Raw genomic sequence first — 119,745 nt, 5'->3', positions numbered from 1 at the left:
CAGGATGTCGTAGGCGGTCAGTTTATGAATCATTAGGCAGTCACTGTTATATATATAGACAGATATACTCCTTTTAAGGTTGCAGGTGTGACACATACCTAATTCTCCCGAAGTGCCATGTTAATGTTGAGGATTATACAGTAGCTTGATAACGTTAAGCATGTTAAGTGAATACGTGGTATATAAAAAGTAAAGGATCAACTTCAATAGAGATGTATTAAGTGAGACTGATTGGTGGAAGAATTCAAACTGAAAGGAAACATACACATTTCTAAAGCCAAGTGGTCTCACTATGCAATTTATAAGCAGAGGAAACAAAGGCCCGTTATAGTTTGTAACACTTCCTGAATTTACACTCAAAAACAGAAAGCTATGACTTTAACTAGAGCTGCTTAAGTGCTTTAATGAGCACAGATTGCAGGCTGATATTTGCCTCAAAAACAGTTTAAATTCATTTAAAACTATTTCCAAAGCTATTTGCTTTGAAAGGTTGTTGGGGTCCATGTAGAATGGACTCACTTTGCACAAATAGCAGCCTGAACACATCTGGGAAAATACCAGTTTGCTCACATTCTCCTACATCGCTTCCTTTTAACAAGTCAGTTTTCTCTTTAATCGGTTGGTACAAGGCCAAGAAAATTAGAGTGTGGCTTAATCCGTTTCATGGTTATTTCTTGTCAGCAACTATAAGAGCTTGAAGGCAAATGGAATAGCAAAATTGCAGCCTTGTGTCATCATGCCATGAACTGTTGTTTTCTATTGTTGTGTTTGATGAGTTTAGGTATCTATCGAGACTGGTTACAGGAAGGGAAATTTTGGGTTAATGTTAAGCTGACTAAACAAATTGAATGTAAACAGTAACGGGCCATATTACTCAACCATGTTCATCTTATTTCCCATCTGCTCACTTTGGTTAAGGTGACCCAGAGACAATTTGAATCCAAAGCCAGTTTTTCTATTTCTGTTTGGAGTTTGCATGTCCAGCATGTGTATGTGTGTGGGATTGTATGCATGCTTTTTCCAAAACACACAGAAGTTTCATTCAATTCAGACTCTGAATCTGTTTTAAGCCTTTAGCTTTAGCAGTGTGTGATATGTTTTGGCATGTTAGAATAAGTTTATGTCTACCATTTAGCTGCACGGGAGCCCTTCAGAAAAAAATAAATACTATTTTGTGATCAGCAGCACTCTCTAGTGGCCACTGTTTGAATAAGTCACTGTGTGTAAAGTCTTGCATGATTTCAGTAAAAGGCAGTAATGTATTTTTGAGGTGCCTTTTAAACTAAGTTATTTTGGACTTTAATCTTCCAAATTCTTAGAAAAGTTCATCTTAGTATGTATCATAATAAACTGTGTGCACAGAGGCGCAGGGTAGTTTGCTTAAGTACACGAATGTCTCCCTGATATCGGGCTATATTACAGCACAGCTCCATCTCTCAGCATGTGTCCTTATGTTTGGGTGTTTTGATCACAGCTGAAGAAATCTCATCATTTTGACCTAAAGGTCACTCAACGTCACATGAAAGCAGCAGCAGCAGCTTTACCATCATCGTTGTCGTCACGTCCACCTTCACAACAAACAGCTGCTTTGTTCATGCCATAATATTCCAGGGATGAATTTATTTGCATTGCTATCAGTGTTTAGAATCAGTTTTGCCGTGCCTCTTCCAATGCAAAGACTATTCAGTTAAGCAAAGCAGAGCAGGTCATCCATCTGGTCTTTGTGTCAGATGCAATCCAGGTAAGAGCATTACGTATTATATGTATAACTTTATATATTATATATTTAATGCTTTGTCTAAAAGTTTTAAAGCATTTCTTTGCTTTGAAACTTGTTTTTCCTATTTTTCTATATGCTCTTTTTTTTAGATATCAATGATATTAATTTCTCAGACTGTTCTTAACGGTTGTGAATCCAATCTGTTCTAGTAGAGAATGGTTATCATTTATCTCATGCTTGGTTATCTCCTCACAGGTAAGCACTCCCCTACATTTATGTATATATGTCTATATTTTCTTGTTCTCTGTTTGTATAGTTTTGCCAGTTTAGCTCTAAATAATTTGCTCAATATTCTGATATCGTAGCCGGTACTGACTGCCTGTGTTACTGTCGAGTTTTTGAAATGTACCATCACAGGGTAAACTATGGCAGATGGGGGAAAAGGAAAATTGTAGATCTGGAAATGTCATGTCGCAGCTAATGTGCCTGAACATTGCCTGCCAATAAAATGCAAAATGACATGCACTGGAAAAATGTTCCTGATGTTATTTTTTTTTTTTCATCTGTTTTTCCCATAGATACTTCTGTACTATGCGAAAACGGCACTTTGTGCAATGGTTAGTCCTCACTTTGTTTTTTGCCCGACATTTTATTTATTAATTTTATAAATCCTGTGAACCTGAATAGACTGCAACTGGTAGTGAGGTGTGATAATAGCCTAACAGTCTGACACTAAAATGAAATATAAATTAAATATTTGTAACTTTTGTGTCCCTTTGATCCTTGTGTATCTCTAAAATTAAATCTTTAACAGTAAGGAAAGTGAATCAGATTACATTTAAATTACTTTTTTTAATAATGCTGAATGTGACAGTATTCATTCTTCTGCATGTTTTTTTCTCTTTAGGAACAACCATTCAACAATGCACTGAGGGTAACATTTGAGAATACCTTTTTCAGAAGCAATGGATTATAACACAGAGCACACTCTAATTACCTAACGTTATCTGTTGTTGCTTCCCTCGCTTTTCATGTTTACTCTGCCCATCAAATGAAGTGTTCATCAGCAGCGAGCCATCCAGCCCAAGTGAGGGTGACGACATCACTCTAACATGCAATGAAAAATGTGAAAATTCAACTGTGACATATCAGTGGAAGAAAATTGGGGGTGTAGAACAAGAAAAAAACAATAAGACCTTTCTTATCGAAAATGCGCCTTCAACTACTGACATATACGTCTGCTCAGTAAACTGCTCCCGTTACTGTTGTGATTCTGAACCATACACACTGTCTGTAAAAAGTAAGTCCATCCATCTGTATACTTCTGTTATATGTTATGATTTTAGAAATGTGTATAATGGCATGCCATCAATAGCCCTTGATACCATGTGTCTTCACTTCCTGTGTATTTGTCTATGTGTGTCATTGTCCAGACAACACTGTGATCATCTTGGTGATCTGTGGTGTTGCAGCTTTGGCCCTGGTTTTGATTATGGGACTGATTATGAAGTGTAAGCTGAAAATAGACAATGGTAAGAGCTCATTTTAAGATGTCTGTGGTATTAAACGACAATATGAAAGAAAGAAAGAAAGAAAGAAAGAAAGAAAGAAAGAAAGAAAGAAAGAAAGAAAGAAAAAGAAAGAAAGAAAGAAAGTTTTTTCTAGTTTTAACTAACTTAACTATCATAACATAATCATAATATAGCTATCAATAAAATACAACAGGTTTTGATGCTTATTATGAATGTCTGGGTGAAAACAGGCTGTTTTACCGTATTACAAGTAATTGTGCGAGGCTAAGCTAACAGGCTGGTGCCTTCAGCTACAAGTTTGAACAATATTGTTGATGATCTTGAATCTATCTACACATCAGAACTCAGAATGACACATTTGACTGATTTGAGTGCTCTCTCTCTGCAGATAAACACAGGGAGAGGGTGAGACAGAGACAGGCTGGACAGGCTGCTGGTGGGCCATATCCTATCACACCCAGAGGGTCCTAAAAAGAAAACATTTATCATATTTTAATATAATAAATTCTGATCTTATGCAACATAATATATATTTATCTTTTTGATATTTCAGACTTTTGCATGCTCACAAATTGAATAAATACTCTTTAATCTCTGCTTTTGAGTGCATGTGTGCGTGTATAATCAGTTAAACTCACACTTTTACACAATGTAGTATTGCATTTCTGTTAGTTTGCTCAGTTTAAAAAAAAGAACCTAGAAATGTTTTAATCCACACACAGGATTGGCATGCTCGCACTAATCCTGCTGAATGCTCTACTCACAGGGGCGCACACTGCTCAGCTTTACAGTGGCTTGCATGTAATGGATATATGGGACAGTAATGCTGTCTACTCCTATTCATGAGAGGGATGTATGTGGGATTTGAAGATTGACTTATGAACATAGTAATAGCGTTGGGTGCCTCGATTCAATGGCATGATGCAACGATTTAAAGTTTATGTGTTAAGCTCAGTCTTCATGCTGCCAGAGTGTCTGGCATTAGCAGTGTTTTGGGGGGGGGTTCCCCTCTCGGCCATATGGCAAAAACTTATTTATCCGCGTGTATGAGTGGGTCAGGAAGGACTGTTTATTCAGTTTCCTTCTATAACAGGTGGCTAAGGGATAATCCAGGTAAAGCCACTGCAAAGTGGAGACGGAGGGATGGACAGAGGAAGGGGGAGGAGGGGGATGGGGTTGCCTTTGCATGGACGACTAGGGCTAATTCTGGCCTCTTAATCCCAGTCCCATACGCCCTGCCTCTCTTCCTTCTTGTAACTCTACAGTTACATTGAGGAGCAGTTCACATCCAGGTAGACATTACTATCACATAAACACATCACGTAACCCACCCAGGTTTACTGAGAAGGAAGGGAAATAGACAGAGGCTGCTTGTCCCTTTCCTGGATAGCTGGGTGACTGGATAGCTAACACACCTGTGTGTGAGCTTCACTGGAGAATGGAGCTGTAGCCCTCCAGCCACGCCACAGGAAACACACCAACATGGGAGAAGCTCAAAAGGTAGGTGACCTGATCTGGAGCAGCAAGACTTGCAAACTCAAATGTTAACCTTAAGAGTCTGCATCAAAAATAGAGGTTTTACAACTAGCTATGACCTGAACAGTGGGCTATGAGACAAAGTATTTTGCGGTTGTGTTGTGTGTCTTTGCAGCTCACAGACGCGATGGATTATCTGAACTCCTGGTGTTAATACAGAACAGTAACTAAGATTTTACTCCTGAATGGGATCTCTTTATTGTACCGTTAACCAGAAATGCAAATCAAATGTTGAAAGCTATGGTGCCTGTAGTCAACAATATGGCAGCCTTGGAGCACTGTCTGCAGTTGTGCAACCCTGCAGACTAATCACATTAAGCAATGTACAGCTATATGAATGGAGCTCTTTTCTACACCAGTGCTTCTCTAAATAAAGCAACACAGTGATACTCACAGGATGTCTGTGGTTGCAGTACAGTCTTTTCAAAAACTGAGCTACAAAAAAAAAGTGGGCCTCTGTGAGGGGAGCTTTGACCTCAAATCAGAAAGAGGTCAGTGGGATTTGGTTTTGAGAGGCTAAAGCTATTTTTGTCGATTCATGTAACTTTGTTTTTGGATAGTAATAGTGTGATAAGTGTTGTTTTTTATGAGAGAAACAATGCACCCAAGACAAAAAATAAATATGTATTTTCCTCCAAAGTTTACCTCCAAAGGTTAGGGCTGGGACTAAATAATGTGACAGTTGCCATTTGGTTCCTGTTTGTCAGCAGGGTTATGTAAAGACTACAGAGCCAAATTTTAACAAACTTGGTAAAACAGAAAAAGGAAAAAAAGGAATAAGCCATTAGACTTTGGTCTGGATTTCTTTCTTTTAAATTACAAAGCAGTTCATTGGCCCAGGCTAAAGATGCACTCTCACATTATGTTTAGTTATCAATTACCTGCTTGAGCCCGTGATTTTATTAATTACTCACATTTACATACAAAGTTGGCTGGCTTTATTCTTTAATTTAATTATTATTCAGTTCTGAAAGAGTCGAGGCTTGACAGTTTCTTTGCCTTATTGCTCTGCCTGCCCTTCCTGTCCCCATGCCTCTCTACAGGGCTTACTCTCTGTCATAGAGAAACTGAAGGGATCCACAGAGCAGGAGGTCAGGATAGTGCTTCTAGGGTTGGACAACGCTGGCAAGACCACCCTGCTGAAAAGCCTCGCCTCTGAGGATGTGAACACTATCACGCCGACGCAGGTGAGAGGAAGTTATGTGTTTAAAAAGCAGTGTGCATCCGCTCTATAACATTAGAACACATGGTGATCAATGTGTTTTCATTTCCTTGTTTAAATCAATTAAATTTTAACATAAACAGTCGATGCTCATTATATCAATATCAAGTGAAAAAGGTGCATCTGTGAGCAGTTTTCCATCAATACTTTGTTAATAAGCAGTTTACCATTAAAGCTCTTATGAATACTAAATGTAATGTAATAAATGTAATTAAATGTAATTAAAATCTAATTAAAAATACAAACCATTGGAAGATGGTTTGTATTTTCATGATACTGTAGCCAAGCATCATAACAGGTGAGATGATCGTGTCTAACCTTGTAAAATCTGCTAAATCAGAGCACATTCGAAGTAATTAGACTCAGATGACCCTTGTTTTCCGGACCCACACAGTAAAATGAACTCATTGGCCTCACACCACACATGCTTTAACCAGATTTGTCAGATCACGCTGTCACACTGTTAAATAACCCTTCATCGCGAGATAAACTGTAGCCCGACATGACCTTGTTGATTTGCATGCTCTCCACACATTTTCTGAGAACATCCTGGTTGGCGTTATGACGGCTTCTCTCTCTCCTTTTCTCTTTTTTTTTCTCTCATCTCCCTCTGATGTAATTATCTAAGCTCTAATGTCGTTATCTAATGACCTTGTATTACTCTACCGAGACAAGTCAACACTGAGTTGATGTACAGCCAGGTCCGGTCCTGGGCAAGTGTGAAAGCTCATCAGACACCAGGGAGGGAGGACGCAGTCCAGTATGGCAATAGTCGACACAAAGCTAAATCAGACGTGACACATGAACACATACACTTACCTTGATCCTTCGAGTCTTATCCTCAGATTTGCTCCTCGGATGGCCCTCGGGATAAAGTTGTTATACAACTTTGCCAACTGAAACAGAGGATCTGTGTTATGAACAACAACCATATCCTTAAAAAAAACTGAGTGTAACCACCAATCAAGTACAGTGACACTTCATGAATTACCTTTCCAGGTGAAACAGATTTTAAATTGAAGGCAGGGCAGTGACTCTAGCATTTTTACTTCAGGGCTTCAACATAAAGAGTGTTGCCTCCCATGGGATGAAACTTAACGTTTGGGACATCGGAGGACAAAGAAAGATCAGGCCCTTCTGGAAAAAGTACCTGGAAAACACAGACTTGTTGGTGAGTAGGTCACTTTAAGCCATTTTAAATCCACAACACAGTAAAGTTTTATGTTATTTTAATATCTTTTTAACCCTCAGGAGACTATCCCACATATAAGCAGAGATTAAACACTTTTTTAAGGACATTTTGGACATGACGTGACTGCAGTCTTCACTAGTATTGTTTAACAATGATTTCTTGTAGATAATAAAATGTAAACTTTCAGAAGATTTGGATATGATAACACTGTAACATGTCTCTTCTTTTAGATTTATGTTATTGACAGTGCAGACAAGAAGCGTTTTGAGGAGACGGGGCTGGTGAGTGTCTAAACCCTTTAAAAAGCTTGCTAACAGCATTAAAGCTAGCAGATACCATATTGTGCACAAAATAGAATCAAAAGTTGCACCTATGTGTGTGTATGTGCAGGAGCTGTCTGAGCTGGTTGACGAGGAGAATTTGAAAGGCGTTCCGCTGCTCATCTTTGCCAATAAGCAGGATCTGGCCACGGCATCACCGGCCAGCGAGATCGCTGAGGGGCTCAACCTGCACACATACCGGGATCGCGAGTGGCAGATTCAGGCCTGCTCTGCTGTTTCTGGCGAGGGAGTTCAGGTCAGACCTGACTTTGATTTATTGATTTCTCCCTCAGATGGAATCTAATTGGCAACAAATGCTTTGCATCTCCCTCCTTTATTCACTGGGCCCACAATCAATTGAAACAGAGACCCTGTTTTTTTCAGTGAAGTCTTTAACGTGTTTGATTTGATGGTTTTGTGTTGTTTTCCATGCTTGCATCGTTCGGATCATTTTGTTTTGTCTTCATTTCTCCATTAGGATGGGATGAACTGGATTTGTAACAACATTGTGAATAAGAAGAAGTGAACCATCATCCCAAACAACACCGACTGGAGTGAAACAGTGCAGACATCACATAAGGGAATTTTAAATATATATATATATTTCATGTAATATCTCCAGATTTCACTTATAACAGATTCAGCTCCCCTTACAGATTTAAAGAACAAGTTTGTTTTTACAATTTGTGACATTTTTATGAAGATTTTGCAAAATTAGCCAATATAAAGACACATTTTAGCCCCAATAAGTCAATTAGGCTTGTATTGGTCATTCTTCTATCCTTAAAAATACATTTTTGTTCTTCCTTTTATTCTCGTCTCTTAAACCTGTGTGCTTTCTTCGGGGAAGGAAAAGCTGAGTGTGTAGTTTTGTAGTGGTCTGTCAGTTACACAAACACCAGCTCAGTGTGAGTGTAATGTATGTGTCATGAGATTTTTGACAAATAAAACAATTAGTCATTTCTGCCATTGTGTTTCCTTGTTTTCAAATCAAATGTAGCCATCAGTAATCAGATTGTCCAAGCACGAATACATGCAAGAACAGACAATAAAGGCAGCCGCATTTACGGGTCAGATAATAGCTGTCAGTGACAGAAACACACAAATGTGACTGTAAATCATCTCCTGAGTGACAAGAGGAACAATAACGAGCTGATCTTCCCCTGCTCAGCTGTCATCTTGCTTTTATTTCCACTCTACGATGACAAGCACTTACACCGTACAGTGAGTGAGGGGCCCATTGAAAAGCGAGAAGTTGGAGGGAAGAGGCTTTACAATTACACACTCACATTGCGTGGCAGAAGAAGATATCAAATCTTCGAGGCACAGCGGAACAAAAGAGAGAAGGAAATTACACAGAGAGGGGTTGTATACATTTTCAGCAGGGATGCTTTTTCTGCAGCTGTTTGCTATGTTAATTCCAGGTCTTTTGCATTAGTGTGCGACCTGTCTAGCTGCTCTAACGGTGGTGGTTGGTCATATGACACGTCTCACGTCCAGCTGTGAATGCATGGTGTTAAAGCAGAAATGCAAATAGTCTCATCTAGTATTCAAGTTCTGTCTTGAGATGTGTAAAAATGGGTACTTCCTGAATCAGTTAATCTGTCCTGGTACTCGAGCAGTTACCCCTGTGGTCATTCCCCACATATTTGTCCTTTACGCTGACCTTGGTGTAAGCTAAGTCCTCCATTCAGCCATTTTGGCCCTGCTTTTGCTGCAGTTGGATTTAATGGATCTTTTGTTTCTATTGTTTGGAGCTGTAATTAGCCATCTGAAAGCACTCTAAAATCACATCAGCTGGCAGGCTTTATTCCGTGTGTTCTGCTCTGCATTAAATTATGCAAATTAATATCCCCCCTGCCCTTTTTTTGTTTTGTTTTTTTTTTAGTCTGACATTTTTGAGTAGTTCTGAAAAATTAAATGTATGTTTGTTTACTTGGTAAGTGTTAACAAAACGCTAGATATTGGCTGATTAAGTGAGTCATCTCCATGGTGACTAATACTGGAGCAAGCCCTAAAACATTTTTAGGATTCAATGTCTTTTGAGGGAGCACAGCAGGGGTGTGTGGGACCAATTACAAGTTGTACTAAAGAACCTTATGGCAGTCTGAAAGGGACCAGACAGCGCAGGGGCTGGGTGGGCGTTGAGTTCTTTTCATGTACAGTCTTTGGTGGAGAAATGAGGTTTGCAATGGACTTTTCAGTGCTGCTTCTTTCGCCCACAGGTGGCAGCATTAGAGGGTCGGATCACTCTCGTGGCAGACGGGGAGTCCTCTATTTGCACATAAGTGATCTGACACTCTCTAATTCCTCTAATTTTGTTTGCCGTTTGAAAGGTCAGGTGTGATTGAGCATATGCTTTTATTGCTTTCTGTAAATACAAAATAAATGATGTATTTCATTCAGGTTACTGGGCAACAATTTAGTGTCTTTACCTCTGGATTCATTTTAAAAAATCTTTAAAATGTCAAAATCTCCTCATTTCTATACAATAAAACGTGTTTTAATCTTAAAGAGACATGATGTCACTCCCATGCAAGTGGCCCCTTGGCAAGTGTTGCCATAGCAACCATCCCTGTTATCCGTGGTCCAGAAGCAGCCACCGCTCTTCCTCGGTATAGCCCTTTCTCTCCCTCTCTCTCTCTCCCGTCCTTCATTTCTTTCATTTCCCCAAAGCTTGCCTTACCTAAAGAGAAACCCTGAATCCTGCACAGAGACTGGACCACAACACTGCAACTACACACTGCAGGTAGGAACCAAAAGACCTTTTCTGTGTTTGGCTGTCTGAGTGAAAGTTCATTAACCTGCTAGTTTGAAAATACAGAACAGAAAGCTGATATTTACATTTGAAAAGGTTAACAATTTACAAAATATCATTACATTAATAGAGATTCAAATTAACTGTTTTTATTGCCAAATGTTGTTTTAACAGGTTTGTTTATCACTGCTTATCTTGCTTTTAAACTCCACTTGGATTAATTTCACACTAGTTAGAATGTTTTGTTTTTGTTGTTTGTTGGTTTGTTGGTTTGTTGGTTTGTTTAAGGCCACAACAAAATCTTCCAAAACCCACTGAGGGAACATCCATCATGCCAGAAGTCGCCTACCTGTCTTCCATGAAGCCATCCTTCCCAACACTCACTCCCCAGCCCAGTTTTGACGCGAGCCCGACAGCTTTCAGCCTCCTGACCACCACAGCACTTCTGCCACGTGAGCGCTTTCACATAGAAGGATCCACCGTCCTGATTGTGGTCATTTTTTGCGTGGTCTTTGTCCTGCTCCTTTCAGCCTTTTTCTACGCCTTCTGCTTCCATTGCTCCATCGGTTCGTCGCTTAAAGACTCACATGCAGCTAACGGATGCAGCCTAGATCGTGAGGACGCCACATATAAGTGCAGTTCATCTGATAACCAGTCAGTAGGGAATGTTGTGTGACTGTGATGCCAGACCAAGATCATTGTCATGTGGTTGTGATTTAGCTTCCTTGGGAATTGCCTGCAATAGCAGAAAAAACACATTTACAGTGAAGACGTATTTTGCAATGAAAGCATAATTCCAAAACAGTATCGTTAGTAGGATTCCTCCTAAGTTCACATAAGTTTAGGTAAGACGAATCCAAATGCACTTAAATGTCATAGATCCATAGCTATTGTGTCCAATAAAAATCTGTTGAATATATATATAATATATGTGCACATGAGTCTGAATGCCACTGAATCACAAGAAAAACAATAACAAATGCATTGGCGCCCAGCCCAGCAGCCATCGCGCTTTATTTTCACTGAGGTGACAGGTGATTTTATTGTGCCACTGCTGTGTGTTTCTAACAGATGAAAGAGAGAAAGGAGAAGGGACAGGGTGGTGGGGGGAGAGGTTGTTTAAAGGGTGAATCAAGATATCACATTTGGATGCAGCAAAAACAAGGAGTGCAGGAAATTACTGAGCTTGTGTCTGGATGAAAGACACGGAGCAGGTACGCTGCAGAGCTTCAGTGGCAAATGCTTTGCAGGGGCTGAAACTGAGACTTGTCTGTTCAGTCGTGAAGCAAATTAACACTAATAATAAAATCAATTTGTGCACTTTTGGAGCTTAATGAATTATTTCCATATTGAAAATTCAACACCACATGAGGTCACTAGTAATTCTGAGCATTACAGCTTACAGACATCAACACAAGATGATCTTCATTATCTGTCATTTATAGGCTAATATTCTGCATTCTGAATTCTATGTGACTGCATCTTAGCTTGGATTGCATTACTATCTTATGATTCGTGATACTGAGCACATGGCACTTTTGGAGGAGCAGGAACCACAGTGTCGTCTCTGTCCTCTGACCCACGCGAGTCCCAATCAAGGTGAGAGTCCTGGAGACCATCATTATAGTGAGACTGGAGAAGGAAGAGGTCATTTAATCATCCTAATAACAAAACAACAAGGTTGATTCAACTGTGTATATATGAAAAGCAAAAAAACCCTTTTTATTTATTGCAGCAATTTAAAAATTCCTGCACCACAGTTTTTCTCTCACCTCATGAACAGTTATCTCCTCCATCCTGCTTTCCTCCACCGAGTCCCCAGAAAATGGCCTGAAATCTCCATTTTCATACGACGAGAGCGAACATACTTGACATCATCCTCGTCTTCCCCTGGTACCAGTGGGAAAACCTGGGCGCAGAGACAGAAAGAGCCTCGAGGAATCAGAGATAATGACTGTGGCAATAAAGCAAATGAGAGTGCGCACCATTCAAGCGTGTCTCAGCCGAACCTTTACCGGTCCCTGCTCATCCCCCGTGGCCTCAGGGTCCAATACGGTGGCCTTGCTGATGGCTTTACTGATGGTCCGGGTCTCAAACTGAGGACACGCTGCCTGAGCATTACAATGCTTGTCCCTTTGTGCCTTTCAGCCACTAGGTTTGGATTTCAACATTGCCTTGTAAATGTACAAAAGAAAGAAAGAAGAAGAGAGATTTGATGTTTTTTGTTGGGGTTTTTTTTTTTTTTTGCATAAATGTACCTAACATACGCACTTATATTGAAAGACAGAGATTCACAGGCACAATTCTGCTTTGGAAGTAAAATGGCAGCTGCCAGATTTTCAGTTCCCTGATGAAAAATGAATCGCTGTTGCTTTCTTGAGATTGGTGCGTGTAATCAGGTGCCTCCGAAACCTTTGGGAGTCACTTTGCCGGCATTATCGCTGAATATACAGCCTCAAAGTCGGGCTCACTGATAAAGCAGTAAATCAAGAAGCAAACTGCAATTACCAGCTGTGAATACTGAGTGTGCTGACTCCCCAGAGCCAAAACATTGTCAGTTATTATTATTTCATGTGTTTCTGAGGTTCATAAATGTTTATCCTTTCCGTTTGCTGGTAGGCATCCATTAACACAAATGAAACCCTCAGTCTTTGGGTCTCACAAGGCCCGTCCACAATATCCAGGCATGCACGTTATACTTTTCTAAACATTCAGACTATTTAATACTGTTACGTTGTTGCCTCATCCTCTGTTTTTGAAACCTGCGTTCTTATTTCTGTCATTTGCTACTTTAAACAACTTCTTGAGGTAAATAGCACTGAATTGATTTACACTATAATGCGGATTTGTTCAACAGCAATAGATAATTGATTACATGTTTCTGTAATGGCTCGTTATGTGCAACAAATGAAGTAGGTGTCGTTGCTATGGTGAGAGTTTCGATCACTGACCTTGATGCTAACAATGTCCCTCCTTTAAGACATGAGGTGGCTTCCTTTCAGGCGCTTGTAGGAGGCACTGCTTCGCTGAATCTGCAGCTCCTGACTGACAGAATCATCAGTCCCCAGAAAATCCCCCAAATTACCAACAATAACTGAATAAAGACATTCTGACCATACATATATACTGAGCAAGGAACATTTCCACACTGACAAGTCGTGGGACTGGTTTAAACTTACTATTATGTACAGACTTTTGTTTTTGTGGACATTTTTTGCAAGAGTTAGCTAGCAACAATCTACCATGTGTGAGACACATGCAGTGATGAATAACTTCTAGCCAATGATCCATGATGTACAAGCTTCCTAAAATTAATAAATAAATACGTTAACTGTCATAATTAATATTACAGAATTTCTTTATTTTAAGTTAGCATAACTTGTATTAAATTGTACTTGATTGTTGTCACTGGAGTTAGGTGGTTTCTACCCACCAACAAAAATCGGTATGTTTTTGCTGTTAGATGGGTCTTTGAGGTGATCTAAGGAGTGCACCATGTCTAAGGCCATGTCACAGCAACTACCGTGTCTGCATCTCCACTGTACTCAACCTGCATAATAAAGGACAAGTGTTCTTATCCAAACACACTTGGGTATAAAGTGCTTTACAATAAGAAAGAAAAAAGTTAAAGATGTGTTGTGTCACACTGAGCGTGTCAAATAGGGTGTACATGGTGTTGAGCATGGAGACCACCTGCCTCAGTGTGATGTGGCTGCAAATGCGAGTAAATCCCTGCATCACTGAAGAGGATGGTCACATCACGGACAACCTGGGAGAAAAGAGACAAAGTGTCGGGGAACTCTTCACAATATAAACAGCTCAGTTTATGCTTCAGTAAATGCTAGATTGGAGATGTAATGAACAAAAATTCGACTTTTTTAAGTGCTTCACTACATGCATGTGAGTTAGAGTAAGTGCACAGAGCACACAGAGTCTCGGGGCCTTCTTCACTCCCTAGCGCAGCCACAGCAAATCATGCTGTTATGACAGCTACCCTCAGTACTCCCCTCTTCATTATAGATGGACCATTTTCTTTCATCTCAATTTCTTTTAGAGTTAATTAGAGCCAATTAAAGGCAAGTATTTAAGGGCAGCGTCTGTATCCTAATATTGATGAGGCAAACTGAGTCCGCCGAAGACATTATATAATTTATCAAAGTTATGCTGGTAATATATAATCACTTGCCTTTTTCTGTGCTACAAGAAAAAACATTTCTTTGACATGGAGCCACATTTTTTACCAGAACATTTGTAAACAAATGACCTTTTATTACCTTCAAGGTTTCTTTCCCAGCATGTTGTACAAAGACAGTACCACCTGTGTGCAATAATAGTTAGCTTAGCTTGGTACAGACAGTAGAAAAACAGCATTTTCTAATAGCCTAAGTGTTCACAGCCAGCTCTCCTTTCTGCATCAACCTGTAAAGAAGGTCTTCAGTCTTCTTCATCTCATAGTCCAGCAACTTCATCCTCTCCTCCAGCTTACTTGACTGCTTTTGCTCCTGGTTTTCCCCAGTGGGAAGAAAGAGAGAAAAAGTATTAGTTTGTGCAAAAGGTTGGTAAACTGGTTCTGCTAGACTGAAAGCTGGGCTTTAGAGCAACTTTGCATAATACAGGTTGACAAGCAATACAGCTGCACTTTAGCACCAAGTACCGGTATGAGAGCTCTCTTTAGCTCCTCTCACTGTTGCGTTCCCTCCAGCACCAGGTCTCTGGTCGAGTCGTGCAGCCTCAGGTCACTGATGTACAAGCCGGTCTTAAACATCGCATTGAGGCTCTCCAACCTCCATAAGCAGTGAAAGACAGTGGAGGTGGAAAAATACATAAATTAACAATGATAGTGGTAGTTATGTGTAATAAAATCAAATTATACTATCATTACTTATAAAATTGTAGGATTTAAAAACTGTAATCATGGGATGCATTATTATTTTATTTTTTTCAGTTTCCTGCAACATTAATAATGTAAGCAGTGTGGTGTGGCATTTGATATTTCACTAGCTTTGTCAATACAGGCATAAGGGCATTTTGCTTGCAAAACAAAATGTTTTAGAAGAGGAGGGAGATGTTTTTGTAATGTACTCAGTGGAAAACACTCTCAGTTGCAAATGGGTTCCCATTAGCCTCACAAGAGCTGCACTGTCTGATTACAAGCTAATTAGCAGCTCATTTCATGCATGGTAAGTGCTGTTAGAATGGGCCCCTGATTTGATTCACTGCCCAGGCTTTTATTTCTCGCTCGTAATTCACTTTAGCTCTTGCTGCTTTTTAGAATGTTTTACTTTTCAACTGCAGCCTTTTAATAAAGTTCTCTTTCTGTGTGTGTAGGTGTGTGTGTGTGCTTGGTGTGTGTGCATGTGTGTGTCTTTGGGGGTGAACGTGAGGCTTTATACAGGGGTTCCCAGGAAGATGATGGACTCCCACTCTGGCATGTATCTCATTTGTCCTTTTAGTTTGAGGCAGCAGCTCCCATCACCCCAGCTCTCCGTTGCATTAGCACTGTTACCGCCTAAAAGAGGGGCAATCAAACGGCGAGAAGGCAAACATTCAGAGAGGTGTTTTAGGTTAGATTTTAACTGTAGATACTCAGCAGTACATTTCAGCGGGGGATAATGGTTTGCACACTGTGATAACAATGTCATCTTAATGGATTTAGCATTTTTTAAAAGAGTAGTTTGACATTTGGGGAAGTAGTTTTATTCATTTTCTTGATGGCAGTTTGATGAAAACAGATAATACCCTTATATCTGTGTGTCCAGAGTGAAGCTGGATACAACAGCTTGGCATAGGAAGCGCTAACTGAGAGAAAGCTCGCCTGACTCTGTCTCAGCTTTTGTTCTGGGCTGCCTTTGGACTTCAGGAACTTTCTGCTGGCTCCAGTTTCATGTTGAATAGAAAAGAAAGAGGTATTGAAAATATATATAAATATTTTGAAGAACCCGACGAGTCTCGCCATACGTTTTTGCAAATAACAGAGAGGACGTGACCTTTATAATCATCTCCGATGACAGACTGGTAGGCCATGATCTCCACATGTACGTCAGCAGAGCAGCTGAGATTTTCATAGTCAGAATCTGCAGATAAACAAGCTGAACCACTGGGACTCATGAACGTGTTTTAGCCGGGCTTGGATCAGGTCAAATAAATTCAGTCAAATGAAAACATCAAAGAGTTGAATTTCTTCAACTGCACGACCTCAAAAATTTTGATTCCACTCCAGGTGAAATATTCATTCCCTTGCACAAGAACAGACAGTTTAACAGTTTAACTGACCACTTCTTTAAAAGAATGAAATTTAAATAGCCAGGCACTATTTTGTGCTTGACTACAGTATATGTGATTAAACCACAAGTCCTCTAAATCAGACACACACCACTGTGACTGTTTACAAGCTTCCAGTCTTGTTTTGATGGGTCATCTCGCTTCGCTGGCTGCTTGGATATGATCTGAAACAGATTTTTGGGTTTGGAGATTATCTGTTTGCACAATACTAGATGAGTATTCTGAATAGCTCATATTTTAAAATCTACACTGTAATATAACTAGTCTCTAGTCTGAACTTTATTTGCTGTTAACACGAACATTGTTGTTGTCTGAAATTTCTCACCATGTTCCGGGTGAACTCCACAAGGGGGCGAGCCACCAAGAAGGTGTCATTGAACTTCTTTCCATCCAGATCAGGGAAGACTGCAGCCAGGCTCGAGCCAACATTTTGCACCACCGTGTCCTAAATCATTTAAAGGATCAGTGAGTGTGTCTTCATTTCATTCCAGACTGCCAGAGGTTATATAAAGAGGGGCAATTTAAAATAATTACCTGTCTGTTAAAGGGGAAGACCTCAAAGAAGAAGTCAGAGGTAATGGGAAAAATTTTCTGCTTTTCCTCATCCTCTTTCATGATGTGCCGGTAGGCTGAGTTATCAAAGTTCAGCCTGTGTAGTGATGCAGATGAATGCTTCTTTTAAAAGTTTAAAGTTAAGTTTTAAAAAACCTATGTTGAAAGAAGCATGAAGATCTTAACTTTAGAAAAAGGCAGCGGGGCGTGAGCCGAAAGGATTTAGTAATCACTGATTTCATGTTTTTATGTTATATCTTAATTGTTGCTTCAAAAATAAATGCAGAAAAAAAAGTATTGAGTAGCAATAAATGAAAATAAGGAGTTCTTCCCACCACTCAATCTTCTATGTTTTTCTCTGTTCCCACACCTCATGGTGACATGGGAGTAGACCCCAATCATCTGCTCACTGAGCACCTCCACATGGATGTAGGTGTCATAAAAATGTTTCCACATCTGCCTCAGCTGACGCATAGCAAAGTGCAGGCAGCCCTATCGCTTACTCCTGCAGGGGACAGACAAAGAAAATCTAATGTCTTTCTAAAGAGATTAACCACGCAGCTTTTCCTTGTCTCTATTTCAGCTTTTATGTCTGTTGTTATGTCTCCTGTCTGCCCCAGTCCAACGCTGCGGTCAGTCCTCCTCCTCCTGGCAGAAGAAGGTCAGAGGCTGCGCCTTGGGGTAGCAGGTATTCGTGAAAGTTATCAAGGCCATTGACAAAGTCGCTTATGTGTCGGCACAGCACTTGGATGGAGAGACACTGGTTTTGGAAACCCTTTATAATGTGCCCTGCAACAAAGCATGTAATGCCTTTGTAAGTAACTGGAAATTCATTGTATTTTATTTAAAATTTCAATGTAATTATATTTAGCTACAAATACTTTAAGATAGGTACACTATAATAAGGGGGTGACAAGTCAGGTTTTTCAGGAAACAAATTAAAGTGTAAGTGCATTTAAGTGCAGTCTAGGTTGTTTTAAGTGATGCAGAATTTCATGGTAATTTTGCTGAAAAACAAACAGTATTTCCCCATCTTACATCATAAGTAAGCTGTAATTCTCGGGGCTTATGAAGTGGATTAATTTTGCCTTTTTACATCTTTATTTTTTATCTTATTTAATCTTGACTATGTTGATGTGCATGATGGATTGTCCTTTTATCATATGAATATCAACCCGCTGAGGACTGTTCTCACCAGCTTACAAGAAAAAACAAATAACATCAAAGTTGCATCGCTAAATAATTGCCTAACTTTTTTTTCTTCCTTTCACGATCACTGTTCTAAATCCCTACTACATCTCTATCATAAGGTGGGGAAAAATCAAAAGAATTTATAAAATAGAGTGAAATACAATTTAATTACAGAGAAATTACACCTTTAGTAACGTGTTACTCTGACTTATTTAATATAGTAATCATACAGGGACAAAGTCATTTAAGATGTTTAATGCTGAATATTTTATCCATGATAAAAATAACATGTATGATGTTATTTCAGCTTGTCTCTGAATATTTTTCAGTTACAGTGCATGTTTTAGTCCCCCAGCTATATGTAAGTGTTATTAGTCCTTTATTGCAGTTACACAAGCTATTCCAAACCCACCGATATCCTCTGGATATGGAAGAAGCTGCACGGTATTACACTCATGTAACACCCACTAACAGAACCCACCATAACACTCCACAGCCGTGACAGTTTTGTCATCTGTATCTTTTCTCACCTCGAGGATCCTGTCATAACCATATTTCTCAACAGAACCGAGGAAGCAGACACCCCAGGAGTTCATCAGCTCCTTATGGGGTGTTCCTGTCACGCCACATGCTGCCTTTGCAATCCAGGGAATAAAACTCTCAATATAGACCTGCAAATGCAAACACTCTGACTTAGACAAAGAAGCTTTTTTGGCCTGTTGACTATGGCCTTTCAGACAAAAGTGACAGAGCGATGAACAAAAGTGCTATCATGTTGACAGTCACACACTACAGACCTCACATATATTATTAGTCCATGGATGACTATAAAGTATAAAGCCATGCCAGTGCACCCACCTGACATCTGCTCTCTCTGACCAGCTTCCACACATCGTCTCCGTACGACTCCTTGATGAAGTCATGACTCTCACACAGAAGCCCATACATTATTTCTCACTGGATTGAAGCTCAGACTGACTAGCACTATATAGCAAGACGCCTCCCCAGCTGATTGACTTGCAACAGTCCTCCCCAAGGCACCTGCAAGCGATAAGAAAAGTTCAGAATGATGACTTTTTCAGCGCTGCAAGCTGAATATTAATGCATTTAGCTTTTAGCAGGAAGCTATAAAAAGACGTGTACTTTTACTGCTGCCTTTGCTTTCTCCAGCTCTTCACTCTGCCAGTAAGGATTCATCTGAAGGCCAGCGGGGCAAACGATTATAAAGGCGCCCTAATTGCACAAACCCTTAAGTCTGAATGGGACTCTTTTGTTCTTGTGTCAGCTGTCAGTGCCTGGTGGCTGTGCACCTCTCGATGTGACATAAACTCCCTGCGGAAGAATCCTCTCGAGCACAGATGAAACTTCTGCCTTCATTTTGTCATCCTCTTCTTTGCAATAAAATTATCAATGCACAAAATCTGAATGTGTATGTGTGTGTTATTTATTTATTATTTTAGCTACCTCAGAGTAGACTAGAGTTATGAAATGTTTTCACTGTTCCCGACATGTGACTGAACCACACAAAGCAGATTTATTTTTTCTTTTAATGTTTAAACCTTCATGGGGTTTTTTTTTCTTTAAAAAAAGCAAAATTGCTTTTTCTACTAAACAAACACTCTTAAATAAACCTTTAATGGGCAGAAACTCTTCAGCTTTTATTGTTTGTTTGCAGCTGATTTTCTGTGACTCGGGATGACTTCACATTTTCTTTCAGGCTGGGAGGCTTCCCACTGGGAGATAGTGGTATTGTGGAGCAGGGCAGGTGCGAAATCGATATCCAATCTCAGCAGGGATAAAGAAAATGGTTTTCCCCCCCTCCAGACTCCTGCTGAGCTCAATGAATCAATTTGTGGGGGGAAGAAAAACTGCATGATAAAATTAACTTGAGTTCAAAAAGGGCATCCAAAAATGAAGTTAAAGGTCATTACGCATTGTGCAGCGCAAAAAGTATTTATGCAGAAGTCACTATTGGAGTTTCTCTGCAGTTGGTAAACCAACAAATAAATTAAATCCAGATAGTAAAAGTATTGCATGGTTGCTTACTGTGATCATTTACACTGCCAAATAACTCAGTTAAAGGTCTCCCACCTTTAGAAACTCAAAGAACAACCAAACTAGATTCAGAGTCACAACCTCGGATCAGTCCTAAAGCTCTTTCTCCAAAACTGCGTTCTAGTGTCCAAGTTTGCAACGGGGGAGGCTGGGTGCTTGGCCTCAGTGCGCAAGTGTCTGGACAGCTGCTGTCATCAAACACACACGCTGAAGGGATCCGATTTTTATCATCACTGAAGCTTGAGGTCAGGATGTAAATCTTTGTGCTCGTCCCTTTCCCTAAATCGCTAGTGCCACCCCTCCTCCTCAAATACTGCCTCGATCCATCCTCGCCCTCTTACCCCTCTGCTAAAATAAACTCAGTGAGGTAAGCACTGGAGGCATCTTGGGATGAGTTTTATACAGACTGCTCCCTCTGTGCTGAGGAGTGTCAGAGTGGAGCGTGGAAGCATCCCAGCAACAGTAAAAGAACAAACCACACAAACACCCCAACCAGCTCCAACACCCGGCAAACAGGCAGGCAGCAGAAGCAAGGGAAGCAGGTAAGGACTAAAATAAGGGGAGTGCAGACCTTTGTATGATCCAAAGAAGGAGTGACATAAGACACTGGATTCATAAATGACTGTTTATCAGAAGCATGACTGAACAGCTAAGTGAATATTTTTATTTTCATTGTAAAGAAGTAATCTGCCCGTTTGTTTAGACCCATGAGGTTATAAGTACGTGTGTACGAAAATAAAGAAATCTACAGAATCAGAAACTTTTTTTCCAAGAAAGTTGGGACACCTTTTTAAAAAAGAGCATGGTGATGCAGTGCAAATCATCAGTGACTATATGTGTGTGAAATGAGTGCAGATTAAATGTAAACACTGACATGATTTTATTAATTTTTAACTTTGTTTTGACAAAAACTGTTTTTTATACTGTTTTTTTTCTACTTCAAGCGACAGCCTGGAAGGGTTTGAAGACTTTATTGACCAAGTTTATTATTTTCTTGTTCTCACTTGATATACGATTTCAGCTACTTAACGGTTTGCGGTCTCCCTTGTCATAATTTGGGTTTCATGGTGCACCAAATGCTCTCAGTGACTGACAGGCCCGGACTGCAGGCATCCAAGTTTAGAGCTCAGACTCTTTAACTTTACAGTCATGATCTTATGAATATGGTTTAGTTTTGGTAAAATAATTAAGACCTTCCCTTATTGTAATTTTGCCTCAGTACACCACCACAGTGGATTTATGATCAAACAGTCATGTGACTATAGTGTAGCCTTTAGGCCTTAATTTGAGGGGTTTAAAAAAAATACATGAACTCTTTGGGAATCACAGGCGTTTTTAACCACAGTCCCACATTTTCAGAGGATCATAAGTAACTGGCCAAGTGAGGTCTGCCTCCGTTGTTATTCCATGGCAAAAGATCTGAAACTGATTCCAAGTGTTGAAGTTACATTTAGCAGCTTTTCACTGTGATTATATTGTCAGGTCCAAAGTGATGTCAGCGCAGGAGATGGAGGCCTTCATCGGGCTGAAATATCTGAACAAATCTATCAAGAGACAGCAAAAACTTTAAAAGTAGCCAAATCGGTACAACTGGTACTTTCTTAAAATAGACAGTCCTCACATTTAAATGTTTGTTACTTTGCCCAATTATTTTTGAGGACTGTTTATAAAATTGGCTGCGATTCCTTGAGAGTTAATGCCATACTTTTATAGAACCCCTTGAATTAAAGTTTAACACTTGCACTTCAATCACATCTTGAGTGTGTGATTTCAAATCTATTCTGATGTACAGAGACACAGCTACAAGCACTGTGTCATTGTCCACATATTTATGAACCCAACTGTATGTTGTTCCGGCGCCTGTGTATAAAGTTCAGCATCAGTAATGCCTCTCCAGATTTGCATAATATGGATAGTCTCTGCACATAGCAGGTACCTTCACAGACATATAGCAGGTAGGTGCTTTCCAGCTCTAAGCTGGATAGTCCCTTTCTTTTTTAGTCCACAGGATGCAGGGAATTTGTGCAAGAAGTTTATAATTCATCTGACCAAGAGATAATTCTCTACTTAACATATTCAGTATGGATTAATCTTCAGTTTCTTGTTTAAGAAATTGGGTTTCGATCTTTTGTCATTTTTTGCAATCTATATATCTTACATTTTACACAGAATCCAAACATTTTTCTTCAGATACTTTGTTGCGTTGCTAAGCTAAGTTTTATATATATATAATTAATATATAATTATAAAATGTCACTAAATCAGAAGCAGTAAAAATGATTTAGAGTTAAAAACAAATTCTGTGTTTATGTTAAATGGAAAAAAATACAATACACATTAGCCCTTTTACTGATGATGAAAATGTATGTGTTCCTTAGAGGAAGCTGTGAATGATGATGCAGTCAGGCATGAATCACATGACTAAGCAGAGGATGTTGCAGACTAAGGGTCTGTCTAAGGAAGTCAGGGGAGGTAAGTGTATTTTAGATACTTTGTTTTATTACTGCCTATGTCAGGACATCAGGAAATAGAACTGACATATGTGTACAAAACATTTGCATATTAGTTTCAGTGCAGTTATGCATGTTAGTCTACGTCTTCTTTTAGTTGGCCCCTTTAGATCATCTACCTTTATCCCATTATCTCTCACAGAGGCTCTCTGCATGTCCTCCTTCACTACATCCATCTTCTCTGTGTGTGTTTTTTTTCTCGTGGCGCTATGTTCAGCATCATTTATCCACTATCCCTCTTCTACACAACTCATTTCTAATCTTGTAAATCCTGGTCTTCATCTTCACCACCTTCTGTCTTTTTGTCAGAGACACCATACACTTCTTGCATCTTCACCTTTCCACCTCTGTCCCTCTCATTCACACTCATGATTTCTGTCTTGCTTCTACTGACTTTCATTCCTCTTCTCTCCAGAGCATACCTCCACGTCTCCAGGCTCTCTCCCATCTGTTTGTTATTCTCACTACAGATCATAATGTCTTCTGCAAACATCATAGTCCACAAAAACTTGTGTCCGATCTCATTTGTCAGCCCGTCCATCAATAATTGCAAAAAGGAAGGGGCTGAAAGTAATCCCACTCCCACCTTGAACCCTTCTGTCACTCCTACCACACACTTCACCAATCTCTCACTGTTCTCATGCAGGTCCTGTATCACCCTCACATACTTCTCTTCCGCTCCTAACTTCCTCATGCAGGATCACAGTTCCTCATATTCCATAAAATAACTTGTGTGGATATGAGCCCATGTCCCGTGTGACATATAGCATATCTGGGACCAACAGATTAAACTGAGCCAAACATCAGCACATGCTAGCCCACTGCCTGGAGAGAAATGAACTGTAGTATACCGAAATCCCCGGAAGGCCAAAGTGCTGTTGAAATTCTCTGCACATTCCAGCGGGGACCATCCCATTTGCACTGTTTGTTTTCCAGTTTTGGCCGCCAGCTACGCTTTGAAACTAAGTCTCCTAAACTCAGCAAAATGTGACTCCCACCACTGAATTTTACACAAGCTGATCAAAGACAGCTCCTCCAGGATGGCACATGCCCAAACTTCCCCGAACACTTATCATGTGCAAGTAAGAGAGCCGCTCTTACACAAGTCTTTCATCCAAAGAGCCTATTTATATGCCCGGTTACCCATGCAACCTTGGACCACAACAGACATTACACACCTCTTGACATCACCTTGAGGCTATTTGAGACCCTCCACAGTGCCGGGATATCACACAAGAAGAGACCCTGAGCAAAAGCTCTGAGGATACCAACTAAGTGAGGCTTCCCATGCTTTTACTTTTATATATAAGTCCCTCTCAGCTGTTTAATGTTGACAGAAATAAGAGGACCAGAGGGGACTTTATGATTTGCCAAAGGTCCTTAATAGCCTGTTGTTACTGCCCTTCTCCTTCCAAATGTCTGCAAGTTGCTGCCATCATTAATTAGCACCAGCAGCTAAAAGTATTTATGGAGGGTCAGATCCACGCTGCCTCACTGCACAAAATCTTGAAACAAGTCATTTTCTGTAGTATGACCTGTAACTTAAAAATGCCACGTGTAATCAGTTTTTAAAACGTGAGGATCTCTTTGTGTATCGTGTTTTGCACAAGGTCTGAACCTGGGGAAGAAGATCAGCGTTCCAAAAGACGTGATGATGGAGGAGCTCAACCTTCTTTCTAATCGGGGTTCTCGCATGTTTCAGGAGAGACAGAAGAGGGCTGAGAGATTCACAGTAGAGAGCGCTGCCAACACCAGTAATGTAAGAAAGTGAGAGATTAGGAAACTGTTTCTCATGTGTATGCACTCTTGTAACAGCTTAGTGTGCTGGATGGCTCAAACAGTTACAATTAATAGCGAAAAAGCATTTTCTTGGCCCTTGTGCAGTGTATTTGTAGTACAGCAAGAGGCCACTCTACCTCACATCATGAGGAATTACTGCCATATCGACATGACAACAAGGAACCTTGTTAGGAAAGTAAGTAAATTAACCCAGTATCTTTCATAGGTTCATGCAGAGCCCATTCCTACCCAGCAAGTCATCCAAGAGGTGCAGGCAGGAAAAGAGAACCAGGCTTTCTCCATCCCTGGTAAGCATAGCCTGGTCATGAACCTTCAGAAGACTGTAGCAAAGAAGGGCAGTCCTGATGTCCTGGCTCCAGGTAATACATGACAATGAAAGGATTGCCAAGGACTGCCAAAAGCACAAGCCATGAGACTTGCTCGTTGCAATGCCAGTGCCTGGATAGAGGAAACGCTTGAGCAATGCATGGGCATTGTAGCACACTCTGGTTTGCAAATGCTCACCTTTGTTTTGGAAATGCATTGGGCACATGGATTTGTTTTATTGTTATTGGTGCCAGGAGAGCTGGCAGTTTGTAGAAAGCAATTAAGTGTGAGCATCTTTGCCGAGTGCTGTTGTGTATTTGGCCCGACAGAAGGCACCGCTTACACTCTGACTGACAGTGAGATAAGCACTGTTTATTATCAGGGATTCACACTGAGATCTAATTACTGTAGTTCCTATTTCCTATTGACAGGGGTGATATCAAACATATTCATATTAGATCTGTGTCTGCTTTAATAAGGAGAGCTTTTATGATTTTTATCTAGTGGGTTTTGAGTTTTTTTAGTTGAGCCCATTTACATAGAATTTAGCACAAACTCAAAACTGAAGTCAAACTTTTCTCTTTGCCCAAAGCAGTGTGTTATTTTTAGCCGCTGATACTACATTTTTGCTCATGTCAGGGTATTCCGGCCCTCTGAAGGAAATTCCTCGTGAGAAGTTCAACACAACGGTAATCCCCAAATCCTACTGCTCACCGTGGATGGAAGCTTTGGGAGACAATGAGGAGCTCCTGAACACCCTCAATACTCAGCTGCCCCAGCCCAAACAAAGACTACAGCCTTCCAACTACAGGTGCTTCAACAGGTAAATCTGCCCTTCCACACCAAATAAATCACAAAGTGGTAAATCTTAGTCTCTTAGAAGTCCACAGTTCTACAAATAGTCCCACAGATGACCTCACCACCTTATCCATCATTGTCATATCTTCCCCTCGGCTCCGCTCCATGTTTCCATGGTTTGAAAATTAATCCAGTGTCTGGCTTGCACTTCCTTAGGAGTGACGTATCTGTGATGGCTATTTTGAACACTGGCTCTTGAAAAACGATCTACTGAGGGGTTGCAAGCTTTTAAATGGCCCCACAGGACAAACCAGCACACGAAAGAGAATCACGTTTCTCATGACACACAAGGAATTGCATCACACAAGCGAGGGCAGGACAAAGGTTACGCTTGGGCAGACGGACAAACGGAGAATATATGTAAGACAAACTGGCTTAACTCACTTGAAGCTGTCAGATAAATAAATTCTGACAGCCAGGTTGAAACTGAAGCCAATGTGGAAGGATCTTTTTACACACTTACAGTTATTATGAAGGCTTAATTAAATCTGAACTCTAACAGTGAGAGCAGCAGTGTGAGTAAAGGAGGTCAAGTTCACCCCCAATGCCTGTTAGGGTTTTTTTTAACCGTTAACAGAGCCTTCTGTCGAGAGCAGGGACGTCCAAATTCATATTAGGTATCATGTGAAAGACACCCCCTTTATGGGGAGGAGTGTAAGCTAACACTTCTAGGTAATGTTCCACCATAAAGTGTTTACTTAACCAGTAAGGACTCTTGTTTCTCAGATCTCCAATGCCATTTGGGGGCGCTGTGGCAAGCAAACGGGTGATCCCGGTGATCAGCTTTGAAGCTGTAGAAACCCAGCAACTTCCTGGCATCGCACTGGACCGCATGTGCCGTCGCCCCAACTTCAACAGAGCACCCAGGGGATGGGGAACCGATTACTGCCCTGAATCTAATGAACTATGAAGACAAGCTGACAGACTAAAAGAAGCTAAAGACTGAAACGCTGGCCTATGCTCGCTCCTCTCCTCCTACAAAAATGAACCCTCTGTTAATCCTAAAGCACCACAGGGGAGAAGAAGAAAAAAGTACCCCCGCATGATATACAAAGTGGTTTTCTACTGCTGAGTGGATTGATGAGCTGAGGCGAACTCCCAAGTTCATTACACACTCAGTCAAATCCAGGACAATGCTGCCACAGGCTGATCAGTCCTACCTATTGTTCCTGTTTGTCACCTCGAGCAGTATCTGATCCCATCAGTGTCTCAATGCCTGCCCGCCCTCTCCTTTCCTTTCACTCTGCAGCTTTACATCTTCTCTATTAATCAGAAGCTGGCATACGCTGTTATTCAAGTAATGATGAATAATGCACACAGAGACGATGGATGGAAAAAGTTAGCCGTTTTAATGACAAATGAAAACAATATTCAAAGAAAGCCTTACAATAAAGTAAGTCATTATGCTGTGGGATACTCAGATGATGTCAAATAAAAAAAGTCAACTGAAATTAACAGGTGTCTGCTTAGAATCTAACTCCATGTTATACTACACACAATGTGACAAATACAAGTTTAACCTAAGGAAAAACATTTTCATATATACACACAATGGTTCCTACCACAGGAGGCTTTGAAACGTGTGGTCAGCACTCTTGTGTTTAAAGTCTTTTAAAACATTAAGCTCCTGTGTTCAGATGCCGTTTTGGCTACTTTTTGACAACTTGCAAGATCCTGGTTGTCGTCTCCCCAGACACAGATGGTGCTTGTTCACATCATTCACTGCTCTGCAGGTGGAGTATTTAAAAAAACAAAACAAAAAACCCAACTGTTTTCTATGCGATGTCCTGCTCACAGACGTTGCCTTCGGGTTCACCGCCGGTTTGCAATGTGTCCTGACCAAGTTGAACACAAGGAGAAGAGCGACATCTAATAACAGCATGACCTCCCTCTAACCGCTAATCGCCATGACGTGCGCCGTGTGCAGCATGGGCACCCATGCGCTGAGGATCCTGAGAAGGGTAGTGGATTTGACCTGGAGGTCTCATGCTCATTGGAGGAGGCATAGGCGGGGCCATGGGACCCATGTGGTGAAACATCGGAGGGCCAAAGCCTAAGGGAGTAAAGAAAATAAACATGCTACGTATCTACAATTACAAACTGTGTACACCTATGTAACGGACTAAACCAAGACTGATGGCTTTTTAAAATTTTATTTTCATAAACTATACTATAAATTACACATTAATAAGTCATAATTTTACCTGGAGGAGGTGGATTGATGCCTGGAGGTGGGGGTAATCCAATGTTCATGACAGCAGGAGAGGAGCTGGGGTCAAGGTTGAAGTAGTTGGCAGGAGGCTCTTCATCCAGAGCTGGCGGTGGGGGCAGAGCTAGTGCAAAAAAGAGCAAAGTTTTAGAAACTAAACAGGAAACGGCAACAGGGCAGCAAGATGTTTTTTATGTCTGATTTTGCCAAATTAGCCCAATTCTACGTGCACAGATTTCATATTAATTGAGAGTTTGTAAAACAACAAATAAGAATTAGATGTAGACATCAAACAGTGTGCCACGGCTCTCTTTCTCCTCTGCTCTCTGTGACTGACAGCTGAACCTGAGCTGCAGCACATACGCAGTCACAGCAGATGAAGTGTCCGTTCCACTTGATTTCACATGAAATCTGCAAATGTGGCACCTTCCTCCAAGGTTGTGTGGAGCTGCACACAATCTTATTTGTGCTCTAGAGTGCAACTACCTTGAAACACTGAAAAAAAAGGAATGGTAGACTTTACTCCAAAAGTCACATTCACTCAGCTTTTTTTCCCCCTCTGCAGTGACTCTATTCCCCACCAGTGAGGCCCCCCAACAGTACAGAACTGAAGGTTTAAGGGAGAGAAGCTAAAACGACTGGTTTGGGACAGATGATGAACTGAATAAATCAGTATAAGATAAATAAGGAACATTTTCAACTCTGAATCAAGCACAGCTGAAACCTTGCCCATACATCTACCACAAATGCTCAGCGTCACAAGACCAACTCTAAATGTTCTTAAAATTTCAGACAGCAGCAGCCCTGAAGCATGCACACACACAGACACACAGACACACACATCCTCAAACTCCAACTTCCCCAGACTCACCTCCAGGCAGTCCAGGCACAGGATCAAGTCTGGTACCCATCTCACTGACACCATCTTTGATTCCCTCCTTTCCTCTTGCTGCCTGGGACCTAAATGGGCACACAGCACAAGTCAGACAATGACTAATGATACTGCAACATTCACCATCCAGGAGAAACAATTTTAAGCCTCATGCCTTGCATAATTTGATTAAACTCTTTCTACATTTACATTTTGAGTCGAGCATTGTGTCAGGGCGTTACCTTTAAACATGGCAAATGATCACTTTTAAAATTTACATCTTCACCTAAATGGCTCTCCTTGATGGGGGTTTATGGGGGTTAAGCTTAAAAGAATCAAATTGCAAAATGATGTTTTGTAATGCACATTGTTATGAGCCCTCTTTAATGGATTCATTACCTTCTGGTGTTGCTCTTAATATTCACAAAGCTGGACAATGTTTAACTTTTGATCGGATTCTTACCTTCCCCACTTGACGGTGAGTCTTCGTCCGTTAATAATGAGTTTGTTGAAGGACTTTTCAGCAGCCGTTTCAGCCGACTGCCGCGTGGCAAACTGGATGAAAGCGCACTGCTGCCTTTGGACTATGGTAATGGTTCGGATTTCACCAAACTGGTAGAAGTGACTCCTGCAATGACACAGATAAGAGATCATCATACACAAAATAGTGAAATAAAAATATTGCAACACAGCAAAATTTACAAAGTAAGTAGAAATAACAATATCCGCTTGTGGCTGTAACCCTCTAGCTGGCAACAACAGCTGTCTAGCCTAATAATACATGTAGCGGAAGCTTTAGAAGAGTTTATTAGGCAGGCACGAAAGATTAGTGTCACCAATTTAGAATCTGACCAAACGTGACATATGACCACAATCTCTTCTTCTTTTCCTGAATTATTTCTTTGAGTAACAGTCAGCAAATTGCTCTCGTAGAACATCCCATCAGCATTTTGTATTACTGGCAAACGCCCTTGCTATGCATCGCGGAGAAGGAACAAATGTACATATGCTACGATCATTACAGTGTAATGCTATGATACATTATATTGTGACAACATTCTATTCTGACACTGCACCGCTCAATTGAACTGTCAAATGTACAACAATAAACGACTGTGGGATTTCTATAAAATACTCCTATAGGCCATACAAATGTTGGCACTCACAGTGCCCTAGGCAATGTTTATACAAAGTTTCATCAAGATTGCTACACTTGTGTTGGAGGCGATAAGGAGCATACAAAGATACATACGCTATGATCATTTTAGTATAATTAGACATTTGTATTTTGTATTATTCTAACCAGCTCATCTTTGTTTGTGCCACATTTAAATAGAGATGAGAGAGATAAGATAGGAATGGAACAGATGGATGAACAGACAGCCAAAAACACAATGCCTCCAGCCACGGCTGTCCCGGGTATCGAGGCATAACAATAAATTATCACAGCAAGCTGTAAAAGAGGTCATTATGAAGCAGAAATGCTTACTTGAGGTCTCCATCTGTAACAGTGTCTCCCAACCCCCCGATGTAGAGAGTGGTGATGGATTTGTCCTCTGGTGGGTCCAGTCGGGGCATAGTTGAAGCCCGCTTTAGCAACTTGTCAGCCACTGGGTCATTGATGCCATAGTAACGATCCTTTATGTTTTGGTCTGCTAGAGGGTCATCAGGATCTGTGGGCTTCTCGTGCCTGTGTAAAGAGGGCAACCGAAAAACAATAAATATAATATGACACTTCAACTAACCCATAGCGATGTCTTAATATATGTGAGGTGATATTAAAAGAAAGAAACAATCGGCTCCATGGAGACTAGCATCATGGCACTCACCTGTAGGGACATTCCTCCCCTCTCTTACACTCTCCCTTCACCCAGAAGGAGCAGATGTGTGGCCGGTTCCTCTTGTAATATGGTGTGGTCCGAGCCAACTTCAGCAACATATCACTAGAACTTGGAGCCTTACCAAGCTGGCCCACTGGCCGAGTGCCATCGGAATTGGCTATCTGTAAACAAAAAAGTCCAGAGAGGCATGATGGATGGAAAATCTCTCTCTTATGTTTGCTTAAAAAACATTGGATCAGACATTGGACCAGTAAATACTGTTATCACTGTGCAAGCATACTGCAGTCATGAGAAAGGAGCTTTTTTTTTTTTTTTTTTTTTTACCTCTCTCTCCATGTTCTGTGTGTAGTACTCTTTATTCACATCTGACCGAGGAACCTCATCTTTAACGGAGAGTCCAGTGTCTCGGACTTGGATAGGCAAACCTGTCAAACACAAGAGATGGCAGGAGGGTTACGCTCAGAACTACATAAATGAGGGGCTCATGAAATCTGCACAGCGACAAAACCCAGAGGAGCTGGTCCGAGAGACTCACCATACTCCAGGTCCAGCAGACATGTCTGACAAACATTTTTCATTTTACTGCAGGTCTGACAGACTTCTGTCTTCTTGAAACGCATACGTGTTCCTGGACACCATCGGAACACGGTAAAGGGCCGAGCACAGATCTGATAGGCGGAGAGCAACGTATTAGAATAGAATAGTTCTTTATTGTCATTGTACATGCATCAAACAGGCCTGTATACTGTGGGCAATTTATAATTTAAACAGTTAACACGAAAGAAAGAAAAAAAACCATACCTTGCATTCTTTCCCATATTTTTCCTTGGTCTGTAAAACAAAGCATGAACATATTTGGACTTGCACATTTGCTGATATTAACACTACACAAAGTGTTAAAACAGTCTTGAATTTGCTATGAAGACACAGGGATACTCACTCACCATACGAATGTAAGGATTTTCTCCTAAACATGTCTGACACAAAATCGGAAAATCCTGAGGAGAAAGAAGAACTGTGAAAATCAAGCACTGTAATCCGGTTTATCCAACAATCCCTTGAATTAAGTTATTCAACAGACCAACTTGGCTCTCCATCTCTGCTTCACCTTCCTTCTGCTGTGAGCACCTTGGCACACGTACAGGTAAGAGTGAATACAGGGAGCGCTATGGGTCCTATTTTGCCATCTGTTAAAGGATGCTGTTTCAGTCCGAGTGCTGGGTGCTGAAAACGGCCTTGCCCTAATCCGTCTCCCAGACAGCATCAGCCAAACATCTAAATATAAGCAGATCTTATGGCTGAAGCGTCATCTACATAATCTAGGGTTGCAAAGTTTAGTCTAGTGTCTTAACAAAACTAACATTGGATAAATGTCCTGTGGTGTCATAGCTCAATTAGGGAAAGTGATTTGTTGCCTTATAGGGTAAATAATCTTTAGGTAGGTCACAAACATGTTTTGTGTTTCCTTTATAAGTAATTAAGGACTGGTCTATTTGTGACCTTATATAACAATCACTGTTGAAATAGTGCCCAGCAGTGTAAAGACTATTTTTATAGACTAAATTTTCTCTAACATTTTCACAACACCGCTGTCAAACCTGCCTAACAAGAAGGTTTGGTTTTTCAATGTCACTTTGCTTATGCGACTTTACAAAACAGTGGTGCCACCCCGGACTGTGTGGCTTTTTCGGTTTCTTATATTCATTTATATAAGCAAACTTTCACCCGCCTACCATCGTTTTAGCATTGTTAGCCTGCTAGTGCTGGCCTTCATAGGTGTAGCCAGTTAACTATCACACAGCCCAGGATTAAATTACGTTAGCAATGATAGCTGTGAGCTCAGTCGCTGTTGTTTTTACTACAACCTAAAAATATGCTCTAGTTGGATCCAGCGGAAACAGGTACGTTTCATGAACTAACGTAAAATATCGTAAGCAACGATGTATACAGGTGAGCTATTGAAGCTAGCAGCCACGCTTCTACAACTAGCTACCGCTAGCTAGCGGAAGGCTAACTACCAAGAGAACTGAATAGTTTAGTAAAAAGCTAGCGTGTTTCCCGATTATATTTACTCATAAAATGTAACTTAACATCAGTCACTGGAACCACTCGGTAACATATAACCCCGATAAAACGTACCGCGTCTTCCCAGTTCTGTCTGTTGTAAGTGTTGGAGCCTAGGGAAGTCGCCATTTTGCTGACTGTGGAGCAACCGGAACGGGTTGCCAGGTCTCTGCGTCAAAAACCACCCCAATAGCCAATCAAAACTGGCGCCCACAGCAGCCAAAGCTGGTAGCGGTACAGGCAGCGGTCGGCAGAGAGTACCTGTACGTGGATGACATGTGAGCTAGACTCGGTTTGCTGGGATATGTAAACATGTATGTAACTACATATTAATATATGAATTGTTTCATTTCAAAAATGAGTTTGTATTTATAGATGTACATGGAAGCTCCTTCGAAAAGAGTCTACTTAACCAATAATTTGTACTCAACCCGCCGGGGGGGGTAATGCAGCATTTTAACCTTAGCCCAGTTACGGGAAAACTGCAGAACTGGCAACCCTGCAGATCTCGCTGTACACTTGGCGAAAATTTTTAAAGTGACTACTGTTTTTACTTTTAGGTTTGAGTCTAGATTAAGATGTGTTCTATCAGGACTCAGTTTGAGGATGAGTTTAGTTTAGCGGGATGTGGGAATCTTGTGTAGTCTGCGAGACTACAAAAGCCCATAATGCACCTCGGGCCAGATAGCCACGTTTCACCTAAGGATGTCGCTCTATTTCAAGAAACTATCAGGTTTACGATAAAATAAAATAGGAACGTAAATATCAGAGAATAACTGTGAGCATTGTAGAAATACTAACCGTGACTCGTCCATCTGCACCTTGGGTGTAAACCTGAGTGTGTTTTTGCTTTTCCCTTTGGCTCTATGACACGAACTGTTAATTGGGACAGTGTACAATAATAATTTACCTCAAAAACATAAAACGCAACTGGTGTTTTTGAGTAAGTCTTAAAAGTCAGTGACCTAATATGATATCGCTTACAACCTGTGGGGAGGTTTAGAATGACTTTAATGCTTTATTTGCTTAACTGAGGTGCTGATACAGAGATATTTGTTGTAAACAAAGGCTGCAAAGTGCTATTTCCGGAGACAGGGAAAAACAGAAGACAGACAGACTGCTTGGCTGATGTGTGAGAGCTTGTGTAAGCCAATTGTGTCCTCGACACACACACACACACACACACATAGTTTGTCTGTCCACCTGCTCTGATTCAGGTCAGGGTGTCTTTGCGGTGTGAAACTCCAATTAGTGGGCCAAAGGATGTTGAAGATTACAGATGGCAACTAAGTCCCTAATGTTTATTTAAGGTCAGAGCGAGGTTGTGGAGTCAGAGGGCAGGGATTAGATGGAGGTCTGGAGCACTGGCAGCATGCAGCTGCCCTTCAGCAAGTCAAGATGAAGCGTCTGGGATTCTTTATGGCCACCTCCGAGTGGAAAATCCCCATGTTGTCCTTTTCCTTTTGATCTCTTACTTAGATTTAGGATTTCAAGTATAAACTGGTTGAATTCTATGAGATAGGTGGCTCCATTCATTAATGATTGAGGGTTTGAGTAATCATATTTACATAATAGGGGAGCAGATGGAAATTTCCACTGGCCTTCTCCTGTTGTTTTCCTTCAAATGGGGTGAACAGGCAGTCTCTTGCCCTATAGCACAACAAAGCAAACCTTTTGGGCACAGCCCTTTTGTCCTAATGAGTTTTCTGACCCTTTCTCCTTGATCACGTGAGCCAAAGTTGTTTTGAAGGACGGCTTTGTCTCGGATTTAGCCGGCCTGTAATTAAAATCACCAACCGCAAGAGTTACAAGGTCAGAGGACGTGTAGGTGTGCTGCCGCATCTCAGATGCTTCGTGTTACAGAGCCGCTTCAAGGAATCATCGCCTTGGTACTGTGTGAATCTGTTTGGCACATGACATGACAGACATTTGGTTGTTATTTAGGCTATTTTGGACCATTGTCACCAGTTTTATTGCACATGATTCAAAGATATTGATGTTTGCTGTGAAATGTTTTGTATTATTAAGCATTACTAAGAATATGGTTGCAATTACAAGTATTCTATTAGACATACCCTTCACAAGATAATGAAAATACTGTAGGTTGAAAGGATAACTGTAGTAATGCAGTGATAAAGCCACTATGACTCAACACTGTGTAAGTGATTCTTATAAGGAAACAGAGACTGATGCAAAACCGGTTAAATGACCTAAATGTTGGCTCCTTGTTGCGCACAGCATTGCTTTCCCTCAACTACCCCTTTGCCTAAAAAATATCTAAAACTTTTAAGTGCAATTTTAAATAGTTTTCGACAAACGTGGAAGCACAAGAAGACAAATAATCTCCGCATTGTCGAGCAGGGACGCTCCCGCAGTAATCTCCTGCAGGAACAAGATCGCACAGTGATTTCTTTGAGGAGTTCTGTAGCTTGCATGCATGCGCATATCAGAGGGAGGAAAAATGCGCCGCGCTGGCGCCTCCTGACGACAGTTATGGGCTACTGCCTGTGCACAGAGCTGCAGAAGAGAGGGTCTTTCTCACATTTCCCGATTTCTCCCAGCCGAGTCCGCTCTGCCCGCTTCCACATCACGGCCGACAGCAAACCGAGACGACGTGAGACCGGCGCGCTTAAATCACCACATTCAACCCGGCCGGCCTCGTGTGCACAACATCCGTGCGTCGTCACACACGGACAAGGTGAGTGAAAATCGACACGACCGCACGGAGCGTCGCGGTGTTTTTGCTTGTATTTGGTAGGCGACCGAAAGCGTCGTCGCTCGGTCTCCCCAGGCCAGGCTAGTTGTCTGGCGCAGACGGAGATGAGGCCAGTTTTTTTTTTCCGGCCTGATCTCCCTCTCTTTCTCTCTGCCCACTAGCTGGGAACATAAAGCCCCGGCGTTGTTATTATGGTGGCGGCCCCTCGGCACAGATTTCACGCTCGTCCACGTAGCAGCGGAGATCGAGGCGCTAACGTTATTGTCGTGGAGCGGGTCGGGTGGAAGTTTGTGTTCAGGATAGAGCCGCTCCGTGATTTTCACGGGAATTCCTTTATCGAGTGGGACCCGGCGGCACAGCTCGGCACCGAGCAGAACTGCTTTCTGCAACTTTGTGGCTCAGTGTGTACGGTGTTAAGAAATTATCGCCCTCCCATAAGTTTGCACTATCCGGCCGCAGTGTTAACAGCAGACCTGTTACAGTGCTGTGGTTAAAAAGGCGAATGATAGTGTGCGTAAAATAAAAACAGATTTATGCGAGTGTCTGCTGCGCGTGGAAGAGGCGGACAAAAGATTAGCACGGGAGTGTAACTAGTGCTTTAATATGACTTCATTTGATTTAGATGATCATATTTTTTCTTGAAATTTGCTCGTAAAAAGCTGCTATTATGGGATGTATCAGATACCTGTAGGAGTCATCTAAATGCTGGTGTTTGTTTATGTATTTTTCTAATTTACTAACTGTTTACAACTAATAATGTGAAGCTGATTAGGTCAAATTATTAACCAGATGAGGTTTTTTTTTATTCTGAGAAAGTGGGACATTTTCAAGTGCACGAGAGAGGCACCCGGTTCTGATATGTTTACATGTGGCTTGGTGGTTGTTGTAAAAGGGCTCCAGCCATGCACAGAAGGAAGGCTCAGATACGATTTGTGTCTTCTCTCTGTGAGCCTGCTTTGTTGCTCTTGTCTGGCGTAAAATAGAGCAAATGCATGCCTCCACCAAGCACCGCATCCGTTAAAAACTATAAAGACTTAAAAAAAAAAAAAGAAAAGAGAAAAAAGGGGGGGTTGGCAGTCCAGACCTGCCTGAAATCTGTTGCCTTGGGGCGTTGGAGCATGGAAGTGTGCACCTCAAGTGACTAAGAGATTACTAAAGAACAGTGACTCACGCTCAGAATGTATTTGGCAAAGTCACAAGGACTTTCCCTGCATTTCCCCTCAGCTGCAGAGCAAATTTTTGCAAGTGAAAAGCGGTGCCCTGCTGATTTTTATGTATCAAGAGATTCATTTGACCATAGCTTCACTTTTTTTTCTTTTCCTTTTTTGCTATTCCCAAGCCATGTGTTGTTTATCAAATGTCCCACCCTGCATCTGTGGAGAGAGAGAGAGAAAAAAAAGTGGGGCTTATTCCATTTGCAGATTATATTTTTTAAGGAGTGAGGTTGCTGTCATTTGTTTGTCAAAATTTTGTGGAAAGCCGGATCCTAAGTTGTGTTCTATTTATCCGTGCCAACTGTTTGTCTGGTTGTTCTAACCCTCCATCTGACTGCTCCCACTGGCTGCCAACCATGCTGTGATCTAGCGCTTTCGGCTGATGAAGGCTGCCACTGCTGCCGCATCCATTTGATCATATATCAACATCTTTTCACTTAGATATACCTGTGAAACGGCACGGCAGGGCTACAATGCCTACACACGCGCACACACACATACACAGGTTGATAAAATAGCGCGGGTATGATGCTGTATGACAGATCGCGTCACCGAGGCGCGTCTTGAGCGTTTATCAGAATGAGGCATGATCACAGGCTGTATGTCATTGTTGATTTTAAGGTTTTAACAGGGAACAGAGGGAGATCGGCTGTCGATCAGAGGCTCCAGCCCTTCGTTGTTGCTTATCTCCTTGTAGAGGCGGATGTAAATTTAATTGTATGCAGTAACTATCATCACATTTAAAGCTACGCGCAGTAATTGTTGGGAGCTGCAGGGCCCAACAACTTGCCAGCGCTTGTATTTTTCCATGTCACTGCTCCTTGTAGCTCCACTCTGTGTGTGGGGGGCAGACCTCTCTTTAGTGTGAGGCTGAAGCCAGGCATCTTTCCAAACTCAACTCCCCCCTCAACAACCCTCAACCTTCTCTGCTGGTTATAAGCACTGCTTTGTGCCACAGAGCTGCTCCCTATGGTTTTTATTCACATATTACTACAACACCACTAGCTCCACAAGATACTGGAATCTGCAATTGGACGTAAACCCAGCTAGAGCCTGCTGTCTGACAGACAAAGTCAGATGTTTCCTCATTAAAATGAAGCCTTTGGATTAATAAGCCAGAGTTCGAGAGGCAGATTGCGCCACTGTTGCCTCTATAAAGTAGATTGCGTTTATGTGTCTTTTCTGTCCCGGAATGTGGAGGTGGCATTTTGGGGCTTAGGCTGGGCTACCATGAGACGTATTGGAGAGCAGGAGCAAAGTAAATACATTTCAGACAGCGCAGCACAACTGGGTATTAGCAAATGATCCGATAGCATCTGTAATCCTCGGGAAAACCTGGAGAGTTGTCTTTGAATGGCGCTAGCGTCCATCCAGACAGTTGGCAGGCGGTAGGGGTGTCCACATGTGCGAGTGGCTGGCTAGGCTAGCTGAATGCTACAGTATGCAGGCAGATCAGATTACTGAACGATTAGCCATGGCCTCCCATCCCCGGCCCGGGGAAATGATTTTCCACTGTCATAATTCCCTAGACTGAATTACGCAGGCCAGTGGCTCAGAGATACTCTGTACTACTGGCCTGAGTACCGCATGGTATAACTGTTGCTCTCTGGGGAGGGGAGATATATTGTGACCCTCGTTGTGCCAGAGCACAAAATTGTTTTGTTTTGTTTTGGGTTTTTTTTTTCTATTTGAATTTCATTATGAGCCCTGGGACCTGCTTTCATGCACAGATGGCAGTGTGACCTGGCTTCAACTTTGGTTGCACAAAAGGTGGAGTTCAGCGTGGTGTTTACTCTTTAGCTGGCAGTGTGACGCAAAGGAGGAAAACTGCCCTCAATACAATGAACTGTTCCTCTATTGTGATGCGTACTAGGCTGATCGGCGATGAGGCAGTGCGAATCAAGCAGGCCTCTAGTGGAATTTTACTGAATGGAAAGCAGAGGGGGCTGGGGGAGGAGGGTGGAAGAGAGAGTAGCTGGTGGAGGTAGGACCATGTTTCCGAGGTGCATACCCCCTGAGGCAGGAATCCGATACATTCCAGAGGATCCTGTATCCAGACGAATAATGGTAACTGGGGTGTTGTGTTTCATCAAATGACACATGACTGGAGTGTAAGTGCTGGGAAATTAAGACCTATGTCATGGGCTTCGAGGTAGCCGGCTCTGGTTGCCTGAGGGGTCAGAATGTATGCCAGAAAAGCAAGACAGGTCATGAGATATGGCAGGGAGCAGGGTTTTTTTTTTTTTAAATCACACCCATTTCCCCTTACCACTGCTAAGATAGAGACATTTACATCTCTTTAGGCCATTTAGTTGACACGCTCATCCAGAAAAAGATACAATGAATGACGTAGTAGGAAAAACATCAGTTGTCTTTAGTACATTAAACTCAATTGTGCTCTGATTAGGCCCACAGCGGGAGTTATACTGAACAAAGATTGGCTGTTAAATTGCTTCTAATGAATAACAAAAGAGCCTCGCTTGGCTACCCTCTGTATAAATTTTGATAAGAAGCTGTTTCTAAGGTCCACTGGCTTCTGAATATTGCGTGACCTTGCTCTTCGTATGGGTTTTTACATCTTCACTTTCCTCCAGATCAACACCACTAAATCAATGGGTTTAATTTTCTACTTCGAGTGGAGAGTTTTCGTGCTCTCCAGCCCCTAAGCTAAAGGCTATTTATACTGCAGACAGAGAAAAAGTATCTTGTTTTATTTAGTGGTCAAAAAACAAGCTGTCGGGTGTTAATGGACTTCACCTCAGCCTTTCCGGTGGACCCTCGGGGTACTGCGCGTTCGTACGCTCGGCTAGGGAGCTCTCGGCACCGGCCTGTTAATGAAGCCATTTTCAGAGATGGAGAGATGCCGTAATGGGAACGCACCACTTCACCGCCGGATATTTTAACCCCCCCGTCCTCATCATAAGTGCTATCAGTCATCGGATATGATTAGATTTTTTTCCCTCCTTTGTCCATTTAGATGTTTGCTTTGCTCTTTTTTTCCAACTGAGTTAGAGATCTGTCAGTGATTTGTCTCTGTGTTACTTTAAGAAATGCTTTTAACGCATCCAGGTATTTTAAATTTTAAGCCTGTCATACATTTTACACTAGAAATCAATGATGATTATATTTTGAACTATAGGTTTGGTGCTTAAAGCTCATTTACATGAACTTTGAGGGGAGATAGGTAACGGTAGTTGCCATGGTGGTGGAGGCGGGGATGGGGGTGGTTGTGTTTATTCAGTTGCCGTGGCCCCGGCCGTGTGTGACTGCACTGCATACCACAAACATACTCTCACCTACTGTAGAACTGGCATGTGTGCATGCTCTCATGCAGCATGTCTCAGTCTGTATACAGTTTAGTTGCAAATTGCATCCATCCCTTACTCTAAATAGAAAAGTTCATCTATTTGCATGTATGTCACTGAGAAACAGGCAGTAGGAGAATTTAAGGTTTAAGCGGAATTGCAAGATTTGCAAAATTGCATAACTAATAACTTATAAAGTGTTAAGCAGTGCCATATACCAAATATACATTTGACCACTGCTTTTCATGCATGTGAATATAATATACTCTAGGGCAGCACTTAATAATTACACTTTTTTAAATTTAATCTAATAATTGTTTTTAATAAGTCAATTAATATAACAGTCGTTCCAAAGGTTAATATGTATTTCCCCACCTGAATACTGCATGTCAGTTATTTAATCTTCACCTAATTTCACTACCCTCCCTGTTAGGACATTAATAATAATACTATTATATTAGCCCTAATAAATAGGACGCCTAATTAGAAAAGTACTGGACCTGAAATTCAAGAGTATTGCTGTGACACATTGATTAATTGAATTACTTTACGTTACAGCAGCCCTCTCCTTGATTCATTTATTTATTTATTTATTTTACTCAGATGCTTGGCTTAATTGTTGTCATAACCAAATTGTTATGACATAGATTAATTTCATTAGTCGTAGTAATGTGCAGTTAAAATAATCTGTGGGCAAGGGAAATAACAGAAATGATTTACATCCTCAACCAACAGTCGTTCATTTAGGCCATTTTCTCGAAATCAATTTTAACGCGTCTGCTACTAACAGAAGGGTTTCTCGTGTTTATAATCGTAATGTACCGTGCTTGGATGAGGACACAAAGTAAACAATACTGTGTCTTGTGCTTGCTGCAGTCTTGACAAAGCACTCTGGGATGCTTTTTCTTCAAGTGCCTGCGCGTAGCAGTCGTACTTGTGATAAGCCATTTTCAATTTGCAGTGCTTGTAGAGCGTCACGTTGTTGGGTCTCTGTCTTAGTACTCACTATAAGTGATCACGGGTGAGTTTAAGCAGCAGCTTGTTCTCCACTGGAATGCATTGTCCGGGCTTTGATTGCGTTGATGACTTGCACCACCCCTAATGTAGTCTCCTGCTGTCATTATAAAGTACTTCCCTTTTATGTTTGTCTGACTACAGGCCATGGAAACTACTTCAGTCTCTGCACTGCATTGTTTTGGGTCCCCAGTAATCCGCCCACCAAGTGTGAAACAGACTCAATGAAGTAGCTTACACGAAAAGCAAAGACCACACATGCCACACAAGTACAAGCTCCATCATTTTTTTTCTCAATCATATGGAGTGAGAATAAATTTAGAATAACCTTTCCAGATTCGGGAGCACTACAGAGTACAGCTGCTAACATGCGCGCAAATTGTGACCTTCACAAAAGGAGGTGTAGCAGGTTGCATTAGCTGTACTTAAGCGTACCAATTTACAGATAACTGACAGTGTAATCAGTGTCTGTACTATATTTTGCAGTGCTCAGGCCTGTGTTCATGCTGTTTGACGGCTCTTCCTCGAGCCTAAACAAGATCACAGCTTTGACCTCACGCTGTCAGGCAACCCGTGTTCTCTGTTTGCCAACTCGAGTTTATGTTTACAGCGCTGTCACGATGAGCCGTGATACTGTGAAAAAAAAGCGGGCAGTGAACACCTACGCAAAGTCAGGTAGAGGTTTTAGTTTTCCTTTGTTAGCCTGTAATGATAGTTGTTGTTCGCTGGGACGGCAATACAACATAAGAGCAGGCAGATCTGTGGCACGCTCTTTTCTGTTCTCCGTCCAGTTGCTTGAGAGTCGACCGCGCCAGAGTGGTGGCATCCCACCAGGACTGCATTGACTTTTGTAGGGCATCTGGTGCCCAGTGCCCCTGTTCTCTTCTCTTTCCCTCTCTCCCCCATCTCTTGGCCCCAAAGCAGACGATTTTACCACATCACAGCGAGTCATCTGGTGTCCAGTCGGCTCCCATCTGCGAGTGTATTTGACTTCAGAGCAAACAAAACATTCTAGCATGCAAACGGCCACTAATACATCTAAACAACTTGGTCCCGCTTTCCTCCTCCCCCTTCATCTTTGTTTGGAAACTGTGAGTCATCATCAGGGTTATGGGTCATCTCCATATCAGTTCATAAAATCATACCGAGACACTGAGAATACAGCGCTACAAAGTGACCGCAGCTGATGACACGCCTCTTTTCCATTTTGAATTGCTGAGGTGGAAAGAATTGTGACGGTGCCGACCCCAGGTTTAGCTTCTGGCAGCTCCACGTGTACCCCTCCACTGATCCGAGGCGGTGCCACGTCTGCCTAGCCTGCTGTCTCTCATTCATCCTGGGTGGCAGAGAGATATGCGTGTGTCTGTGTGTATGTAGCTGTCCCTGTCTGTGCAGGACAGGTGTTGGAGGAGGTTGGTCCAGACACAGCTGGGGTACCTAGACAGAAGGACGGCTGGAGACTGCAAATGACAGCAGGATGAATGAGCTTTGTTTTGCCAGGTTTTTGGCCAGTTTTTATTCAAAGGGTGCAGCTTAGAGTGGGGTCAGTTGTGACAGTCAGGTGGCGTAATGGCTGGCCGCTCTCAGCGGAGAGCGTACGGCAGCGAGCGTTCGGTCCTTGCAGAGAGGCTGGGAGGCTTGTTTGGGTAAAGAAACCAAACTGAAGGAACTTTAGTGGGGTGTGTAAGCCTGAAAACACAAACACAACCATACCCCCTCTGTGGAGTGTTAAGTGCCCGGATATGTTTGGTGAATGGGACACAGGTGTCTGGGCCGGGCTGTATGTGCCCGGCCAGAGGTCTGTGTTTGTTTTCTCTTAGTAATGGCCTCCAACTCTCTGCTGCAGCTTGACCGAGCTCATTGGCTCTCAGTGGGCCGAGATGGAACCTCCCCCCTTCCTTTTTTTCCCCCCTCAACTGTGGGACTGAGTAGTGGATAAAATAGAGTCAAGAATCTGATAATGATATTCATGACTGGGATCCTGTGAATATACATTGAGCAAGCCTGGCACTTTTTTTTCACATTCCTATGTCCACCTTTATTCTTTCCTTTATCCCTCCAATGCCTCTGATCTGCCCCAGCAAAGCAGGCATTTGAAGTTGTGAAGGCACAGGCTTTTGTGTTGAGTCCTCAAAGTGCTTATGTGACAGGTAGAGCAGAGCTGCAGGGGAGTAATGTGACTCCACTATATGGTCCAAAACCTCTCCATTCGCCATCTTCCACGCCCTTGTTTCCCATTTTCTTCCTGCACGCAGGCTTCATCCCCGTACTGACGTCACTTTGCTGAGCTTCCCTTTGTTGAGTGCTAGCCCAAAGGTGCACTTCAGGCTTTGAGGAAAACACACACACATATATACGCTGCTGCCACAACTCTATGCTGTGTCTCCCCTGGGAGTGCAACAGGGTGAGGTAATGACTTGTTAACCCCTCAGTCACCTCCGTGTTTAGCCGTGATAGCGTCAGGAGTGGCAGCTATCACCACCCTCATCTCATTGTTTGAGTAACCCTGTGGTCTCCAGATGGCCAGGCCTCAGCGCTGGTTTATGATAACCATAGAGTTAATGTCTGGCCTACATAACAGTCTCCCAGTTTCTTGCCCGCCCCTCCGCTTCCCTCCAACTCTGCTCTCGTTTCTCCCTGCCACCCTCTGTGCCATTGTCTCTGATGCCTTCTCCTGAGTGCCCTGTTTTATTTCTTTATTTCACTCATCTTTATAAATTCCAGAATCCATTTCTTTTGCCCCCGGGCACAGTGGGTGATGGCTAGAGAAAGTGTAGCAAATTAAATTTTGTATCCCTATTTTTTTTCTCCCAGGACATTGTTAGGATGGAACAGCAGCAGGAGGAACAGCAGCTTGGAAAGCTAGAGGAAAAAGCCCATTTCCCATGCATTACTGTCTCTGTCCTTAGGGTCTACGATGGAGTAACACCAACACCTCTATCACTTTTTTTCTCTTTCTCTCTCTTTAATTTTCCTTTTTTAGTTCGCTCTTACTGCTGGTGTTCGCTCTCACGCGGCCTAACCTGAAGGTCTCTCTGCTCTCGCTACCTCCGCTAACACAATCTGACCCAGTTTATTAGTTTGGGTCTAGTGAATCATTAATCGAGGTTATCTAACTGTTCCTGTAATGATTCCGCTGTGACTCGAGTGTCAGAGCCTCTCTGTGTTTGTAACCAATCAAGCTCTACCCTTGCGGTTCTTGCTTGCACACATTTGTACTTTATCATAACCATCGAGCAGGAAAAAAAAAAGCATCGTCCCTCAAGCTAGACTATATGTTTAATAGGTGTGCTGTGCACTGTAATATGTCATTGTGTCAGAGCACAATACGAGGACTAAGTGCACTGAATGCAAATTAATCTTGTGGGATGGCAGGAGCTGAATAGAGTGCGGTTTTGGGGAAGGGAGGGACAGAAGAAGGGCTAACGGTGGCGACAGAGAAGAGAGGGAGAGAAAAGAGCATGTGAGAAGGAGGAGGGGGGGGAGTGGGATGTAGTCATCGCCAGGCCCATTCATCATGCAGTGCCTGCTGGGATGCGCTGGGGTCAGTCCCGCACAACACAATTACAGCCTGTTCTGGTGTGTTGTGCTCGGCTTCGCTGTGTTCCGACTGTGTTCTGTTGTCTTTTGTTAGATTTCCTCTGTTCTGATGCGCTCGTCTTCCTCCCTTTGCATGTTTTCGCTTCTCTGCTCTTTTCTGTCCCGTCCTGTTCAGTGGCAGATTTCCCTTTTTCTTTCTTCCTCTGTTACATGTTTTTGAATCTGCTGCTCAAGTTACCACCACAGCAGTTCTTTGAGCTGAACATCTCAATTAGCTACACATTTGTTGTGTTTTTTTTCTTTTTTTCTTTGAGCCTTAAACTCAAATTTGTCTTTCTGTGTCTGTTTTCGTTTTTAAATAAATTGCCATGTTTTTGTTCGTGCGGTGTAGCTCGTGTCTACCATGTCTCGGACTTCCTTCATCCACTTGAATTGCAGCCACTAGCTTGATTCATGTGATTGACAGGCCTGGCTAACATGGGGGTGTGAGATGCTAGTAACCATGTTGTTTACCCTGCCTGCCTGACAGACTTCTCTGAGCCTACAGATGTTTTCAGAAAGCCGCACATATGTTCTGTGTACTCTTATGTCAGTTGGAAGCATGTCTGATCATGAGGATGTCTCGGTCTTTTTGTCCTTGACTGTTTTCCATGCAGGGAAAAAGTTTTTCAGTGGTCCAAAGGTTTCATAAAAAAACATTGTGCAAGGGTAATTTTGCTTATTTATGCTCACTGGCTGCTTTATTACCAGGCTGGGACCCCCTTTTTCTTTCAGAATTGCTTCACTTCTTCATGACACAGATTCAACAAGGTGCTGGAAACTTTCCTCAGAGATTTTGGTCCATATTGACACAACAGCATCACACAATTGCTCCAAAATTGTTGGCTGCACATCCTTGATGCTAATCTCCTGCTCTGCCACATCCCAAAGGTGCTCTATTGGATTGGGATCTAGTGACTATAACACTATTTGAGTACAGTGAACCCATCATTGTGTTCAAGAAACCAGTTTGACATGATTTGAGCTTTGTAAAGTGGTGTGTTATCCTGCTGGAAGCAGTTATTTGAAGATGGGTTATATTTGCGCTCAGCAAACTTCCTGTTTTATACGTTACAACCTGAATACAACCAGCTGACAACCAATTGTGTTGAGTCCTCTCGATTTGTGCTCATTGACAAAGACTCATTCAGACTGATTGCAACATGTTGGCAATCTGCAATATGTGACTGTATGCAGAATGGTTGCCTCTTATCAGGCGACCTCTGCAATCATTTTGCGATCAAACATGGTCATGATTGTGCAACACCCTTAAGCTCTGGGCCATCGTTCAATCACCACAAGTTGCAATCAACCAGAGAATGTGGAGAAAAAAATCTATATAATAGATTTTTTTCTTTTTTTTAACCAGACATCCACTTTTTATATTTTTTTAAATTATTTTTTTAGTCCAAGCGGGTTGCTGTCCCATTTTCCCCTAGTGTGACTGAATTAAAAGGAATTATTTGTGTTGGATGGATTTTAATTTAATGTAATTAATCAGTTTGCACTGCTTATGTTATCTCAGGATGGTGGCACAGAAGAGGGTTAGGGTTAGGGGTTACCCTAACCCAGAAGTATTTTTTATTTATTTAATAAAACATCAATATTTGATGTATCAATACGCAAAATATCATGATGCTATGTTGCACCAGTTATTCTTTTGATCTGTTTTGGAGGGTTTTCCTTAACCCTCGTATATCAGAGGTTTCTGAAATGCTTGTGAATTGGCATGGTTGTTGGTGTCTGTCCAAAGTACGTTTCATATCTATTCTAATGCTGAGTTTGATCTTCAGCAAGTTGTCTTGACGAGCAGTCCCCAACCCCCGAGTCGTTTGGTACCGGGTCGCGAGGGTTGACGCTCGGGGATGAACTTTAAGGTTTTCAGGGTTTTCATCGGTTTTTAGCGTTATTTTTTTAATCGTTAACTCGGTTTCCCTGGGTCTTTTCCCGTGTGTCATGAAAAAATCTTTTTTTTTTTTTTTTTTGGTGCCAGTGCTGGTTTTATTTTGTTGTATTTATTCGCGACACCTTAAAGGCTGGTCCGTAAAAAATATTGCCAGATATAAACCGGTACGTGGCTCAAAAAAGGTTGCAGACCACTGGTTGCAGACCACTGGTCTTGACCACGTCTACTTGCCTGAATGCACTGAGCTGCTGTCATGTGATTGTCTGATTAGATAGCAGTTGAGCAGGTGTACCTAACAAAGTGGCTAGTCACTGTATATTGCCAGAATACCATGTGCCTGGGTCATCATGAAATGTGAAAAAAACCAAAACAAAACCATAAAAATCAACCTCTTCATAAATCGTCTTGACTTTAGAGCCCTCAATAAAACAAAAGACTGTTTGTGACTCAAAGGATAATATCACAGCAGTGAGTAACTGTTATTTTTGTTTCATCTTTCTGCTTTTTTCTTACTTGGTGCATAAAGCATTACAAAAGAGTCAAAAATGCCTGTTACATAAGGATGGTAATCATTGGCAGTCTACCGATTTGACTCCAATTCAGAATTTATTCTTATTTCAAAACAAATTTTGATTCACTGAAAGAAAGGGTGGCATTTTTATTTTGGCGTCTACCGCGGGCTGTTCATTCTTTGCCAAACCACTGACTCCTATCCTTTGCCCACTGAGCTACAACTGAGGATTTTTGCTTTAACAAAAACAGCAGTGAAAGGTGTTTGAGGATAACTTGAAGCTATCCTCAAATTGTGAAATAATTGTGGCAGTTAGAGTAATTGCATTAACTTGGAAGAGTACTAAACAGTCTTCACCCTGTATGAAATTCAGATTCTGATTCTGTGTGATTTATTAGTGGCGTTCTTCACGGCCAGCCTCTTATCCAGATGGTCTTTTCTTTACTAAAAGGTCTGTATGTGTTGGCCACCTGGTGTGGATCGGTATTCACAAAATACTTAACCTTGCAATTATAAAGTCAGTACATCTGAAACGTGGTGTTGCACTGCAGCCTCACAGTTCAGAGCTCTTTTCATTGTGTCCCAAACATCTACCACGTGACAAAGAAAAGCAAATCTTTTAGTACACACTAAACATGGTGAGATTGAATTGCTGCCTTGTGTATTTTTGTGTGTCTTGTTAGTTAATGAATTATGGTAGGCTCCCGTTCAGTGTTTTGAGCTTAAATGATGGGCTTGGTTTACATTCGGATGACAAATGGGGCCTTTAATTAATGGTATCATTAGTAGAACTGGCTGTATTTTGTAGTATAGCGTGCTGGCTGTGGAGTAATATTACAAAGGTTAAGTTTCTTTTTGATTTGTCGACTTTTGTTTCTAAACCTCATGTTGTTTTGACAGTGAACCTGCCATGAAATGACAAAATAGTCAGTTTTCTCCTAAAAAATGTTTTCTTGGTGTTGATAAAGCTGTCTGTTTAACAGCATGTCGACTGTGGGGAACGGGGTGTTCCTGTCCTCTTGTTTCAGACTCGCGTTGTTGTGTTCGTTGCATTTAATTGAAACATGTCTCATTACAAAAGCAAATACAAACGCACCCAAGTGTTCCTGAAGTCCACTTGCTCTCTGCAGATGCTTTGGGTGGTGGCTTGGCTAACAGGAAGCCCCAGCATTGACTGGAAGAATGACAAATCATAGCCAGAAAATGCAACAGTTTAAAGTAAGAGAGCATCTGGAAGCAGTTTGAAACAATGGATTGTCTTTAGGAGGCTCCTTGTCAGACTGCATAAATGCTTCTCTTTCCTGACTTTAGGCCTCTTGAGACAACTATCTTAGTTGATGCCAGTGATTGATTTATTATGCTTCGATTTAATATTCAACACAAAAATCATCATCCTCATGCATGCCGGAACAGTTTTGGTGGTTTGACAGATAGGAATCTTTCCAGATTTTACCCAAACCTGATAGAGTAAAACCAGATGCACTTTCCAGCCTTGTGCTATTTAAGCGTGCCTTTAAATCTATAATCTGGCAAACCACTAAAAACTACTTCAGCATCTACAAAGCTTCACATATATATAAAATATTGCATCCCAGATTGAGACAGCCCTGTGAAGGTTATCAGGAAGTACCAGAAGTTGATTTGAAAATATGCATTTATGTGACCTCTCCTCGAGAGAGAGACATTCTGACTTTCAGTGCAGTTCAATTCAGTTTATTTATATACTGCCAGTTCATAATAAAAATTAGCTCAAGGCTCTTTATTATAGGGTAAAGATTTTACAGTATTAGAAAGAAATCTTCAATAATCACGAGTGAGTACTTGGAAACAGCGGGGAGGAAAAACTCTTAACAGGAAGAAGCCTCCTGAGCCAGGCTTGGGGAGGGACAGTCATCTGCTGTATACGTCTCCGTAATTTTCCTTGCAATCCTTTGATCGTTTGCTCATACCGAGGCTGCTGGACTGAGGCTGGCTAGCTCTCAATATCTTTAGCCACTTTGCCTCTGTTAGCTTCTGTAAAATGGGCGTTTTCAGCTTGGTGAGGGTGATTTAAGTGTCTGTCCAGGTTTAACGATTCATGGTGGTCTCCCAGTTATTTACTTTGGCAAACTTTGTGCCTTCACTCACGGCAAGGAGCTCCCATGCTAACAATATGCTAGTGTGTGGCTCTGAGTGTGTGCATGACTGTTTGCTTGTGCCGCTGTATACATGAAATGGACCGGCTTGTAATTGGACATACGTGAGGCTTCCCGGCCGACCACAAGACTCCTGTCCCTGGCCGGTCGACCGATAGACCTCTTGAGGAAATGATATCCTTTAAGCCCATGACTAGATTTTAATAATGGGCTGACATCCTGGTACTGCTGAGCTCTAATCAGCTGCAACACAGGTGAAAACTTAAAGCAGCTGTTAAGTGGCCTTTGAGCTCCTGGTATAATCTCTGCTATCAACAATAAATCTGGCCAGTCAAATGTAGGACAAGTTCTAACCGCATCCCATGCCGATAGGGTTGCTAAGTATACCTGCTCGAGAGCCTCCCTGGTCTGCAGATGCAGCAGTCTGTCTGTCGTCAAGCTGTCTTTCGTGTGCCCTAATGAAGCTGGGGAAATGTGACGACATGCCTCACATTTCACTCTTCACCTAATTGTGTTGATGTGGAGGCTGATAGGAGTGCTGTGGTGGTTAATCTTCCCAGTGAGAGGAAATGGCGGAGTCATCAAGGGATACGGCTCAGCTAATTAGACTAGTGTACTCTTCCATAAGTGAGGGGAAAGGTGGGGGTGTAGTGAGATCTAGCAAAAACAGAGGGGCGGGAAGGGTTGGTTTTGGAAGTTTTTATTCATTACGTGTGCTTAAAGTTGCTCCGAACTCATGTCTTGAATGTGTGGCACATTCTTTGAATGCCACTCGGTGATAGAATTCACATCCTGACAAGGAGCAAACCCCAACATTCGTTACAGCCTGACACTTTTACCTCTTGCCACATCACCATTTTGGAGAGCTTGAAACTAAAGTAATTTGAAGTTGCACACACTGGTACAATAATTCCGTGTTTGACTTCATCCTCGTCCAAGAAAAGCTGTTAGTACCTTTGACTGATTAGAGCCTGAAGCCTCTGGCTCTCAATTAGACAGAAGACAAAGCTTCAACCCTTGCTGCTGGGAAATCAGAAGCAATGAATTAGTGATAAAGGTTTTAAAGACAACACCATTAGAGGAGCTCTGAGGAGAAGTTGGACATGTTTTTCCTCTCCTTTCAATTTGCCAAGCAGGTAATTTGGAGTCTGAAGAAATACCAGCAGCATGCTTTGTATTTCCCTTTCTCTGCTTCTTCCCCCCATCTTTCTCCCTCCAGCTACCAGTGACAGTAATATTAACCTCCTCTCCGCTGCATGGGAGTCATGTGACCTGGAAGTCGTCTCTCGTGAGAAGCGGTCAACTGTTCTGCTGCTCAGGGTCTTGAACCTCTGAAGCTCATAATGCATTGTGACTGCATCGCTCGGGGCTGGGCGGATCAAATAATATATTAATATTATGTTGCGAGCTGTCACGCAATACTTGGGTTGAGAAGCGCTACGCTGGCAAAATTTTTCTGTAGAGTCATGCTCTGATGAGCCCTTATTTCAAAGGCTGCCTTAGGCCCGGTTTGATTTTATTTTAGATTCCAACCTTTTGCCAGTGACATCCACACCACTTATCCCCCCCCCTGTTATTGACCGCCACTAGCGAACACAGCGCCCATATTCATCAGGCTGATAGCGGCAGTGTTTGCCACATTCCCCACCACCCCATCTGTCTGCGCTCCTCTCCGTTTGTGGAGAGAGCTCAGGCCTGTCACCTGAGGGATAAACTGTGTGGTGGAAACTTGTATCCTCTGAGGTATGCAGGGTAGATGCAGACCCTCATTTGGTTCAGCTGTCGTGCCTCGTACAGGCGGGGAAGGCACAGCAGGCCTCCGCCTCTGTTATTGGAGGAGTTACGGGGCTGGGCGAGACATTTACTGTTTGCGAGGAGGTTTTCACGCCTCTTTAAATCTAAATTTGGGTCATGGCGGTCCTTTTTTTTTCCTTTTTTGTGCAGGGGTGTTTTTATTTAACTGTGCATTATTTCATTTACGTTGTTTTTATGTAAAGAAATGTCCAATTTCAGTTGTCTTTTATTCCCCTGTTAAAAAATTAAAAAGAAATCTGCTAGCGCTAAGCAGCCCAGACTTTAGTGTCTTATGACTGAGTTTTTTCAAAAAACATTTGTTAGCGGTTAGTTGATGGCTATAGCGGCTGGTCTGAGGTCAGCCTGCTTGTACTGCTGACAGCAGGGTGACAGTTTTTCCTTCATCTTTTTTTCTTTTTTTAACTACCTTAAACTGTCGATTTGCTTATATTTTGACCAAAATACCAAAAATAATTTTTTTTGCGCGGATATTACACAGAATGAGCCACTTATGAGCAGAGATCACACCAATACATTTCTTCCTCTATGTGTGACAGTATAAAGTATACAGAGTGAGTTACAGGAATGCAATCTGCAACTTATTGGCACCGCATCCTTTTTCTGTTTAAAGTCTGTGAATATTCTAAGGAACTCCAAAGAGGAATGCTTCTCCAGTGCCTTTTTAATTCATTGACCTCAGGACAGAGAAGCAAAATGTTAACATTTAGCTGCCTTTCCAGCCCAAAGCCAGTATACCGTGCGCAGATTTTCATCTTGCCACAGAGGTTTTCAAATAACACCACCAAAAGTCTGGTGCTTTAGTCAAAGTAAATGATGTGGGAGGGAAATCAAAACATCACCCATGCGTTCTTCCCAAAAATTCTTTGTTTTAGAGAAAGCCGCTCTTCCTTTTTGTCAGGAGCAGAAATGGCAGTGAGCAAAGTGATAGGATGTTAAAGGTCCTGTCAGTGCTTTCTCCGTCTTTCTCCCAGCCATCACTTTACCTTTCCCCCAGCCTCACCCTTTCGATTGATGGTGACATCACCCTTTGCATAATGGAATCCGGCCTTCCTTCCAGTCCCTCTTCACTCTCATCAGCTGCTCGCTCTAATTAGATGAGGGTGATTTCAATAAAGTTACCGTCGTCCTCACTCCATTAGTTATATTAACACTCGGATTCCTGCCCCGGAGTTGTCTGTCTATCCTCCGCCTTTCACCGAGGGGGGGGCAGTCCTCCTCTTTTCATGGATCTGTGTAACCTAGTTACTGAGGGCCCAGCAGGGGAGGCCAATCAATTAATGAACAAAGGAGACCGCTCACTGAGCAGCAGCGCAAGTCTGGGACTATAAACAGGGCGCTCCCAAAACATGGTCACTGTCAGTTCAGCGCTCAACTGATGGATGTTGTTTTGCTTTGTTGCTTTGCGCGTGTGTAAGTGCGCGTCTGAGAGGACTATTTCAGAGCAGTCCAAAGCAAATGGATACTGTTATCTGTTTGAACACACTGCCAGCCAGACAAAACTCTGCTGTCTATTATTGAGAATGAGAAGTGAAAGAAGGGGAAGAATTTGGAACGTTTTGTTTTGGTCAGGAAAACCCGGAATGCCTTCCATCACCATTATGTTTCACTGTATTTGAGACGTGCATAAATGGACGTCGAGCACAAAGCTAACAAATTCTGGGCAAAGGTTAAAAATCCATATTCAGGAGTTCTCCCCCTGGCAACCTTGTGAGCCCAGGCAGATCATCCACCTGTGCTCACAATCTTTCACCACTTTCTCATCCTTCCCCTTTTCTCAATACCTCTTTTCATCCTAATAAGTCCTCCTTTTTTCACCGCAGCTCACCCTTTACAAAAAAAAAACCCATCCCTGAGGTCCACCCCTCTTTCTATTCTTTCTTCTCTCCAGCCTCACGGTCTCTCTGTCATCCCTTTTTTGTTAAATCTGCCTGTTCGTCCCCAGTGTTCCCCTCCCTGGAGTTTCCAGCTCTGTCTCCCTGTGTGTGAGATCAGTGAACAGGCTGTTGTAACAAGCTGCTGAATAATGTAAGCACAGGGCTATAGGCCAGAGTTTCATTTAACCCTTTGATCTCTGATCACACGGTGGGTGAGGTGGACACGTCGTAAATGACAGCTCGACAGCAGGGAAAAGCATCCTGGAGGCCGTTTTGCTTCCGTCTTCCTTCAGCTCTTAACTGAAGGCTAAAGTTTCCCCATCCGGGTTTCATTGGCAGTGTCTTTGTAAGCAGAAACACAGTGAGCGTCCTTAGCCTTTGTTATCTTAACATTGATGTATAATTAAAGGGTTAGAAAAGGCAATGCTGAATAATTGATATTGGAGCAAAGATGTCGTGGCATCCTGAACCTCATTGTGCTCAGTATTTGAACTTGCAGTGCAGATAAAAGATTTACCAGTTTCCTTTCTGGTCATCTACTTCAGTTAGCAGTGTTTCATTGTGGTCAATGCTACACTGTGACTGAGGAGCTACATACATACATACATACATAATCCAAAAAATAAATAAATAAATAAATAAATAAATATATATATATGTGTATATATATATATATATATATATATATATATATATATATATATATATATATATATATATATATATATATATATATATATATATGTGTGTGTGTGTGTGTGTGTGTGTGTATATATATATATATATATATTTTTTTTTTTCATTCAGCTTAATTTTGTTCATTTGTACATTTAAGAGACAGATTGACAACCTACCCAGGGTGTACCCTGCCTCTCGACCTATGACAGCTGAATGCATGGCTGGCTGTAGATGGATGGATGTACTTTTAAGTTTCAAAACACAAGGCCACAGAGTGAAAAGTAAAGCATTACCAATTTTTATCAATCAGCTGACCAAGTCATACGTTTCTAATTCAGAAAAAGAAAGTATTAAGAACATATGGTCACATTAACCCTTTGTAATCAATACGATTCCTCTCACCTTAAGTGCTTCTACTTAGCTTTTGAGCACCATATCCTGAAGCTTGGGTGTATTGATCTGCCCAGCTGATTGGAAGTTTTCCTTTAGGAGCTATAGGATAGCAGTGGGACTACAAGTGGGGTCTTCACGGATGGATCAGCTTACTCCTTCTTACCCCCACTTCCGTCACCACACCTGCCACAGCTAGCAAGAACACACACAAAACGGCCCATCTGCGCGTGCAAATCCTCGTGTGTCAGTGCAAGAGGCTGCTTGTGTGCTCAGGAGAGCACACGGCTGAGAGGCGTATCAAATGAGAAATGTGTTACATAGGGTTTATGGTGACGGTGTGTGCTTGAACCGCATTGACTTGAGCAGCTGCTGGGCCTTATTATGGATCCGTGGCAGGAGACAGATTTTAGATTTTTACAGGGCTAACACACTATGTGACAGTCTGCTTTTCCGATTGGGTGCTAGAACCCATAACCCACTGCCGATCAACGTCCACGCACTCATGCGGAAATGTGCACACTTTCACACCCATGAACACAAACAGGGATATACACTCTATTAAACTGTCAAACAGTAGATATGCATGTATATAGGATGCTGTTTAATCCACAGGTCTGGCAGTGTCTCTCTTCCCACTTGCATACGTCTACTTTCCTCTGATTCTCTCTTCTTTTCTCTAACAGATGCTAAAATATAGTTTTGATTTTTAACGGTGTTTTGCGTTCCGGGATTGACCTCGTGGGTAGCCTCAAGCCTCCCCCTTTTGTAAACTGATATGCCTCGTGTGTGTGCGTGCGCGTGCAGGCGTGGTGTCACAGTCGGATGCACAGCAGCTGTGGAGTAGGCAGTGAAGAGGGGAAATGGGAATAGCCAGCACAGTAGACAGAGCCCAGATAGACCTGTCAGCTCTGTGACACCCACACATGGCTCACGCTCTCCTCCGGGATGAGACCAGAGCAAGGGAAAGGAAGCGTGACAGGGTGCAGGTAGAGCCTTAAAGCCAAGGCAGAGGTGTGGTACGCGCTGCGTAAATGCTTGCTCACTTTTGTTCACACAGATCAACAGATTCACAAAAATAAGTAGGGTTTAACTACACTGAGTGCTAAGTATTTTTTATCTTAAGTTTGCAGTCAGCAGTTACAGGCTAATGTTGGGATTGCACATATAGCTGTGAACAGATCAGTAAGTTGCACAGCTACCGCAAGTTTTGAAGTCCTGCAACTAATTCTGCATTGCACGGAGGTCTGGAAGCTGGCTTAGCCACTTTAATAGAATAACATAGCTGTGGATTTATGTCTTGCTGAAATCAAAACCTTCTCTTTTTAGTTTCATAACAGACATTCCCATAGTTTTTTCTTCTTCGTTTGTTGTTGAATTTATTTTACCCTTTACCAAATTATGCTGCAAGGAAGCCCCTCCAAGCGTGATTCTGCAGGAACCAGGCTTTGTGGTGAAAGGATGAGTTATGATGACATCACACTGTTTGTTTTACACCAAACATAGCATTTAGTGTGATAGAAGAAAAAAAAGCAAAGCTCATTTTTCTCCCTATTCCAAAAACTATTTCAGCTTTGTTCCAAATTCTCCCACATGCCTTCTGGCAAACGCTAGCTGAGATGGCGTCAGTTTTTTTTAACAGTGATTTTTCTCTTTTTCAGTCTACCAGAAAACTAGCTGGTAAATCACCCGGGCAACTGTACATTGTCTCTCATCTCTCAGCCATCAAAGCTTGTAGGTTCTTCAGAGCTGCTGCAGACCTCTCGCTTGGCTCCAAGTAGCGTCCTTCAAATCAGAGATGCTCAGTTTTTGAAGATGGCCATGAATTAAAGTTTTTCAATCACTGCATGGCTTATATAGACATGTTTAGTATTTTCACTGCTGCTTACCATTTAGTATGTAACACTGGCTGGATTTTTTCTCCCTGATCCAAAACATGTAACGATTATGAGTGCCTTTACATTAATATCGACATATGGAGCTAATACAAAAAACAAGTCGTGGAATTGGATTCAATTGAACTGCTTACATTTGGTCCTTTTTTTCCTTCTTTCAATTAAGAAAACAGCGGAGACACTCGTGGGGGCTCGTGCTGCCACGTTGGAAAAGCTGGAAGTATCGCTGAGCTTGACTGCGGTCGTGTTTTTTCAAACCGCGGCTGTGGAAGATGGAATGAGAGAGAGAGAGGAGAGAAAAAAAAAGTCTCAGGCTCAGTTTCAAGCAACACATAGGATTTGTAATAAGATTCACGACTGGGCCTACAATCGGGTGTGTAGTTATTGTTACTGCGATAAGCCAATCACGAGGCTGAGTGTTTCTCTGCAGTTGGATGTGTCAAGTGTGCGCTGTTTGTTTATGTAAAACATACTGTAGACAAATTTCCACTTTCCTCCATTTATCTGCTGTTCTTGATTGTGCGCTGAAAGCAAGCTGATGATTATGAGTGCGTTTTCTTACGGGGGTGTGTGTGTGGGGGGGGGTATCATATCTGTTTGATCTTGCAGGCAAAAATATGGGGAGCATAACAGAATCTCATCTCTTGTGTCAGCTATTCTTCCGCGCTGCGATATTCCCATGGGAACGCGTTTCTGCTGCGTGAATCACAGACAGATCAGTGCGGGCCGGTTCTTATCTGGACATGAAAGATGGGAAGATGGAAGAGGGAAGGTGTAAAAGTGAGGGAGAGGGAGAGGAAAGGAGATGAGAGAGAGGAAGAGCTCCCCTGGGAATCATAATACCTGAAATTCACTGGGCCAGGGTTTGGGTGGGAGGGTGGAGGCTCTTGAATCTAGCTCATCATCATTTCATAAGCAGGTATTGTACTTGCCCCGTTTTTTTTTTTTTTTTTTTTTTTTTTTGCAGGCCGGGATGCAAGCTCACCTCGGCTGCGTTCCCTCTGTTTCCCCTCAGATTGAGCAGATTAGACAGTTATATTGTTTATGCGAGTGCCACGGCTCGTGTAACAGCATGCCTGGGGATTCTGTTATTAGTTTGATCGCTTTCTTTTCTATTCTTCTGCAGCCATCACGCGCGTTGTTGCCGTTTGATAGCATCTCTGGTTCATGTCAGGTCAGCAGATCTGTTATTGCTGTTCTGCTGCAGGTGGGGAGGTCCTAATAAAACCGTTGTGCTTCAGTCAGACATTCTGCGGGGCGCTACGTAGGGTTTTCTCAGCTGAATGGGCATTTGATCAGCAGACCCTGCAGCATCAAACCACGCTGACACTTAAGTGCTGTTGTCTCTACGTTCCCCTTCCACTCAGGAACCCCCAACTCCCACACTCACATTCACGCAGACGTGCGTTATTCGCGAACAGTGCGACTTTCACCTCTGAGTGATGTGTATTGTCTTCATAAAGAAAGACCCGTCAGGAATCTTCAGTCCCCGATGGAGACATCGGGCTGCCCGCCATGCTCCCTTGTCCTTCACTAGCATCCTGAGATGACAGTAGATAAACAATGGGAACAAACAGGCACTCCCACCAGCATTGATCTGGCTGGCTCACCCCTCCCTGCTTTCACCAACAACGCCACATTGATTCCACCTACACTCAATTTATATGAAAGCCCCCCCTTCCCAGCCCACCTCCCTTTTCTACCAGGACTGACAAAAATGATAAATGACCAACCCCTTCCTCCCTCTCCCGCCACCTCCCTCTGCCTCACGTTGGCTGTCCGAGGCTCTACAAGCCTATTTTCTACCTTCAGAAATCCAATAGAGTGTGCTTGCCTTTTTCTTCTTTCTCTGAAGTGTACTTTTTGCCGGTGTGCGGGTTGTTCACCACCTTTGCAGTAATTTCCACACATAAACATGTCACTGGGTATAATTTCAACCCTGCAGGACACCCATATCCATGATGTCAGAGCATCAAGGAAGACAAATGAAGGAAATTAATGTGCATTTTCAACGGCAGACGCCGTAGGATCGCTTTACCCTGCAGCTAATGTCTCTGATGGTCTGCTGTGTCACTTAAAGAAGTAATCATATGCACAGTTTCCAGAATGATGTCAATTATTTTCTTCACTTTGGCTTAATCAGACCGTCGTCTCATTATGCAATTATTATCCGGTTAATTTGTCCCCTGTGTAAATCGTACGATCGAGTTTGTGGTTCGACTGTCCATCTTAATACACGTTCAGCTTTTTATACATATTCTTTTTCTGATCCAGTGTCCCCCTATGAATGTAAATGGGACACGGAGCGTCTATAAATAGATATACTGTGGCACCGAGCTGCTGGTAGTTATCAACAGGAGTGGAGTTTTGAGTGTGTGCGCGTGTGTGTACTGCTTTTCACATGTTCCGTGGGAGCGATCGAGGCCATTGATGAGGATGCCGGTTCCACTCTCGGCCCCTCCATCCTGCTGCCCAGGGGTGCGATACCATTTCACATCTCACTTAGACTCTTCCCTAATGATCCTTCTCCGCTCAGCCACAGTTTTCCCATGGCTCCCAACTCCGCACTACTTTTTCCACTGTGAGGTGATCCATTTTACGCTTCCCTGTGCTCTCAGATCCCCACTGGAAAACTAAAGGATGGTGGCAGCCAGGTTTGAGAGCCTCCAAGATGAAAATGACTCACGAGCGCCATGTATATTTTATTCCCTGCTCCTCCTGTTTCTTATTCATTTCGGTCTTAATCATTCTCACATATTATAAATGTGTAATCATGCCATTATGCCAACGCCTGCTTAGGTTGTCTCCCTTGACGATGATGTGTGTGTTGACGGGATCTGACGTGATCTCTTAAATATAGAAGTCTGAGGGCAGGGTCCTGCAGTGCTTCTATGTGATTGCCGTTACCGTCTTCCCATTCTCTCGATAATTGCTCCTAGGTAAAGATTGCACTACCTCGTGCGCATTTGAAGATAATTCCCTCTTTGTCCCGTTACTATGTCAAAGAATAGCATTGCAATCATTTCAATTATGACAGCGCCGGGATCGAGGTCGTCGAGTGGGGCCTTGAGAAGTAATTGGAAGGGCATGGGCGAACCGAGGAAAGGCATTTTTCTTCTGCGAAATTGCCTCAGTCTTGGGGACAGTAAATTGAGGTGCTGAAAAATGATGTGATAATTCAGCCACATGGTTTGGTAAGGGGAAATTGTCTGAAAGGCACTTTCTGGAGAATTAGAAGGCAAAACTACATTTCCCTCCCGAGTCCTCTGTCCTTCACGCAGTGGCATGAAATGAATTGATGAGACGGAGGGAGAGGGAAGTGTCGGTGTAAATGTTTGCAGCTAAAATGAAGCTGCCTGCTCGCGCATTCAGATTGGCTGAAGGGTGAGAGGCGGTAGCCCGAGCGAGGATACGGTGCTCCGCTCCACACTATTTCACGGCCTAAGCCTTTAATCGCAGCAGCCACAATGAATGCATAAAATGGAATTCAAATTTCAGATTGATTGATTTTATATTGATGAATGCCAAGGCTGGCTTAAGGGGAAAAAGAACTGTGACTGTTGCTTTTTTAAAACGTAACCTCTTTAAGAAGGCGAGTCCTTGCTGCTCTCATGTGCCTGTTTGTTGCTTTTAGATGTGCTTCAAAAGAAATGTGAAAAATTCTTGCTTTTTGAAGTTTAATCTCTCTCAAGAAAGGGTAGGAGGCAGAATGCAAATGTGGAAATTTGCTCCGGCTTTGCTATTTACTGCTTGAGACTTGGGCATCTTGTAGCCGCGGACAGTCAGCGTCTCGAAAATGTCAGGCTTTTGAGTGAGCCTTCTGAGCGAGCGTCGTGCACATCTCAGTTCTCAAATCAAAAAGATGGCTGCCATCCCAGCCTCCCTCCTCATATACTGTCAAAACTTCACCATAGTGGCTCTATTGTGTCTCATTTCTTAATCCCTTCAAGGCGTCTCACACAGTAACAGAGCTGCCATAAGCACATTTGGTGCTGTTTGCAGATTAACAGGATTACAGATTATGGATTACACTAGCGTCATTCTTACCCATTTAACCTTGACGCATGCCCCGCTGAAAAATTTCAGGCCTTGCAAACACAAGACCAAGTTCAGTGTTAGTGTTTGAACACGATACTTGCAGTGTTGTCCAGGATTGAATGCAAACAAGCCGATCTTCCGTTGGAGTGTCTTGTGTGTGTGTGTGTTTGCGTGTGTGGTCACACCAGCAGCCCTTCGATGAGGGTCCTATGGATTAGCGCCCTCACTGTTTTTCCTTCGGCACAGTTTCCATGCCTCTGAACGCAACCTAACTCCAGCGTTTCCATGGGAAACGTGCAGTTGCCAAGTCCTGTGGCGATTGAGCGCTGAGGGTCATCGTTTATTTCTGTCTGACAGGAGCAAAGGGGGCAGATTGGAGAGGGGACAGCAGGGGGGAAGAAAAGGGGGAACTGTTGGGTCCTGAGGGGATGTGGAGGGCCTAAATCTCCTTTAAAAGTTTATTTGTCCAAGGGATCACCTACGGCGGAGTCTGACACTGGTTTGTTGGTGTTAATGTACCGACTGTCCTCGCAAATCCCTCAGACACTTAGTCGTATTCACACTTTAAAAGAAGTGCAGCAGCAGTGTCGGGGAGGGAGTGGGGGCAAAAAAAGGGGGGAAGACGTGTGAAGCCGCATATGGTCGACCGTAGCGTTGTTTATCCAGAGAGTTGTTACAGCTGAGGACTAGCCTCCATCCCCCTGCTCCTCTTTGTCTCTCATTAATCTAGCAGTATGGCTCTGGCTTGTTTCCAGCGATGTAGAGCGAGCAGGTTTAAGTGACCACCCACCCTGAGGAAAAGCATCAGTCTGCCCCCGGTGTCACCTGCTATTGTTTCTGGCCACATTTCACTCTGTCGCCTCGTGTCTTTCAGCCGCTCTAAAATAATGAGCAAAGTGCTTTAATTGTAGTTTTCGAAGCGTCGAGATTGATGGTTATACTTTGGGATGAATCTCTCGCTAATTTCTCTTCTCTTGTACGAGTTGATCAACTTGTCCTTTCATTTGCTATTGTCTTTCATTTTTTTCCCCTCTTACTGCTCTGGTCTGCCACCTCTATTTAGGGAGGCTTTAGTCCACATGTGCAATTACCGAGTTCACATTTGGTCTGAGCTCTTTCCATCACCGTGAATGAAAAGGTTGGCTATGGGATCTGCGTTAGTCTCCTACTGCCTCTCCTTTATGCATGAGTTAGGCCTCTGACTTTCTGGCAGACTGGAACACTGTGGTGTCTGTGAACCTTTTGGCTTCTCTTCACCTTACCAATATGTCTGCTGGCTATACCTCTCATCAGCTTCTGCAAAGCATGAAATATTCATGTCCCCCTTGCTTTCTCCCTCTGCATTTTTGAATCTATTATTTTGAAGAAAGAAGCACAGACACGTTTCCAGCTCTATCTCGGCCTCTTCCAAGGTATACGTAGCACATTAGGTGAGATGGGCATGCAGACATTTTGAGATCCATTAGCCATTATTCGGTTTAGGTGCTTTATCTTCAGCCCCATCATGGTCTAATGTATTGTACTCTCTATTTAACGGGTCTGACCTCACTGCTTCGCACTCAAGGCCTTGAGATTTCCCTTTGTTTGTGTCTGCTTCTCTCACTCCGCCTCTCAGGCCTTCGCTTTCTTTCTCCTTTCGTCCTTTCTTCAGCTGTAGCTCACTGCATCACAGTGTGAAGGTCAACATTGGGAGGCGGTCATCTCTACTGTGATTTGGGCAAGAAGTGCGGTTTCCTGTGACTCTGCGCAGTCTTTCCGCGTTGCCATTAGATCTGCTTCCAAGCCATGTTAACAGTGTCATTAGAGTCACAGCAGTGCTTATTGTCTCCCTGCAGACACGGCCAAAGATAGCATGTCTTCAGTCTGATTACACATTAACAGGAATTGACTTTAACATAGCTCCAAGTGCGGCAGGGCACTATGGCTGGAAATAGAGAAATCTGAAAATATATACATAATTAGAAGGTTAATCAATCGGGGAGAAAACATTTTACTCATTAGCGTTCAACCAAAACACCAAACTGGTTAGGATTAATTTGTTGCTCTCTTCTGTTTCTTCCTGTTTTAAAAACAAATCTTTTGGCATTTGACTATTTGTCAGAACAAAATCTATTTTTAGTGTCCATATTCTAAATAGACCACTATAAATGTGTTACTTTGTTGTTAAATCTGCATTGTTGTGGCTCTAATCACAAATATTCTTGTGTATTTCAATGTTTCTTCCTGCATATCTGCTGACATACGCTCACCGGCCAGTTCATTACGTACACGTTGGACCCCCTTTTGTCTTTAAAACTGGAAGCACCCCTCAGAGATTTTGGTCCATATTGACATGACAGCATCACACAGCTGCTGCAGAATTGTCAGCTGCACGTCCGTGATATGAATCATGTAATGTAGATTCCTCCACATCCCAGAGGTGCTTTATTGGATTGACAATCTGGTGATTGTAGAGGTCATTTGAGTACAGTGAACTCATTGCCATGTTCAAGAAAGCAGTTTGAGATGATTTGAACTTTGTGGCATGGTGTCTTATCTTGCTTAAAGCAGCCATAAGTAGACTGCTACGCTATGCATAAAGAGAAGGACATGGTTGGCAACAATACTGCCAAGAAAATGATCCCACACTTTTACCGCAATCAGGAGCCTGAACCAATACAAGGCATATATCTGTGCTTTTATGTTGTTTTTCCCAAATTCTGACCCCACAATCTGAATGTTGCTGCAGAAATCAAGACTCATTTTTTTCTGTTCTTGTCTGATATGATTGATACACGTTATGGTCTTCTGCTGCTGTGGCCCATCTGCTTCAAGGTTGGATGTGTTGTGTATTCATAGATCTTCCTCTGCATACCTTTGTTGTAACAAGCAGTTATTTAAGTTGCCGTTCCCGTCTTATCAGCTCACAGCAGCCTGGCCATTCTCCTCTGACCTCTGGCATCATGGCATTTTTCTCCCAGAGAGCTGCCACTCACTGGATATATTCTCTGTAAACTCTAGAGATGGTTGTGCGGGAAATTCCCAGTAGATCAGCAGTTTCTGAAATACTCAGACCAGCCAATCTGGCACCAACAACCACACCACATTTAAAGTAACTTAAATCACCTTTCTTCTCCATTTCATTGCTAAGTTTGAACTTCAGCAGGTCATCTCAATAATGCCTCCATGCTGATTAGATATTTATGTTAAGGAGTGTTTGAAGAGCTGTACCTAAAGAAGTGAACAGTGAGCGATATGCCTACCAGTGTAACAGGTTCAAAACCGGCTTGACAGTTGAGGAGAGGCAGAGCGCACGGACCCAAACGCAGACACGTGTGAACAGAACAACTTAGAGCGAGCTGCTTATTTTGTTTAATGTCCGATAGTACAAAGGATGAAACACAACATTTAAAAGTAAGAAAACTATAAACGCCCTGAAATGTGAAACTAGGAACTCACTGCGGTGAGGTGAGAAGATACTACACCAGAGGACAAGAGGGGACAGCAAGTATATCTACACAGGAGGGTGATGAGGGAAGTGGAAACAGCTGCGGAGAATAAGACACCGTTACACCAAATCACAGTGAACGAGTCAAAAGAAGCAAAAGTAAAAACAAAGCACCAGGACCACAAACTCTCAACGTAAAACAGGAACTGACGACTAAACAGGAAAACATCCTACACGATACATGAATGAACTAAGTGCAAGAGGCTTGACACGGGAGGGAGGAAAAGAGTAAGGGAGGTAGAGACTAAATTCGCCAGGAGAAGGAATACAAGACATAATCTAAACCTCACACAACCCTGAGATCTCAATATATATCAATTAAATAAACAAAACTAGAAAGTCCAAAAACTCAAATGCTGGGAAAACAAACCCATGACCATAAAACCATAACACCATCACCGTGATATAATTTTGAGATCAAGTGAATGTTTATTGAATAATATTCTGGTCCTCATTATTGGAGCCATGTAGATTTTTGAAGCGGCTGAGAAACCTAAAAAAGAAAACTGTGCTTCTTTACAGTGGTAATAGTTGTCACCCCGGTCATGTCCTCTGCTTCACTGTTTCCATCAGGAGTCACTTCCTGTGGCTAATCATACTTTGATATGCTGTGGCACGAACCCTGGCTCCATAAGAAAGGAACAAACAAGGTACCCGGGGATCTTCAAGCAACCAGCTCTGTTGGTTTTTGTCTGCGCCGCTGTGATATATTCTCTGAACACCCACTGTTTTTTTTCACGGCCTCTCTTTACATTAGTCTCTGCATCCCCATGAAGGGAGAAGTTGGACACGACTCAGAGAAAAAAGAAGTGCGATTTCTTCCACAGCTCTTGCAGGAGGCAGATTTAAGGCATCCTGTTAAGCTTAGCTGGAAGGATAGCCGGGGCAGAGACACTTGCCAGAGTGCTGACCTTGATTCTCATTAAAAGGACACCGGATGCACTTGATTTTCTCCACTTTGGAATTCTGTTTGAGTCTAGCTCAGCGCGGCCACTTGTGTATTTTTGACGTTACTGCTTACCTTTAATTAAACCTAGGTTTATCGGGTTACCAATAAACCCTTTAATGGCATTATTACATCTATTTTATGTCCGCTTTGTGTCTCGCTGGGTTTCGTGGTCACTGTTTAATGTCTCCGGGTTGAGGGGTATGTGTCTCTAATGCAGCATCTATGGTTTTTACACAGGGATGTGTGCACGCTGCAATAGCTCTCCAGCTTAATGGTCAGACCATTTTCCATGCAAAGGTAATGATGCTCCATCTCATTTCTCCACCAGGAGTCTTAATGGAGAAATGATGTTTTTGTAAGTGACTCGCTCACACCATTCTCATGCTGGATGCTTTACTTTTCACACTTGGCTTGATGGAGGTTGCCTAAAGGGCTGGTATATTATCTTAGGTCTGCTGAGGGTATGGAAATGTATATAGAGTGTGATAAGGGATTTTCTCCAAGAGTAAAGGATCCTTTTGTTGCCAGGTCTGTCTGTCACTCCCATCCACTCCTCTGCTCTTGGATCGCTTCCCTTCCATCGGCTTGTTTTTCCTTTCTTCTCTCCGTTTTGGTTCCGATACTGTGCGGATTTGAGAGAAATAGAAGGCGAATGTCCCCATGGGTGATGGCTTCACTTGCACGCAGTCACACAATTCTGAGCTGAACTGGGAATTGGCTCACCCTGAAGCTTTGTCACTCAAATTCTGCCTATTGATTGTGTGGAGGCTGCGTGAGTGGGTGATTTGTGTGTGTGTGTGTGGGTCTGTGTGTGTTATGTTTGCACACACAGGGGTTAGGCGTGTGTGTGCGTGTGTGTAGGGGAAAACTGGCAGCTCTTACTTTGTGTAGGTGAATGCAAGGACTACTTTGGAGCGAACTTTTGGAGTGCTGGCACTGCCAGTATGCAACATCTCCCACACACGGCTAATCCCACTCAACAAAAGAACGTGATATGCTGTTTGTTCTATAGGAGCTGATGCTTGTGCTGTTAGATTTTAACGCTATTTCCTTCTGTCTTGCCGTTTTTCTAGGTCAGGAGATTTAATCCTGGGGGAATGCTGTTGAGATGACCTGCGTGGCCTTTGTTTCCTCAAGAGATTATTCTCCAATCAAAAGTGTGGAGCAAAATCGAGCCAGGACATGCTTGACAGTTTTACATGATGGACAGGTGATGGAGTCTTCCATCATCTTTCTCCACCAGTGACTCGGCCTGCCAGCTCTCCCCGCGAGGCATAAGTGTGTACCAGCAGTCCAAGGCCCCTTATTTGTTTGCCATGGTGACATAAGCAGTGCTGCAATATGAGGGAGAGCCAAAACCGCCTCATTTCTTTCTCCAGTAGCTCCTGCAGCTGCTATCTTAATGCTTCTTGTATTTAGCTCCATAACAAGGCTGACCTTGCTCTGAGAATCCCCTGCTCGCTGTCCTCTACCCACACCGAGAGAGAGACTGTCCCCCAAGGTGTGCTGCTGAGCCGGCGCGGCAGAGCGGTGTGGCGTGAGACGATGCTGGGATGTGTGACCCGCCTCCGTCGGCAGGTCCGTCTCCTCCCCCTGCAGACCTCGCTGATACTTCTCTTCCTCTTCTGTACCGTCAGCGTCTTCATCTCAGCCTACATCCTATATGGCGCCAAGCGGGAGCTGGAGCCGTCAGGAGGGGTGTGTCCGGAGCCGAGGGAGCATCCGCCGACACCGATGACCCAAGGGTCACTCCATCCCGACTGCTGCCTTTGCGGCCTGTCTCAGGGGGCCCCGGGGCAGATCCCGGAGGGGCAAGGACAGAACCTGTTGTCCTGGTGTTTGTGGAAAGTCAATATTCTCAACTGGGGCAGGAGATCGTGGCCATTTTGGAGTCTGGCCGGTTCAGGTACCGGACTGAAATCTCTCCTGGCAAAGGGGACATGCCCACACTGACGGACAAAGAAAAGGGGCGTTTTACACTTGTTATTTATGAGAACATTCTCAAGTATGTTAACTTGGACGCCTGGAACCGAGAGCTGCTGGACAAATACTGTGTGGAATATGGAGTAGGCATCATTGGCTTCTTCAAGGTTAGGACAACACCACACTCCTTCTGCCTCCCCCCTTTCTCTCCCCTCTCTCACTCACACCTTCTGCCCTGTCCATCTGGCTCCACCGTCTCTAAGGAGATGGGATTCGCAGAGTTGGAAAGACCTGCCTGGTTCAATATCATTCAGTCCCACGGCAGTGTCTTCTGTCTCTCTTATGTTCTCTGTATCAATGTTTTTCTTTATTCTGCAATCTGGCCTTCTTCTCTTTTCTTCCTCAGTGTCTTATTTCTCTGCTTTGTTTTAATCTAGATATGCATTCCCCAGCCTCCTTCTCCCTCTGTGTTTCTCTCATGCTCTCTCCTCTATATCAGTAAATCCCTAGATGTTTGTGTTTGCCCAAGGCCAGCTTTTTTTTTCTTCTAAGGTGTTATGGTTTTAATCACCATTTCTGAGCCATGTACAGAATATCTAGAGATGTAGAGAAATGGGTGGTGGTACAGAAATTTTAGGCAGGTCATGGTTTCCTGGTGCAATTTACCACAAGGAGAAAAGAGAAAGCAACCAATACACTGCATGATTGATGTCGTTGTCCTGTTTTGGCCTTTCCTTGATGAATGTCAGCGAGTTTGTTACATACACATTTCAGAAGTCCACTACAGACGCAGATGCATTGCTTCTAATTAGACTCCAGCTGTACAACAATGGACTTACATCTGCTCTGCATCTGTAATTAGCTTTGGCTACTTTTTTCATGTTGCCCTACAAAGTTTATTTGGATTATTTGTGATTAACAACTCTGTGTTGTTTACAGTTAAAACTCTACATGGTTCACATGATCGCGAACACGAGTAGCATGTCTCCACAGTTTTGCACACTGTAGAATTTTCCGTATAGCAAACATGATATGATATGATTTTGGTCATGTGTAGTCTGTGCAGAATAAAATAGTTCTTTTTTAAATGAAATAAAAATATTTCAACTGATATAGTGGCTGATATTAGCCATTTACCAATATATCAATATTGTTTTCTCATATTAATAAAGACTCATAAATAACTACATCTAACAACTGTTAGGGAAATCATAAAAATCCTGTTTATTACTTGCGGTCTCTTTCATAAAGCACACCTGATATATGGAAAAGGAAATTGCACCTGCATGTGTTCTTGTTTGTTTTCTGCATATTAGGTGCTGATAAGCTATATTACAAAGAAAAATAAATACAATTAGATAGGTAAGCATTGCAATAATTGTTATCTACACTACAGCCTCGGGGTAATTTAACTGCAAATGATGCGGGGAAAAAAAGCCAGAATGAACGAATGGTCAAAGAAAATCAGCTGATTTGTTTTTTATTAGATTTTTAAAACTACTAAATATGATCACAGATGTAACGTATAGTTTGCACACATGAATGGAAAAAACAGTGATGTCAAACCACACAGTCTGTGTTAGTGTCAACTTTTCTCGCTAACACCCACGCGCTGTTTTGTATTTCTAAGGAAGACTTAAGTTGTGCAACATGAAGTGACTGTAAGTAATCATATAGCAAACGAAGCGAATACACTTTTTGTCATGTGTAGTCTGCGGAGAATAAAATGCTCCTTTTCAATGAAATTAGAGCTTGACTGAAATGTTGGCCAAGTTTCTGCTCTGTCGGCATCGGACACGAACACAACAACAAACAGCTGATTGGAGCAGAGTCGGGCGGAGCGTAAACATGTAATCCACGACATAAACAAGATTATATTTAAATGGTTTCCTTATGGTCTCTTAATAGGGACTCATAAATGACTGCACATAGCAAACATTAGGGAAAGGAGTTTAGATTTTGTGCATCTAAATGAAAAAAAATCTGATTTTTAAATGACCAAATATTTGTATTTTTGTCAGTCTCAAAAATCTAATGTCAGACAGGCTCTAAATGCAGTCTACTTCACAGAGCAGGCCTAATTTGTAATTAGTATTTGTATGACTTTCTTCATATTACTTGCTGATAAGATGTGATGAAAGGAAAAATCAATTAAATGACATGGGTAATCACTTTATTTACATCCGCAGCCTCGAGGTAAATGAGTGTAACAAATGAACGCTTCTTTAGACATAATGACCATCATGTGGACACTGCACAGTGTACATTAGTGTTGATGTTTCTAACTAACACTCAAACATTGTGTTGAAATTCTAAGGAAGAGTTAAGTTGAAGTGCAAGATGAAGTAAGAGAGAATCGGGGAATGACAAGTTTGGGCGGGGAAATTTCATTGAGCCTTCGCTGAAGCCTCAGTCTCAGAGTCTTTGAGAACACAGCAGGAGGTTATTCATTTTGACTGCAATCTCAGGGCATAGCAGATTGAGCATAGCAGGTAGAAGCTGCCTCATGCCTTCACGTTTGAGCAGGCCTGACATTCCTTATTTCACACATGACTGGAGAAATTGGGGAATTATTTCCAATGCATTTCTGTCTTCATCACTCCGGTGTATGATGAATCTGTGTGATTTCTCTCTCGTCTCTGTCTCTCTATGTTGATCAGGCCAATGAAAACAGCCTGCTCAGTGCACAGCTGAAAGGCTTCCCCCTCTTTCTTCACTCTAACCTGGGTCTGAAGGACTGCGTGGTCAACCCCAAGTCCCCGCTTCTCTTTATCACTCGATCCGGGCAGCCGCTGCCAGGCCCTCTCCCCGGAGATGACTGGACCGTCTTTCAGTCCAACCACTCGACATACGAACCTGTGTTACTGGCCAAGACCCAATCAGCTGAGAGCGTCGCGTCGATGGGGCAGAATGCTGCTCTGTTGCCGTCAGTGGTGCAGGACCTGGGGCTTCACGACGGCATCCAGAGGGTCCTGTTCGGCAACAATCTGGCCTTCTGGCTGCACAAGCTGGTGTTTGTGGACGCTGTGGCCTTTTTGACGGGGAAGCGACTCTCGCTTTCCCTGGAGCGCTACATCCTCGTGGATATAGATGACATCTTTGTGGGCAGAGAGGGTACCCGCATGAAGGTGCCTGACGTAAAGGTGAGTTTGTGTTTCAAAGTGCTAAAAAAAGAAAAACAACTTCTCAGAATAGAAACTGAACCCGCTTATCTATTCATCAGCCGCTGTTTTTCAACAGCCCTTTGCTGGAAAATAAAAAAACTGCCTCACACATAGCATGTTCTACCCTCTGCCAGTCATACAGAAACCCCTTCTTCTCGCTCCTCTACTCCTTTTGAATGCATTCGTCCCAGTAGGCTGCTCAAAGCTGACAGGCCCCACTGCTCACACTGTCACAGAAGCTCCACAGCAATGAATATTTCAGGGGCCCAGAGACATACAAAGAATGTTGAAAAGCTCCTTGCTTGCGTCCCCTCAGAGCAGAACAGGCTCGCCTCACATGTGGAGGCAGAGTGTATGAGAAAAAGTTATGGAAGAGGCATCAAGGCCCTCCTCACTGGCAGCGCAGCAGCTAGCTTTTAGAGACGCATCACACCCTGACATGATGGAGAAATCTGAGCGAGAGAGAGGGGGTGTGCACTGGGAGCCTCATCCAGCACGGAGATCAAATGAAACAAACACCCGAATCAGAGGAGAGCAAAATATCAAACAGAATGGAGGAGAGGAGCGAGGCAACTGGGAGTGGATGCTGGATGTTTACCGAAAGAAACTTTCAGAATAAAATATGCATGTGGGCACAAGACCGACCGGGTGTTCGCGCTTTCTCATTAATGCGCTCGTGCACCGGTTTCAGCGCATCGTGCATTGACTCACCCTCCTCTCCTCCTACTGTTTCAGGCCCTGCTGGAGACACAGAGGGAGCTGCGCACCCATGTGCCCAACTTCACCTTCAATCTGGGCTTCTCAGGGAAATTCTTTCACGCTGGTGAGATGCAACCCGACAAGAACTTTTGCCAGTTAACTCACGCTGAGATAAACTGAAATAAATAAAACTTGAAGCTGGTGAAGTCGTGATTCATATTCTTTGATTTCGATTCTCCTCTCCGTCCTCTCTGTCATGCCCTGACTTTGTCCATTTCCTGCTTCTCATTTCTCAAATGCTTCCTTCTATATTTGAACTCTGTCTCTCCCTTTGCCTCGCTGACTTTCATTTCCTCTCCCTGTCGTCACTGGCTCCATTTTACCTTTGCCTCTTCTTTGTCATCTCCCATTTTTATATCTTCAATTTCCTCATAACCCACCGCCCCCCATTTTTCCGCTAACCCCGTTCATTTCCCTCCATCACCCCCTCTTCCTTTCCCATGCGATTGTCTCTTATGTCCAGGATCTGATGAGGAGGACCTGGGAGATGACCTGCTGCTTTCCTATGTGAAGGATTTCTGGTGGTTTCCTCACATGTGGAGCCACATGCAGCCCCATCTATTTCATAACCAGTCCGTGCTGGCCGAGCAGATGTTGCTCAACAAGAAATTTGCCATGGTGAGTCAGCTTGGGGGCAAAGGTCACATCGCTGTTTTGAGTAAACACGGTGATCGGCCTTATCTTTTGCATATCCTGCTGTTTTGATTTGAATATGCAGTCTCGGATGAGCTGGTCACGTTTTCACAAGTTTAGAAAAAAAACAATCAAGATTGAAGCTCACTTCAGTTAGCGGCACACGTGCCTCGAGCAGCTGTTTTGTCTGCAATACAAAAGGGCATCTGGTGCATCTGTGCCTGTAGCTAAAAAAAAGTTTTGCGTTGTTTTGATTAAGAATGCAAAAATAGTGCAATTTTAATCAGATGTGAAGATTCGGACCTGCATATCTTCTGTGCAAGAAGACGCTGTGGAAGTAGGCTTGCTGAGGCGTTGTTCGGCTCTTATCTGATATCTCGCTGTGGCTGCTCTTTCCCTTCTCACCTCTCGCTCACTCAGTCCTCAAACAGAGACTCATAAAAATGAACTTGTTCACAAAGAATGATTTCCATCTACACTAACTGTGTTAGCACGCGCGATGCATCTTCTATGACCCCTTTAACAGTTAAAAAACAAGTCTAAGATTTAACTGCACAGCAGCAATGGGAAATTATAGGTTTGGTAGAGCTCTTAAATGGTGTAATATGAGCAACAGAACAGCGAGGCCGTTATTAGTTGCATAAATTTGCACACGCTGCATTGTTTTCCTGTGAATTCCTTCTGCTTATGCAGTCAGTGTGAATACAGCAAAGAAAACGCAGACTCCCTTTTTGAATTCAGACGATTCTTAATATCCCCAGAGCTTGACGGGTGTCGTTAAACCTCGCCTCGTTTTCTTTTTCATCCCCAGGAGCATGGGATCCCCACTAACATGGGCTACGCGGTGGCTCCTCACCACTCGGGCGTTTACCCTGTGCACATACAGCTGTACGACGCCTGGAAGAAGGTGTGGGGCATCAAGGTGACCAGCACAGAAGAATACCCGCATCTAAAGCCTGCTCGCTTCCGGCGAGGTTTCATCCATAGCGGCATCAGTGTAAGGCAACTTTTCATACACCCAGGCATTCGAAAAAGCCTCGTTATCTTCTTACTTCTGGCTTGTTAGCTTTCTCTCCACTTGGCTCCTCAACATCCATTACCTTCTGAGCCAATAATCCCTTTCAGGGGTCTCTTCTACCATTTACATATTTTATCACCCCCTACTCCTTCAGTTCTGTTATATTCATGTCTTATGACCAGCTCTATCTTTTCAACCTGTTCTCTTGCCCCTCATCCTCCGCTCCTCAGCATGCCCGCTTTTCTTAGATGATAATTGTGATGACAGTGTTATTATTTTCCATCTTTGGAATCAGGAGTCCTGTAAAAGGCCAGTCCTGTTTGGTTGTATTTCCTATCGAGTGCCAAATGATAATGTAGTCAAGTGAACCAGTCTTGCATGAGACACCTGTCTGGGTTGCGCTGCCTAGGAGGCCTCAGCAGCATAATGGAGACTGACATCCTTGGCAACAGCATAGCGAGTGTCTGCATACAGCAATCATTGAAATGTCAGCACTCCCTCCTCCAAAGAAAAAACAGAAAGAAAAATACGCTTGACTTTATTCAGCTTCACATCCGAGTTGGTGCTGAAGAGAGCAAAATTAAAGATGAATAGAATACATTCAGGAGGTTCAAAAGGTGGGTGGGTGAAAGGGGGGGGGGGGGGGGGGGTCTTATCCATTTCTTTCCCAGGTTGACCTTCACTGCTGATAAGAAGCAGTGCAGCCTCAGTCCAGTTGCTTTGTAGTGCTGGCATTCAGTCAGCCCGTGTGGTCCCACAGTTCTGTTCCTGTCCGTGAGATAGAGCAGTCTGAATGGACAGTCTCCACTGCTTACTGATGATTGATATTCAGTTCCCCAGACACTCCAAACTGTAAACGCATTTCCATGAATTTCCATATAGACTCGGAGTGAATAAGAGGTTTGCTTTGGCTAGATGAGCTGCATAATATGAATGTTATTGGAAGCAAACAATGTGTGGGGTAACTGCTTGGAGTACTGACAGCTTCGCTCTGCTCTCAGCGGAGGGCTGATGGTGTGTATTTATTTGTGACAATGCACTTCTCATGATCCTTTTTTTAACGTGTGTGTGTAACTTTATTCCCTTTTTGTTTCCTCGCTCTTGGTTTGGTGACTTTGTGTTTTTGTTCGTGTCGCAGGTGCTGCCCAGACAGACCTGTGGTCTTTTCACGCACACTATCTTCTACAAAGACTACCCGGGCAGTCCGAATGAGCTGGACAAGCTCATCAATGGTGGAGAGCTCTTCCTCACTGTTCTTCTGAACCCCGTGAGTCAATTACACATCCGCACAACACCTCGATAGTCTTGCGCGCTTGGAAAAACCGTTTTACTGATGGTGTAAATTGAAATTTAAACGAGGGACAGGACAATGACTAGTCGGTGAGTCACACAGGGATGTCTGCATCAAGCTCTTTTTTTGTACTCTGCTGTGAAAGCTTCTGTTGCTGGAGCCAAAGCAGTGTTGAGAATTCGTTGTGTTTGTCAGCATGTTTTGTTTGAGATGATATAAATGGGTTAGTCTGGTCTGCAGATAATTGGATTTTTTGCAAGGCTTTACTTTTTAAGTGAGACTTGTTTGTATCACATAATTATAAAGTGTTGTTTCAACAGTTTTTTTCTTTTTTTAAACTGCCACTTCCTCTTTTCCTCTAAACCTTTTCCCTCATACTGCTTATAATTAACCGTGATTCAGGAAAAGTTCATCTGAATGTTTTAGTGGCTTATTGAGAACTGGGGCAGCATACTCTAATATTTAAAGTCTATTATACTGTATAGTGACAGTAATGAATGTCAGAATCATTCATCTGTGATTAATCTGTTTATTTTTATTATTTTTTTTAAATAATGTAGTGCAAAAGTCTCGAGCCACCCCTTCATTTCTTTATATTTTGCTAGGAAAATGCAGTAAACCATAAATGGAAAACAGTATCCGGGGCAAAACCACAGTTTGTACAATTTGAAAACATACGGAGGTCAAATTTTAGACTGACCACATCAGGCAAAACATTCTTAGGCAAGCTCTGTTGTCATCTTTTTTATGTAGTTTTCAGGAAAAACTCCCCAGGCTTCTTGAAGGACAAGCTCATTTTTGGGTGTTGGCTGCGTTTTTGCTATGTCCTCTGTTAAGATGTTCCCACACTGTTTCAATAATATTGAGGTCTGGACCAATCCATGACTGATAGGGCTGCATTTTGTGTTTTGTTTTTTCTGTCCAGGTTTGCTTTTACTGCATTGGTAGTTGGTTTGCATTTATTGTCATGCTGAAAAGTGAAGCTGTTGCCAAATAGATGCTTTCTGGATGCTGTAACATGGTGGATCCAATTCTGTCGATACATTTCTGTGTTCATAATTCACTTTTGACAAGAGCCCAGCCCCTCGAACCATGACAGAGCCTCCATTGTGTTGGGCTCCTGACCCCCTCTATATGTCTCAAGAGTGATTTGAACTAAAAAAAATTCATGTTTCAGTTCATCACCCTATAAGACCTATTGTCACTGTTTTTCACTTCAGTTCTTGGGTAATTTTGGTTACCATTTTTGCTCACCACTTCTTCTTTTGTCTTTCAGTTATCTAGTTTCCTTAGACTGTTTTGTTATGTTTTGGTTTGGGTTTTTTAAAGAGCACACTGTACACTGTGCTGAGGTATGCCGATAGCTCTTTGGAAATCACATTTGTGGTGGAAAAATACTATTTTACAACAAAGTGCCTGAAGATGTACTTCAAAATTGCTAAGTTGCCTTAAGTTATGTGTAGGCTCAACTGGTTCATCACTTGAGTTCAGGACCTTTTTATGCTTGAATGATTCATAGGTCAGTGTTCAGTGTCATTCCTCTGAAAACATTCCTCTGATAATGATAAGAAAAACTGAAAGACCTTCATAAAACCTTACAATGAAGTCTGGCTACTTGGAAGGAAAATATATTTTTAAATGACAGGTGGCTCAAGACTTTTGCACAGTACTGTAGTACTGTTTCATAATAATGTCCCAGAGTTAGGATTTGCTTTTGTTTGACATAGGCAGACATTTTTCACTTGAAAAGCTGGACTCACTGAATGTTTGTCATTTTCTGTTCATGAACTAATCAATTAATCAACTAATTGTTTTATTTCCTGTCAAATTCACATAATCACAGACAGTTACATAATGTACACAGTTTACCACGTTTCCAATTCAGACTGCATTTTGTTTGTCTTCTTCCCCTTTCATAACTCTCTCTCCACGTTTCCCTCTCCGTTCACAGATCAGCATCTTCATGACCCACTTGTCCAACTATGGGAACGACCGCCTCGGCCTGTACACCTTTAAAAGCCTGGTCATGTTCGTCAAAACATGGACCAACCTGAAAATCCAGACCCTGCCGCCTGTCCAGCTGGCTCAGAAGTACTTCAGCCTGTTCCCATCTGAGAGAGATCCCCTCTGGCAGGTGAAAAGAACATACTGAGTGTAATATTCCTTATTTTTTATATTTTACTGAAACTCGGGAAGGAGGGACGATTCCAGAACCTGCTCCAAGTCTGCACACGTATTCTTAGAGCTATGAAAATGAGAAAAACAGCATATGTTCTCACTGGCAGCTATTGCATAGCTTAATGAGCAGGCTAGATACAATTACAGCCCATTACGGGGGTATCATCCTTGCTGTAATCAGTATACACCATATATCACCAGCGCACAGGCCTATCGCAGTTGTTAAGATTTGCAATTCTGCAACGTGTAGTGAGATTTTCCATAAATCAAGCAAAGCCTGTGCGCAATACCTTAATGATGGCCACTTCACCATTTGGTTGCTCTCATATCTGTTAAAAATTTGTAACACTGGATCTGTTTTCTGTTGGCTACAGGATCCTTGTGAGGACAAAAGGCACAAGGACATCTGGTCCAAAGAGAAAACATGTGACCGCTTCCCCAAACTGCTTGTCATTGGTCCTCAGAAGACAGGTGAGAAGCAGTACTTCAACACCCTCTACAGGACATAGCTAGAAGTGATCAAATGTGACAATTGCCATTCAGTTCAAAGCAGAAGTTATCTTATGAGAGGTTGACACCGTGGTTGACTGTAGATGTCTTTTACATTACACTTAAATCTGCTTTCTAATTATAGTGTTAGAGACTTCCTCTTTCTTCCTCCAACCATCTCGATCATGTCAGTGATACTTGCTGTGCTGTTCTTCACTCAGGGACAACAGCACTCTACCTGTTTCTTGGCATGCACCCTGATCTGACCAGTAACTACCCCAGCAAGGAGACTTTTGAGGAGATCCAGTTCTTCAATGGGCATAACTACCACAGAGGCATTGACTGGTACGTATTTTTACACTCGCCTCTTTTTTGTGCAGTGGTAAGTAACACTTCACGAGTCAGAAATATCCCCATCATATAATTAATGTTCACATTTTTTCACCCCACCCCCCCCTTGTCTGGTGTGATGCTGCAGCAACGAAGCAACTGACAGCAACTGTTCACAGTGCTCTTAATTTAACATCCCTTTTCGGCGTGTTGGCATATAGGCCGGACTGTGAGTGGAAAAAGGCAGTTTTCACTTGTAATTATAGTCACAGTTGCTTCACAACTTTGCTGCATCTGCATCTGGAGTTATGTTTTCCCATATGTTTAGGTAGGAGTGCAGGTTAGATCATCTGCAGTTGAATCAAAAGAAAAAAACACAAAGCGGCAACCGTAGTCAACAATTTATTTTCACTTTGTTAGTGTAAAAAAAATAAATAAATAAAGCAAACGATGCCAGGACCTCACAACAAAAAATCCGCTCATTTGTGACATTGCCGAGAGCAAGACCAGCAACGCAATTAACACCCATTCATCTAAAAAAAAGTCACTGTTTTGAGTTTCCTGCAGGTTTAATTGACTTCGAGCGGCATTAAAGTGAAGCTTCACGCGTCACTGCAGACAATCTGAAAACAATCCAACACAAAATTTACTTGGCAGGCTGGAAATTTCTATGAGTGGGCAGCCCAAATATTAACATTGTATAACACTATAGAGTGTTAGATGGTTTTTTTGTACTCGGGGTGCCAAGCTGTTGTGCATGGTCAATCACCCACACACTGAACAGAGAAATTATCCTTATCTGCAGGTTGCAAATTGGACCAGATCAACTCTGGCTGCTTATAATGTTTTTTTCTGTGTTTTTGTGTGTTTTTTTGGGCATTAGGTATATGGAATACTTCCCTCTGCCCTCCAATACTAGCTCAGACTACTACTTTGAGAAGAGTGCTAACTACTTTGACTCTGAGGTGGCAGCTCAGAGGGCTGCGGCTCTCCTGCCCAAAGCCAAGATCATCACCATCCTCATCAACCCAGCAGACAGAGCTTACTCGTGGTACCAGGTTGGTGACCTGCTACTCCACTAATGTCCAAACTTTTGAATAAAAGCTGTTGTATTATAGTTAGAGAATTATTTCATCCCAAGTAAAAGACTCTCTCTTCACCTTTTGTGTCCGTACGCAGCACCAAAGAGCCCACGATGACCCAGTGGCATTGAAATATTCCTTCCACGACGTCATCACCGCAGGGCGTGATGCTCCTGTTAAACTACGGGTCCTCCAGAATCGCTGTCTGGTGCCAGGCTGGTATGCCATCCATCTGGAGCGCTGGCTTAATTTCTACCACTCCAGCCAGGTACCGAGGGGAGGGGTTCATGCTTTGTTTAGTGGGGGGGAAATGTGCAGTTGCACCCAAAGTCATTATAACAAACTAAAACAATACTAGATGTGGAAAAGAAACTTTACCACTTCTATGAAAAAATAAAGAAAAAAAGTGAAAAGATTTTGTAAACTTGGAACACTAACGAAAATAAAATAAGAATACAGAAGAATTGAATATTTGTGTACTTTTATTATTTATTAATTTGGCAAAAATTTAAACCAAAACAAGCAAACACACTTAAACTAAACTGAAATAAAATCAAAGAATAAAAATGCAAAACTAATTACAAAGTATACAACTAATTTAATGGTTTAATTTAAATGAATTTAACACCCAGGGTGTTTAAATGTAGGTATGGGGAATCACTTATGGTAAGGGCAGCTTATTCTCTCTTTGGTATTCCTCATAGTCGGTGTTTTAAATCCAGGTGACCTTGAGGAAAGAGAGCTGCTCTTTGGGGACGCTCAACAGCAAAGTGAACACTTGTTGCTCAAAATCTGTAAACTGCACAATGAGTCAGGATTAAGTATGAGCATCATTGCTGTCTGAAGACATCATTGTATTCAGACTTGCAGTTCTGAGATATGAGCATAATAAATAATACTTTTAAAGCTTAACTAATGTATTGGCCAATATATATCAGTCCTATTGACATTTATAATGGTCGAGAAATTAGAATTAAAAAAATAAAGAAGTGGCTGGAGGTACTCATAGTTTGCTCACTAGAGGGAACTCCACAACTTCCCTGTCAACATGTTTCGACACGCCACAAATGCCAAACAACCAGCTGGTCTAAGCAGAGTCGGGCAGAGCGTAAACCACAATTTCATTCGATGTTTAAATAAGATAGGTTTTTTATTACATTACCATATTATCCTGGTAAAGACTCATAATTAACTACACATATCAAACTTTAGGGAAATCTGTTTATGTGTCATATGAAAGAAAAAAATATCGGCCAATAAATCTGATTGTTAAATGACTAAATCTGGGCACTGGTACCGGTCTCAAAAACCCCTTTATCAGCTCTGCTCATTATTAATTTGAGTGTCTTACAGCTGTCTGCATACCCAACTATCCTCTTCCTGTTCACATACTGTTTCCCAGGTGTTAGTTTTGGATGGACAGATGCTGAAAACCGAGCCTGCTTCAGTCATGGACAAAATCCAGAAGTTTCTTGGCCTCACTAACATTATCAACTACCACAAGATCTTAGCGTAAGTATCTTCAGCCCAGCATGTTGCTTTCAGCTGCCAAGTTTACAAATGAACTTGCACCTGCATTAATAGCTTTCCTGCCTTCAAATGTAAATACAAAAATGTAAAGTCATTAGCTTATTAAAAAACCTTAGCTATCGACAGCTCCCGCTAGTAAAGAATTAAGACATTTAAAAAATCATTACATCAAAAAAAAAAAAATCTAAATCACTTGGCTTTTAAAAATGCATTTGTCTCATGGTTAATTTGAACATTTGTCAGCTCAAAAAAGATTTCTCCCACCCTCCTAAAATACATGCTGGAAGTTCTAAGTGTGAACATCACACTTCTTTAAGTTGCTTATTGGAATGGGATTATTTGTGGAGCTGTCAAACATGCTCATATGTCCACGTGCTAGAAAACAGCACATGGACATATGAGCAAAGAAAATATGACGCAAACACAGTAACTGGGGGAAATTTTAGATTTTCAATATTAGAATCGAAATTCTAAATGGACGTTTCTTAGTTCTCAGTGTATTTTTGTGTTTTTTACATCCAGGTTCGACCCTAAAAAAGGTTTTTGGTGTCAGCTGCTGGAGGGGGGGAAGACAAAGTGTTTAGGAAAGAGTAAAGGACGCAGGTACCCTGACATGGACCCTGAGGTAGGAAGAATTGTCACATTATAGTATGATCTTTTTTTTTAATTTGCTATATTTTAGTTTAATATTTACTCTCTTTTTTTTTTTGCATTCTTCAGTCCCAGGCGTTCCTCAGGGAGTACTATAGGGATCATAACATTGAGCTGTCTAAGCTACTCTACAGGATGGGACAGCCTCTGCCAAGCTGGCTCCGAGAAGAGCTGGTCCACACCAGGTAGCAGCACCACAGGGGAAAACCACACCTCCTCATACTGAACCACTAATCTTCCCCGCTGGGGCTCACTGGCCTCATGGCCTGAAATGTTGAAGATCCCAATTTGTTTTGACTGAGATTTGAGGATGAGACATCCGCATACAACTCAAGACTCAACTGTGATCTTCCCAATTAGGGCAACAGTGGGCAAACCAGGAACATGGAAGCCTTAACGGTGTGCACTGAAGAAGAGACCGGGGAAGACTCAAGAGGACGCACACGAGGGACTGTCGGTGTTTGATAATCACATGCCTGTTCTCCTCAATCAAACTGTCTTATCATCACATGAACTTCTTCCTGGAAATCAGAGGAAGGGAATAAAGTCTGAAATTTCAGTTGTGAGACACAGATGATGGAGAGCATCACCTGTGTCCCCGCCAATGAATTTTCATGTAAGGAGCACATTAAAGCAGGCTTAATGGATGATAGCCCGGTCGCCTGAGAGACATTGGTTCCAAATGCCTTTGATGCACGTGTTTGTATGAAGGGAGACGTCTGGAGTCTTGACTTAGGCTGCATGTTGTAGCCTTATTTGATAGGCCTTGGTAGAATCTAGTTATCACGTTACAAGTGCCAGGACAAGAATCTTCCTTAAACTATTACCACATGGACTTTTCATGGCTCTTTTTTTAAGTGTTTTTTTTTCCTTTACTTTACTTTAATGCTGATGGCAATGAGTTGTTGTAGAATGTACCAAAACTAAACACTTTAGCGCCATTGGTTTCTTATAGGCCGGATGTACAGTACAGTTACGTACACTGTTTTCAGCTCAGCATGCTCTGTAGCCAGTTTTACAACCATTTGATTGGCTACAGCAGGAACACAGGACGGGTGATGAAAGCACATTGTTTGAAGATAAAAGGTTACTGGAAAGCACACTCATGAAATTGTTCCTACTACAATCTGTGAAGAAGAAGATCATAAGCTAGCTACTGTATGTTAACTCCGCACTCTGGTCCCACAAGATTCAGAAGATTGTGCATCTCAAAATCTGGTGTCAGCATTGTTGTTTTGTTTTTTTTGTTTGTTTTTTTTGTTTAGTTTTTTTTTCATCACAGCTGTTTATGTTTTCTTATGTTCTGTTTCATGTCACTCAATAGAAGAGGTTTCGTTTGGGAGGTTAAAAGCTGATTCTGCTTATTTAAAAACAGAACAAACACGTAAAGTCACCAGGCAAACCAACAGTTCGCCCAGAGAGACCGCGCAGACATTTCGGTTGTCGGTCAAGGTGTTACCACTGCAACTAGATGTCAAACGTAGGTAACAAAAAGCTGCTCTTCTTGCAATAGTTTTGTACGATGTTCTGATGTTATAACAATGCACATGACGGTGACTTTGTAATGTACATAATGCGAAAACCCTCTGTAGACCTAAATTATTGAATGTGTTTGGGTTTACACTCTCCATCAGCCCATTGTGTGAAATGTCAGTGCTCTACTGAGGGGGAGTGTGGAAATTTTTATTTTATTATTTTTTCTCCTCACTGTGCAGAGGTGTGTCGCTGAGATTCTTTCCACTCATGTCCTCTCACTGCCAACTGTTGTACAAAGGTACTGAGTCTCTCCATATAAAGTATTAAATGATAACACATAACAGCAACGATGGTACTAATCTCCTGGACTGTATGATAAAGATTTGTAATTGTTGTCAATAATTTTTACAGTGTAACTAATATTGTCGGTGCTTTTTAATTTGCAAATAAAACACCACTGTATTTTTCAGTAGTTGGAGCTTTTTTCCTCTCCTTTCTCTGCTGTTTGGCTTCCAGCTGTTTTTGTTTGTTTGTTTTACATAAACAGCTCTTTCATTTAATAAAGTCATGCAAAACCTTACCTCATGCTATGATTATATAAGAATATGGAAACAAGGTTAGACAATAGCGGATCCAGAAAACTCTACATTTGGGTGGGGGCAGGGGGCACATACCTCTTCAGTGAAGTATGTGAAAATCCCTTATATGAATATGTCAAAAAAATATCCACAAAACAAACAAAAAATTATTAATTGCATGATGTCTTCTAAGAAAACAAAGACAATTTTTAGGTAGGTAGATTGAGAAAATTAGTTGGGGACAGAAAATTGGGGTGGGGGTACATGGAGCTACAGCAGTGGGTCAGTTGCCCCCCTTTGCCTCCCTGTAAATCCGCCCCTGAGATTAGAAGATGAGCCTAGTGTCAAAATGCTCACAGAGTCTTGTGATAAGGGAAGTTTCTTCCAGGGTTGGATGCAGTCCTGTGAAGTCCGTCCATAGGAATTAAAAGTGTAAGTAGCTTTGTGTTGCTGCTAGCTAAAAGCTAATTGCTTGAAAAAAGTCTGGTCATCTCTAGAACAGCAGTTTTGGTGGTTTGATGGCTTTTATAGCATTCATTTGTGTCTTGTAACACAATACTACAAATTTCCCAGGTGTGAAAGTCCCGTCAAAGACACCCTAAAGGTCAATCAGTGCAATGCTCAGAAACTGCACACAACAAAAGGCCAACAGCTACATGTCAGACTCCTCAGGCCTCTGTTAGCAAGTTAAATGTTAATGGCTTGTTAAAATGTTTATGACAGTATAATTAGAAAAAGACTGAACAAGTATGTCTTGTTTAAGGTTTTACCAGAAGAAAGCCTCTTCTCTCTAAAATCAACATGTCACCACAGCTTAAGTTTGAAAAGTTACATCTGAGCGAACCACATAATTTCTTGAACAGTCTTGTCTGTCTAAAGGACAAAGTAGAGCTGTTTCACCACAATGCACAGAGTCACATTTGGTGAAAAGCAAACGCAGCATATCAGCACAAATGCCTCATAGCAGCTGTCAAGCACAGTTGGCATGAGGATTTGGGCTTGGTTTGGAGCCACAGGACCTGGTCACCTACAGTCACTGAGTCAACCATAAACTCCTCTGTATACTGAAGTATTCTAGTCAAATGAGAGGCCATCTGTCCGGCAGATAAAGCTCGGACAAAACTAGGTCATGCAACATCGCAGTGATCCCAAGCACAGCAGCAAATCTACAACAGAATGGCAAAAAAGAAATGTCCCAATCAAAGTTCAGATCTCAATCTGATTGAATTGCTGGGTGGGACCCCAAGAGAGCTGTGCATAAACTAACGCCTGCAAACATCGACGGACGGTTAGTGCTACCAAAGGTGGCTCTACATGTTAGCGAATATGGCCTGTACTCTGTACTTTCTTTTTTGCATTACTATAAAAGGACACCTTTCAGATGCTGGCTTGTTTTAAGTAGCCACCCACTTCCACTCCACTTCCACTCCACTAACTCTTTCTTAACCAAAATGTACTTTTGAAAGTTTTTTCCAGTGAATTATAAAGACATGAGCATTAAATTGTGACACAAAGTGGATGTAAAATTGACTTGGTTTCAGTATTTAACAGAGTGTAAAAATCATTATGGGTATAAGAAGCCTAAAAAATTTTGGTTATAATTATGACCCAACCTTATAAGCTCCGAGGTCCTGTGACTGTAAAAATGTCAAAGTTTAATGGTAAATTTTGCAGTCCTAAATAAGTCCTTGGATATATTACAGTTAGACAGCGCAGGTGGGAGCTTATATGAACTATTATTTTAGTGGTAACTGTAAATTGAAAGCATTCAACGTGATGATGACTATTATGCAGAGATTTCGAGAAGCTTCCCAGTCTCCTGGTTTGGATTGAAAAACAAACTGCATTTCTCTTTTTGTTTCACTTTATGGAGACGTGAAGCAGACAAACCAAATCCCTTGATAGCACATTCAGCATAAACTTTTACTAAGTAAAAACGTTTACTTACTTACATAAGTCTTTTACTCTTAAGTCCACCAGATTTACAAGTAATACATATTTCTTCTTTTTGTTTCCTCATTGGGGAAAACACCTTAAAGTGTGCAAAGAAGTCTCATCTTTTTCCTAAAAGAGGCCAACATAAAAAAACGGACAAATGTACTCACCACATTTCCCTTAACATTGTATTAATTGTAACATTTAAAACTTTGTTTTAAAAGAACACTGCATATTATTATGATTTGATTCATTGTTTCTTTACTCTTTAAGCTATAATAGTAATATTAGCCTTTATTTTTAATTATGGCAATATTATTATATTATTTTCAATTACCTAACATGTATTTTATTTACTAATATATCTACCTAAATGTCATAATGTGCAGTATTTAGTAATGAAACCTAAAGTATGTATATTCACTGATGTAGTAATTCAGTCATCTAATAAACTACTGTAGTATTAGTACTAGCAGCATTATCTATATTTACAAATAAGTATTGTTTACTTGCTAGAATTAGCAGAGGCAATTGAAAATACTATACTATCAAACAATAATGGTAAGTTCTAGATCTTAAACCGTGGCTTATTTCGCTGCTGTCTGCCTCTGTCAACAAGTGATGATATTAAATCAGCCAATCAGAGCTGGCGCTACTGATCCGTCCCACAACTTCTTGTTCTTCTTTTTTTTTTTAATAGAGAGGCTTTCTGTGGAACCCGTCTGGTTTTCTTTTCCTCATTTTGTAGGCAATTTATGCTCTAGACGTGTTGTTCAGTGTCCAGTTTGTTGCTTGAAGGAACGGAAAGAACTCCTAACACAGATGGCCCACTCTCAGGACGATGCACCCCTGGCCAGGGGAAGCCTGGCAGACAGTGAGGAGATCCTTCTTCCCCCTGCAGCACCAAGAGGGTGAGAAGAGTGTATTTTATCCATAGCAGCTGTTTGTGCTGCATCTTTAAAAATGATTTTTTTTCAATAAAGTGCACCTTTTTAAATTGGCTCACACAGATAGAGCAGAATAAATTAAAAAAACTGAAGTTTTTCACCAAAGGTTAGTTGCTTACATGCAGCAGTACCATATTTCCTTTAATTTCATTTAGCAATAGCAAAGATACATTTTATGATATTTAACTTTGAAGGTAGGCCCATCTGTTTCAGATTTGCACTTATTCCTTTTTAAAGAAGCAGTAAAATTATTTCGTTTTTATCTTTTATAATTTTTATCTTTTATCTAACTATAATACAGTCAAAACATTTCGTTTTACTTTTTAATTTCACTGAACCGTACTTCCCCGTTCAGCCAAGACAAGGCGTCTGCCTAGTAACTAGTGACGCAGCAGTTGTTATTGGCTAACAGAGAAAAGAAAATGCCTTTTTTTGGAACAATTCCAGTTAGAAAGAAATACAGTCTACAAGAATTACAACTTAATAATCGCAGATTTGAATCTGATTTATGAAGAAACGTTTTGTGTGGACTGTTGCTTGGAAATAACAGATAAACAAACTTTATATTTTCCTTTACGACACAGATTATATTGGCGGTATACATGAATTTATGATTAAAAAAAATAAAAATAAATTGCATCTAACAGACAAATGTCACAATTTTAAAAGCGGATATGTAAACATATGACTTTCTGACTTTCACTTTTAATGTTTTCCAGCAGTAATGAAAAAGTAAAATTGTCCTTATACGTTTGTATGAGAGAAAAATCATTTTACACCTATCTACTTATGTTTAATTCGCAAGATTAACTTGACTCATAGTTGAATATGGCTTCCTGTTAAAGCCAGAAGAAGGTATCTGCCTAGTAACTAGTGATACTCACATTCTATTGGCTGAAATAAAAGAAGGAGCAGTAATTAGATTTGAGTCTCTCTCACTCTTTTTTTCCTAATCTAACAGTTTTTTCAAAATTATATATTTTCCAGATTTGCTGCTCTTTACAGGACGGAAAATGATTGTTTGTTTATGGTTTACTGATTTGATTCCTAGACAGCTGGATCACAGCTGTGTGTTATATCTCTCCTCCCCAACATATCCTACCCATTTTCAACTCCTGCCCCCCACACTGAAAAACCAAACAAATATCTTTAAAAAAAAATCTAATTTAAAAAAGGAACAAAAGAAAATAAATCTTGAAGAAACGTTCAAAGGGAAACAAAGGCGAGACAAAGGCCAATCCCCTCCCCCCTCCTTGTTTTCTTCACAGATTTGTCACTCCCTTTACATAATGTAATGAGCAGTAAATTAACATTTTACACACTAATCATGATCATTTTTCATCATCTACAGGAAACTATGGGTTTCCTTATTTTTGTTATTGTATTTTTTTGTGTGCGCAGTGGACTGTCCAAAATCCAAATGACTCACCCAGGCCTTAAAAATGTCACACACTGCACTTCTAGAAATCCCCTCGCGTCACTTTCATACCAAGAAATTTTTTATTAGAATCCCATGTTTTGTTTTACCGTTTTTTATGTCCTTCATTTTTTCCCCCCAACCTCCTGATTTGCCTCCAACCTTTTAGTGACACATACTCTTCTATTTCTCGCAGAGGCTCCAACAGTCGTGCCTTGAAAATTGCGGGTCTGACAACCTTGGCTTGCCTGCTGGTGGCCAGCCAGGTCTTCACTGCCTACACGGTGTTTAGCCAAAAGCAGCAGATCCACACTCTACAGAAGAACTCGGACAGAATGAACAAACAGCTGACCCGCTCATCTCACGGTAAAGTCGAGCACTAAAACCTTAATGGCCACACAGAGTCCTAAGGGGATGTGTCATTTTGAGTGATAGTTTTAATTAGACAGGCGTAGGCGGGCTGGAGTGCTGAGGAGGGAAGTGAGAGTTTGCTTTCCAGAAGCTGGGTTTGAAGGTGGACAGAGAAATGAAAAGTTTATGGTGACTCATGGGGAGAAAAGGTTAACTGTGTGATATTTTTATGTTAATAGCATTAAGACAAGATTTCAAACAGAGGCGTCTCGAGAGATACTGTTAAACAAACAAAAACATTAATTTTTTTTATTCTTTTTTTGGGGCTCTATTTATTATGTAGTCCAACTTTTCAATTTGTTTCTGCTGAGCATTAATAATTTAGACATAAAGAGAGCTACTTTTTCTTGTACTTGCACTTATTTAATTTTTTTGTTTATGTTGTTGTCGCTGATTTTTTTCTTCTTTTTAAAATTTGATTATTTTTTTTCAGCTGTGGCTCCAGTGAGGATGGCCATGCCCATGAACAGCCTGCCCCTCCTCATGGACTTCACCGAGGACTCCACAGCACCCAAGACACCCTTGACTGTAAGCCCACAACATCTTCTTGGAAAAAGTTAATATTTGCGTGCGGCTGGGATTCATTTAAGGCTTCAAATTAATTGCTAATGCTTGGATTTAAAAGGTGAATAATTAATTTCAACTTGAATGCTCCCTTCTTCCAGAAACTGCAGGACACTGCCATTGTCAGTGTGGAGAAACAGCTGATGGATCTCATGCAGGTAGGTTGCAAACACTGTCTAGCGTCACATTTCTTACCAGCGTGTTGATATGTTGCTGACGGTAAGCTCTCGAACGTGCTCTGAACAGGACTCCGAGCTGCCTCAGTTCAACGAGACCTTCCTGGCCAACCTGCAAACCCTGAAGCAGCATATGAACGATAGCGAGTGGAAGGTGAAGCCTCACACACAGTGATCACATTGCTAACGTAGCTAAAGTAGAAATGAAAAATGGCGACGATCCTTTTAGCCATGCTTATCTAACACTTTCTGTATTGTAGAGCTTTGAGACCTGGATGCGCTACTGGCTTATCTTCAAGATGGCCCAGCAGCAGCCTGCAACCCCCACACCTCAGTCAGGTTAGCTCAACTTTTCTTTCCTTCACTTTAAGTGTTTTATTACCCAGATAGTTGCTATAACAGCAGATACAGAGTTTCCTGTTTTACTAGTATGCACTAGTTTGGCATTTAAGTCATTTTCATTTAGAGATCTGTATTCCCAATAAACTCGCAACAAGATGGTTTTTTTTAGTCTTTATTAACGACTTTTTAATTTTTAACTGGTAAATAAAACCAAAATGAATGTCTGAATATTCTCCGCTCAGCCACTACCATCAAGACCAAATGCCAGGTGGAGGCAGGACCTGGACCCAGCAAGATTGGTTCATACAAGCCCCAGTGTGACGAGCAGGGCCGCTACAAGCCAATGCAGTGCTGGCACGCCACCGGCTACTGCTGGTGTGTGGATGGCGAGGGCCATCCCATCGAGGGAACCACCATGCGTGGCCGTCCCGACTGCCAGAGAGGTAGAGGGCACGGATTAAAGGATCTTTTCTTACATGTGCAGTTTTGGTGAGGCTGTTGTGAATGACACCAGATTTTTTTTTTCCCTGTTAACTTTAGCTGCATTTCCTCGTCGCATGATGGTTGCACCCAGGCTGATGCAGAAGACATACGACATGGATGGTGAGCACTTCAGATTAGTTTCTTTGTTTTTGATGATTTTTCATTTGTGAGATTTTTCACTGGCGTCATCATCATGATCACTTTGTTTGCTGTTTTCATCTCTTTTTCCAGATGAAAAACAAAAGTGAAGCAAATCTTGAAGAAAGATTTCATCGAGCAATCTCTGCAAATGACAGACTTCATGCCGCACTTCAATTATTAACGCTTCTATCGCTGATGAGCTCATTTTGTGTAGAATCTTGTGATTTTAACCATTTTTTGTGGCTGCTTGAAATCGGATCAATAGAGGCCTGTTACACCTTAGTGCATTTAATTTTGAAAAAAAAAATTGCCTTTACGTCAGATTTGTTTTGGGGTCTATTCATATAATCTACGATAAGTACATTAAACTATGTGAGTGTTTAATATGTTTGGTTCTGATGAATGCTTAATGATGCGGGTCGGTTTACCCGCATCTCCTTCTCTTAAAATGCAGGAAAATGGAAGCTTGGTTGTGATGCTCTGAACATTGAAAAATTGCATTTATTAATGTAAAACAGCCTAATTTCTTCGCGTGCTGGTCTGATAATCCAAACCTCACAGAGGGCAGTTTAAATAGGTTCTATTACTTTGCTAGAAAGTAGTGTCAGGAAAAAAAACAAAGCAACTGGGAACAATCTAGAAAGAGATGTTGCTATTTTACATATAAACTAATGAATCATTTTCATTTCCAACTAGAAAATCTAGCTAGTATAAATCTACATACCATAAATACATACCATACACTGTGGGTGAACCTATCCTTCACAGGATGTGAATATGATAAAGTTACTCTTCTATGACATGTTTGTTTTAATAAGGTTGATGAATAAAGTTTTCCTATTAACACCGCTTGCATTACATCTTTCACATTATCTACAGGTAAGAGAAATCATTGCTTAAGCTGTAATCAAAATAAGGTCTGAATAAACTTTAACCTGATTAGATGCAGTAACGCTGCTCACTCAGTCCTGGATTTTGTGGCATTTTTTAAAAATTAGACACTTTGGCACTCAAGACATTTCCCGTTAAAGAACCTGAAATGTGCATGAGTGCACCGACTCATCCTTTTAGTTCTTTTAGAAATTTAGTTCTCTCACATTTAAAAAAAAAAGAAGAGTGCCCCCATCTTTTTTTTAAGCACCACTCTTACTATCAGTCATCAAATTAACACGATCTAACAGGCAAAGGTGAAAACCACGGTGCTCTCTTCTGTCCCTACTGTTTTGACAGTTACCCAAGATCATGTTAGGAGTGCAAATTTACCCACTTGAGGCTCGCATATCTGGGACAACGGGTGCAAAAGTGTGAATTTATCTTGTTCATCATTAGTGGTGAAGATGTACAAAACAGGATTTTTCTCAGTGAGTCCTCTTTAAAAAAAAAGGATGAGGAAAAATATCTGTGGTGGAGAAATTACTGATGTCAGCTGAGGATTAAGCCAGTTGCACACACCTGCTTCAACTTGGTGAACAGCTCACACAAAAAATACTCATCCATGTCTAAACTGGCTGGACATGAAAACACATAAGATCCAGTTTTAGCTACAGATTTGTTCTCCCATATCCACCCATCCACTTTCTTAACCACTGGCTGGAGCCTGTCCCAGCTGGCATGCAGTGAGACGCGGGATATACCCGGACAGGACGCCAGTCTATTACAAGGATATTCTTCTGAATCTGGCAACCAAAAGGTCTCAAGCTGTAAAAAGTGGATGTTAAGAGTTTTTAACTCTGCTTGGCTTCACTGCACAACAAGGCATCCCTAAAAAAAATGAATAAAAAACATAAATGTCTAGTTTAAACAACCATTTCAAACTGTCAAATAAAGCAAACACGTATTATAATGAAATTTTATATGAGAATTCTTGAGATTAAAGTTTCTCCTAGCTCCAGTTCCTTTTTTAATATTAACAGGAATTCTTTTCCTTTATTAAAACCATTTTTGTTGTATTTGAAGCTGTAAATTTAAACACTGAAACCATGACATATTATCTTCTCTAGGTCTGACATTTTTCATCTTCTGCTGACTCACTGAGTCATCCGTTTCATTTGAGGCTCATTACCACTTTAAGAGCAGCCACTTCAGTTTGCTTTCTAAGCAAGGATAAGACTTGCTTTAAGTTAAGTCGTGAAACCCACAAAGTGTATTTATTACCAGGCTTTTCAGCTTTGCGCGAACTGGAGCAGAATGATATTCTTTATGCCAGCAGTAGCCCCATTAGTGGGATGCCATCATCTTCCTGGATAACACAGACAAGTGTGTAGTGGAGGACTTGCCTGAGAACTTGTATGCGACACACCAGCAGCCCAGCGGGAGACTCTGATAATGAATTTGTGTCTTGAAGCATGTGAAGCCGAGCAGCAGGATGCAACATCACACTTGATTTTTGACACTATTTATTTTTGCCCACATTTATAGCATCCATCTTTGTTGGGTTCTGCTTTCAACTTTTATAAAGGGTCTAATTAGTGGTTTCATGATAATAATAATAATCTATAACAAAAAGTTTCAGGGCTGTGAGGAAGTCTTTTGAATCCATCCAGAGTAGAGGAGAAGTCTATTGACAACTTATTAACTATTTATTAAAAGAGTTTGTGGATCTTTTTTGCTCTCCCAATTGATTCTTAAATTATTAAGTGAATGTCTTTGGGAGGAAGCCAGAATAACTGGAAGAAACCCTCACAGGCACAGGGAAACTCCACAGTAAGGCCCCAGATGGAGTCCAGACCAGAAACCTTCTTGCTATGAGGCAACAGTGTTAACCACAATACCACTGCTCCACCCAGTGTGCTCACTGTCTTGTCTTTTGTATTATATAAGAGAAACCACCAATGGTGAAGCTGTCCTCCTGGAGCACACACAGAGAAATATAAGTGAACATAAAGTGTATATCTATCTATCTATCTATCTATCTATCTCTATATATATATATATATATATATATATATATATATATATATATATATATATATATATACATATATATATATATATAGGGGCGAGTGGGGAATTTTCCTTTTTTTTTCTTCTAATATATATATGGCCTTTTTTCCAAATAAATAATGGCTAATGGCTATTTAATGCTTAATAATTACCCTTATGTTTCTTACAAGGTTAGGTCAGTAAAACTCAAACAGCATGTTATTGCCATTAATTATTAACCATTATATAACCATTATATAGCCATTATTTAACTTACAACTCTTGTATAAAGTGTGTCTTTTCATAAAAAGGGCAATATAAGAAAAATGAGTTTCTAATTACACTGTCACAACTGTTGTATTTCTCTAGTGTGTACGAACTGTATGTGGAACTAGTCTTTATAAATGCTTTTATATTTTCCCTGCTTAAACAGATAGTGCTGCTCATCAGTGACCCCATTGCTGACCGCTCTGTCGTCTCGGTAACAGAACTCTGCTCACTTTCACCAGTGAAAGTAGCCTCTGGATCATTAATAATTCACCCATCTGAAATGAAATCCAGGTGCGCCAGTGGCTGTCAGACGCAGGATGGCCACTGTTAACATGGATGCACCTGTGAGTATTCATGTTCTACACAGTATATAAATAGCATATTTTTTAAAATCAAGCGTTTATTTACATCAGAATAATGCAGAATTTAAAGGAGCTCCTGTTGGGGTCTCTTTAAAAATCTCTCATTGATCTTTAATGTTTTAGGGAGCTGAAGCAGTAAGAGTGGGAGTTTTACTTACAACAAAACCAGGTAAAGCTGGGACAAATACCTGTGTATTTGCTATACTGTCACTGGAGAATGACTTTAACTTGATTTTGAATGCACAGAAAGTAAAGAATCTGTTGTTATTGATGAAGAAGGAGGTAGTGTTTACTACAAATCATCAAATAATGAGGTAAGTCATTCGACTTCACACACATGCTTCAGAAAGTATTTGTTCATTTGCTTTCAAGAAGATTGCTTACATTCTTTCAAACAGGCAGCCAAGGCCTTCTCTTTCGACCAAGTCGTGACTGTTGACAGCATAAAGGTACAAAACAGCTCCTGACCTCTTATTTTAATCTTTTTCTGCTCCACTGCACATACTTTCACTACCTGATATTTTTATGGCTGGAAACTGAAAGACTTGAGTGTAAATCTGCAGAGTTTTCACCCTGAGCTCCTGCAGCCTCTCACCGAGTGCATGTCCAGTGGGTGTAACGCAGCACTGCTCATATGTGGAGCCTCTACAGAGACGACGAGAGCTCTTATTGACAGCAGTGTCATCAGACAGGTGGAGCTCTAAACAAAACTGCATCTAATACGTGCAGATTTTATGTGTTTATATTTTCAATCATACCCTTGATTCGCTTGTAGGTCGTGGCTAACCTTTTCAGCTGTATGGAGTCAAGAGTGAAAGGCGAGTTATTCATCTCTGTGTCATCTCTTCAGGTTTGTCCTTGTATTCAGTAGCAGAGCCCCAAGGGATAATAGATGCAATAAAACACATGATGACAGCTAATGTTTTTCAATGTCAGTTTTATCCAGACGGCAGTGCAGTGGATGTCTTGAGCCTCAACAGACAGACTCTACAACCTGTAACACATCCAGTGCTTGGAAGGTGTGTCACAATTGTGCATTTTAATGATAAACAAAGACCTCACATAAAACATATACACACTGAAGCTGTATTATATATGCTCATGCCCTCTTTTCTCTCTCAGTCTTATAGGAGGATTATGTGAGGTGTGTGTGCATTCAGCTGAAGAAGCTTATAATCTGTACGAAACATGCAGGGAAACACTGAAGGCGAACGCAGGCTCCATTTCCAGCCGGTAGGTCATATAAAGCACAACTTTTATGAACTCTAATCCATTTACAAAATCACTTTGTGTGCTTTCAATAAATTGGTTAATTACATTAAATCCAAGCGATAAAACATTTACTTCTGGCTTTTATGAGTGAGTTCAAATTTCCATTTGAACTTGTCAAATGTTTATGCTGTGTTTCTCTCAGATGCAGCTCCCTGTTCATGGTGACTGTTGAGTGGAAACTCCATCCAGAGGAGGTGGAGTCAGATGTCTGCCGCAGCAGATTTCAGCTGTTCAGCCTGGCAGGAGGAGCCAGTAGGACTGACCTCAGAGGGTCAGTGACATAGCCAGTGAGATATCTATTACATGGGCAACTGGGACTTGAAATGATCTATCACAAACTGATAAAGCATTATTCTGATTGTGGTCATCCAGGAGTTACATTATCTCAACTGGAAGGAGATGTGCTATATTTATTTATTTATTTATTTTTACCTCTGGCTGTAGGCATAGGTTATAGGAGATCAGTATATATTGCTATTCCTGAACAAAATCCTCTTGTTTTTTAATAGGAACAACTGCTTTTCTTGATGGATTCTTGTAGTTGAGGAATGTACCTCTTGTGACTTTCTGAGTAGGTGTTTTTGTAATAGCTAAAGAGTGATGTTGGGGCCAAATCTACACCAGTCAAAAGTGATTCTATATCTGTCCTATAACCAACTTTGGGGTATCCACAGTGTATCATCTGCCCCTCATCTCACTCTGTCCCTTGGATTGTAATCTTATCTAAGGTCTTCCTCTTTTCCTCCCACCCGGGAGCTCAATGTTCAACATCCTTTGTCCAATTTATGCAGAATCCCTCCGCTGCACATATTGAAACCCTCTCAGCCTTGCCTCATTAACTTTGCCTCCAAACCACTCAACCTGAGCTGTCCGTCTGATGTTCTCATTTCTAATCCTGTCCGTTCTGGTCACTTCTATTGAAAATCTGAGACTCTCCACCTCTGCTTCCTGTCTTTTTTATGTCAGTGCCAGCACCTCCAAACCATACATCACAGTAGGTCTCATTATCATCTTGTAAACCTTCCCTTTCACTTCCTTACCACCCCTGATTCTTGTCTCCGCTCACTCCACTTGTCTCTTCTTCACCTCTTTGGTTGGTTGAAACCATTTTTTTTTGTAACTCATCCGCTTTCACCACCTCTACTCCTTACAGCTTCACCTTTCCACCAGTGGCCCTTTCATTCACACACATGTATTCTGTCTTGCTTCTACTGACTTTTCAGAGCATACTTCTACCCCTACCTCTTCCAGCGTGCTCTCTACTCTCACAAAAGATCACAGTGTTTGCCTACAAACACCATAGTCCAAGGACGCTCCTGCCTGACCTCATCTGTCAGCCTGTCCATCATCATTGCAAACAAAAAGCTATATGACACTAATGTTATTTCACTCAGCAAACCAGCTTCAGATCTTCATCTCTACAAGGTAACATATCCAACTCAACAGGGGGTGAATTTGACTCAGAGCCTACAGGTAGATGCTGGGGTGGGGGATGGCCTTTTGAAATATGTTCAGTAACAATGGAAGGAAGTAGCAGCATAGCTTTTGGGGAAAGCAGTGTTCACAGGCAGGCAGTGAAAGAATGAGCAGGGAACTGACAGCTTATACCAGCATGATTAAAAGGGTGTTTGGGTATGTGAGGGGAGTATGCCAATGCGAGTGCCGCAGTACACTAGAGTGATTGCCTGAAGTATCTTGCAGCCTTCACCTCATTAGTAATACCTGTACTTTTCTGGCTGCGATGAGTCAAAATGTCTGCAGTTACATGGGCCTGTTAATTAGGTCAGATCAACAGGGAGGATAGCATTTGCCTCTGAAATGTAATGTTTTTGATATCAGTTCTCTTTATGAGTAGGAGCTTTATTCAAACTAAAAATGATTAATCCTAAATTTTACAGCATGGTTTCTTATTTCGGTGTGCTAGAGCATGAACACAACACAAACCGCCTTTTTAGTCTCAGCAGGTCTTTTGGAATTGGCTTTTAGCATGGCTGCTCTCTCCCTTAGAGGTAAGGTGCAGAATTTAGTCATTTGGGAGGGGCTCAGAGTAGAGCCGCTGCTCCTCCACATCAAAGAGAGCTGGCTGAGGTGGTTCAGGTATCTGACTAAGAGGCCTCCTGGATGCCTCCCAGGTGAGATGTTTCAGGCATGTCCTACCAGGAGAAGGCCCTGGGGCAGATCCAGGACATGCCAGAGAGATGATGTCTCTCTGTTGGCTGGGTGTTCTTGGGGAGAGGGAGGTGTGGGCTTCTCTGCTTAGGCTTCTCCCCCCGCAACATGAAGAAGATGGATGGATGGATGGTGTACTTAGTTTTTCAAATACTTCCTTTGCATTTTGCCTTAGTTTTTTTGATAAAATAATAATAATAAGATGTAATTTGTCATGTGTTTTAATTCAGCTCAAGTTGTATTTACCTCATTTTAAAAGACCTGTATCTAGATATCTTTATGTATTGATTTTATACCCACATTAATTTCTGATATGCTATTATATGCTATTACTATATTATATTATGTCCTGATATCTTAGAGACAGGGTGAAGAGCTCTGAGTAGAGCTGCTAATCCTTCACGTCAAAAAGAGCCAGCTGAGGTTGTTTAGGTTTCTGACTAGGATCCCTTCTGAAAGAGGTGTTTCAGGCATGTCCTACCAGGAGAAGACCCAGATCCAGGCCCATTATGTGTCTCAGCTGGCTTGGGAATGTCTTGGTGTTCCCCTGAAGGAAGTGGAGGAAGTGGATGGGGAGAGGGGGGTCTGGGCATCTTTGGGACCTGAACCCAGATTAATGGCAAAAAATAACCAGATGGTTGGATAGCATATCCACTTTGTATTGGACTCCGGTGACATTTGATATATATTTTCAGAGTGAACCCACTGCTGAAGGTCCTGGACCAAATCCCAAATCCTGCTGCTAATATCAGTGTGGGCCTCCTGCATCATTTGCTTAATGATGCCTTAAAAGGAAATAGCAGGACTGTCCTCATTTACTGCATTAACCCTCAAGGTACTGAGCTAAACCCGGCAACATACAAAGAAATAAATATGCATGTGTGATTTACAAAACAAAAATAACCCTCCTCCTTCCAGGTCTTCTAGATAATGAGACACCTTCTGCTTTAAATCTGGCCCAGAAAGTGAGATGTTTTGCAACTAAGCCCACCAATGGTTGCTGGAGTCCAAGGGCAACTGAGCAAAAGATTCGTGACAGCATCACTGATCTAAGAAGCGTGATAATGTCACAGGGGGACAGTGAAGTTCACAGCATCTACGAGCTGGCCGAGCTCACTCAAAACCTGCAGGTAATTCATAAAATCAGCTTCATGGAAAATAATGCTTTCCAAATAATGAGTTTGAGTCTGTGATCACCACAACAGATGGTGAAAAATCAATCATGGGAGAAGAGACGAGAAGAATCCGAAAAGATAGAAGTCAAAATAAAGGTTTATATCAGAATTATTACATTTATTCACAAGTGTAGCAAAAACGATAACACAAAGTGTATTCAACACAGTAAAATGAGCTCCGTGTTTTATATTACTTGGCAGACTTGCAAGACCTCAAATAGCAATCTGCTGTTTTCTGGAGATCATCACCCCAACAGCAGGCAGGGTACAGACACAATGAAATGTCTACAGGACCAGCTGAGGCAGGAAATGGAAGAACACATTACAGGTAAAATGCTCAGATTCAAAAGTCACGGTTCCATATGGCTAACCACAGCCGGCGTATTCTGTTTGTTTCTCATATTCCCAGAAGGTAAAGGGAATACAGAAAAGGTCCAGGAGAGAGTAGCGAGAATCCAGCAGCTGAAGGAGGCTCTCAGGGAGGAGACACTCAAGAGTGGAGCTGCTACTGGGAATTCCCCTGCTTGTCAACAAGTAAAGCACATCATCTGGCATTACAAACTCTAATTTATTACAGATTATTTAGAAAATACTCAGACCCCTCTTCACTACTTGAATACCCTATGATGTAGATGGGGAATATAGTCTCACATATGCTGCAGTGAAGCAACTGCATAGCACGATTCTGCCACTGAAATGTTTTTTGCCTTGGGGATGAGATCAGCAGTGTTACTCTTTTTTTTTAACATCTGAACTTAGTGCTTTCAATGAGCTCCAAGCAAGTAGGTGTTTGTCTTTTATGCACGACCGGCTTCCATCTAGCCTCTCTATAGGCCTGATGTTGGAGTAATGCTGACCTTCAGCTCACTTCGGTTGAAACACCAACTCATCGAAGTTTTAAGCTTCCACTTCACTTTGGCTCCTGGTAACAGTCGAAATGTTGGAAGATGTTCAACACTCTTGCCCTGATCGATGCAAGTCTACAGTGAATTTCTTGGACTTCTAGGTTTTAACCTGACGTCCAGATTCGGTTTTCCGACAACACGTTAAAATGTGCAAGAACAAAAGGGGTTTGGGCATTTTCCAAAACCATGCATGTGGTTGGATAATGCAGTAACAAGGCTGAATCAATAATCTTTTCAACATCTAAAAATTATTTATGTGCACAAGAGTGGGCAGCCCACACAACGGCATTTATTTTGCCAATTTAATGATTAGTCTCAGTTGGAATACAACAAAGCAGAGGAACGGAGGAGGCAACTTAAGGAGGATCATGGGAGATTAATTCAGCAGGAGGTGGAGAAGATGGAGAGAGACTTGGCACAGGAAAACCTACCGGTGAGATAATGAGATACACTAACATTATTCTGTTTGCGATCCATCTTAGCTGAGGTTGCTGAGTCAGTTTGAATTAATGCAAGGCTGGATTTATGGCAGGCAGTGGAATTCACTGCATAATTATGTTATTTTCTTGTATAATTTTATGGTTTGTGCATTCCTGTGTTAGACAGAAGGTCCTCAGAGGGACTTGCTGGTACTGACCAGAGAGAGACAGGTCCTAGTACTGCAGATAGAGGCCCTGCGTGCCGAGGCCCAGCAAGCTGAAAAAGACCTACAGGATCAATATGACAGACACCGAGCAGAGCTGCACTGTCTCAGGGAGGAGAGCCTGCAGGTGGGAGAAAGAACCATGATTCAAATAACAGGACTTCTTCACATTTTATTAGTTTGTTACTTTCAGCAAACTCATGTCTGCCTGAACTGAAACACCAAAGTTACATTTCTATCTTCATAAGAACCATCATAATTTGTGACTCAGTCTTGGAAATCAATGCCATGTGTACATTTTTAGCTGTCATCAACTTAAGAGAGGTCATGGCTATGCACATCGAATATTTAATAAAAAGCATAACAAAGAGATTACAGAATATTGTTCTTCTCAATAACCACAATTGCGTAAAACACAAGCTGACATTTAACTCTTTGATTTAAAAATGTGCAACAAGTTTTCTGGTAGCTGAACTGTCAAATACAAGATTTCCTTTTAGCTCAAAAGACAGTATTTGTATCCTAGCGCCTGTTACAGCTGACTTTTGATGAAAGGTGGGGGATACACTCAGAATAGGCTGCCAGGTCATCACAGGGCATGACAACACATAGTGATGATAAGTTATTGTAAACATGCACATGAACTTGCCAGTAAATGTTTTTATGGATAGTTAATCAAATTAACAGCAATTAAATTTACTGTATAACTTTATTAAAAATTAGTATCCTTGTATAGTTGATGACTATATTCCTGCATCCGTTAGGATTTATGTACAATAAACATCACATATTTATATTTGGAAGCACTGCTATAGACTGTAATGCTCTGATGATGGATAATGCAGCGCTGACACATCCCCCCCGAGTGATGATATTTGCTGATTCAGCTGTATGAGGGAGGAGTCACGTATATAAAGTTCATATTTTGCATTTTTTCCTGCTCTTGGTACTTCAGACTTACATTAAAATTATTAAGCATTTCGTCTAGGTCTTTCTCAAAAGATGAACACACTGTGGTACAAACACCTTTGTGAGCATTATTTGAATCGTGTTGTACTGCAGAAAGTGGTGTGTTGCTATAAACATGGCAAGTAAAGGGCAATTAACAATGGAAGAGAGAGAGAGACCATCGTGACATTTAAAAGTGTAGGTTATTCCTACAGAGAAATCGCAAAGAAAGTCAAAGTGTTAGTGAGTCTCCTTCCCCATCAAAAGGCACCCAGAAACTGGGGAAAACTGACAGGAAGAGGTCTGCAGACCCAAAGCCACACATACTCAGAAGACAAGTTTTTGAAGTTAACAGCTTGTAAGGCAGCTTACAAGATCACAGCTTGATATTGATCATAGTAAGCAAATACCAGAGAGACTATACTGTATATAAAATGACTTTGTTAGCTGCTTGATAAAAATACTTGTATAAAGCTTTACTAAATGATATCCCTTCTGCATCGTCCCCCTGCTGTTATCTCCCTAGGTGTTCAGAGTGTTTCGTCAGGTAAGTGAAGAGCAAAGAAAGATTTCAGAGGGCAGATACAGAAGTGTGCTGCTGGAAGCGGTGCAGGATGCCATCTACTTGTCTGCACAGAACCAGCAGCTGGAGGCGGACAATAAGCAACTCCGTAAATGTCAGTTTGAAATTATGTAACCTCTTCTAGATGTGTGGTTGTATAACTAAATGCTTAAAAAAATGTTTGTTTTTTTAAAAAACAGCAGCAGGAGAACTGAAGGATATGCTAGCTGCACAAGGTGATCCCGTGGCTGATCTCCCGTCAACGCTGAATGTGTGACTTGAATGTCTTTACGCAGCAGTGTGCGGACTGTAAATCATGAGAAATAAATGTCAAATAAAAAACTACTTTTTGACAGTTTATTGGTTATTAAAACACTGTATAACACTTAATCTCTGATGTTGTTCTTGGCAGAGAAGGTGATAAAACAAATGAAAAAAATAGCAGCAGTCATCAGAAATAATTCACTCCATATAACATTTGTTTACTGTGTGATCTGAATTTACTGCAGTGTAACACAATCGTAAAGTCAAATTAGGCAACACGACTTAACAGGTATGAGTAATATGGTCACAAACACGTGTTGGAATCCAAATAAAAAATATCAGTTTCAAGTTTCAGACGGAAGATAAGGCATTAAAAAAAATCCTAAAGAACAAAAGTTTAGGTAGACTCCACTGAGAACTTTTGTGGGCTCAAACTGTGCTGGTGGTTCTTTTATTAAAGACTGCACTATCTGTAGTAAAGATAAGCTGCCAGTCCAATCATAGCAACGGGTACTGGGAATAAAGGAGTCAGCTGCAAACCTAAGCTGGACCAAGACAACAGAGCATTAACCAGCATGGAACAGGAAATGACAAACAGTCTGGTGATCCCACTGCCATGCTTGAGAACCACAGACATCAGGAGTCCATTTGCTGCTTGTCCTGCTATGATGACCCAAACCACCCACGAGTAGCCTTCCAGAAAGCCTTTGTCACTTGCTGCAGAGGAGAAAGATGACAGTCCATTGATTACCACACCAAATATATAGAGGTAGAGGTTCTGTAGGCTTAGGGGAAGCTGCTGGCTCTTCAGTATCCCCTCTGTGTAAACTGCTGCCAGCCCTGAAACACAGCAGTACACCAGCACAAGGAAAAGCCCCCAGGCTGTGATATGAAGCCTTTCAACTTCCTCAGCTTCACCCTTGTCAGGTTCCTCCAAATCCAGGCTACTGTAACTGTGGAACACGCCTGCAAACATGAGGAGCCCCAGGCCTAACCACTGAGCAGGCCGGAACCTCTTGCCCAAACAGAGGGAGTAAAGCAGGGCAGTAGAGGCAATTTTAAGATTTGAGAGTACCTGGAATGAACTTGGGTCCATGTAGGCCTGCATCAGAACAACCAGGTTGTTGTTGAGGGCGTAAAGTATAGCAGGGACTGCGTAGGGGGCCACGAAGGCAGGGCGTGGAAAAGCACACCAGTTTGATGTACCACCAGTTAGAACAAGAGTCATCAGAGAGATGAGCAGTTTAGCTAACTCGATCATTACAACACATGAGGAAGGGTTAAAAGGGACTTTACCGTCTACCTTAGTGAGAGTGATGAGTGGTGCATGAGAACCATAGATGAGAACCATAAGCCCCAGGAGAAACCCCCACCTAATTCTTTTCACCAACTGCCTCTTAATCCTTGCTGGGGGACTGGACCCCACATTATCAATCACAATCATAATCGATGACACACAATAAATACTTATTTTCCAACAATCTGAACCTCAAGCTTTGCTAAAGTGCATCAACCACTCCACTTAAGGTTACTTTGAAATGACAAGCAACAAATTACAGCCATTTAAATGGTAATTGCACAATAGATAGATATTTCTCTATGTAGCTAAGTGTTTTAGCTGAACAATTAAGATGTAGGAAATATTTTCAATTTTTTTTATATGACTACTTCAAAATCTGACAGGTGTAAACAGCTGGAACAAAACTAAGACAGGTCATGAAATCTAAAGGGCCAAGGTCAGAGTTAACACTGGACAGATACAAGTGGAACAGTAGCATGTAACTTCCCTCACAACAAAAATGCAAGAAAAAAAAAGAAAGAAGAAGCAAGAATTCAGTCCCCAGTAAAATTTGAGTTAAATGTTTACATCCATAATCCAGTCTACGCAAAAGTCCTGATCTATAACGAGCCGGGAGCTCCAAGAGTAGTACTTCTTTAAAGTGACTGGAAAGACAAACAGTCACCCTAGATTACTTTGGTCCTTTCTTCAAGTTGTTCATGTACTCCTTAAAGGTCCTTTCAATGTTGGGCACTTGATAGTTCTGCGCTGCATACATGCCAGTGACTGTTCCCAGCAGTACTCCCAAGAAGGCAGATGAACGTAGTCTGGCCACCACATAACCGGCCAAAAAGCCTTTCAAAAATGGCGATCCCAACACTGAACCACCCTACAAGGCAAAACAATATACACAAATGAAGATACTTCATTAATGGTAAAATATATTCTGTATAGATTACAATCACAATTTAGCTTCCGTTAGTGTGAGTGAACTTGTGACCAGTATTCACTTTTATTCATCAGTCGTAATACAACTGCTAACGGAAATGCTGTACATTTACAATCATATACACTCTCCGGTCACTTTATTAGGTATACCCATTCAACTGCTCATGAACACAAATATTCAGTCAGCCAATCACATGGCAGCAACTCAGTGCATTTAGCCATATAGACATCGTGAAGACAAGATGCTGAAGTTCAAACGGAGCATCAGGGTAAGGAAGAAAGGTGATTTTAAGTGACTTTGAATGTGGCATGATTGTTGGTGCCAGGCGAGCTTGTCTTGGAGATTAAGTATCGGAATTTCAGAAGCGGGATCACGCCTCCATACACGCTCCTTCTGGTTCTCACCTATTTAGGTTCCCCCAGTCCTACAAGCTGTTCATTCTCGTTTACGTGCCCCACCCTCCCTCCCCTTTTCAATTCTTTAACTTCTTCACTTCTATTTAGTACATTGGGATCTGCCAGGCCCGGGAGCCGCCGCCGCCCTTCTGAGCATTTGTTACTACAAAGATATGCAGAAGAGCATGAGTGTGCAGTCTGATTGGCTTCCAGCAGAACATGTGCATTACACAAAGCTCAAAATTATTGTTAGTTTTGTTTTTGGTATTTTGAACTATGCTTATCTGTTTTGTCTGTGATGAAAATGGGGGGAATTGGTGACTTAAGATTAGAGACAAAATCTACCTACAGGTAGACAAAGTATCTCAAACCTGATGTCACAAAGCTCAAATCATGTCAAACTGGTTTCTTGAATGTGACAATGAGTTCACACCACTCAAATGTCAGCAGATCTCAATGCAATAGAGCACCTTTGGGATGTGGTGTGACATTTGATCAACAAATCTGATGCTTACATGTCAAGATGGGGAAAAAAATCTATCAGTAATGTTTCCAGCAGCTTGTTTAATCTGTGCCATAAAGAATGGAGACAGAAAGGATCCAACTCGGTAATAGCATCATATACCTAATAAAGTGGCCACCGACTGTATATTCCTACAGTAAGATTAGACGAGGAGAACGTGCTTCAAGGTAGTTACCACTTATCTGGAACACCTGTAATAACTTACCTGGGGAATTCCTGCGGATACTTCGTGCTCCACTCGTCTCTGGATCTCCTCCAGCTGATTTTTGAGCTGTGTTAGATCTCTTAACTGTTTCAGAGGATCCTGTAATGAAAGCAGTTAATCAAATTCCCATTAGAAACGATATGATAGTTCAAAATTAATCTACCCGAGGACAGGTGACAGCCTAAACTTGCCTACAGCGGTCTTACGAAGAGCACATCTGATTCTTTCACCAAACTCCACACTTCTGTCCAAGTTATCTCAGCTACAAGCGGCACAACTAAAGCCGAATAATTTCATGTAAAAGTGATCCCTACCCTGTTAAAATAAACGCCAAAATAAACGCTGTTAACAGAAAAATATATTTTATTGTCCTAGAAGTCGCTAACATACGATGAAGCGCACAACATAAACATAAAACATATTAAGCCTGACCACACTCTCTCACTAACCTTGTCATCCGCCATTTTTGCTCGATGCGTTAATCGGCATTCGGCTCATAAGTCTGTGCTGCAGCTGTTTGTCCGGTCGATTGTCGCTCGATTAGTATAGCCTGGAAATCAATGCTTTGCGTTTGTTATCCAAATGGAAATTTGCTGCTGTTTGAAGGCGTATGAGAAAGTACGGTGAAAAAAAAAAGAAGTTTGGAGTTTCACTTCCATGTCGCTGTCGTGCAAAGTTATGAAGATCATTGTCAGGATGCACGTCATTTAAACTTTTAAATGCATTTCTTTGGCTTTGGGATTTATGGGGAATATTTAATATTTAAATAGGTCCCATTTATGTATCCCACTCACAGCCTCTAACTCTCTACCCTGTTATTCTACTGTAGCCCCTCTAGAGGCATTTAACCGGAAAACAATTGCGCTTGCTTGTGTCCACAAGCACTACTCCGTAGGACGCACACTGCACTTTCACGTGGCAAAAACGTCTTACGTGATTGGTTTAATGTATACATTCTGGCATGTGATTGGTTAATGACCATGGCAACAAACCGCCATCTTTTTTTCATGAGACGACTAGCAACGAGGCTACTTTACAGCTTTACTGGCATCGTCAAATTCTTGATCTAATGTAAAGAACAGGCAACTCGTAGCATTCCTTAGCATAATAACACAATGCACGGACCTTTTCGGCGACTTCTAAACGTTGTTCAGAGTAGTTTGTAGTACCTTGGGCCGTCGTAGGTAAGACTTCAATAAGAAGGCATTTCATTGGATAACTGACTGACCGTGCGGGCAGTATTAACACACGCCATTAAACCTACCTTTAAAACGAGGAAGGAGCGGTGGTTTTTACATGTTTGTTTGGTTTAGTGTCTCTCTCCCTGAGCAATGTGGATGATAGTGCATGGCATTTTTGCAGCGATATATTCAAATAATAACCTTTGGTCACACTCCCGTACTTTTATTACTATTATTTTTTATTAGTTATAGCCTTTATGAGCACCTCTGCTTACCTCTCATCACCCGAGGAAAGGAGATGAAATAAACTTTATGTCAAAAGCACAGCAGTTACGCTGTAAAATTGTCATAGTGTTCAAACATTGTGCCCGCTATTGATTTGTGTCTTAGTTGCATGTTATTGCACACACGTAGAAAAACATATTCAGTATACACATCCAGTAATGCATACACTCTTATATATTGCACATATATTTATTACTCTCAGATTTAGCCATTCTTATATTTTGCTTGTTTTACGTTATTGTATTTTTACACAACTTTGTTGCTTGTGAAGCTCGCACACAAGAATTTCACTCGCATGTACTGTACCAGTGTACCTGCACGTGTGATGTGACAATAAAAGTGATTTGATTTGATTTGATTTGTGTTATTAGGCATGAAATAGCTAAGATGTGCAAACAATTTCATAAAAACAAATTTGCAAATTGTTTCCATTTTGAGCTTTAGAATTTACTGCATGTGAACGAGATATTGTATTCACTCGTCTAATGTGTGTTTTTGTCTGTTCTTATTGTTTGTGTTTTTATTTACAACTATATTTACTGCTCTCTTTGCAAGTTAACTACCAAATAAGATATCTTTATTCTCACTGAGACCTTTACTTGGTTAAATAAAGTCTAAATGCATTCTATCCATTTAGATTCTATTTTTGATGCTTCCCTTTTTGAAGTGAAGTGGAGATGGGTACGCTTTGACACAACACCCCTGCAATAAATTCCATCTTCTTGACAGTTCAAACATGGATCCCCTGCTGTGTGTCATTTTTGTCCTAGATCGTTGGAAACATGGACAAAGTGGAGCTTTTTGAGGTTGTTAAAGTGACAGAAGAGGTGGAGAGTGCCTACAGCCAAATGGAGGTGACATCCTTTAAAAAGAGGAAGAGCAAACCTCAAGATGACAGTGTGGAGAAACCTAAGAAGCCTAGGTAACATGAATAAAATGGTTTTCAACCCTTCTTTCATCACTGGCTGAGCTTCAAAGCATTAAAAATGTCTTAAAAAATATCATGTTCTAATTGTAGACTTGGAATGTGTTGTCTCCCTTAGGTCTGCCTATCTGCTATACTACTTTGATGTTCACCAGATTATGCAACTCGGAGTCTCTAATATGCCACAGTCTGAGATCAACAAGCGTATCAGTGAGAGCTGGAAACGACTCAGCGTAGCTGAGAAAAGCTACTACCTGGAAAAAGCCAAGTTGGAGAAGGAGGGCATAGATACAGTAAGCTGCAGTCTCAACTTTTTTTTTAATGAAAACAAACCAGCATATCGGATTAGCTGAAAGACCATATTATTTAAATCCATTAATCTGTAGATTAAACCTTCTTAAACACTTATGCTAGAATTCAAAACTGGTGCACTTTCACCTGGCAATATCAGTCTGTTACAAATAAATTAGAAAAATACTGTTATTCGTGTTCAGAGACCTGTTCTAGGTCTAACCCTGAACCTTTGAATTGAACCTCCTGAGTCTTTTGCGCATTTACAGAAGAGCTGATCAGACTTAGTTCAATAAATGGAAAAAAAAAAGAGATTTAATTTACATTTAAGACCTTCCTCAACAGTGTTTGACTATATTTCAAAGTGTGTATACATTCCTACATAGTGAACAATAGTGTCAGAACATTGAAAACTGTCTGCAGCCTTCATAAACTCAGGTATATAACCTTACTTTTGTTATATGTGGACATGCAGTCATCCTTAGAAGCATACAAGTCATTTCCAAGGTGACGACTTACTATGATCGTATAATATGATTTTATAAATATAATAGGAGGGCCCCATCACTGCAGCCAATCACATCATATCAATAGATATGAGAGAATATCATCATAAACACTTTTGTGGTTATAAGTGAAAAACATTTACCACTTCCTGTGGCTTCTCACTTGGAGTCAGTGCACAAAGATACTTGTCTGTGAGTGACAAATCTTTATTAACAAATTGTTTTTTTTTTAATGAAAAATCTGAAAAATCAGAATCTACAGATTTCTATTCTCTTTCAGACTCACTTTTAGTACCTGTTAATTCCTGTAACTTGACAGTAATAAGTATTTTTATCATAATAAATACTGTGCTAGTACAATCTCTAGTAGTAAATTAATCATTATTCCACAAAGTCAACCCAAGTCTTTTTAAAAACATTGCCACTGGTAGACAGGGATTAAAAAGCCCTTCCTCCAGTGAGATTAATTTATTTCCTTTGTCATGAATTCTTTTGGCCATAAAAACTTTCTCTATTGTGCTTTTTCCTCAGTCATCTCTTAGTCCCTCTAAAGATCTGCCAGGCTTCCGCAAAATCCTACCCAGAACCAGTTACTTTGTATTGTCCAAAGGCTGCTCCTCAAGTCTCCTGCCGGGAAGCTCTCAATCAGAGCTCAGCATTGAGTCTACGGAGAATCCATCTGAAAGTGGCTTGCCCTCAGTCTCCCTTATTCAGGAAACCCGGTTGACACCTCTAGGGTTGGCTGGTGAGGTTGAACTCTCTGAACACCCCATTGTTGTTGATGAAATAACAGGGGAAACAGCGGTAGTGTCTCCTGCCCTCCAAGGAATTCCACCCGCCTCTTCCTCCTCCTCTGTCTCACCCAAAGCAACAGCTTCTGGAGACTCCGGTGTCTCACAGGGCTCTGGTGACTTTGCAGCAAATGGGGTCATACTGAAAGGAAATGAGGCAAGAGCTGGCAGTAGTAGTTACAGTGCAGCGATGGTGCAGCAGACACAGGGGGACACCACACAGGTGGTGGCCATCATACCCACCCAGGTACGACCTAAATGTCCTCCATCTTCTGCCAGGTTGTAGACTGATATTCATTAACTTATATAATAACCTAATTTTAATAACAGCACATGTATTTTGCTTACTTCTTGCCTTACCCTAGAAGCTGCTGGAGCCCAAGTCTTTGGCAGCTGTGAGCTCTGTGGGCCCGGTGGTGATGGTCCCTGTTGGAGCCAGCATAGAGCAAAGTGCAAAACCTTCATATAAAATGGTAAGCATGCATATTTGTCAAATAAAGAAAAATCTTGTATCTGGAATAGTATAAATTTAATTTGAAGGACTTGAAAGACCTGAAGTTACATATTTTCCTCTTCTCGTCAGTCTGTGAAGACATATACTCGGAGAGGTCGAGGGAGGTGTCTGAATCCTGGCTGTTCATTTATCTACGTTACCCGCCACAAGCCACCAACATGCCCCGAGTGCGGGAGCCACTTGGGTGGTAAATGGATACCTGCTGTAAGTGTTAATGCAACCTAAGAAAAAATACATTAAAGTAAATTCACTATTTACTTGTGGTTCTAATCAGTTAGTTTTGGCTGCAATTTTCTTAATAGGCAAAAAAGCCACACAAGAAGCAACAAAACAAAGCTAATAAAAGCTGTCAGACCACACAACCAACAACTCAGAAGGTGGCCGCTGCTGTCAGCAAAATAAATACTACTGCAGGCAACAAAGAAGGCCAAGTTCTGAGGTGCACCAGAAAGCAGCGTGTTCGTTCAGCTGGAGTGCCACAAGAGGGCAGCAGCACCAAACAACCGGCTCAAACAAGGTGCGTGTCAATTCTGCAGATTATTACTGTCTGAGAGTTCACAAGGCCATTAAATCAGATATTAAGTGTGTTCGGTCTTTTAAAGAAGCAAGTTGATTACATGGTTTAAGTGGTGGTTATTTACAGATGGAAGCTTTTATGCTTTAGCTGCAGAAGGCATGCAGTATGAAAAGTACAATGCAAAAGTCTTGAGATTGCTTCTTGTAGTCTGTCATTTATATTTACATTTTTCTTCAATACTTTCTTTTAATGTTCAAAGTCATTTTGAGTATTAATTCTTAGGGCTTTCTGAAGGACTATCAACATTTTTCTTTAACTCACTTTAAAGGCCAATTGTGTACCTGACCATTTTTAGAGGATTTTAAAAAAATATTTGTTAAGCCATATAACAATAATATTAGAATATTGAAGCATAAAAATGCACTGAAATTAATTGAATATACCTTTATTTGTATATTTGTATATGTATGCCCGTATTTGTCATTTTCCTACCAAATGTCAAGAAATTCGAGGTGGCTCAATGCTTTTTCACAGCACTATATGTACATTAGTGGATTTGTTTATTTTGAAAAATGCACACTTATCTTGTTTTTCCTCTTTTCACTTACTGTACCTCCCTTAATAACAAGAACTGCCAAAAATGTGTGGAACAAAGGCCATTTTGAAAATGTGGATGAAGTTGAATTATACTCACTTCCTCTTTGTGCTGTTAAAACAGCTGCCTAGTGCCCTCTGTAGGCTGTATCTGACTTGACATACTTACTTTTTCATTTATAGACAAATGAAAGACAATCCTAAAAGTGCCTCAATCCAAGGCCAGGAAAAGAGCAGTACCACTGTGCAGAAGAGGCCTGTGAGGCCCATCCTCCCTGCCTGCTACAACACAGGTGAAATGAAACAGACCCAGCAGTAATGTTTTGGTGCCTGTGTTTAATCGGGCTCTCACAGCGTCAACATATGTGTTTGTCTTTTAGGTCGTGCTGTGTTTCAGATCATAACTGTTCCACCTGACAAAGAGAAATTTCAGTATTCACACAACAATAATTCACCGACTGGTAATGTTCATTTGACTGTATTTCTAATTATTCTTTATTCTGTGCAATTTCCACATTTGTGGCTTCTGTCTGATTTTATTAGGTTTGCTCTGTACTTATTCTTGACACATGCAGACCAATTTTATCATGAAGTGTCTAGATATGGCTGTATTTTCTGAGGTTTTAGCTCTCAGTTGATGTGGTTTTTTTTTTAACCACAGTGCCACCAGAGAGTTTCTCAGGTCTCAAACCCAGCACTTTAAAGCAGCTCGGCCAGGCTGTCCCAACAACCACAGCTAACCAGGTTAACACATACATACAGTTACATACAGACAGAAAACCCTCACACAGAACTGCAAAACAGCAGATTTAATCCTTCTTTCTAACTGTCTGCATGCATTTCCATAGGATTTTCCAGGCCCAGCGGACAGAAGCCAGCCCATGTCTTCTCTGACTGACAGGAGAGTGAATATCCTGTCAGTTGTGCCTTTCAAACAGCAAACAGTTTCCAGCTTTGTGAGTATCTTCCTTGCAGTTTATTCTGCTGTAATTGTGTACAAACCTGTACTTTTGTCCCTCTATGTTGCTTGTTTGTTGATATCTGGCTAATTTATTACTTCTTTATTCTTTAAGGATTTGGGACTGTCCACAGCACGAGGCAGGGGTCGGTGTAAGAACCCATCTTGCGACTATATTTATAAGAACAGGCACAAACCTGCAGTGTGCCCGAAATGTGGCTGCAAGCTGACCCAGAAGAATGCCAAGGCAACAAAGGTATACAAAACATTCCTTCCTCCAATTTTTCTCCAAAGTGCAGGTGCTGTAAGATCAGTTTCCAGCTGTTTCTTTGATCTTTTGCTGATTATTTCATGAAGCGTAGCAGTAGCTGGGATCCTTTAGAATGCATTGATTCTATTTTCTGTTACAGCTGTAACACTTTCGTTTACTTGTCTTCACTATAATCATTGCAGAAACTTTTAGCAACTTCTGAACACAAATGTATTAAATGCTTTACTTTTACTTTAAAACCAAATTTTTTGTATTTTTCAATACAGACCCATTTGTCTCCATTGATTTCTTAATTTCCCCTTTTCAGTCTGAGACTCTGCTGTATCCATACAATCCCCTTAGTCCTGCCCAAAAAGACATCCAGCGTCAAAATACGGTGCAGCTGCTGCGCACCTCTTTGCAGATTCCTGAGAGTGAGACTGAGCTTCAGGAAACATTAACCCTCATCCAGGAGCTCAACACTTTCCAGATTGTCTTTGTTCAAATGGCTGACCAGGAGCAGGAAAACAGCACTGAGGCAGAGACCATGCTTCAGTCTAGGTGGCCTCAGTACTACGAGTCAGCAGCTACTCACTGTGGCCTGTGTAACTACCCTCTCTTCAAAGGTGATCAGAGGTAAGAAGATGCATGACAAGATTAGTTTTTAAAACTTTAATATTCTCCCACCTTGATTATTGCAGTTCACTTTTCACGTGTCTCTCTCAGTCCTCCATACCTAACCCCACTTACGGCAGAACACAGCAGTAAGGCTGCTTACAAAAACTAGTCAGCAGTCACATATTACACCTATTCTCTGATCCCTTCATTGGCTTTCAGTGAATTTCAGAATCCACTTTAAAATTCTGGCCTCTGCTTAAATAGTAGAGCTTCTGAAACCTCATCACTGCAGCAGGCCTCTCCGATCCTCGAACCAGGGTCTCCTAACTGTCCCTCACTCTGGTTTTAAAAATAGATGTGATTGTTCTTTTGAGGTTGTTGCACCTGAACTGTGGATAAGCCTTCCACACTCATCAGGTCAACTGAATGTTACTGGTTTTAACTGCTGAAAAGCCATTTTTATAGGTTAGCTTTCCCTTAATCTTTTCCCCTTTGACTTTGACTATAATTTGCAGCTATTTGCGTGTATGTTGGAATGAGTGTCTGACCGTATATGGTTGATTTTGTTTCTGTGTAGTTATCGTCACTCTGTTGCTCTTATTCAAACTGTTAAGCATTTTGTAATTCTGTGTTTTGAAAAATGCTAAACAAAGTTATTATTATCATATCTGGTATCTTACATTATCTGTATCTGTACATTTTAGCACTGTTGCAGGACAGGAGAACTGCTGGCTGCTCACTGAAACTCTGATGCAGACAGTCTCTCTGCAGCTCAAGGTTTGTCTCAATGTTCAGTGTCTGGCCCTGCACAGCTTCACTGACCTTCATCCAGGTAAGCAGAGCCAATTGAAGGTGTATTGCACATATAATTATGGGATTTGTTTGATTTAAATAAAGATTCCTCGGGAGACTGGCTACCTTTTGTCTGCAGAAGCTCTTAGTAGGCACAAGCTGGCACATATATAGTAATGATCAGAAATATACATTCAGTTATCATAGGCATTAATGCCATGGTAATTTTAATTATTTATTTGAACTGTTCTTTTTCGAAGAAGTATTAGGTCTGAATTTATTCTGGATTTTCTCTAATCCACACAAGATCAAAAACATACACAGACTCATCTAAATCTTTTAATAAGTGGTGCTGTTTTTTAACGTGATGAGGCCAAAGCCTATTAAATTCTCGCTGGTGATCCCAAACAACATCAAAACTGGTTTTGAAAGGATAAAACAAGCTGACATTAGACTTCTGGAGTGGTATACCTAAAGCCCCAGCCTGAACCTTTTTTAAAATTTATGAACTAGCCTTATGCTTAAAATGCTTAAAACTTTTGACTCTGTGTGGATTAGAGAAAATTAAAAATAACTTCAATCCTATGCACCAGTTCTTGTTTTCTAAAGTCGTTAAAGATGTACGCTGCACAATCATTACACCCTGAAAAACAGCTAAAAAAATCAACAAAACCCCAAACTACCATGACATTTATGCCCTTGATGGCTGTATGTAAACTTCTGACAACATCTGTACATTTATAGGCTCATGCTCCCAATGTGACTTATCCAGTTTTTAGTACATTGTGCTTCTGTGATCCACTGGACAGAAAATAAGTTGGCAAAGTCTTCAGTTGTGATGGAAATTCCAGTGTTACCAAAACAGCAATGTTATTATGAGTAACTGTGGCTCTGTGAGACCAAAACAGTAAAACTAAGAAGGGTGCTGTGTTTCTGTTCGCTTAAAATGTTAGAAAAGACAGCAATCCACTACTTTTAGCCTTGCTACTCATCAGTTGCTCCTTTTTCAAAAAAGAAATTGGTGCTTGTTCAAACGTACCTGCCCTGGAATAGCTCATCTCCGAAAACTGCTCTTAAAGGTCAGCTTCTGCAGTAAAATGTTGCATTTACCAGTTGCAGTCATTATTTCACTGATTGGTTAAAAGCCTTTTATATAGCATATAAGATTCCAGTGAATGCAAATCTATCAGTATTTTCAAAAACTGTTGTCATCGTCTTTTAGCTCCATACTAACCTTTAATAATGGAGGACGGGTTAACGTTTCAACCTGCCTCGTTATGGTCAAAGTGTCAGATGGGGTACATGCTGATGACTTCTGGCTGACCATGGAGAAACAATATTTCCCTTGTGTAGTCATGCCAACAGCATTGAGTGGATATAAACAGCTCTTACTGAGGAAGCTTTTTTATAAGGTGTGGTTTGGCCTGTAGCCATATTCTCTGGAATCAAGTTGATGAATCTTTCTTTATTCTAACAGGTCTGTTCAACATTGGGAACAGACTGCTGGTGAGCATTGACCTCTTTCTGAAGATCAGGGCCAGCATCAAACTAGGCCAGTCGCCCTCTCAGGCAGCCAAGACTATATTAGACCACGTCCCCAGTCATCCTGGTAAAATCCTGTATTACACTCAGCATTCATTGCTTCTGCTACTTTGTAACAGTCTGCTTTTTTAAAAAATGGCTTTGACAGTCTGTTTTCTCCTTTTGCTTTTGGCCCCCAGTCCATTCTCTTAATCCAGATGAATCATCTCAAATTCAAGATCTTCTCCTGAGCGGCTTCTGGGCCTTTGAGTGTCTTACTGTACGAGATTACAACGATATGATCTGTGGCATTTGCGGCGTTGCTCCAAAGATAGAAATTGCACAGAGACACACAAACAATGTCCTGGAGCTCAAGAATGTAGAAGTAAGAGTTTGGTGATAAAAACTGTCATTAATGCCACATAATTTTCATTTTAGCAATGGCTGCTTTGTTTGGATATGTGTTTGACTGTGTGCTCTTTTGTTGTGTCCTCTTGTGACCTCGCTGCAGTTTACCTGGCCTGAGTTTTCAGTGTCAGATGAGGTACATGTGGATGACTTCTGGCTGACCATGGAGAGTGAGGCTATTGAGCAAGCAGCTTTCCCCACAGACATCCCTATCACACGGGTAGATGCTTCCATAATTGCTCCCTTCATTCCCCCTTTGATGAGGAGCCCCACTGTTATCAACACAGAGAAGGACAAGGTCCTGCCACACCCTGAGCAGTCCTCGGGTATGTTCTTTCTGTAAATTACTGCTGATTTTCATCTCTGCATGCATAAATCATTTTTATTAAATGGTGACCGATGTTCCAGTGATTAATTAATCAAGCAAGTATAATAGAGATTTTTAAGGCTAAAAGAACATAAATGCATAATAGTGTTTAAAAAGAAAAAAAAAACAGTTTTGTAGTGAACACATGTCACATGACCATTCACGTGCAGTGTGTGTGCGTGAGATGCTGTAAACAGGAAACGGAGGATTAAAGAAATACTAAAAGTGAGGTTAGGGATTTCTTTACTCAGACTGGTGATAACATGGAAATGTTACTGAACCACAGGGGCGGCGGGAGAACAGGTAACAGGTATTAGAGCAGTATCCACTGCTAGAAGAAGTCATTGCGATGAAAAAGCAAAACTATGAAATCTCACAGGTAGCCTAGCCATAATATTTGAGCTTAATATACCCTCACTGGCCGCTTTATTAGATATACTGATTCAACTGGTCATTAATACAAATGTCTAAACCAATCATATGATAGCAACTTGATGCATTTAAGCATGTAGACGTGGCCAAGACAACCTGCTGAAGTTCAAACACATCATTAGAATTATGATTTAAGTGACTTTTTATGGGGCATTGTTGCCACGTGGGGTGGTCTGAGTATTTTACAAACTGGTGATGTACTGGGATTTTCCCAAACAACAGCATCTTACAGAGATGGTTTAGAGAGAATAATTTGAAGAAGAGGAAAAATCCAGCTCACAGCAGTTCTCTGGGTGATAATTCCTTGTTAATGCCAGAGGACAGAGGAGAATGGTTTCACCGCTTTGAAATCATAGGAAGGCAACAGTGACTTAAAAAGCCACTAATTTACAACCAAGGTATGCAGAAGAGCATCTCTGAATGCACAGCATGCTGATTCTTGAAGCAGATGGGCCACCTTAGTAAAAGAGCACATAGTTGTCACGCCTGTTAGTTAACAACAGGAAACCAAGGTTACAATTGATGAGTCTCGATTTTTGCTGCCACATTGAGATGTTAGGGTGAGAATCTGGAATAAACAGCATGGAAGGATGGATTCATCCAGTGTACCCATCTTCTGATGTATAGCACACCATTTCACAAAGCTCAAATCATCTTAAACATCTTTATTGAACATAACAGTGAGTTCACTGCACTCAAATGGCCTCTGCAGTCGAAAGATCTCAGTGTGGTAGAGCACCTCTGGGATGTGGTGGAACCGGAGAGTCACATCATTTAAGTGCAGCAACTGTGCGATCCTGTCATGTTAGTATGGACTTAAATCCCTGAGGAATGTTTCCAGCACTTTGTTGAATCTGTCACCGTTTGGACAGTAAAGTCCAACCCTGTACTAGGAAAATGTATCTAATAAAGTGACTAGTGACGTATATCACTGAGTAGACAACAAGGTTGTCTGCATCATCATTTCGGAAAGTCTCAGGCAGCATTTGCAAAAGTTTATGTTTTAAAATGTTGGAGTGGTGTGGATCTGACAGGTAAAAGAAATATATGTTAACTTGCTTTAAGATGAAAACACATTGGAGTAGGGATGTAGCCATATTTTAAGACAGCAGTGTTCATCATGTTCTTCAGGAGATCCATCGGTTTTGGTACGCCTCATTCACGACAGTCAGCTGAGACTCGACAAGATTGAAGATCACACTGAGGACGAGTTGAGAAAAGTGCTGGACTGCTGTGGGGCAAACATCGCCCCAGGTACCACCAAGGTACGTGTGTGTCACTTTTTCCTATTATAGAACTGTAACTGTAACTAAATTTACTACTTACGAAGCAAAATCTTCAAAAATCTGTTTTTCTTGATCATTAATTTGGTTTCTTAATTCGTTCATTTTCTCATATTTGTGTGAGAGTTTGTATTAATAAAACCCTGCTTTCTGTCTCCATTTGAATGAATTAGAATGAGCTGCTGGCATCTCTGTTCTCCTTGTACGCAGTCGTTCATAACGGCCTCTCCACTGCCCCACAACCCCCTGCACACCTCACTGCTGGCAAGCTGTCCAAAGTCTGCCCCCACAAGGTAAAAACAGCAGCCCTTTCATTGTTATCCAGATGTGTCAAAACAAATAAATTCAATGGATCAACTTGTATGACATCTAATGTAGTGATTTAACATTTTCAAGGTCCAATTGCAAGTATCATTCACTGCAAACACACCAAAGTATTTTAAACAAGTAACAAACGAAAGCACAAAAGTGATTTTACACACTTTAAAAAGTATAATTGTTTTCTCTGTGATGCCTGTGCCCAGGTCATGTGTGCTTCTAAGTACTTGGTGAAAGGAGAGACGGCTCGTGACCACGTTGATCTGCTGCTGTCATCTCGCTACTGGCCTCCAGTCTATGTTTGTGACTGTGCTCGTCAGGTGGCCCTTTGCACTGACCTGCAGTACCCACAGCTGGCAAAACAGATGTGGGGGAGAAATCAAGGCTGCTTCTCTGACCCTTTTGAAAAACCAGTGGTGTGTGATTCCAGTGTTTAGTGTGATTGAAATAAGCAATGAATAAGCTGTTATTATAGCAGTTTGAATTAAAAGTTAAGAGCTAAACACTCAGTGTGCTGCCTTCCTCAAACAAACTGTCCTTTGTCTTCTTTAGCTCGTGTCATGTGCGGAGCTCCAGGACCAGCTGTACAGTGCTGACCTGTCCTCAGGAGCAGAGAACCACCAGGTCCACCCCATCACCAAGTCTTCCTCCTGCTGGCTGGTTCATCCTCCACGGGAAACCCAGAAGCCTGCTGCTCCAGAACATCATTCTATGGTCATCTGCAAAGACCTCGAGCCTTATGTTAGCCTGATAGCTGAGATAGAGATGGAGAAGGGCGAGGAAGATGACAAGAGTGCTCCGGATAAAGAACAGTCAGATACATTGAAGAGTGACTCCACAGAAAGTTCTTCTACCGTTCCTTCTGTGAGCCGTGCACTGAAACAACCTATAGTTTTCAACAACACAGCTTATTATTACCTGTACAACCGTCTGGTGGATTTTCTCACTAGCAGGGACATCGTGAGCCAGCAGATCAGTGAAGTTGTGAAGGCCTGCCAACCTGGAGAGGTCGTGATCAGGGATTCTCTGTACCGACTGGGAGTGGCGCAGATAAAAACAGATGGAGAGGGAGATGAAGGAAGTGGGGTGGAGGGACAGGCACAGGAGGAAGGAATGGAGACGTTTGAGGTTGTTCTGGATGAATAAGATAATTTGGCTTAGAAAGCGAGATACATGAGCAAGCAGGCAGGGAGGTGGACTGAATGTATAATGGCTGCAAAAATTTAGAAACATGCAAGTGCTGCTAGTGATTGTAGGGTTAACCCTGACAATGGTAGTATTTTTAAGATGGTCATCATGTATCAAGTTGTTGAAACAGTTTTAGAGATGTTTAAGTGTGAGAACAAGTAGATCAGATTGATGGTAATGAAATGTCAAAGCTGTCCTTCTCAGCTGACTAAAGGAATGTAACCTATGTATATATATTTTTTTAGCAACAGGAAATAAAGACTGAAAAAAGAACAGAACATATATGTAATGTATGTAAGTAACCTTGAGTCCTGCTCATACATCAGTGCTTTCCTCTGACTGAAAGAATGTAAGCAGGATTTTGTTCACTCAGCTACGACTTCAAACATGAATGTAAATATTTAGCTTTGAATTATATGGTATATTTATAACCCTTTGGCGTTCCTGCTTTACATTTTTACACTCTTACCTCTCAACTGCCACCCGCTGCCTTTTGGACTGATGTTTATGTTGGGAAGCGATTATAAAATGTTGATTGTAATATATGATAATGTGGTGATATACCCTTGTTAGTAGTTTTTGCTTTAATTTGTGCCACACTGAATGAGTTGGGTTGACTCAAGTGAAGCAGCCAGCCTTTAAAGAAACAGCTGCATAAAAGATATGTAATATATCTATCTATGTGAAGTATTTGTTTTTTCATTTTTTCTGGTGTTGATAAAGATAACGTAGACTTTGCCTGGCAGTTAAAATGAACAATGGATGAACAGAACCTCTGTGGAAGTATTGGGGCTGCAGAGTTGTTAGTAGGGACACCTGTTGATCAAGTGGCACCGAAGCAACCGTGTATAGTGGTAATATGCAAAAGTAGTCTGTAAATTAAACTGCCTGTGTCACAAATAAATATAAAGAAATCAATGGCTTTGCAGCTTTTCTGGGACAGAATTTAAACGTATAAATAACATGTGTATAAACTGATAAACTTAGACTTGACAACAGGAAATCTAAAACTTTGTAACGGTTTAATGTCTGCTACTGCAAATCTGTTGTCTGTGAAGTTTCCTTACTCAGTTCTACATCAAAGCCACCCACAAGCAACACTGACGTTCAGAATTACAAGCAGTTATCACATGAAAGAGGCTGCAAGCATCAGGATGGTTTTTGAAGTCCCACAAAGGTAAAAGAAGTGAAACAGCTCCAGGATATAGTTTCTGACATCATTCATTACTCGAGGAAATGAAGAGAGGTTTGCAAGTAAGGAAATTACTAATTAAGTTATTAATTTAGTCAATTTTGGGTGTACTTTGGGAATTAATTAATTAATTAATATATAATTATGATTAATTAATAGATAATTAGATTAGAATAGATGTGATGGGAAAAAAGCAAGTTTCTGTTGTTTTTTTGCTGTATGTCAACACAGTGGATTTTTAATCAAATAATAAGTATACAATTAGACTGCAATTGTTCAGCTTTAATTGAAGGGGTTTATAAAAGTTGTGAATTAACTTGAAAGTCGTTTAATTTAATCTATTTAATTTATTTATTTAGGACAGTGCATGTTAATGAACATAAATGTAAATTTGTAGTGAATAACTACCTGAAGTCTAGAACCCGTGGACATCAACAAATTCTGTCTTCTCCCTTGAGATGATTTGCCTTCAGGTTTGTCTTCAGTAACTGAATAGATGCTCTGTACTAACCCAAACGTTACAACAATTCTGTCACTAGTTAGCTAACATAAACTAATTTAAATCTATTAGCCGCAACAACCAACCAACCCACCCAGTGGCATAATGTTTTATACAGGCATAAGAAGGCGCTACACATGCTCCAAATCTTAAACTTTAACCACTTAAGCACTTCTTAAATCCACTGTCACGACAGTGTTAAAACTATTTCAGTTTTTGAGAGCAGCGCTCCACTATGGAAATCAGCCTTTACATGTCTAGTGTTTCATGTCCTCTTTAACATTAGAAAAAGAAGTTCAACCATACGTATCTTTTTCTGCATGATAAAGAAATGCTGCTGAAGTAAATGAACTCCATCAGCATGACTCTTTGGAGTTAAATTGTAAGAAATAAATGTATAAAATTACAGAAGAAAGATTTTGTTAAATCACAGAAAATGTCCATTTTTTTTAAAATTATGGATTCATTAAAAAAACACACGCATTTCGGTAGAATTTAGGGGAAAAAATGAACTTTTCTGTCATTTCCTTTATTATCTATTACAAAATTACTTTAATGTAATATGAGGAAGTTGGAATAAGCCATGAGGAAGTTTTTTTATGAATATCCAAAGCTGTAATAGATATTGCATATACATAAATATAGCTAGAAGTCCAAAATTAATGCCTTCCCTCACATTTTCCAAAGTTATCCAGTGGGCTAGATCGGAGCCTTTGCTGGGCCGATTCTGGCCCCAGGAACTTATGTTTGACACCCCTGGTATAGCCTGACCTTTACTGTCTTTTTAAAAAATGTACATTCATTTAATTTAATTTTTATTTATTTATTTTTTTAGCAGCAAGGTGCTGATGATCAGATGCACCTGATTCACCTCATTAGCATTAGTGTGAGCACTTCTATAAAAGTATTGGCTTGGCTGACGCATTCAAGTGTTGATGCAATGCCATTAAGGACATCAGGCATTAGACTTCAGCAATGATGTGAAAGGAGCAGTTGTTGCTATTCATCAGAGAATGATTATAAAGTAATCTGGGACCAATTTGAAGTTCATCATTCTACAGTGAGAAAGATTATGAAAAAAACGGCTCTAAAACAGTTGGCAGTATTCCCAAGAGTCAATTCACCCAAAGGTCAGAGAAACTGCAAGAATAAAAAGCGCGACATGTCAAACTCTACAGGCACAGTTAATGCATTAGATGTTAAAGCTCATGACAGTGCAATTAGAAAAAGAACAAATATATCTCAACCTTGAACTTTTTAAAGTATACTGTATGTTGGTGTAAAACCTCTATTTCCACTCATAATTGCAGAGCTTGAAAACAATGTGACTTCTTCTGACTCAGGACTGTTCTTCCTTTAGTTAGATGTTATGAATTTCTTTTTCTTAACCATGGAAATAATTCTCTCTTCATGCACTAGAGTTGTCCTCTGAGGTCTTTAAGGCCTTTTGGTGTTGCTCAGCTGGTCATTGCATTCATTCCTTTTAACAATGCACAACCTGTTGCTTTGGACACTCCTAAACCTTTTACTCTTTTCATTTTTTTCCCCAGTATAATGATGGCCTGTGTCATCGTCCTTCACACTGAGATTTCTTAGGGTATCACATTTAAAATTACAATGAAAAACTAT

General features: G+C 41.4%; 9 protein-coding genes and 2 long non-coding RNA genes across 18 annotated transcripts; 6 read left to right on the top strand and 5 right to left on the bottom strand.

The window, feature by feature from the left end:
• Positions 1–4,423: 4,423 nt before the first annotated feature.
• Positions 4,424–8,486, top strand: arl3l1 (ADP ribosylation factor like GTPase 3, like 1). The gene is made up of 6 exons (XM_003455183.5): positions 4,424–4,752; positions 5,832–5,975; positions 7,065–7,181; positions 7,433–7,483; positions 7,593–7,778; positions 8,001–8,486. The coding sequence occupies exons 1-6, from the start codon at positions 4,735–4,737 to the stop codon at positions 8,046–8,048; spliced, it is 564 nt and encodes a 187-aa protein (XP_003455231.1). The 5' UTR covers positions 4,424–4,734; the 3' UTR covers positions 8,049–8,486.
• A 5,486-nt stretch (positions 8,487–13,972) lies between these two features.
• Positions 13,973–26,527, bottom strand: LOC109203197 (uncharacterized). Its single transcript, XR_003213186.1, has 11 exons — positions 25,900–26,527; positions 19,164–19,346; positions 18,836–18,976; positions 17,097–17,903; positions 16,888–17,007; positions 16,020–16,726; positions 15,674–15,789; positions 14,935–15,064; positions 14,700–14,782; positions 14,555–14,598; positions 13,973–14,049 (listed from the first exon to the last, which is right to left on the bottom strand). It is a non-coding gene; the product is annotated as an uncharacterized LOC109203197 (long non-coding RNA).
• On the top strand, positions 20,751–27,386 carry LOC100709366 (myozenin-2). 2 transcript variants are annotated; one of them, XM_003455184.5, is made up of 6 exons: positions 20,751–20,902; positions 22,739–22,832; positions 24,481–24,629; positions 24,876–25,029; positions 25,616–25,799; positions 26,561–27,386. In XM_003455184.5, exons 2-6 carry the CDS (start codon positions 22,751–22,753, stop codon positions 26,742–26,744), a joined length of 753 nt encoding a protein of 250 aa, XP_003455232.1. In that variant the 5' UTR covers positions 20,751–20,902; positions 22,739–22,750; the 3' UTR covers positions 26,745–27,386. The 2 variants fall into 2 exon arrangements, with proteins under 2 accessions (XP_003455232.1, XP_013133010.1); XM_013277556.2 differs by having other exon boundaries at positions 24,876–24,957; positions 26,561–27,285.
• rbm22 (RNA binding motif protein 22) lies at positions 27,165–33,047 on the bottom strand. The gene is made up of 11 exons (XM_003455214.5): positions 32,895–33,047; positions 31,700–31,753; positions 31,557–31,586; positions 31,291–31,423; positions 31,080–31,180; positions 30,744–30,916; positions 30,404–30,604; positions 29,378–29,542; positions 28,915–29,003; positions 28,039–28,167; positions 27,165–27,887 (listed from the first exon to the last, which is right to left on the bottom strand). Exons 1-11 carry the CDS (start codon positions 32,946–32,948, stop codon positions 27,733–27,735), a joined length of 1,284 nt encoding a protein of 427 aa, XP_003455262.1. The 5' UTR covers positions 32,949–33,047; the 3' UTR covers positions 27,165–27,732.
• A 2,230-nt stretch (positions 33,048–35,277) lies between these two features.
• On the top strand, positions 35,278–81,318 carry ndst1a (N-deacetylase/N-sulfotransferase (heparan glucosaminyl) 1a). Its single transcript, XM_005467773.4, is given in 16 exon segments — positions 35,278–35,517; positions 65,399–66,026; positions 66,029–66,415; positions 68,909–69,391; positions 70,148–70,235; positions 70,635–70,789; positions 71,616–71,801; positions 72,961–73,089; positions 75,065–75,247; positions 75,666–75,762; positions 76,002–76,125; positions 76,994–77,168; positions 77,290–77,460; positions 78,595–78,704; positions 79,245–79,347; positions 79,443–81,318. Coding segments are annotated over 15 exon segments (2,667 nt in total). The 5' UTR covers positions 35,278–35,517; positions 65,399–65,870; the 3' UTR covers positions 79,563–81,318.
• Positions 54,604–62,899, bottom strand: LOC102078372 (uncharacterized). Of its 2 annotated transcripts, XR_003213188.1 has the most exons (4): positions 62,744–62,899; positions 55,986–62,329; positions 55,846–55,880; positions 54,604–55,741 (listed from the first exon to the last, which is right to left on the bottom strand). It is a non-coding gene; the product is annotated as an uncharacterized LOC102078372 (long non-coding RNA). The 2 variants fall into 2 exon arrangements; XR_003213187.1 differs by having other exon boundaries at positions 55,986–62,899.
• Positions 81,319–84,060: 2,742 nt separating the features above from the next.
• cd74a (CD74 molecule, major histocompatibility complex, class II invariant chain a) lies at positions 84,061–88,800 on the top strand. The gene is made up of 9 exons (XM_003455185.5): positions 84,061–84,273; positions 85,923–86,092; positions 86,571–86,665; positions 86,803–86,859; positions 86,948–87,031; positions 87,138–87,216; positions 87,462–87,662; positions 87,760–87,822; positions 87,934–88,800. The coding sequence occupies exons 1-9, from the start codon at positions 84,185–84,187 to the stop codon at positions 87,948–87,950; spliced, it is 855 nt and encodes a 284-aa protein (XP_003455233.1). The 5' UTR covers positions 84,061–84,184; the 3' UTR covers positions 87,951–88,800.
• Positions 88,801–91,255: 2,455 nt separating this feature from the next.
• Positions 91,256–99,905, top strand: LOC102077825 (kinesin-like protein KIF17). 4 transcript variants are annotated; one of them, XM_005467770.4, is made up of 18 exons: positions 91,256–91,379; positions 91,521–91,566; positions 91,644–91,711; positions 91,796–91,846; positions 91,961–92,089; positions 92,173–92,247; positions 92,334–92,416; positions 92,520–92,630; positions 92,812–92,940; positions 95,534–95,673; positions 95,757–95,968; positions 96,044–96,109; positions 96,215–96,341; positions 96,423–96,547; positions 97,232–97,351; positions 97,521–97,688; positions 99,036–99,186; positions 99,272–99,905. In XM_005467770.4, exons 1-18 carry the CDS (start codon positions 91,353–91,355, stop codon positions 99,346–99,348), a joined length of 1,905 nt encoding a protein of 634 aa, XP_005467827.2. In that variant the 5' UTR covers positions 91,256–91,352; the 3' UTR covers positions 99,349–99,905. The 4 variants fall into 4 exon arrangements, with proteins under 4 accessions (XP_005467827.2, XP_025752704.1, XP_019222424.1 ...); XM_025896919.1 differs by having other exon boundaries at positions 96,390–96,547; XM_019366879.2 differs by having other exon boundaries at positions 96,215–96,547.
• On the bottom strand, positions 99,415–100,817 carry LOC109194163 (probable UDP-sugar transporter protein SLC35A4). Its single transcript, XM_003455216.5, has one exon. It carries the CDS (start codon positions 100,777–100,779, stop codon positions 99,802–99,804), a length of 978 nt encoding a protein of 325 aa, XP_003455264.1. The 5' UTR covers positions 100,780–100,817; the 3' UTR covers positions 99,415–99,801.
• Positions 100,818–100,978: 161 nt separating this feature from the next.
• Positions 100,979–103,304, bottom strand: slc35a4 (solute carrier family 35 member A4). The gene is made up of 3 exons (XM_019366897.2): positions 103,136–103,304; positions 102,687–102,785; positions 100,979–101,503 (listed from the first exon to the last, which is right to left on the bottom strand). The coding sequence occupies exons 1-3, from the start codon at positions 103,148–103,150 to the stop codon at positions 101,306–101,308; spliced, it is 312 nt and encodes a 103-aa protein (XP_019222442.1). The 5' UTR covers positions 103,151–103,304; the 3' UTR covers positions 100,979–101,305.
• Positions 103,305–103,677: 373 nt separating this feature from the next.
• On the top strand, positions 103,678–117,343 carry hmgxb3 (HMG box domain containing 3). 3 transcript variants are annotated; one of them, XM_005467765.4, is made up of 22 exons: positions 103,678–103,870; positions 104,790–104,833; positions 104,923–105,074; positions 105,196–105,370; positions 106,406–106,912; positions 107,031–107,138; positions 107,249–107,383; positions 107,482–107,696; positions 108,474–108,583; positions 108,671–108,751; positions 108,952–109,034; positions 109,139–109,246; positions 109,364–109,504; positions 109,827–110,134; positions 110,821–110,948; positions 112,386–112,517; positions 112,630–112,814; positions 112,941–113,163; positions 114,768–114,901; positions 115,093–115,212; positions 115,444–115,653; positions 115,790–117,343. In XM_005467765.4, the coding sequence occupies exons 3-22, from the start codon at positions 104,935–104,937 to the stop codon at positions 116,381–116,383; spliced, it is 3,837 nt and encodes a 1,278-aa protein (XP_005467822.1). In that variant the 5' UTR covers positions 103,678–103,870; positions 104,790–104,833; positions 104,923–104,934; the 3' UTR covers positions 116,384–117,343. The 3 variants fall into 3 exon arrangements, with proteins under 3 accessions (XP_005467822.1, XP_005467823.1, XP_005467821.1); XM_005467766.4 differs by lacking the exon at positions 104,790–104,833 and having other exon boundaries at positions 107,034–107,138; XM_005467764.4 differs by lacking the exon at positions 104,790–104,833.
• The last annotated feature ends 2,402 nt before the right edge of the window (positions 117,344–119,745 follow it).

Source organism: Oreochromis niloticus, linkage group LG2, assembly GCF_001858045.2.
Source record: "Oreochromis niloticus isolate F11D_XX linkage group LG2, O_niloticus_UMD_NMBU, whole genome shotgun sequence".
Classification (NCBI taxonomy): Eukaryota; Metazoa; Chordata; class Actinopteri; order Cichliformes; family Cichlidae; genus Oreochromis; species Oreochromis niloticus.
Note: the sequence above shows the minus strand (reverse complement) of the source record. Positions and strands in the feature narration are given on the sequence as shown.

Bases quoted from the DNA above. Each gene is read 5' to 3' on its own strand.
- rbm22 (XM_003455214.5), bottom strand. From the start codon at position 32,948: ATGGCGACTTCCCTAGGCTCCAACACTTACAACAGACAGAACTGGGAA. The intron at 30,917-31,079 runs GTAAAAAAAAAA...TTTTGTTTACAG, and splicing joins CACAGAACATGGAGAGAGAG to ATAGCCAATTCCGATGGCAC. The intron at 29,543-30,403 runs GTAAGCATTTCT...GTGTCATTGCAG, and splicing joins GTTACAGATGGAGACCTCAA to GAGTCACTTCTACCAGTTTG.
- slc35a4 (XM_019366897.2), bottom strand. The intron at 101,504-102,686 runs GTAAGTTATTAC...TTTGCCTTGTAG, and splicing joins TATCCGCAGGAATTCCCCAG to GGTGGTTCAGTGTTGGGATC.
- cd74a (XM_003455185.5), top strand. From the start codon at position 84,185: ATGGCCCACTCTCAGGACGATGCACCCCTGGCCAGGGGAAGCCTGGCA. The intron at 84,274-85,922 runs GTGAGAAGAGTG...TATTTCTCGCAG, and splicing joins CCCCCTGCAGCACCAAGAGG to AGGCTCCAACAGTCGTGCCT. The intron at 87,032-87,137 runs GTGAAGCCTCAC...TCTGTATTGTAG, and splicing joins TGAACGATAGCGAGTGGAAG to AGCTTTGAGACCTGGATGCG.
- arl3l1 (XM_003455183.5), top strand. The intron at 7,182-7,432 runs GTGAGTAGGTCA...CTCTTCTTTTAG, and splicing joins TGGAAAACACAGACTTGTTG to ATTTATGTTATTGACAGTGC. The intron at 7,484-7,592 runs GTGAGTGTCTAA...GTGTATGTGCAG, and splicing joins GTTTTGAGGAGACGGGGCTG to GAGCTGTCTGAGCTGGTTGA.
- LOC102077825 (XM_019366879.2), top strand. From the start codon at position 91,353: ATGGCCACTGTTAACATGGATGCACCT. The intron at 91,380-91,520 runs GTGAGTATTCAT...TTAATGTTTTAG, and splicing joins CTGTTAACATGGATGCACCT to GGAGCTGAAGCAGTAAGAGT. The intron at 97,689-99,035 runs GTGGGAGAAAGA...TTATCTCCCTAG, and splicing joins TCAGGGAGGAGAGCCTGCAG to GTGTTCAGAGTGTTTCGTCA.
- LOC100709366 (XM_003455184.5), top strand. From the start codon at position 22,751: ATGATGATGCAGTCAGGCATGAATCACATGACTAAGCAGAGGATGTTG. The intron at 22,833-24,480 runs GTAAGTGTATTT...GTTTTGCACAAG, and splicing joins GTCTAAGGAAGTCAGGGGAG to GTCTGAACCTGGGGAAGAAG. The intron at 25,030-25,615 runs GTAATACATGAC...TGCTCATGTCAG, and splicing joins TCCTGATGTCCTGGCTCCAG to GGTATTCCGGCCCTCTGAAG.
- hmgxb3 (XM_005467764.4), top strand. From the start codon at position 104,935: ATGGACAAAGTGGAGCTTTTTGAGGTTGTTAAAGTGACAGAAGAGGTG. The intron at 109,035-109,138 runs GTTAACACATAC...GCATTTCCATAG, and splicing joins CAACAACCACAGCTAACCAG to GATTTTCCAGGCCCAGCGGA. The intron at 112,815-112,940 runs GTAAGAGTTTGG...ACCTCGCTGCAG, and splicing joins TGGAGCTCAAGAATGTAGAA to TTTACCTGGCCTGAGTTTTC.
- LOC109194163 (XM_003455216.5), bottom strand. From the start codon at position 100,779: ATGATTGTGATTGATAATGTGGGGTCCAGTCCCCCAGCAAGGATTAAG.